General features: G+C 48.7%; 7 protein-coding genes across 11 annotated transcripts in view; 1 reads left to right on the plus strand and 6 right to left on the minus strand.

Annotated features, from left to right (window-relative positions):
- LOC105480434 (microtubule nucleation factor SSNA1) overlaps window positions 1-1362 on the minus strand; it is a 9747-nt gene extending 8385 nt beyond the window's left edge. Inside the window, 1 exon segment of the mRNA XM_071091717.1 lies at window positions 1-1362. This exon segment is cut by the window's left edge and continues 3592 nt beyond it. The gene's annotated coding sequence lies outside the window, so the exon portion shown is untranslated.
- LOC105480435 (ubiquitin specific peptidase 4) overlaps window positions 1-21574 on the minus strand; it is a 68153-nt gene extending 46579 nt beyond the window's left edge. For all 3 annotated transcript variants that reach the window (XM_011739308.3, XM_011739307.3, XM_011739309.3), the window contains exons 1-6: window positions 21422-21574; window positions 17106-17233; window positions 5300-5430; window positions 3018-3144; window positions 1561-1706; window positions 1369-1430 (exon numbers count right to left, since the gene is read on the minus strand). In XM_011739308.3, coding sequence (XP_011737610.1) covers window positions 1369-1430; window positions 1561-1706; window positions 3018-3144; window positions 5300-5430; window positions 17106-17233; window positions 21422-21522 — 695 coding nt within the window. In that variant the 5' untranslated portion in view covers window positions 21523-21574. The remainder of the gene's footprint in view (window positions 1-1368; window positions 1431-1560; window positions 1707-3017; window positions 3145-5299; window positions 5431-17105; window positions 17234-21421) is intronic.
- Window positions 21575-40521: 18947 nt separating this feature from the next.
- On the minus strand, window positions 40522-41680 carry LOC105480438 (glutathione peroxidase 1). 2 transcript variants are annotated; one of them, XM_071091718.1, is made up of 2 exons: window positions 41341-41680; window positions 40522-41109 (listed from the first exon to the last, which is right to left on the minus strand). In XM_071091718.1, the coding sequence occupies exons 1-2, from the start codon at window positions 41575-41577 to the stop codon at window positions 40828-40830; spliced, it is 519 nt and encodes a 172-aa protein (XP_070947819.1). In that variant the 5' UTR covers window positions 41578-41680; the 3' UTR covers window positions 40522-40827. The 2 variants fall into 2 exon arrangements, with proteins under 2 accessions (XP_070947819.1, XP_011737622.2); XM_011739320.3 differs by having other exon boundaries at window positions 40522-41090; window positions 41341-41667.
- Window positions 41681-42442: 762 nt separating this feature from the next.
- Window positions 42443-98227, minus strand: LOC105480439 (ras homolog family member A). The gene is made up of 5 exons (XM_011739321.3): window positions 98041-98227; window positions 57389-57546; window positions 49730-49850; window positions 46694-46824; window positions 42443-43688 (listed from the first exon to the last, which is right to left on the minus strand). Exons 2-5 carry the CDS (start codon window positions 57542-57544, stop codon window positions 43515-43517), a joined length of 582 nt encoding a protein of 193 aa, XP_011737623.1. The 5' UTR covers window positions 57545-57546; window positions 98041-98227; the 3' UTR covers window positions 42443-43514.
- A 231-nt stretch (window positions 98228-98458) lies between these two features.
- On the plus strand, window positions 98459-102707 carry LOC105480443 (T cell leukemia translocation altered). The gene is made up of 3 exons (XM_011739326.2): window positions 98459-98870; window positions 99286-99340; window positions 101046-102707. The coding sequence occupies exons 1-3, from the start codon at window positions 98648-98650 to the stop codon at window positions 101086-101088; spliced, it is 321 nt and encodes a 106-aa protein (XP_011737628.2). The 5' UTR covers window positions 98459-98647; the 3' UTR covers window positions 101089-102707.
- Window positions 102708-103004: 297 nt separating this feature from the next.
- On the minus strand, window positions 103005-109371 carry LOC105480442 (aminomethyltransferase). The gene is made up of 9 exons (XM_011739324.3): window positions 108912-109371; window positions 108645-108812; window positions 107419-107499; window positions 106149-106280; window positions 105643-105721; window positions 105193-105338; window positions 104903-105083; window positions 104055-104210; window positions 103005-103955 (listed from the first exon to the last, which is right to left on the minus strand). The coding sequence occupies exons 1-9, from the start codon at window positions 108999-109001 to the stop codon at window positions 103777-103779; spliced, it is 1212 nt and encodes a 403-aa protein (XP_011737626.1). The 5' UTR covers window positions 109002-109371; the 3' UTR covers window positions 103005-103776.
- A 147-nt stretch (window positions 109372-109518) lies between these two features.
- LOC105480440 (nicolin 1, tubulin polyglutamylase complex subunit) lies at window positions 109519-115747 on the minus strand. 2 transcript variants are annotated; one of them, XR_011620053.1, is made up of 7 exons: window positions 115538-115747; window positions 112997-113173; window positions 112627-112740; window positions 111794-111865; window positions 111376-111480; window positions 111188-111301; window positions 109519-110117 (listed from the first exon to the last, which is right to left on the minus strand). XR_011620053.1 is itself a non-coding variant. In XM_011739322.3 (6 exons), exons 1-6 carry the CDS (start codon window positions 115667-115669, stop codon window positions 111260-111262), a joined length of 642 nt encoding a protein of 213 aa, XP_011737624.3. In that variant the 5' UTR covers window positions 115670-115747; the 3' UTR covers window positions 110743-111259. The 2 variants fall into 2 exon arrangements, 1 of the variants encoding a protein (XP_011737624.3); XM_011739322.3 differs by lacking the exon at window positions 109519-110117 and having other exon boundaries at window positions 110743-111301.
- Window positions 115748-140314: the final 24567 nt, after the last annotated feature.

Here is a 140314-nt window from a genome sequence, read left to right on the forward strand (position 1 = left end):
GAGTGCAATGGCGGAATCATAGCTCACTGCAGCCTCAAACTCCTGGACTCAAGCAATGCTCCCATCTGAGCCTGTCAGGTAGCTGGGACTACAGGCACTCACCATCATGCTTAATCCCATCTGCAAAGTCCCTTTTGCCATGTCACATGACATAGTGAGAGATTCTGAAACTGACTCTAGGAATTAGGATATGGATATCTCAGGGTGAAGATGAGCACAGCTATGCCTACCACAGCGATTTTATTCATCTTGTCAACAACTGGCACCCAGGGTTTCTTAAACTGGAGTCCATGACTGAACTCCAGGGGTCTAACATTTCTTCTCTTAAGAACTCAGTTTTCATGGTTCTCAAATGAACTAGGAGCTCCACTACTATGTAATGGTCACAGTCCAAGGCCTGACAGAAGGAAAAGGACAGAGCGCAACATTGTTCCCATAACTACTGGAACACAGATATAATTTCCAAAACTTATACCATAAGGAAAATTCATCACTTCTTTATCTCCCTTTCTAGGAACATGCACAGTTCCACATACCACATGAACATCTCCTGAGACAGATGTGTCTTTAGTCCAAGTTTTGTAGCTGAACAATTCACCCAGCAAGCTCCTAGGGCAACAAAGAGTAACAGGCCACTGGGCAGAAACAGGTGGAATCAAGCTATCACCTTTTGTTGTTTTTCTGGGGTCAGAGTCTTGCACTGTCACCCAGGTTGGAGTGAAATGTGCGATCTCAGCTCACTGCAACCTTCACCTCCTGGATTCAAGTGACTTTCGAGCCTCAGCCTCTGGAGTAGCTGGGATTACAGGCACCTGCCACCACGCCTGGCTAATTTTTGTATTTTTAGTAGAGACAGGGTTTTACCATGTTGGCCAGGCTGGTCTCAAACTCCTGGCCTCAGGTGATCCACTTGCCTCAGCCTCTCAAAGTGCTGAGATTACAGGCATGAGCCACCATGTTCAGGCCTCAACTATCACTTTTAAGACATATAAAACCCCATGCCTTAGCCCTCCTCTTATCCATCAAGGCCTCTAACTACAGGTGAAGAAAATAAAAGTATGACAAAAACAAAGCAACCTCTTGGTAGAGCAGCAACCTTAGACTTGATCCCTCAGATCCCTTCCTCCTTTTCTCATTCTCCACGAGGAAAAGCTCGCCACCTTGCTGAGATATCCTGACAGGTTTCCCTTAGATGCCGCCCTACTACCAAAAGCCAGGGTCTTCATCCAGAAGCAGGAACTCTGGATATACAAAATAGGCGTTTTTCATCTAAATCAGAACAGTTTTTCTTAGTACAAGTACTGCCTTAGGAAAGACTGTCTCTTTTGCACGTGTGAGCCTATGACAAGGGAGAAAAAATTCACTTACTTTGACTGCAAGGTCTGCCTGGGCCATGTGCCATCTTCATTTTGAGGCTCAATTACTAGCACCTGAGTAAAAGGGGAAACCAAATGAGGAGAGTTCAAACCACTGCATTTCCAACATGCTGAGAAGCAGAAAGAATCTGGCCACACACCCTGGGCAGAGCTACCTGCTGGGGAATGGCGTGGGCCCTCCTACCTGACCCTGGTATAGCCCAGCATCCTGGACAGTGTTGTCTAGCTTGCTCAACTGCTCGTAGGTGTTGCTCATGTATTTGTTCCAGAGCCGTGTTTCACGCTCCGCAGGGATGTTGAACAGCTTCCGCATCTCTTTCTCAATGGTTGCTAGGAACAGGCAGAAATATCACTTGGGGCTTTGTCCACATGCAAGGCTAAAGACAGCCATGGCAAACTAATGCTCATCTTCCTTCTTTTCAGATGCTCACAGGTGCTCTGGATCAACCCCAATAACTCTTAAAATCAATCATCTCCCATGGGTGGCCTCTTGCACTCATACGCCTGGAAAGTCTCCCTGTGCTTCTTCTCTAACGTTTGTCTCTCATTTACAGCGCAAAAACAACAGAAAGTGAGAAAGCTTATCTTTGGAGTTAACTCAGATATGGCTTCAAAAGCTAGCTCCGCCATTTCCTGGCTGCAATTTGTTTCTTTTTTTTTTTTTTTAGAGACAGGATCTTGCTCTGATGCCCAGGCTGCAGTGCAGTGGTGGGATTGTAGCTCACTGTAAACCTTTCTGAGATTTTTTTTTTCTTTTTTTTTTTGAGACGGAGTCTGGCTGTGTTGCCCAGGCTGGAGTGCAGTGGCTGGATCTCAGCTCACTGCAAGCTCCGCCTCCCAGGTTCATGCCATTCTCCTGCCTCAGCCTCCCGAGTAGCTGGGACTACAGGCGCCCGCCACCTCGCCCGGCTAGTTTTTTGTATTTTTTTTTTAGTAGAGACGGGGTTTCACTGTGTTAGCCAGGATGGTCTCGATCTCCTGACCTCGTGATCCACCCGTCTTGGCCTCCCAAAGTGCTGAGATTACAGGCTTGAGCCACCGCGCCTGGCCTGAGATTTTTAAATAAGTTATTTTTAAACTTCTCTGGATCTACATTTCCTTATCTTCATTATCATAGACAAATGGGCAAGCAGCAGGCCCAGAGTTCGCTCCATAAGAATTCCCTGGGGGAACAGGCTCCCAGGTCAGGACTAGCAGCCACAGCTCAAGATGATTTGGGAACAAATCTAAAGAGGGCATATAAAATAATGCCCTTGGCCGGGCGCGGTGGCTCAAGCCTGTAATCCCAGCACTTTGGGAGGCCGAGGCGGGCGGATCACGAGGTCAGGAGATCGACACCATCCTGGCTGACACGGTGAAACCCCGTCTCTACTAAAAAATACAAAAAACTAGCCGGGCGAGGTGGCGGGCGCCTGTAGTCCCAGCTACTGGGGAGGCTGAGGCAGGAGAATGGCGTGAACCCGGGAGGCGGAGCTTGCATTGAGCTGAGATCCGGCCACTGCACTCCAGCCTGGGCGGCAGAGCGAGACTCCGTCTCAAAAAAAATAAAAATAAAAAAAAATAATGCCCTCTTCCCTCCCATCAGCCACAGTGTTCTACACTCTCTCACCACATACCAGGGACCCCAGCCCAGCCTCTCACCAATGGTGTCTGCCTTGCTGAAATGGCAACTCAGCACATTGGTGGGGTCGCTGTTCTCACAGAGCTTCAGTTCCAGCAAATACACCTCGACTTTGCAGTGCTTGACAAACAGGCCATGCTCCACGACCTATGAACAAGAGGCAGGGGTGAAGGTATAGCGGTTTTGCAGCTGGGCAGTCTTGAAGCACATCTTATCAGAAGCAAAAACCAGAAAACTCAGGCCGGGCGCGGTGGCTCAAGCCTGTAATCCCAGCACTTTGGGAGGCCGAGACGGGTGGATCATGAGGTCAGGAGATCGAGACCATCCTGGCTAACACGGTGAAACCCCGTCTCTACTAAAAAATACAAAAAAAAAAAACTAGCCGGGCGAGGTGGCGGGTGCCTGTAGTACCAGCTACTCGGGAGGCTGAGGCAGGAGAATGGCGTGGACCCGGGAGGCGGAGCTTGTAGTGAGCTGAGATCCGGCCACTGCACTCCAGCCTGGGAGACAGAGCGAGACTCCGTCTCAAAAAAAAAAAAAAAAAAAAACCAGAAAACTCATGATAATCAGTTTCCTTTACTGATCAAGGGATCAAAAGAACAGATTTTTAAAGCCACCAGTGCTGGACCAGGAGTTTAAAAATCTTTTTTCTGGCCGGGTATGGTAGCTCACGCCTGTATTCCCAACACTCTGGGAAGCCGAAGTGGGTGGATCATTTGAGGTCAGGAATTCGAGACCAGCCTGACCAACATGGTTAAACCCTATTTCTACTAAAAATACAAAAATTAGTCGGGCATGGTGGCATGTGCCTGTAATCCCAACTACTCAGGAAGCTAAGACAGGGGAATCGCTTGAACCTGGGAGGCAGAAGTTGCAGTGAGCCAAGATCACTCCACCGCACTCCAATGTGGGCGACACAGCGAGACTCTGTCCCCCGCAAAAAAAAAAAATATATATATATATATATATTTTTTCTACCCACTAAGACCAAGAGTATCTTGATGAAATCAGAGAGAAGCCTATTCTTCACTGTTTTTTGTTTTTGAGACGGAGTCTTGCTCTGTCGCCAGCCTGGAATGCAGTGGCGGGATCTCGGCTCACTACAACCTGCATCTCCTAGGTTCAAGAGATTCTCCTGCCTCAGCCTCCCGAGTAGCTGGAACTACAGGGGCCCACCACCATGCCCAGCTAATTTTTGTATTTTTAGTAGAGACGGGGTTTCACCATATTAGCCAGGATGGTCTCGATCTCCTGACCTTGTGATCCGCCCGCCTCGGCCTCCCAAAGTGCTGGGATTACAGATGTAAGCCACCGCGCCTGGCCAAGACTCTTTTTTTTTTTTTGAGACGGAGTCTCGCTCTGTTGCCAGGCTGGAGTACAGTAGCGCCACCTTGGCTGACTGCAACCTCCGCCTCCTGGGTTCAAGCAATTCTCTTGCCTCAGCCTCCTGAGTAGCTGGGACTACAGGCATGTGCCACCACGCATAGTTAATTTTTGTATTTTTAGTAGAGATGAGGTTTCACCATGTTGGCCAGGATGGTCTTGATCTCCTGACCTCGTGATCTGCCTGCCTCAGTCTCCCAAAGTGCTGAGATTACAGGTGTGAGCCACTGCACCTGGCTCAAAGACTCTTAAGCATAGAGGGAAAAGCAGTATCATAAAGGTTTTCTAAGATAAACAAGACGCAGGACATTAATTATGTCCATATGCCCCCAGTGAACTTTCTCTCATAGAATTTTCCAGAAAGTGCTCTCACAGCACTGCTGGGCACATTCCAAGCCACTGGGCAGCTCTGATGTTCAGAGGCCACTCATAACATCCTGAATGAGCAACTTTGCTCACAACCACAATTTCCTAAAGAGAATCAGAAACAGGCCAGGCGTGGTGGCTCATACCTGTAATCCCAGCACTTTGGGAGGCCGAGTCAGGTGGATCACAAGGTCAGGAGTTTGAGACCAGACTGGCCAACATGGCGAAACCCTGTCTCTACTAAAAATACAAAAATTGGCCGGGCATAGTGGCAGGCTCCTGTAATCCCAGCTACTCTGGAGGCTGAGGCAGGAGAATCACTTGAACCCAGGCAGCAAGGCTGCAGTGAGCGAAGATTGTGCTGTTGCACTCCAGCCTTGGCAACAAGAGACTCCATTTCAAAAAAAAAAAAAAAGGAGATCCAGAAACAAGGCCTCAAGCATCACTATTCAACCACGGAGGTATGTTCATTTTCCTAGCAAATACTAGTCAGTGTCCAACAGAAAGCACCTGCAGACAGTGAAGAGCAGGTGGGACGATTCACATAACTCACTTTTCTGACGATGGGTTGCTGCCCTTCTACACAGCCGTACCAGTTTAGTAATTTATTCCAGGCCTCGGTGGGGACCAATACATAGTCCAATTCATCAATTAAGTGTTCTTTCAAGGTCTGACTCTCAGGATCTAAAAAAGGAAAAGAGCACGTAAGTCACTGCTCTTCACCCTAGAAATGATGGTTTTACATATTTCCATGTACTTTTCAGAAATAAAAAAATTATCTACAGAAAGAAACAGGTATGACATTCCAAAATTCTGTCACTGGTCATTACACAGAGCAGACTTTTGTCTTTATCCATGTTTTGTCTTTATCCATGAACATTTTATGAGGAATTTGTATTTCTTCTATAATTAGAGGGAGAGAAGAGGATAAAAATGAAAAACTCAGTCGGGCGCGGTGGCTCACGCCTGTAATCCCAGCACCTTCTGAGTCCGAGGCAGGCGGATCACGAGGTCAGGAGATCGAGACCATCCTGGCTAACATGGTGAAACCCCGTCTCTACTAAAAATACAAAAAAATAGCTGGGCATGGTGGCGAGCACCTGTAGTCGCAGTTACTTGGGAGACTGAGGCAGGAGAACGGTGTGAACCCGGGAGGCAGAGCTTGCAGTGAGCTGAGATTGTGCCACTGCACTCCAGCCTGGATGACAGAGCTAGACTCCGTCTCAAAAAACAAAGAAAAAGAAAAGAAAAACTCCAGGCCGGGTAAGGTGCTCACGCCTGCAATGCCAGCACTTTGGGAGGCTGAGGTGGGTGGATCACAAGGTCAGGAGTTTGAGACCAGCCTGGCCAACATGGTGAAACTCCATCTCCCCTAAAAATACGAAAATTAGCTGGGTGTGGTGGCATGTGCCTGTAATCCCAGCTACTCAGGAGGCTGAGGCTTCTAGAAGAATCGCTTGAACCTGGGAGAGGGGAGGTTGCGGTGAGCTGAGATCATGCCACTGCACTCCGACCTGTGTGACAGAGCGAAATTCCGTCTCAAAAAAAAAAACCTTCAATTTACATTTACAAAGGGCTTCCATATTCCACAATAAAAATTGTTCATTATGACTATTTATGTATCTATGTATCTATCTATCTATCTATCTATTTATCTATCAATATATTTTTTTTTTTTTGAGGTGGAGTCTTGCTCTGTTGCCCATGCTGGAGTGCAGTGGCATAATCTCGGCTCACTGCAACCTCCGCCTCCCAGGTTCAAACCATTCTCCCGAGTAGCTGGGACTAAAGGCGCCCGCCACCATGCCTGCCTAATTTTTCTTTTTTCTTTGTTTTGAGACAGACTCTTGTTCTGTCACCCAGGTTGGGGTGCAGTGGCATGATCTCAGCTCACTGCAACTTCTGCCTCCTGGGTTCAAGCAATTCTCCTGCCTGAGCCTCAAGAGTAGCTGGGACTACAGGCACATGCCACCATGCCCGGCTGATTTTTCATATTTTTAGTAGAGACAGGGTTTCACCGTGTTAGCCAGGATGGTCTCAATCTCCTGCCCTCGTGATCCACCCATCTTGGCCTCCCAAAGTGCTGGGATGACAGGCATAAGCCACTGCGCCTGGCCTAATTTTTGTATTTTTAATAGAGATGGGGTTTCACCAGGTTGGCCAGGCTGGTCTCAAACTCCCAACCTCAGGTGATCCACCCACCTCAGCCTCCCAAAGTGCTGGGGTTACAGGAGTGAGCCACCACACCCGGATGTCAAAATATTCTTTTTTTTTTTTGAGATGGAGTCTTGCTCTGTTGCCCAGGCTAGAGTGCAGCGATGTTGGCTCACTGAAACCTCCACCTCCCAAGTTCAAGCAATTCTCCTGCCTCAGCCTCCCAAGTAACTGGGATTACAGGTGCCTGCCACTGGGCCTGGCTAATTTTTGTATTTTTAGTAGAGAAAGGGTTTCACCATCTTAGCCAGGCTGATCTCAAACTCCTGACCTCATGATCCACCCACCTTGGCCTCCCAAAGTATTGGGAAACAGGTGTGAGCAACTGCACCCAGCCAAAATATTCTTAATGATAACACATTAAAATCAGAAATTGTCTTCCTCTGAAAGATTTCTTAGAAAACTAAATAGGCCGGGCGCGGTGGCTCAAGCCTGTAATCCCAGCACTTTGGGAGGCCGAGACGGGCGGATCACGAGGTCAGGAGATCGAGACCATCCTGACTAACACGGTGAAACCCCATCTCTACTAAAAAATACAAAAAACTAGCCGGGCGTGGTGGCGGGCGCCTGTAGTCCCAGCTACTCGGGAGGCTGAGGCAGGAGAATGGCGTCAACCCGGGAGGCGGAGCTTGCAGTGAGCTGAGATCCGGCCACTGCACTCCAGCCTGAACGGCAGAGCGCGACTCCGTCTCAAAAAAAAAAAAAAAAAAAAAAAAAAAAAAAAAGAAAACTAAATAAACAAGGCACTGAAGTTAAATTCATTTAACCAACAGTCAATTAGCATTTTTAGCTTTAAACACTCTAAATCAAAGCCTAGCTGCATAATCCCCTGTGGAGTGGAGAGAGAACATATGCAACATGCTAAACATTCATCTTATACCCACCAGACAGGCAATAGTACTCAGAGTCAGAACTGAACACCCATGGTCTGAAACACACTTGCTCAAAGAAAGGGAAGACTGATCACCTGCCAAGTGTGATGGGAGCTTCCCTGCCAAGTCTATGCCCATCAACACCCACTCAGAGAACAGTGGAAGCCACTGTTCTCCCGATGACCAGTGAGGCCATGAAACTGTAAAAGTAAAATATACCCGCTATGGTGCAACTTATCTGTAACTCAAGGCAAAACAATGTTAAAAAAAAAAAAATTGGCTGGGCACAGTCACTCACGCCTGTAATCCCAGTACTTTGGGAGGCTGAGGCGGGTGGATCATGAGGTTAAGGGATCGAGACCATCCTGGCCAACATGGTGAAACTCCGTCTCTACTAAAAATACAAAAACTAGCTGGGCGTGGTAGCACGCACCTATAGTCCCAGCTACTTGGGAGGCTGAGACAGGAGAATTGCTTCAACCTGGGAGGCAGAGGTTGCAGTGAGCCGAGATTGCACCACTGCACTCCAGCCTGGTGACAGAGTGAGACTCCATCTCAAAAATAAATAAATAAATCATACATGAGGTGGTTAGGGTTTCCCACCATCCCTCTGACTAGTTTACAAGCCTTTTTCTGGGCAGGGTTCCTTTGTTGTCATTTCAACAATGCTCATAACATCTTCACCAGATGTAGATTCCATCTCAAGAAACCATTTTTTTTTTTTTTTTTTTTGAGACGGAGTCTCGCTGTGTCTCCCAGGCTGGAGTGCAGTGGCGTGATCTCGGCTCACTGCAAACTCCGCCTCCCGGGTTCACGCCATTCTCCCGCCTCAGCCTCCCAAGTAGCTGAGACTACAGGCGCCTGCCACCACGCCCGGCTAGTTTTTTGTATTTTTAGTAGAGACGGGGTTTCACCATGTTAGCCAGGATAGTCTCGATCTCCTGATCTCGTGATCCACCCGCCTCGGCCTCCCAAAGTGCTGGGATTACAGGCTTGAGCCACCGCGCCCGGCCTAGAAACCATTTTCTTTGCTCACCCACAAGAATCAACTCCTCATCCATTCAAGTTTTATCATAAGATTAAAGCAATTCAGGCCAGGCAAGTTGGCTCATGCCTATAATTCCAGCACTTTGGGAGGCCAAAGCAGGAGGATCACTTGAGGTCAGGAATTCAAGATCAGCCTGGCCAACATGGTGAAACCCTGTTTCTAGTAAAAATACAAAAATGAGCTGGCCGTGGTGACGTGTGCCTACAGTCCCAGCTACTCAGGAGGCTGAGGCATGAGAATTGCTTGAACCCCGGAGGTGGAGACTGCAGGGAGCTGAGATTACCCCACTGTACTCAAGCCTGGGTGACAGAGCAAGACTCTGTCTCAAAATAAATAAAAATAAGTTAAAATTAAAATTAAAAAGAGGCCAGGCACAGTGGCTCACGCCTGTAATCCCAGCACTTTCAGAGGCCAAGGTGGGCAGATCATGAGGTCAGGAGTTTGAGACCAGTCTGGCCAGCATGGTGAAACCCCATCTCTACTACAAATACAAAAATTAGCTGGGTGTGGTGGTGCACACCTGTAGTCCCAGCTACTCGGGAGGCTGAGGCAAGAGAATTGCTTAAACCCAGGAGGCAGAGGTTGCAGTGATCCAAGATTGCCCTTCTGCACTGCAGCCTGGGCGACAGAGTGAGACTCCATCTCAAAAAAATAAAAATAAAAATAAAAATAAAAAATAAAGCAATTCAGTCACATCTTCAGGCTTCACTTCTAATTCTAGTTCTCTTGCTATTTCCACTTTTGCAGTTACTTCCCCGACTGATGTCTTGAACTCCTTGAAGTCATCTGTAAGTGTTGGAATGAACTTCTTCCAAACTCTTATTAATGTTGATTTCAACCTCCTCCCATGAATCATGAATGTTTTTGTGCATGTGTGTGGGCAGGTGGGAGTGGCAGGCCTTACTCTATAACCCAGGCTGGAGTGCAATGGCATGATCACAGCTCACTGCAGCTTCAACTTCCCAGACTCAAGCAATCCTCCTGCCTTAGTCTCCCAAGTAGCTAGAACTACAGGTGCATGCCACCACACCTAGCTAGTTTTTGTAATTTTTATAGGGATGGGGTTTTGCCAAGTTGCCCACCCTAGTCTCCAACTCCTGGGTTCAAAGGATCCACTCACTTCAGCCTACCAAAGTGCTGGGATTACAGGTGTAAGCCACTGCACCAGGTGGAATCATGAATATTTTTAATGGCATCTAGAATGGCAAATCCTTTCCAAAAGGTTTTTAATTTAATTTGCTCAGATCCTTCAGGAGAATCACTATCTATGGCAGATAAAGTCTTATAAAATGTGTTTCTTAAATAATAAGACTTGAAAGTTGAAATCGGCCGGGCGCGGTGGCTCAAGCCTGTAATCCCAGCACTTTGGGAGGCCGAGGCGGGCGGATCACAAGGTCAGGAGATCGAGACCACGGTGAAACCCCGTCTCTACTAAAAAAAAAAATACAAAAAATTAGCCGGGCGCGGTTGTGGGCACCTGTAGTCCCAGCTACTCGGGAGGCTGAGGCAGGAGAATGGCGTGAACCCGGGAGGCGGAGCTTGCAGTGAGCCGAGATCGCGCCACTGCACTCCAGCCTGGGTGACAGAGCGAGACTCCGTCTCAAAAAAAAAAAAAAAAAAAAGAAAGTTGAAATCAAATCAGGCACGATGGCTCACACCTGTAATCCCAGCACTTTGGCAGGCTGAGGCGGGAGGATCACTTGAGGTCAGGAGTTCGAGACCAGCCTGGCCAATATGGTGAAACCCAGTCTCTACTAAAAATACAAAAATTAGCCGGGCAGAGGGAATGGGCGCCTGTAATCCCAGCTACGTGGGAGGCTGAGGCAGGAGAATCACTTGAACCTGGGAGGAGGAGGCAGGAGAATCGCTTCAACCTGGGAGGGAAAGGTTGCAGGGAGCCGAGATTGAGCCACTGCACTCCAGCCCGGACAACAGAGTGAGACTCTGTCTCAAAAAAAAGAGAAAGGTGAAATTACTTCTTGACTCACAGGCTGCAGAATGGATGTTTTTAGTAGGCATGAAACAACATTAATCTCCTCATGCATCTCCATCAGAGCTCTTGGGTAACTAGGCACATTGCAATGAAGCAGTAACTTTTTTTTTTTTTTTTTTGAGATGGAGTCTCGCACGTTCCCCAGGCTGGAGTGCAGTGGCACGATCTCAGCTCACTGTAAGCTCCACCTCTCAGATTCATGCTATTCTCCCACCTCAGCCTCCTGAGTAGCTGGGACTACAGGCGCCCGCCACCACAACCCGCTAATTTTGTTTTTGTATTTTTAATAGAGACAGGGTTTCACCATGTTAGCCAGGATGGTCTCAATCTCCTGACCTCGTGATCTGCCCGCCTTGGCCTCCCAAAATGCTGGGATTACAGGCGTGAGCTACCACGCCCAGCAGCAGTAACATTTTGATAAGACTAGCTCAGTGCTTTTTCTGAGCAGTAGGTCTCAACACTGAGCTAAAAATATTGGAAGGCTGGAGGCCAGGCGCAGTGGCTCACGCCTGTAATCCCAGCACTTTGGGAAGCCAAGATGGGCAGATCACAAGGTCAGGAGATCGAGACCATCCTGGCTAACACGGTGAAACCCTGTCTCTACTAAAAATACAAAAAAATTAGCCAGGCGTGGTGGCAGGCGCCTGTGGTCCCAGCTACTTGGGAGGCTGAGGCAGGAGAATCGCATGAACCCAGGAGGTGGAGCTTGCAGTGAGCCGAGATCATACCACTGCACTCCAGCCTGGGTGACAGAGCGAGACTAGGTCTCACAAAAAAAAAATATTGGGAGGCCGGGTGCAGTGGTTCATGCCTGTAATCCCAGCACTTGGGGAGGCGCAGAGGTGGGCAGATGACCTGAGGTCGAGAGTTCGAGACCAGCCTGACCAACATGGATAAACCCCATCTCTACTACAAATACAAAATTAGCTGGGCATGGTGGCGCATGCCTGTAATCCCAGCTACTCAGGGGCTGAGGCAGGAGAATTGCTTGAACCCGGGAGGCAGAGGTTGTGGTGAGCCAAGATCGCACCACTGCACTCTAGCCTGGGCAAAAGAGCGAAACTCTGACTCAAAAAAAAAAACAAAACAAAAATCGGTAAACTTGTTGTGGTGGCTCATGCCTGTAGTCCCAGCACTTTGGGAGGTTGAGGCGGGTGGATCGCTTGAGGCCAGGAATTTGAGACCAGCCTGGCCAACACGGTGAAACCCCATCTCTACTAAAAATACAAAAATTAGCCAGACCTGGTGGTGCATGTCTGTAATCTCAGCTACTTGGGAGGCTGAGCCATGAAAATAACTTGAACCCGGGAAGCAGAGGTTGCAGTGAACCGAGAGTGCGCCACTGCATTCCAGCCTGGGTGATGCAGCGAGACTCTGTCCCAGAAAAATAAAATAAAAACAAAAATATTCATTATGCCATGCTGTAAATAAATATGCTATCATGCAGGCTTTGTTGTTGCATGTGTAGGGCACAGGGAGAGCAGATTTAGCCTAATTCTTTTTTTTTTTTTTTTTTTTTTTTTTTGAGACGGAGTCTCGCTCTGTCACCCAGGCTGGAGTGCAGTGGCTGGATCTCAGCTCACTGCAAGCTCCGCCTCCCGGGTCTACGCCATTCTCCTGCCTCAGCCTCCCGAGTAGCTGGGACTACAGGCGCCCGCCACCTCACCCGGCTAGTTTTTTGTATTTTTTAGTAGAGACGGGGTTTCACCGTATTAGCCAGGCTGGTCTCGATCTCCTGACCTTGTGATCCGCCCGTCTCGGCCTCCCAAAGTGCTGGGATTACAGGCTTGAGCCACCGCGCCCGGCCGATTTAGCCTAATTCTTTTTTTTTTTTTTTTTTTTTTTTTTGAGACGGAGTCTCGCTCTGTCGCCCAGGCTGGAGTGCAGTGGCCAGATCTCAGCTCACTGCAAGCTCCGCCTCCCGGGTTCACGCCATTCTCCTGCCTCAGCCTCCCGAGTAGCTGGGACCACAGGCGCCGCCACCTCGCCCGGCTAATTTTTTGTGTTTTTAGTAGAGACGGGGTTTTGCCGTGTTAGCCAGGATGGTCTCGATCTCCTGACCTTGTGATCCGCCCGTCTCGGCCTCCCAAAGTGCTGGGATTACAGGCTTAAGCCACCGCGCCCGGCCGATTTAGCCTAATTCTTAAGGGCCTTGGGATTTTTGGAATGATAAATGAGCGTTAGCTTCAACCTAAAGTTATCATCGGCAGTATCCCTTAACAGGAGAGTCAGCCTGTCCTTCAAGGCTCTGAATCTGGCTGGACGGAGTGGCTCATGCCTATAATCCCAGCACTTTGAGAAGTCAAGGCAGACAGATCACTTGAGCCCAGGAGTTGGGAGACCAGCCTGGGCAACATGGCAAAATCCCATCTCTACAAAAAAAAAAAAAAAAAAACAAAGCTGGGTGCGGTGGCTCACGCCTGTAATTCCAGCACTTTGGGAGGCCAAGGTGGATGGATCACCTGAGGTCAGGAATTTAAGACCAGACTGGCCAACATGCTGAAATCCCATCTTTATTAAAAATACAAAAAAAAAAAAAAAAATTAGCTGGGCGTGGTGGTGGGTGCCTGTAATCCCAGCCACTTGGGAGGCTGAGGCAGAAGAATAGCTTGAATCCAGGAGGTGGAGGTTGCAGTAAGCCAAGATCATGCCATTGCACTCCAGCCTGGACAGAGCGACACTCTGTCTTACAAAAAAAAAAAAAAAATACATATATATATATATATATATATATATATATATAAAAAAATAAATCAGCCAGGCATGGTGGCAAGCACCTGTAGTCCTAGCTACCCAGGAGGCTGAGGTGGGAGGATCACTTGAGCCCAGGAGGTTAAGGCTGCAGTGAGCTGTGATCACACACTACAGCCTGGGTGACAGGGCAAGACCCTGTCTCAAAAAAAAAACCAAAAGAAAGGTGGGGGGGCTCTGAACCCAGGCACTGACTTTTCCCCTCTAGCTAGCAAAGAGGTAGATGGATGGCATCTTCCCAATAGAAGGGTGTCTTGTCTACATTTAAAATCTGTGGTTTAGGCCAGGCACAGTGGCTCATACCTGTAATCCCAGCACTTTGAGAGGCCGAGGCAGGCAGATCACTTGAGGTCAGGAGTGTGAGATGAGACTGGCCAACATGGTGAAAACCCATGGTGAGGCTCTGTCTCCAAAAAATAATAAATAAAAATAAAAGAAAACAAAATCTGTTGTTTAGGCCGGGCACAGTGACACACCCGTGATCCCAGCACTCTGGGACGTCAAGGTGGGAGGATCACTTGAGCCCAGGAATTCAAGACCAGCCTGAGCAACGTGACAAAACCTACAAAAAATCTCCGCAAAAAATACAATAATTAGTCGGGTGTGGTGGTGGCACCTGTAGTTCCAGTTACTTGGGAGGCTAAGGTGGGAGGATCCTGAGCCTGGGAAGGTCAAGGTTGTAGTGAGCCATGATTGTGCTACTGCATGAGGTAGCAGTAGCTACCTTGTTTTTCTTGAGACAAGGTGGCACCTTGTCTCAAAAAAAAATAAATGAATAAACAACTTTCTCCATATCAGCAATAAGGCTGTTTCAGTCTCTTATCATTCATGTGTTCACTAGAGTAGCACTTTTTATTTTTTTGAGATGCAGTCTCACTTCTGTCACCCAAGCTGGAGTGCAGTGGCGCAATCTCAGCTCACTGAAACCACCATTTCCTGGGTTCCTCCATCTCCCAGGCAACATGAAAAAAACCCATCTCTACAAAAAAAAAAAAAAAAAAAACCACATACAAAAATATACAAAAATGAGCCACACATGCTGGCAAGCACCTGTAATCCTAGCTACTCAGGAGGCTGAGGTGGGAGGATCACTTAAGTCCAGGAGGTTCACATTTACATTCACAACTTGGCTAGCTATATGGCACAAGAGGCCTAGCTTACAACCTATTTCGGCTTCCTTTGCCAAACTCAAATCATTTCTAGCTTTGATTTGAAGTGAGAGATATGCAATTCTCCTTTTCACTTTAACATTTAGAAGGTGTTGTTAGGGTTACTAAGCTGCCTAATTTCAATATCATTGTGTCTCAGGCAATAGCAAAGCCTGAGGAGAGAGAGAGATGGAATGGCTGGTTGGTGAAGCAGTGACAATACACACAATAAGTTCACTGTCTTACACGGGCTCCCTTCATGATGCCCCAAAACAATTACAATAGCAACATGAAAGACCCCTGTTGGTTGGGCGCGGTGTCTCACACCTGTAATCCCAGCACTTTGGGAGGCTGAGGTGGGCAGATCACCTGAGGTCGGGAGTTCAAGACCAGCTTGACCAACTCTACTAAAAATACAAAATTGGTGGCACATGCCTGTAGTCCCAGCTACTCGGGAGGCTGAGGCAGGAGAACTGGTTGAACCCAAGAGGCGGAGGTTGCCAAGAGCCAAGATTGTGCCACTGCACTCCTGCCTAGGCAACAAGAGCAAAACTCCATCTCAAAAAAAAAAAAAAAAAGAAAAAAAAAGAAAGCTCCCTGATCACTGATCACCATAACAAATAATAATGAAAAACTCTGAAGTATTTTGAGAATTACCAAAATGTGATAACAGAGACATGAAGTGAGCACATGCTATTGTAAAAATGGCACTGACAGATTTTCAAGGCAGGGCTGCCAAATACCTAGATAATTTGCTAAAAATGCACTACCTGCAACATATAATAAAGCAAAGCACAATAAGCCAAAGTATACCTGAATTTAAAACCTTAAGAATTCTCCATTTCGCGCGGTGGCTCAAGCCTGTAATCCCAGCACTTTGGGAGGCCAAGATGGGCGGATCATGAGGTCAGGAGATCGAGACCATCCTGGCTAACACGGTGAAACCCCGTCTCTACTAAAAAATACAAAAAACTAGCCGGGCGCGGTGGCGGGCGCCTGTAGTCCCAGCTACTCGGGAGGCTGAGGCAGGAGAATGGCGTGAACCCGGGAGGCGGAGCTTGCAGTGAGCTGAGATCCGGCCACTGCACTCCAGCCTGGGCGGCAGAGCGAGACTCCATCTCAAAAAAAAAAAAAAAAAAAAAGAATTCTCCATTTCATAAAAATGAGAAACAGAACAAAATGTGAACATAATGAAATGATTCCTTAGGGCAACTTCGTGGCGTAGTGCCACCATCTGACCTATTTCAGGAAACAAAGTAAATGATATTGTTTATATCATGACCTCTCCTAAAACAAGGTCTGAGCTGAAGCATTGCTCATTTTTAAAAATATCCAAGTTTGGCCAGGCACGGTGGCTCACACCAACACTCTGGGAAGCCAAGGTGGCAGGATGGCTTGAGGCCAGGAGTTCAACCAGCCTGGGCAACACCGCAAGACCCTGTCTCTACCAAAAAACTTAAAAAACAGCTGAGAGTGATAGAACACTATAGTCTCAGCGACTAAGGAGGCTGAGGCAGGAAGATAGCTTGAGCCCAGGAGCTCAAGGCCAGCCTAGGCAACATGGTAGAGATGGGGTTTCACCATGTTGGCCAGGCTGGTCTTGAACTCCTGACCTCAGGTGATCCACCTGCCTCGGCCTCCCAAAGTGCTGAGATTACAGGCAGAGACATCAGGCCTGGCACTGCCCTGATTTTTGACACCCATGATAGATCACCTCTATCATGACTATAAAGAGGTCAGAAGTCAGGCAGAAGAAAGCCTGGGAAAAGCTGACTCTATCATCTCAGTGCATGTACAAGTGCAAGCAAAGCTCTAGTGTGTTACATGTCAGTTTTCCCACAGTTCTCACTGGGAGCTGACTACAGTCTACTCTGTCTACTGACCTTCAACCTCGCCTCACACTAGTTATATGATAAAAACAGCTATCACAGGAATTCCTGTTGAAAGTTCACAGGTTTACAATTTGTTCCACTGCAAAGGTAACAAAAAATTCTGGTTCTTAAATTTTAGATATAATTTCAAAATGACATCCTATTTCTTTCAATTCCATATACTAACTTAAAATGTGAAATAGCTAGCAGAACTAATTTGCAAAGAGAGATAGTTAAGATGTTAGAAGCATGCTCTTATGAGACGCAGTTAATTTAAGGGAATAAAAGTAGCTTAACTTCTCATTAAGGGTTTGCAAAGACTTCTGCTATAGATGCAAATTGAGGGTACTTGTTTCTATCTCCTCACACTAGGAAAGTTCACAATGTCCATGTTATAGATGCACATAGTATCAGGCCACTGCCCAGGTGAATGTTTAGCTGGAAAAGCAACATTTACTATACCTGAAAATAGCCCAGAGTTGTCTATTGGGCCAGGAAATAGGTTATGTTCGCCCACATTGTACATGTCCCAGCTGTCAAAGCCCACATACTTCTTCCACTGCTTGAACCACCGGCTGTCAATAAGATACCTAGAGAGAGAGACAAAAATTTACCGTAGCAGAAAAGCTGAGATTATAAATGTCTGCAGCTGCTTCCTTAATCTTTTTTATGGTCCTTCCACTTGAGGCATATGCAATCCCCACTAAAAAACACTGTCACAAGAGCAGGAGCAGGGCCTAGGCCCCACATGGCACAGAGAGTCTGGCCCCAGGGTATGCATCCATTAAGTGAAATGATTGTTCAAAGAGTGAATAAAAGAAAGACTATCCTGGCTAACATGGTGAAACCCCGTCTCTACTAAAAATACAAAAAACTAGCCGGGCGTGGTGGCGCGCGCCTGTAGTTCCAGCTACTTGGGAGGCTGAGGCGGGAGAATGGCGTGAACCCGGGAGGCGGAGCTTGCAGTGAGCCGAGATCACGCCACTGCACTCCAGCCTGGGAGACACAGCGAGACTACGTCTCAAAAAAAAAAAAAAAAAAAAAGAAAGAAAGAAAACAAGTGGCTTCAAAATGCTTATTTAAATGGAGTCTGTCTTTTTTTTTTTTTTTGAGACCGATACTTTCTTTTTTTTTTTGAGACTGAGTCTTGTTCTGTCGCCCAGGCTGGAGTGCAGTGGCATGATCTTGGCTCACTGCAACCTCTGCCTCCTGGGTTCCAATGATTCTCCTGCCTCAGCCTCCCAACTAACTGGGATTACAGGCGCCCACCACCACGCCCAGCTAATTTTTGTATTTTTAGTAAAGATGGGGTTTCACCATATTGGGCAGGCTGGTCTCGAACTCCTGACCTCAGGTGATCCACCCACTTCGGCCTCCCAAAGTGCTGGGATTACAGTGCCTGGCCTTTTTTTTTTGAGACAGAGTTTCTCTCTTGTCACCCACGCTGGAGTGCAACAGTGTGATCTCGGCTCTCCGCAACCTCCACTTCCTGGGTCCAAGCGATTCTCCTGCCTCAGCCTCCCGTAGCTGAGATTACAGGTGTGTGCCACCACGCCCGGCTAATTTTGTATTTTTAGTAGAGACAGGGTTTCTCCGTGTTGGTCAGGATGGTCTCAAACTCCTGACCTCAGGTAATCTGCCCACCTCAGCCTCCCAAATTGCTGGGATTACAGGCGTGAGCCACCGCACCCTACCACAAGTCATTAATTTCATAGTGATCTTTATAGAGGTCCCAGTCCAGGCAGACAGTTTGGTTACACTGTTTTACTTGACATGAACAGCACTAAACTAATGCTCTTTCTGAAAATGGGTTAGAAACACCATCCACTTCAGTTTTCTTTTAAGGACCAAATGAGTTCCAAAAATGTACACACAAGGCCAGGCACAGTGGCTCACACCTATAATCCCAACACTTTGGGAGGCTGAGGCGGATGGTCACTTGAGCTCAGGAGTTCAAGACCAGCCTGGGCAACAAACCCCATCTACTAAAAATACAAAAATTAGCTGAGTGTGGTGGCACATGCCTATAGTCCCAGCTGCTCGGGAGGCTGAGGCACAAGAATCACTTGAACCCGGGAGACAGAAGTTGCAATGAGCTGAGATCACGCCATTGCATTCTAGCCTGGGTGACAGGAATAAAAATCTGTCTCAAAAAAAAAAGTATATAACATGCGTGTACATATATAAATATACACATACACATGTACATATAATAGCACTTAGGTATGTTCATCTTGTCAAAAAGCATTAAGTTGTGCTTCATATTCAACTTACCACTTTTTTACTTAAATGTAAGCAAATGTGGTATTTTATTTATTTATTTATTTCCTTAGAGAGAGGGTCACCCAGGCTAGAGTGCAGTGGCACAATCATAGCTCTCTGTAGCCTCAAACTCCTGGGCTCAAGTGATCCTCCTGCCTCAGCCTCTGAGTAGCTATGACTATAGGTACATACCACCATGCCTGGCTAATTTATTTTTTTATTTTTATTTTGTAGAGGCTAGGTCTTGCTATGTTGCCCAGGCTGATCTTGAACTCCTGGCCTCAAGTGATCTTCCTGCTTCAGCCTCCCAAAGTGCTGGGATTAGAGACATAAGACATTGTGCCAGACCTATTTATATTTTTAAAGTATCACTATGCTGGCTGGGAGAGGTGGCTCATGTCTGTAATCCCAACACTTTCGGAGGCTGAGGCAGGTGGATCACGAGGTCAGGAGATCAAGACCATCCTGGCCAACATGGTGAAACCCCGTCTCTACTAAAAACACAAAAATTAGCTGGGCGTGGTGGTGCGTGCCTATAATCTCAGTTACTAGGGAGGCTGAAGCAGGAGAATCGCTTGAACCCGGAAGGCAGAGATTGCAGTGAGCTGAGATCATGCCACTGTACTCCTCCAGCCTGGCAACACAGCGAGACTCCGTCTCAAAAAAAAAAAAAAAAAAAAAAAAGTATCACTCTGCTGTTTTACAATTAAAACAGAATCTCTGTGGAGCAACAAAGCATCAACAATTATATTGGTGCATCCTTAAAACTGTATAACCAACAAATGTGAGAGGAGTTCAGGCAACTTCCCAGAGGTCACAAGGATCCATAAACACATCCGTCTCGAAAATGCTATTTTTCTTCCAAATCCCTTGAGCAATACCTTCCATACAATTTTACTGTATGATTTTAGTCTTAAACTTCCTCTGCTTCTGCTGAGTATTCTTTATGAGCCCTATACAGGTTAACTTGAGAAGTACCTCTGCTAGACCAGGCGTGGTAGCTCTAGCCTATAATCCCAGCACTTTGGAAGGCCAAGGCGGGTGAATCACTTGAGGTCGGGAGTTTGAGACAAGCCTGACCAAAATGGAGAAACCCTGTCTCTACTAAAAATACAAAAAAAAAATTAGCCGGGCATAGTGGCGCATGCCTGTAATCCTAGCTACTGGGGAGGCTGAGGCAGGAGAATCACTTGAACCCTGGAGGCACAGGTTGCCGTGAGCCGAGATCACACCATTGCACGCCAGCCTGGGCAACAAGAGCGAAATTCCTCAAAAAAAAAAAAAAAAAAAAAACCCACAAAAAAAGTACCTATTTACTCTGACTTTCACAAACTGGCTAGCTCAAGGTGAATACATAAGCTGTTATCTGTACTCCTCATAACCCCAATTTTTCTATCCTCCAGCTCAATTCCTCTGTAGGTCATCGCCACAATGGTTTCTTAAAGATGGGTAACACTCGGGCCGGGCACGGTGGCTCCCACCTGTAATGGGAGGCAGAGGCGGCTGGATCACAAGGTCAGGAGTTCGAGACCAGCCTGCTCAGCATAGTGAAACCCAGTCTGTACTAAAAATACAAAAAATTAGCTGGGCATGGTGGTGTGAGCCTGTAATCCCAGCTACTCGGGAGGCTGAGGCAGGAGAATCGCTTGAACCCGGGAGGCGGAAGTTGCCGTGAGCCGAGATGGCGCCACTGCACTCCAGCTTGGGCAATAACAGTGAAACTCTGTCTCAAAAAATCAAACAAACAAAAAAACAAGATGGGTAACACTCAATCATACTAAATGCAAAGTCTAGCCTTAGTTTTTGTACCACACAATAATACCACCCAGGAATCTCTCCAGTAGTACAAAGTATTGTCCCCTCCACCAAACAATCTGTTAAGATGCCCAATAACTCAGCCTGGGTCTTCTAAATTCTGGACTCTTCATCTTCTATCTAGCTCCAGGACCTAGGCTATCCCCCTCTCCCACTCCGAGATACTGCTGTCACAAATATTTTTGACACTTGCTACCAAAATAATCTGGGGCTCTCAGACATTTGTTCAGCTTCTGACCTTGACATCTGTTGGCAGTTTACAAGTTACAAAGTACTTCTGATTTTCGCCTCAACCCACTGAGGGCGGAGAGCCAAATATTGCTATCCTGGTTTTAACAGTGAGGAATCCAGGTCTGTGACACCTTCGCCCAAGGTCACACGGCGAGTCCTCATGGTAAAGGGCTCTCCCCACCCTCAGGGTCCCCGCCAACATTCCCCTTCTCCACATCCATCCCCCTGGCCCCCGCCGGGCCCACCCACTGGGGCTCCAAATGAGCCGAGGCGACCCTCAGGCCCCGCCTGCGCTTTCCCAGAGCTGATCCTGGAGTTCTCCCGAGGGGCAGGTGTCAGGCTACTCTTCCAGGGTCACTACATACCATCCCCGCCCAGCCCCTACTGTAGCCGAGAAAAAGGGGGCTGGCCTAAGGGCCAGATACTCGGCCCCTGGTTCTGCACAGAGGAAGAGAGAGCCGGATGCTCACCACTGCGCGCCGCGTTGGAGTGTGGTCCTCATTAAGGCTCCAAGCTCCGACTTCTGAGTCTCCGCATCCGGTCGCTCACCGCAGCCTCCACCTTCCGCCATCTCGTCCGCGGCCCTGGCCCAGCCGGCCCGGACATCCGCCCCGCGCGCGGCGTGCTATAGACCGCGCCCACGCACGCACGCACGCACGCTCGCGTGCCCGCCCCTGCCCCACCTCGTGCCGCGGCCTTCGGCTCCTGCAGCCGCTGTCTTTTATCCCCTCCAGTCTCGCGCCACTTCGCTCACCGGCAAACAGTGGAGCGAAAAGGCAGATGCGAGAGGGGTGGGTGGGGAGCAGCAGCTGCTACTTCCTCCCGCCCTGCCGCCTGCTACGCGGTCGTCGGGCGCCCCTTCCTCTGCTCAGGATGGCGCTACAGGATGAAGCTCTGTTCAGCCCGCCGATTTCAGGGAGTCAGACAGCAAGCCCACGACCCATGGGGCACCCTAGCCCGGCCTTCGAGGTTATCCTGGTCCTAAATAAATGCAGGCCAGGTGCGAGAAGCCCCGTAGTTAGGTCTGTTCATTCTCACCCCTGCCATTCCGCTTTCAGCTGGAGGCCTTAGGCGAGTCAGCTGCCCAAACGTGGGATCCGGGCTCCTGCTCCAGCGGCCCTACAGGGATTTCGGGAAGTACCGCGTGCATCAGCGCCTTGGGACCAAGACTGAACGGTGTGCTGTAGTTATTAACAGTCGCCTTAAACAATCTGGACGCCAGAGCCACCTGGCCCACCTGAGAATTCCGTCAGCTCTTCATACTGAGCTACTTGACAAGCAGCCACAGAGGGGCGATAGCAACAGGGGAAGGAGAGGTATTCCACATTAGTTACCCAGGCATGTACTTAGTTCCTGGAACAAGATACAACGTCCTGAACACTGTGTTTTCCAGTCGCCCCGCTCACACAAACACACAACCCTCTTCCTGGAGGGAGAAATAAACCCAGAGGAAAGAGGAAGTCAGGCCTAGATGAGTCTCCATACACTTGTCTAACAGTTCTTGTCCTCAGAGAAAAATAAGACCTAGTTCCTGCCCTCATAGAATCTAGTGGAAGAGTAGAGATGTTTCAGAAATAACCTCAATGCCTAGCAGTATGTGGTAAGTGCAATTAAAGGGTGTGAACCAGGCCAGGTGCAGTGGTTCAAGCCTGTCGTCCCAGCACTTTGGAAGGCTGAGGCGGGAGGATAGCTTTAGCCCAGGAGTTAGAGACCAGCCTCGGCAACATGACGAAATCCTGTCTACAAAAATTAGCCGGAGGTGGCGCGCATCTGTGGTCCCAGGTACTCGGGAGGCTGAGGTAGAAGGATCCCTTGAGCCCAGGAGGTCGAAGTTGCAGTGAGTCGAGATGGTGCCACTTCTCTCGAGACTGGACGGCAAAGTGAGACCCTGTCTCAAAAAAACAGTAAATACAAATAAGGGGTGTGAACCGGCCAGGCGCGGTGGCTCACGCCTGTAATCCTAGCACTTTGGGAGGCCGAGGCAGGCAGATCACCTGAGGTCGGGAGTTCGAGACCAGCCTGACCAACGTGGAGACGGAAATGTCCTGTCAAAAAAAAAAAAAAAAAGTGCTGGGCGCCCGGCAGGGCAGTTCATGCTTGTAATCCCAGGACTTTGGGAGGCCATGGCGGGCAGATCACGAGGTTAGGAGTTCGAGACCAGCATGGCTAATATGGTGAAACCCCATCTCTACCAAAAATACAAAAAAAAGTTAGCCAGGCGTGGTGGCGCATGTCTATAGTCTGAGCTACTCGGGAGGCAGAGGCAGAAGAATTGCTTGAACCCAGGAGGCGGAGGTTGCAGTGAGCCAAGATTGCACCACTGTACTCCAGCCTGAGTGACAGAGTGAGACCCCCTCTAAAAAAAAACAAAAAAGGCCGGGCGCGGTGGCTCAAGCCTGTAATCCCAGCACTTTGGGAGGCCGAGATGGGTGGATCACGAGGTCGGGAGATCGAGACCATCCTGGCGAACACGGTGAAACCCCGTCTCTACTAAAAAAATACAAAAAAACTAGCCGGGCGAGGTGGCGGGCGCCTGTAGTCCCAGCTAGTCCGGAGGCTGAGGCAGGAGAATGGCGTAAACCCGGGAGGCGGAGCTTGCAGTGAGCTGAGATCCGGCCACTGCACTCCAGCCTGGGCGACAGAGCCAGACTCCATCTCAAAAAAAAAAAAAAAAAAGGGTATGAACCAAAGGCTGTAGAACACCAGGCACAACCCCTGCTCTCATAGGAAACCTTTGACTTGAGTAACATTTGAGTGTGGTATTGAAAAAAAATGCTGGCAGAATAAAGATGAGGATGCATGTAACAGGAGGGGAGACTCAAGGGACCAGAAGAGAATTTCTGGAACAGGCAGGACAGTATCAGAGAGTGGGGATTAGGCCAGTTGAGCCGGGCACTACAACACTACTACAACCTAAGGGGATCTAAAGCTAGAAAGGAGGCCAGACAGACCATATATCCTGCCTTAAAAGGCAGGCAGGCATTGTAGGAAGTTTTGGAGCAGAGACAAAATGACTGAGGGTTCTCAGACACAGAACCATTAGGACCCTCTCACTACGGAGGTGGCTGTGAGGGAGAAGAGGAGAAACAGATGAGCCATGTCTATTTTATTTTTTTATTCTTATTTTTCTACCCTATTCCTGTTGAAAAGATGAGCTATGTTTTGTGTCAGGGGTGAAGGAAGGGGAACTGGCCCAGTGAAAATATGGTAGGTCATTTGAACAGATTTACTATTTTTATGTTGTGTTTGGCCAACTGAAATTAATTTACACTCCCTGGGACATCCATCACACACCATCTGATAAGAAAGGCCTCTTGGCAGTTGGGTAGATTAGTAGGGGAAAGTAAATGTGGAATTAAAACTGCCTCAAATAACCACATAGCAATTAATCCCCTGTAGATAAGAGTTACCACCACATGATGATTCTACATCTGCAGAGCCAACCCTAACAAGTCCCCTTCTATGAAAGTTCTTTGAAACTCTTCTGTTTTGTTTTGTTTCGTTTTGTTGTTTTTTCTGAGACAGAGTCTCGCTCAGTCCCCCAGGCTGGAGTGCAGTGGGGCAATCCGAGCTCACTGCAACCTCTGCCTCCCTGAATCAAGCGATTCTCCTGCCTCAGCCTCCTGAGTAGTTAGAATTACAGGCGTGCACCACCACGCCTGGCTAATTTTTGTATTTTTAGTAGAGATGGGTTTCACCATCTTGGGCAGGCTGGTCTCAAACTCCTGACCTCATGATCCACCAGCCTCAGCCTCCCAAAGTGTTGGGATTAAAGGTGTGCGCCACCGTGCCCAGCTGAAACTCTTACAAATGTTATCAAAAAAGAAACACTACCTTTAGTCCTGTTATTTATGGAAAAAGAAAGTTGGGGCCGGGCACAGTGGCTCAGGCCTGTAATCCCAGCACTTTGGCTTTGGAAGGCCGAGGCAGGTGGATCACCTGAAGTCAGGAGTTCGAGACCAGCCTGGCTGATGTGGTGAAACCCTGTCGTTACTAAAAATGCAAAAATTAGCTGGGCATGGTGGCAGGCACCTGTAATCCCAGCTACTCAGGAGGCTGAGGTAGGAGAATCACTTGAACCCAGGAGATGGAGGTAGCAGTGAGTCAAGATCGCACTACTGCACTCCAGGCTGGGTGACAGAGTGAGACTCTGTCTCAAAAAAAAAAAAAAAAAAAAAAAGTTGGTTACTGACATCGGTTCAGAATCTACATTTCAGGGTGTCTGCTTCCCTCTTCTTTTTTTAGCAGTTTCTCCTACACCATTTATGGCAGTCTTAAGGAGGACAAGTAGGACAAGTCCTCAGCACCACTAGAAAAGGGGACAAAACCTGGCCGGGCGCGGTGGCTCAAGCCTGTAATCCCAGCACTTTGGGAGGCCGAGACGGGCGAATCACGAGGTCAGGAGATCGAAACCATCCTGGCTAACGTGGTGAAACCCCGTCTCTACCAAAAAATACAAGAAAACTAGCGGGGCGAGGTGGCGGGCGCCTGTAGTCCCAGCTACTCGGGAGGCTGAGGCAGGAGAATGGCGTAAACCCGGGAGGCGGAGCTTGCAGTGAGCTGAGATCCGGCCACTGCACTCCAGCCTGGGCGACAGAGCGAGACTCCCTCTCAAAAAAAAAAAAAAGAAAAGGGGACAAAACCTAATTATAAAAATGAAAAATTTAGGCCGGGCGCGGTGGCTCAAGCCTGTAATCCCAGCACTTTGGGAGGCCGAGACGGGCGGATCACGAGGTCAGGAGATCGAGACCATCCTGGCTAACACGGTGAAACCCCGTCTCTACTAAAAAATACAAAAAAAAAAACTAGCCGGGCGAGGTGGCGGGCGCCTGTAGTCCCAGCTACTCGGGAGGCTGAGGCAGGAGAATGGTCTAAACCCGGGAGGCAGAGCTTGCAGTGAGCTGAGATCCGGCCACTGCACCCCAGCCTGGGCGACAGAGCAAGACTCTGTCTCAAAAAAAAAAAAAAAAAAGAAAAATTTGGAAAATGTTTTTAAGTCAGAAATTTAGTGCTTTTAATAGCTATAAAAATAGCGCATTAATTATTGGTAGTTCCTTAAAAATTAATATTAGGATTGCAAAATATTCTTCTTGATATCTGGGTATTTGCATGGAAAAATAAATAAATAAATAAAAGATTACAAAGTGCTGGTAGTTGAAATGTGAAGAATAAAGTGAAAGCCATAGTTAGGGCCAGGCGCGGTGGCTCACGCCTGTAATCCCAGCACTTTGGGAGGCCGAGGTGGGCGGATCAAGAGGTCAGGAGATCGAGACCGTCCTGGCTAACACAGGTGAAACCCCATCTCTACTAAAAATACAAAAAAAAATTAGTCGGGCGTGGTGGCGGGCGCCTGTAGTCCCAGCTACTCAGGGAGGCTGAGGCAGGAGAAGGGCGTGAACCCCGGAGGTAGAGCTTGCAGTGAGCAGAGATTGCACCATTTCACTCCAGCCTGGGCGACAGAGCGAGACTCCGTCTCAAAAAAAAAAAAAAAAGCCATAGTTAGAAGGTCACCTTTTTTTTTTTTTTTTTTTTTTGTGGTGTAATCATAGCTCACTTGCAGCCTCAACCTATTGGGCTCAAGTGATCCTCCTACCTCAACCTCCCAAATAGCTGAGACTACTGGTCTGTATCACCATGCCTAGCTAATTTTTGTATTTTTAGTATAGATGGGGTTTCACCATGCTGCTCAGGCTGGTCTTGAACTCCTGGCCTCAAGTGATCCTCCCTCCTTGGCCTCCCAAGTGCTAGGATTCCAGTCAGGGGCCACCGTGCCCGGACTGCAAGGTCACCATTATTTACAAAGTCTTTAAACTTTGTTAGCTTGTAAACATTTTATTTAAATGGTGGGGGTGGCCAGGCACGGTGGCTCATGCCTGTAATCCCAGCACTTTAAGAGGCCAAGGCAGGTGGATCACGAGGTCAGGAGATTGAGACCAGCCTGACCAACATGGTGAAACCCCATCTATACTAAAAATACAAAAATTAGCTAGGTGTGGTGGCATGTGCCTGTAATCCCAGCTACTCAGAAGGCTGAGGCAGGAGAATCGCTGGAATGTGGGAGGCAAAGGTTGCGATGAGCCAGAGGTTGCAGTGAGCCAGGATAATGCCATTGCATGCCAGCCTGGGCAACAAGAGCAAAACTCTGTCTCAATAAATAAATAAATAAATGGTGGGTTTTTTTGTTTTTGTTTTTTTTTGAGACGGAGTCTCGCTGTGTCCCCCAGGCTGGAGTGCAGTGGCCGGATCTCAGCTCGCTGCAAGCTCCGCCTCCCGGGTTTACACCATTCTCCTGCCTCAGCCTCCCGAGTAGCTGGGACTACAGGCACCCGCCACCTCGCCCAGCTAGTTTTTTGTATTTTTTAGTAGAAACGGGTTTTCACCGTGTTAACCAGGATGGTCTCGATCTCCTGACCTCATGATCCGCCCATCTTGGCCTCCCAAAGTGCTGGGATTATAGGCTTGAGCCACTGCGCCCGGCCTGTTTGTTTTTGAGACAGGGTCTCATTCTGTCACCCCCGCTGGAGTGCAGTGGCACAATCTTGGCTCACTGCAACTTCTGCCCTGCCCCCCAGGGCTCAAGCGCTCTGTCCACCTCTTCCTCCCAAAGTGTTGAGATTACACATGTGAACCACTGCGCTGAGCCGCTTTTGTTTTGTTTTGTTTTGTTTTTTGAGACAGAATCTCACTCTGTAGTCTCACCTACTTGGGAGGCAAAAAAAAAAAAAAAAAACGGGGCCAGGCATAGTGGCTCACGCCTGCAGTCCCAGCACTTTGGTAGGCTGAGGTGGGTGGGTCACTTGAGGTCAGGAATTTGAGACCAGCCTGGCCAACCTAGTGAAACCCAGTCTCTACTAAAAACACAGAAATTAGCTGGGCATGGTGGTGCTCGCCTGTAATCCCAGCTACTTGGGAGACTGAGGCAGGAGAATCACTTGAACCCAGGAGGTGGAGGTTGCAGTGAGCCAAGATCATGCCACAGCCCTCTAGCCTGGGCAACGAGAGCAAAACCTCATCTCAAAGAAAGGAAAAAAAAAATTAAAAATTTTAAAATTAAAATAAAATAATTAGCCTGGCATAGTGACGTGCACCTGTAATCCTAGCTATTAAGTAGGCCAAGGCGGGAGGACCTTTTTAGCCCAGGAGTTTGAAGTTGCAGAGAGCTGTGATCCTATGATCGTGCCACTGCACTCCAGCCTGGGTGACAGAGCAAGATCCTGTCTCAAAAATAAAAAAGAGAACTGGAAACAATGAACATCTGCCTCCGTGTTCCTGTTGTGGTAGTGACCTAGGGACCTGGGAGGAGATGACAAGAGTGACTGATTCAGCTCAGGAGATACCTTGGCCCCAGGGCTGTGTTCTATGTTGAGCCACTTTATCCTAGAGAGACCCCGTAGGCCCGGTAGGACACCAAGATCCCAGAAGTGGACAATCCATCCATTACCAGAGGACCTTGGGCGACAAGAACAGAAGAAAAATCAGGAAGGGAACTAGAGGAAAACCTGGCTTATTGGTCACATACTGGTTTATCTTGGACTGTGATGTCTTATTAAAGATTCATAATGTTGGGCCACGCACAGTGGCTCACGCATGTAATCCCAGCACTTTGGGAGGCCAAGGCAGGTGGTTCACCTGAGGTCAGGGGTTTGAGACCAGCCTGACCAACATGCTGAAACCCAGTCTCTATTGAAAATACAAAATTAACTGGGCATGGTGGTGCATTCCTATAGTCCCACCTACTTGGGAGGCTGAAGCAGGAGAATTGCTTGAACCCAGGAGGCGGAAGTTGCGGTGAGCCAAGATCATGCCACTGCACTTCAGCCTGGGCAACAAGAGCAAAACTCTGTCTCAAAAAAAAAAAAAAGATGAATAATGTCTGGGTGTGTGAACTTTAAGCTTTTTTTTTTTTTTTTTTTGAGACATGATCTTACTCTGTCGCCCAGCCTGGAATGCAGTGGTATCATCTCGGCTCACTGCCACCTCTACCTCCTGGGTTCAAGGGATTCTCCTGCCTCAGCCTCCCTAGTAGCTGGTATTACAGGCACCCGCTACTGCGCCTGGCTGATTTTTGTATTTTTAGTAGAAACGGGGTTTCACCATGTTGGCCAGGCTGTTCCTGAACTCCTGACGTCAGGTGATCCACCCGCCTCGGCCTCCCAAAGTGCTGGGATTACAGGCTGAATCACCGCACCTGGCCTTTAAGCTTTATTTGATTCCGAATCAAAGTTTTTGTCTTAGCTGCTACCACAGTTTTCTCTACACATGACAGGACTTGGCTCTCCCAAGTTATTCTTGGTCCACACTTGACCAGCACTAACAGAGCACACATGGCAGTATTCACAAATATTAGACATACTTTCATTGGAGGTGGCAGCAGGGGAGAAATATTTTTGGTTCCTTCTCACCTGTGCCTCCTTAACCTGCCCAGGGGACTGTGAAAAGAAAAAGACTCTAGAAGTATGCTTTAGAAGAATTAAATGTCTTCTCAGTGATTTCTAACCTCTGTTATATAAGGATTAGGTTATTGCGGAACAAGTCTCACAGAGAGGAAGTGGGATCACTTTTTTTATACGGGGGAGTTGTGCCAATGGACAGATTCCATTCTGGTTATGCCACTTGTGTTGATGGCCAGCCCTCTTTGGGCAGAGGGTGTGGCAGCCTGGGCCCAGGTGCCACCAGTGTCTTGTCTTCTTCCTGTAATTCTATTACCATCACTGTCTTAACCACGAACCAGTATTTAATGTTAACTTGCGTGTATCCTTTGCCTTTTCTACAGTGCAAATTCTCAGTAGGCATTTCTTGCATAAATGAAAGAAAGAATTATCCAGCTATTAGTCATTTCTTCACTGGACTAATAGTACTTGAGTATTATGTGCTCATGGTCCCTACCCTCCAGGGGTTCACAGTGTGGTTAGGGATGGAGGATGGTTACGTATGTAATACAGTGTTGTATGCTGTGTGACAAAAGTGTCACAAGGGCCGGGTGCAGTAGCTCACGCCTGGAATCCCAGACTTTGGGAGGCCAAGGTGGACAGATCATGAGGTCAGAAGATCGAGACCATCCTGGCTAACATGGTGAAACCCTGTCTCTACTAAAAATACAAAAAGATTAGCCAGGCGTGGTAGCAGGCGCCTGTAGTCCCAGCTACTTGGGAAGCTGAGGCAGGAGAATGGTGTGAACTCGGGAGGCGGAGCTTGCAGTGAGCCGAGATCGCGCCACTGCACTCCAGCCTGGGTGACAGGGTGAAACTCTGTCTCAAAAAAAAAAAAGTGTCACAAGAACATGAAGGGTCATGCTTGCCAATACTTCTCTGGGAAGAAAACTTAAACAACTAGTGTAGAAAGCAAAGGCATACTTAATATTCCCTTTGGCCTTTGGGGCTCTGTGATGACATCCACAAAGGATGCTCAGGAGACCAGGACTTTATTTCTTATTTTTATTTATTTATTTATTTTTGAGACAGTCTTGCTCTGTCGCCCAGGCTGGAGTGCAGTGGCGTGATCTTGGCTCACTGCAAGCTCTGCCTCCTGGGTTCACACCATTCTCCTGCCTGCCTCAGTCTCCTGAGTAACTGGGACTACAGGTGCCCGCCACCACGCCTGGCTAATTTTTTTTATTTTTATTTTTATTTTTTATTTTTATTTTTTTTTTTTTGAGACGTAGTCTCGCTGTGTCTCCCAGGCTGGAGTGCAGTGGCGTGATCTCGGCTCACTGCAAGCTCCGCCTCCCGGGTTCACGCCATTCTCCCGCCTCAGCCTCCCAAGTAGCTGGAACTACAGGCGCGCGCCACCACGCCCGGCTAGTTTTTTGTATTTTTAGTAGAGACGGGGTTTCACCATGTTAGCCAGGATAATCTCGATCTCCTGACCTCGTGATCCACCCGCCTCGGCCTCCCAAAGTGCTGGGATTACAGGCTTGAGCCACCGCGCCCGGCCTTATTTTTATTTTTAGTAGAGATGGGGTTTCACTGTGTTAACCAAGATGGTCTCGATCTCCTGACCTCATGATCTGCCTGCCTAGGCCTCCCAAAGTGCTGGGATTACAGGTGTGAGCCACCCCACGCAGCCAAGTTTTTTTTATTACTATTTTATGTGTGTGTGTGACAGAGTCTCACTTTGTCTCCCAGGTTGGAGTGCGGTGGCGTGATCTTGGCTCACTGCAACCTCCACTTCCTGGGTTCAAGCAATTCTCAAGCCTCAGCCTCCCCAGTAGTTGGGACTACAGGCACGTGCCACCACACACACCTAATTTTTTTTTTGTATTTTTTGTAGAGATGTGGTTTCACAGGGTGGTGGCTCACACCTGTAACCCTATTAACTTTGGGAGGCCAAGGCAGTTGGATCACCTGAGGTCAGGAGTTTAAGACCAGCCTGGCCAACATGGTGAAATTCCATCTCTACTAAAAATACAAAAAATTAGCCAGGCATGGTGGCAGATGCCTGTAATCCCAGCCACTCGGGAGCCTGAGGCAGGAGAATCACTTGAACCCAGGAGGCGGAGGTTGCAGTGAGCTGAGATCATACCAGTGCACTCCAGCCGGGGTAACAAGAGCAAAACTCCAAAAAAAAAGAAAAAGAGGCCGGGCGTGGTGGCTCAAGCCTGTAATCCCAGCACTTTGGGAGGCCGAGACGGGCGGATCACGAGGTCAGGAGATCGAGACCATCCTGGCTAACACGGTGAAACCCCGTCTCTACTAAAAAATACAAAAAACTAGCCGGGCGCGGTGGCGGGCGCCTGTAGTCCCAACTACTCAGGAGGCTGAGGCAGGAGAATGGCGTGAACCCGGGAGGCGGAGCTTGCAGTGAGCTGAGATCCGGCCACTGCACTCCAGCCTGGGCGGCAGAGGGAGACTCCGTCTCAAAAAAAAAAAAAAAAAAAAAAAAAAAAAAGAAAAAGAAAAAGATAAGTGGTTTTGCCATGTTGGATGTTGGCCAGGCTGGTCTTGAACTCCTTACCTCAGGTGATCCACCCGCCTCAACCTCCCAAAGTGCTGGGATTATAGGCGTGAGCCACTGCACCCAGCCTGAAACCAGGACTTTAGATTCACACACAGGTACATGCATACACACACAGTCACATGCTGGGGACAAAGGTGACTGGGGTATTCTGCTGCAGGGAGATTTAGAGTCCCTTCACTTGCCTCCCATGAAACCAGGTGGTCTTCAGAACTGTAGGTCACTACTGAGGGTTAGCTACACGTGCTCCTGAATGCTGCTAGAGCTCTAGGAATTTGGATCAAGTGGGCTTGCTTTATGGTCTCCTCTACTGGTCTCGAGGGCCACAACTACACTGGACCTGGGAGGGGCACTAAGAGTGGGTCTCCCAGGAGCCTCTGTGTCTCTTCACAGCCAAGATCAGGTCACCTGCCCTTACCTTTACAACAGGTAAGGCTGGCTAGGAAAATATTCTGCCGGCCAGTTATGGGCAACAAGTTGCCTAGTACCCCTGCCCAACACACCACTGTCATGTCATGTCAGTCTCAATGCTTCTAGATACAGCTAACAGAATCCCCAGCAGCAATTGGTCCACCCATTTGGTGGTTCTTGTTTTTTCACATGACACGTCTGGAGTTGAGTTCTTGGGAAGGTCAAAGCTGAAAGACATCAGTTTGTTTCTTTGGGGCCTTCTAGTTCTTTGCCTTCAAAACTCCAACGTGGTTGCCTTGCTCCCAGAACTCTGGGTACCCTCAAGAACACTCACCAGTGAGAAGGGAGAGAGGAACATTCCCTTCTGCTGTTCCCTGGGATCATGGGGGCTTTCCCAGGAGCCTCTGCATCTCTTTGTAGCCAATTAGGTCACCTGCCCCTATCTTGACAGCAGGAAAGTAGATTCTGCCAGCCAGCCAGGAGGAAAGACTTGGGAATGACTATTGAGTAGAGATCAGCAATGTCTCTGTACATAGCCTCACTGAGAGGCAGTGAGAATTACACCATTTCAGGGCCAAGGCCTATGAGACCTCATTCCTTGTACAAGGACTTCTGACATTTTTCCCCCTCAGCTCCCAATCAATCAGTGTCTGATGTGAGGCAATACCCATTAATTTCTGTGGCTGGCTGGAGCTGGGCTTTATTTTAGTGCCTGCCCAGGTGTGTCACACCTGTATGTGAATGCATACTCTTCCCCTTACTTGATGAGTACAATAACAAAAACATGTCAATTCAGAGTACTCTGACAGGGATCATGGCCTGCTCTTTATAAACCCATGCTGTGTTTTCTTGGGAAATTTTTTTGTTTTGTTTTGTTTTGTTTTTTGTTTTTTGAGACAGGGTCTCTCTCTGTCACCCAGGTTGGAGGGCAGTGGCACTATCTCAGCTCACTGCAACTCCTGCCTCCTGGGTTCAAGCAATTCACTCACCTCAGCCTCTCAAGTAGCTGGGACTACAGGCACATGCCACCATGCCCCGCTAATTTTATTTTTGTTTTTTTGTTTTTTTATTTTTGAGACGGAGCCTTGCTCTGTTCCCCAGGCTGGAGTGCAGTGGCCGGATCTCAGCTCACTGCAAGCTCCGCCTTCTGGGTTTACGCCATTCTCCTGCCTCAGCCTCCCGAGTAGCTGGGACTACAGGCGCCCGCCACCTTGCCTGGCTAGTTTTTTGTATTTTTTAGTAGAGATGGGGTTTCACTGTGTTAGCCAGGATGGTCTTGATCTCCTGATCTCGTGATCCGCCCGTCTCTGCCTCCCAAAGTGCTGGGATTACAGGCTTGAGCCGCCGCGCCCGGCCTTGTTTTTGTTTTTGAGATAGAGTCTCATTCTGTTGCCTAGGCTGGAGTGCAGTGGCACAATCTTGGCTTCTGTAACCTCCATCTCCCAGGTTCAAGCAATTCTCCTACCTCAGCCTCCCAAGTAGCTGGGATTACAGGAGCACACCATCATGCCCACCTAATTTTTGTATTCTTAGTAGAGACGGGGTTTGACCATGTTGGCCAGGCTGGTCTCAAACTCCTGACCTCAAATGATCCATGTGCCTCACACTCGGCTAATTTTTGTATTTTTTCATAGAGACAAGGTTTCACCTTGTTGGCCAGGTTGGTTTTTTTGGGGGTTGTTTGTTTGTTTGTTTGTTTGTTTTGAGACAGTCCAGGCTGGAGTCATACAGACTGGTGTGAAGTGGCACAATCTCAGTTTACTGCAGCCTTGACCCTCTGGGCTCAAGTGATTCCCCCACCTCAACCTCCTGAGTAGATGGAACCACAGGTGCATGCAACCATGCCTAGCCCCTTGGGAAAATCTTTAACCAGTGTTTTTTACTCTATCTTATCCAAAAGTTAAAATGTAAGAGATTTATTAGACTTATCAGGCCAGGAATGCTTTTCTGAAAATAAACTTATTTAATTTATTTTGAGACAGGGTCTCACTCTGTCTCCCTGGCTGGAGTACAGTGGCGCAATCACGGCTGACTGCGGCCTCGACCTCCTGGGCTTAAGCAATCCTCTGACCTCAGCTGCCCAAGTAACTGGGACCACAGTCATGTGCCACCAACCTTGGCTCTTTTTTTTTTTTTTTGAGACAGAGTCTTGCTCTATCACCCAGGCTGTGTAGTGGCACAATCTCAGCTCACTGCAACCTCCACCTCTCGGGTTCAAGCGATTCTCCTGCCTCAGCCTTCAGAGCAGCTGGGACTATAGGCATGCGCCACCACGCCCAGCTAATTTTTGTATTTTTAGTAGAGACGGGGTTTCACCATATTGGCTGGACTCCTGACCTCGTGATCCACCCGCCTTTGCCTCCCAAAGTGCTGGGATTACAAGCATGAGCCACCGCGACTGGCCAGTATTTTTTTTGTAGAAACAGTGTTTCGCCATGTTGCCCAGGCTGTTCTCAAACTCCTGAGCTCAAACAATCTGCCCACTTTAGCCTCCCAAAGTGCTTGGATTATAGGTGTGAGCCACTGCACTGAGCCTGAAAATAAACTTGTTTTAAATGTTGTTTATACGACTACATTGAGTCAGAATAAGGAAGTCATTTGATCAACTGCTAATTGTGCAAGAAATGCCTGACCTAATTTTATCAGATTTAATGTTTGAAAAAAAACCCCAAAAGCAGCCATTCTGCAAGAACTGCTGAAATGGAAGTTTCTGAACCTAGGTCAGTGGCCTAAATGCTGTATGTGTTTTCTGTGCAAACAATGCTCTGCAGCCATTTCTGCTTTTAAAGCCAGGACTTCACAGGCTGAATGTGATTTCTGGTGTTTTACTTGTTCATTTGAGCTGCTGATTCACAATGGGGTGGGGTGGGTACCCGTCAGAGCAGTAGCAGTTGCATGGTTGAATGAAAAGAATGTGTATGTGTGAGAGTGTGTCTGTGTGTGTTGGGGGAAGATAGTGAAGTCCTAACTGGCTTTACTCTGAAACTTCCTGGAGAAGAGAGAGTTAGAAAGGACTGGCCAGGGACGGTTGCTCACGCCTGTAATCCCAGCACTTTTGGAGGCCCAGGTGGGTGGATCATTTGAAATCAGGAGTTCAAGACCAGCCTGGCCAGCATGGTAAAACCCTGCCTCTACTAAAAATACAAAAAAATTAGCTGGGTGTTGTGGCGGGCACCTGTAGTCCCAGGTACTCAGGAGGCTGAGGCAGGAGAATCTCTTGAACCTGGGAGACAGAGGTTGGAGTGAGCTGAGATTGCGCCACCGTATTCCAACCTGGGCAACAGAGCGAGACTCCCTCTCAAAAAAAAAAAAAAAAAGAAACGACTTCTAGTTGAGAGAGGAGGAATACAGCTTAAAGTCTGAGGAGGAATGTTCCCCAGCCAGGATCAGGCATACTGGGAGTTCAGAAGTTCCCTTTATTGAAGCTGAGTAATTTCAGGGGAAACCAAAAAAGTTCCCTTCACTGGTAGCCCAAGGCATAAACTGAGGGGGTCGGGGTGGCACGGGGCAAGGAGGGGTGAATCACCAAGCATCCTGGAGAGAAGAAGTTAGAGGCTGTTGGAAAGTTCTGAGTGCCCATCCTGTAGCCTAACCTGAGAGTGTGGCATAGGCCACACTGACCCTGTATGGGAAAGGGGAGAGTTGAAGTGGGATGTCTCTTCTCACAGGTCCAGCTGGTAGAACACTGAGTAGGACCTTAGGTCCCTAGACTTTCCACTTCAGCATCTCTGGAGGTGGGCCGTGGAACATATATTTTCACAAGTACCTGGGTGACTCCTGGGCACTGTATATTCATCTCCTAGAATAGGACCTGGTACCTCCTAGACACATGGCTTTCTAGCTTTGGTTCCAGCTGCCCCCTGAGACTGCAGGCGGTCCAGAAGCATGGGTTCCAACTTTTTTTTTTTTTTTTGAGACGGAGCCTTGCTCTGTCCCCCAGGCTGGAGTGCAGTGGCCGGATCTCAGCTCACTGCAAGCTCCGCCTTCTGGGTTTACGCCATTCTCCTGCCTCAGCCTCCCGAGTAGGTGGGACTACAGGAGCCTGCGACCTCGCCCGGCTAGTTTTTTGTATTTTTTAGTAGAGATGGGGTTTCACCGTGTTAGCCAGGATGGTCTTGATCTCCTGATCTCGTGATCCACCTGTCTCGGCCTCCCAAAGTGCTGGGATTACAGTCTTGAGCCATCGTGCCCAGCCTTAACTATTCTTTAGGAACTGTCCCTTCCCTTGGCTCCTTGCTCCAACCTTGTTCCTCCCCAGCTATTTCTCTCTGCCATCTAATCTGGAAGGATTGTGCATCTATACACCTCAGGCCCAGGTCCCCTAATCTTTTTAATGACACTTACCCCAAGTGACCTCATCCTCTCCAGTGGTTACTGCTCCCGTGGCTAGACCATTGCCTTTAAACATTCTCTTCTTCTGTGCCTCATGTAACTGCCTGCTCCAGATACCTCTGTCTGGATGTCTAATGCAATACATCTGAATCTGAAAACATCCACCTACCCCCAAAACCTGTTCCTCCTGTTGCCAACTCAGTCAATAATGCCACCTTCCCATCTCAGGACCTCACACACTATACTCCCTGCCTGCCCACCCGCTATCAGCTTATTCCGTAACCAACTGCCTTTTTTTTTTTTTTTTTTTTGAGATGGAGTCTCGCTCTGTTGCCCAGGCTGGAGTGCAGTGGCTGAATCTCAGCTCACTGCAAGCTCTGCCTCCCCGGTTCCCGCCATTCTCCTGCCTCAGCCTCCTGAGTAGCTGGGACTACAGGCGCCCGCCACCTCGCCCGGCTAATTTTTTTTGTATTTTTAGTAGAGACGGGGTTTCACCGTGTTAGCCAGGATGGTCTCGATCTCCTGACCTCGTGATCCACCCGTCTCGGCCTCCCATAGTGCTGGGATTACAGGCTTGAGCCACCGCGCCTGGCCTTTTTTTTTTTTTTTTTCTGAGAGGGAGTCTCGCTCTGTTGCCCAAGCTGGAGTGCAGTGGCACAATCTCGGCTCACTACAAGCTCCAGCTCACTGCAATCTGCACCTCCCAGGTTCACACCATTCTCCTGCCTCAGCCTCCTGAGTAGCTGGGACTACAGGCACCCGCCACCACTCCCAGCTAATTTTTTGTATTTTTAGTGGAGATGGGTATTCATTGTGTTAGCCACGATGGTCTCGATCTCCTGACCTTGTGATCTGCCCACCTAGGCCTCCCAAAGTGCTGGAATTACAGGCGTGAGCCACCACGCCCAGCCACTTTTTTTTTTTTTTTTTTTTTTGAGAGGGAGTCTTGCTTTGTTGCCCAGGCTGGAGTGCAGTGGCACAATCTCGGCTCACTGCAAGCTCTGCCTCCCGGTTTCACACCATTCTCCTGCCTCAGCCTCTTGAGTAGCTGGAACTACAGGTGTCTGCCACCACGCCCAGCTAATTTTTTGTATTTTTAGTAGAGACGGGGTTTCACCGTGTTAGCCAGGATGGTCTCGATCTCTAGACCTCGTGATCTGCCTGCCTCAACCTCCCAAAGTGCTGGGATTACAGGAGTGAGCCACCGCACCCAGCCTAATTTTCATATTTTTAATAGAGACGTGGTTTCACCATGTTGGCCAGGCTCGTCTTGAACTCCTGACCTCAAGCCATCAAGCTGTCCACCCACCTCGACCTCCCAAAGTGCTGTGATCACAGGTGTGAGCCACTGCACGTGGCCTCACTGTCACTTTTTCCAGGAGGTGTGCATGATCTTCCCTACTGGGCCTGCTCCTCTTATTTATTCTTTTTTTTTCTTTTTTTAACCAGTGTAAGGTACACAATTTTTTTGTCTTTTTTTCCTATTCTCAAAGCACAAAACATGCTTTTTTGATAATTATATACTGTCCTTCTGACTTCTTCAGGCACTTGGCAGAGCACATGGCACAGGACTGGATTATGAAAGAATAAGGGAGCAAAGTGCTTTTGGGGAAGAGACGTGTAGGACATTAGGGGTCACAGGTAATCTGGTTCTACCCAGATTTACAGGTTGCTACTCTCCATTCCAGGAGTCAGATTTGAAGTCTACAAATGTCAAAAAGCCTTGGTCCCATTTGAGTGGAGTTTTGTTTTGTTTTTGAAAAAGAGTCTTGGCCGGGCGCGGTGGCTCAAGCCTGTAATCCCAGCACTTTGGGAGGCCGAGACGGGCGGATCACGAGGTCAGGAGTTCGAGACCATCCTGGCTAACACGGTGAAACCCCGTCTCTACTAAAAAATACAAAAAACTAGCCGGGCGAGGTGGCGGGCGCCTGTAGTCCCGGCTACTCGAGAGGCTGAGGCAGGAGAATGGCGTAAAAACCCGGGAGGCAGAGCTTGCAGTGAGCTGAGATCCGGCCACTGCACTCCAGCCTGGGCGACACAGCGAGACTCCGTCTCAAAAAAAAAAAAAAAAAAAAAAAAAGAAAAAGAGTCTTGCTCACTGCAACCTCTGCCTCCAAGGTTCAGGCAATTCTCCCTGCCTCAGCCACCCAAGTAGCTGGGATTACAGGCACCCGACACCACACCTGGCTAATTTTTGTATTTTTAGTAGAGACGGTAGTTTCACCATATTTTGGTCAGGGTGGTCTCCAACTCCTAGCCTCAAGTGATTTGCCCACCTCGGATTACTTGGGATTATAAAGTGCTGGGATCATAGGTGTGAGCCACCGTGACTGGCCACTCAGGAGTCTTGATTGCATTTGTGAATGACTAATCTTCTTCCCCAGAGGTTAACAGTCTAAGAGGAGTACTGGGGCTGGCCATCTCAGGGCCCCCAGGGCCCGGCATATGATATTCATCACAAATATTGGTCTACTAATATAAAAACATTCCACTCTGGCAGGGCTCAGTGGCTCACGCCTGTAATCCCAGCACTTTGGGAGGCCTAGGCGGGCAGATCACCTGAGGTCAGGAGTTCGAGACCAGCCTGGTCAACATGGCAAAACCCTGTCTCTTCTAAAAATATAAAAAGTAGCCAGGCATGGTGGCAGGCACCTGTAATCCCAGCCACTGGGATGGCTGAGGCAGAATTGCTTGAACTGGGGAGGTGGAGGCTGCAGTGAGCTGAGATCATGCCACTACACCCCAGCCTGGGCAACAGAGCATGAGACTCCTGAGAGTTCCAAGGAACACCACAGGTAGAGTGAGGTCCAAAGGGGAAGCTGATAGTTCTGCCTGGGTCACCTCAAGGGGGACTCAAAGGCTGGGGTGGAGAGAAGCAGAGGGAGGTGGGCCTGTTTAGGAGTTCTGAGGATGGAGCAAGAGCAGGTCCAGAAGGCCCTACAATCCTTAGTGACCTAAGGGCAGACAAAGGGGGAGAGCAGCAGCAAAGATCACTGCTTAGAGCAAGAGGAAAAGTCCTTGAGAGTTGGCTTAGACGTAAGGGCCTTGAGTCACCAATTTGAACACAAATGCTGGGACTTCAGAGCAGCACTGCCATGTCTCTGGGCACCTGTTTGCACAAGCAGAAGCTACACCCAGGCCCTGCAGTCCCCCGCACTGTGTCAGGAAATGACTTCAAATCCGTCTTGAAAGATTGGCAGCAGGGTCAACAGATGGAGAAGCTGGACCTGAGTGGTGCCTGAAAAGCAGCAGCTGGCTTCAAAGACAAGCCCTTATCCTGGGCCTGAATGTGATTGCATGTAAGTGTTGGGCAGGGCATAGTCAGAAGGGCCAATTAAATTGTAGTTTTCTCACTCTTAAATACATGAGGCGGAAACTTGTAAGATCAGCATCACAGCAGATACAAGCACTTGGTAGCAACATGGAAAGATCTAGCCAAGTAACAGAATTTATAACATTGCATGAGCTTCCAACTGTGTAAAATGGGCTTCTGTGAGCCTAACAATTGGAGAGGCCATAGACTCCAAATGTGAGTGGGGGCTCATGTTATTTCGTGACAGTCATTTCAGTGGGCAGCAAGTAGTCGTAAGTCTGTTCGAGTTAGGCAGTCAACCCTTGCCTTGTGTCTTCTTTTTTAAGTACGGACTTTGTTTTAACTGGGTCTTGGGATGGCCCTTTGCATGTTCTGGTGAAGGCAGAAATTCAGGCCAAGAGCCAGACTTCCCACAAAAGAAATAGTGGACCCTACATACTGCAGAGAAAAGGACAGAAAGTTCAGACTTGGCTAGGATAAGGGCAGGAGGGTTAAGTTCCCACCACTATGACAATGAGATTAGAAAAAGTATCCCCCAAATGACACAGGACATACACACAGTTCTGCTGACAACTGGCACTTTATTAGTGGGGAAACTCGCCTTGGTCTGGCAGAGACCGGGATGGACAGGACGAGCGCCCATCTCGAGGGGGTATTTTCTGTATTATCAGGTGTTCCTCCTTGTAGGTTTAGAGGAAACACCCTCATAGATGAAAACCCCCCAGAGAGCAGCGCTGCAACTGCCAAGCAGCCGGGGTAGGAAAGGGGCCCTAGGCACTGCTGGGACCTTGAGACAGCAGGGCTTCGATGTCAGGCTCGATGTCAATGGTCTGGAAGCGGCGGCTGTACCTGCGTACGGGCACACCGTCAGGGCCCACCAGGAACTTCTCGAAGTTCCAGGCAACATCGTTGCGGCACACCGGAGACCAGGTGATGAGCTTGGGGTCGGTCATGAGCGCAGTGGCATCGTCGCTGGGGGCTGGCAGGGCCTCCCGCAGGAAGGCGAAGAGAGGGTGCGCCCCTGCACCGTTCACCTCGCACTTCTCGAAGAGCATGAAGTTGGGCTCGAACCCACCACCAGGTCGGACGTACTTGAGGGAATTCAGAATCTCTTCGTTCTTGGCGTTCTCCTACGGGAGAGAAGGGCAGCTGGGACCCGGGGTCAAGAGGGGGAGGGAAATGTTCTAACCACTAACAAGGGAGTTTTTCTATGAGTCACCGGGATTTTGCCCTCCATGAGCAATCCCAGGGCGGACAAGAATTCCAGCAGCTACGAGCACAAGGGAAGCGAGAGGGTAGCCAGACTCTCTGCGCATAGAGCCTATGGCACCCCCCAGCACCCTGCCGGCACCTCCAGCCACCACGCCCCGCCCGGCGCACCTGATGCCCAAACTGGTTGCACGGGAAGCCGAGCACCACCAGGCCCCGGGGCCCAAGGCGCCGCTGCAGCTCGTTCATCTGGGTGTAGTCCCGGACCGTGGTGCCTCAGAGGGACGCCACATTCTCGATAAGTAGCACCTTGCCCCTTAGGGAGCCCAGGCTCACAGGCTCCCCGCCGGCCAGCGGGCGCGCCGAGAAGGCGTACACCGCTGCCGCCGCTAGCCGAGCAGCACACATGGCGCAACTGTCCGAGCAGCTAGGAGAGCGTCCCGAACAAGCACGGTGAGGAGAGGCCAGGAGGCGCCTCCTTTTAACTGGTCGGCGGCAGCTCACGTGGCGCAGGCAGTTTTTTGGACCCGAGGGCCCCGCCTCATCCGGTCCCCGCCCTATCCGGAGGGCTCGGCCCCTCCTTCAGCCGGGAAAAGGCTGAAGGGTGCGCCAGAGCTGGACGCGGGCTCCGCCCAAGCCGGGAGGAGCAGCGGGCATGTCTTGTCTGGCCCAGGAAACCAGGCGGCAGCGGTCCAGGTCACCCTTCCGAGGGCTGGGGCCCTCGAGGGCTCCGTTTTCTTTCTCAAAGGCTCCTCAATTAGGATGTGGGGTTCGGCATAGAAGGCTGGTGGGCGGCGGCAGCAACTGCCGGTGCGCAAACAGCCCTCCTCTCCTGTGCCATGTTACCGGCAGTGCAGGGGACAGCCAGAGGGATATGGGCTTCCGGTCTCCCTCCTCCCTGTCTCCAAAGCGGCACCGCCCTTGTGCGGGTTTTCTAACAGGGCAGAGTCCTGGAAGCTCTGCCCCAGCTTCCTGAAGTGGAGCCCAAGAGCTCGTCAGGGCCAAGGAAACGCGGCCTGAGTCCTCCCTCTCTGGCCTCCTCAGTAGGCTGCATTCACCCTCCCCCCAAATCTGAACTAGAATGCGGTACAGGGTAATCATTTCCATGTTGTTGGGAGGGACCAGATTAGCTACTGGGTGGGTGGGAGGTGGGGCACAACCTAGTCTTTTGCACCCTGAACAAACCTCTCCAGGGTGAGCTAGGCCAGGAAGTCCTTGCATCCTCCTGCCCCCAGCCCTGGAGAGAGCAACACAAACAACAGGATACAGGAAGTTTAGAAAACTGCCTTTATTCTATTAGTAGTTGGAAAAATTAACTGGTACAGAAAAAAAGTTTAGTCAGCTGGAGAGAAGAGAGACTGAGTGCCACCCATGAGAACTGGTGGCTCCTCTGGGAGGGAACCTGGATACAGTGAGGAGAAGAGCACTGTGAATTAGAGCCAGATGCTGAAGTCCAGGTGAGACAGGTTATGCCACCTTCCAAAGTGTCTAATTGCCTCAGGCGTGAAACCAATTCCTATTTACTTAGCCCAGCTCCAGATAGGGGTACTGAGATACATGGGGCCGAAAAGGGGTAATATGGCCATCTTTTATCAGAAAAAGTGACAAAACGGGAATTTAAAAAATGAATTTTCCATCTGACTTTATTTCCAAATACACTTTCTTTTTTAAAAAACCAATACACTTTCTTTGGGGATGACAAATATCAGTATTAGGAAATCCAATTATACAAAAAATACTACATCTAGTCTGGGGTAGATATATTTATTTTTGGTAACATACATTAAGTGGCACTAATTACACAGTAACTATAAGGTAACTAACATGAAACCACAGAACTGTAACTCTGCCACAGCTGCATGAACTTGGGCTTTTCTGGTTGAGCCCATTTTCAAAAAACTGCCCACCCCAGAGCTATGCCAACAAAATCTGTTAATGAGTAAAGCCCTGAAGTGGTGACTCACCAGAGTACCTTGCAGCTGACAGATAATAGGCAGGACATGTTAGTTATAAAGTAGTTACAGCCTAATTCACAAAAGTTACCAACTGTTTCTCTTTCTAGAAAGAAGCAAGAAGTTAAGAAATTCCTTGAATTAGCGCCTGGTGTGTCAGGTGGGAGTGCAGAGGAGGGCTGTTAGAGCAGTGTCAAAAGGACCCTGGTGGGCCAGACAGGTTGGACATCATTAATAATCATAGTTGGCTTCTAAATACTGGTAGCAAGATGACTTCTGATTTGTAATCTTAGGTAAATTATAGATAAATGAAAAAGGCCAGTAATCATACACTAAGATTAATAAACAGCACTTCAAAATTAACCGCATAAGGGCTGTGCTTGCAGCAAGGTTTCACAAGACAAGGCACCCAGATTTTTTCTTCCCACGTCTAGCTTGCAGAGCAGCTCTCGTAGCCATTTCAAAAACCTCTCTCACTCCATCTTTGGTCTTTGCTGAACACTCCATGTACCCAAAAGCACCAATCCTGTTTGCCATATCTCTGCCTTCTTCAGGTTTCACTGGCTCCTAGCAAAAAGAAAAAACAGTCCTTTTAGCTAATAGTGTGGCATACATATAGTAAGTAAAGAGTATTCAAATTCAGCTTAAAGACTTTTTTTTTCTTGTTTTGCAACAGTTTTACTCTTGTCAGTCGCCCAGGCTGGACTGCAATGGTATGATCTCAGCTCACTGCAACCTCCATCTCCTGGGTTCAAGCGATTCTCCTGCCTCAGCCTCCTGAGTGGCTGGGACTACAGGTGCCCACCACCACGCCCAGCTAATTTTTTAGTAGAGATGGGGTTTCACCAGTTTGGCCAGGCTGGTCTCGAACTCCTGACCACGTGATCTGCCCACCCCGGCCTCCCAAAGAGCTGGGATTACAGGCATGAGCCACTGTGCCCAGTCTTAAAAAAAGACTTTTTTTTTTTTTTTTTTTGAGACAAAGTCTGGCTCTGTCGCCCAGGCTGGAGTACAGTGGCGCAATCTCGGCTCACTGCAACCTCTGCCTCCCGGGTTCACGCCATTCTCCTGCCTCAGCCTCCTGAGTAGCTGGGACTACAGGCGCCCGCCACCACACCCAGCTAATTTTTTGTATTTTTAGTAGAAACGGGGTTTCACCATGTTCGCCAGGATGGTCTCGACCTCCTGACCTTGTGATCCGCCCGCCTCAGCCTCCCAAAGTGAGCCACTGCGCCCGGCCAAAAAAAAAAAGACTTTTAAAAGCTGTTAAACTTGGCTATGTGCGGTGGCTCACGCCTGTAATCCCAGCATTTTGGGAGGCTGAGCTGGGCAGATCACGAGGTCAGGAGATCAAGACCATCCTGGCCAACATGGTGAAACACCTCTTTACTAAAATATAAAAAATTAGCCAGGCATGGTGGCGGGCACCTGTAATCCCAGCTACTCAGGAGGCTGAGGCAAGGGAATTGCTTGAACCTGGGAGGCGGAGGTTGCGGTGAGCCAAGATCGTGCCACAGCACTCTAGCCTGGCAACAGACTGAGACTCCTCAAAAAAAAAAAAAAAAAAAGAAAAAAAGCTAAATTTATGAAATTTTAAAACTGACATATGGTAACTACCCCCTACCAAACATAAAATCTCGGCCGGGCGCAGTGGCTCAAGCCTGTAATCCCAGCACTTTGGGAGGCCAAGACAGGCGGATCACGAGGTCAGGAGATCGAGACCATCCTGGCTAACACGGTGAAACCCCGTCTCTACTAAAAAATACAAAAATCTAGCCAGGCGAGGTGGCAGGTGCCTGTAGTCCCAGCTACTCGGGAGGCTGAGGCAGGAGAATGGCGTAAACCCGGGAGGCGGAGCTTGCAGTGAGCTGAGATCCGGCCACTGCAGTCCAGCCTGGGCGACAGAGCGAGACTCCGTCTTTTAAAAAAAAAAAAAAGGCCGGGCGCGGTGGCTCAAGCCTGTAATCTCAGCACTTTGGGAGGCCGAGGTGGGCGGATCACAAGGTCAGGAGATCGAGACCACAGTGAAACCCCGTCTCTACTAAAAATACAAAAAATTAGCCAGGCGCGGTGGCGGGCGCCTGTAGTCCCAGCTACTCAGGAGGCTGAGGCAGGAGAATGGCGTGAACCCAGGAGGCGGAGCTTGCAGTGAGCCGAGATCGCGCCACTGCACTCCAGCCTGGGCAACAGCGTGAGACTCCGTCTCAAAAAAAAAAAAAAAAAAAAAAACATGGTATACACTGGGAATTAGAAAGAGGGAAGAGGTCAGAGGAGGCCTGGAAGGTTAAGGAGTCAATCAAGGGCAAAATTACTTAAGCTACCAATCCAGGACTAAATGCCCTGAAGGAAATACAGCCTATCCTTGACATTCAGACAAAGAAACCTGAGTAAGAGAACTTAGGTTGAAGATCTCAGTGCCTCTCCAGTGAGGAAGCCCTGCCATTACGTCAGCTGGTTTCTGAGAGGCCAAGATGCCATATCCATCATCACTTTTAAAAAGGCATTGGGAGTGGTAGAGTGGGAAGGCATTAGGGGCTTTCTATCTGGACTCCCAGCCTTCATGATTTCCTTATCTTTCAGTTGCCACTAATTTATCTTTGGCCTCACATGTACCAAAGTAATAGCTGGGGAAGGCAATCAAGAGTCTAACAGGGCCAGGCGTGGTGGCTCACGCCTGTAATCCCAGTACTTTGGGAGGTCAAGGCGGGTGGATCACCTGAGGTTGGGAGTTTGAGACCAGCCTGACCAACATGGAGAAAACTCATCTCTACTAAAAATACAAAAATTAGCCAGGCGTGGTGGCACATGCCTATAATCCCAGCTTTTCGGGAGGCTGAGGCAGGAGAATCGCTTAAACCTGGGAGGCAGAGGTTGCAATGAGCCGAGATAGCACCACTGCACTCCAGCCTGGGCAACAAAAGCAAAACTGCGTCTCAAAAAATAAAAATTAAGGGTCTAACAGCCAGGCACAGTGGCTCACACATGTAATCCCTGCACTTTGGAAGGCAAAAACAGGCAGATCACTTGAGGTCAGGAGTTCAAGACCAGCCTGGCCAACATGGTGAAACCCCATCTCTACTTCAAACAAACAAACAAACAAACAAACAAACAAAACTAGCCAGGCATGGTGGAGGGCGCCTGTAAGTCCCAGCTACTCGGGAGTCTGAGGCAGAAGAATCGCTTGAACCCCGGAGGCGGAGGTTGCAGTGAGCTGAGATTGCACCAATGCACTCCAGCCTGGGTGACAGAATGAGACTCCATATCAAAAAAAAGAAAGTTCCTACATCTAAAGCCACTGACTACTTGCTACTGATGAAATGGTTCATTCCCAGGCCAGCAGTCCTTACGGGCATAGCACTACCTCATAAAAAACATTCCATCTCACAGAACTAGTGAACTATTTTAGGGATCTTCTGTGAAGATCCCAATAAATGAGGGTCAGAGGGCCAGAGAGGGGCTTCTGAGCCTCTAAAACAACCTGGCCTGTGAAGGTTTCTGCTGGGCTCCCCAAACCTCCAACCTTGGGGCCATAGTTCAAGAATACTACAAGACAGTCCTGCCCCAGATCATGCCTGCTTCATCTTGGCTAGCTCCCGCCTTGTGTGCTCATCATTCCGAAGATCCTTCTTATTCCCAACCAGGATGATGGGCACGTTGGGACAGAAATGCTTGACTTCCGGGGTCCACTTTTCTGGGATGTTTTCTGAAAAAAAAAAATGTAGAGAATTTGGGGATACATACAATTCTATCTTGAAGACTTTCCAAGAACCTCAGTGAAATTCAGAGACACTTTCTTTGTGGCTTCAGAAGAATGCTAGACATTTAATGAAACCCACTAGTTTCAAAACCATAAAAAAGGGCAAATATAATCCCTTTCCTTTAAACAGAGAACCACCAGCTTTTTCTCAGTATAGCCAAGAATGGTGCTGAGCATCTCTGTAGGTGGGGCCCAAGGAAGGGCTCTGGAGGAGCAAAAGATCCACAACACAAGGTAGCTTCACGGGGGTACTTCCTGCCCCACAAAGGCAGGCACTTTACAGGACATCCGTTACTGCTGGTAGATGATTCTGACATAGCTTACAGAAGGGGTGCCCATTCTAGGGCAGCAGCTGACCCAGGGTCTATATGCTCCTTTTCCAACTTGTTCATGGACTCTCAGCATAACTTCTACCCTATGGGTTTACTGGTATTTCAAATGGCTCAAGAGTGACTTTTGGCCAGGCGCAGTGGCTCACGCCTGCAATCCCAGCACTTTTGGGACGCCGAGGCAGGCAGATCACGAGGTCAGGAGATCAAGACCATCCTGGCTAACACGGTGAAACCCCATGTCTACTAAAAATACAAAAAATTAGCTGGGCGTGGTGGTGGGTGCCTGTAGTCCCAGCTACTCGGGAGGCTGAGGCAGGAGAATGCCGTGAACCCAGGAGGCAGAGTTTGCAGTGAGCCGAGATCGCGCCACTGCACTACTGGGTGGCAGAGCAAGACTCCATCTCAAAAAAAAAAGAATGACTTTTGAAAATAACCAAACGAGGCTGGGTGTGGTGACTCGCACTTGTAATCCCAGCACTTTTGAGAGGCTAAGGCAAGTAGACAGCTTGGGCCTAGGAGCTCAAGAACAGCCTGTGCAACATGGCTAAACCCCATCTCCGGCCAGCACAGTGGCTCACGTCTGTAAGCCCAGCACTTTGGGAGGCTGAGGTGGGTGGATCACCAGAGGTCAGGAGTTCGAGATCAGCCTGGCCAACATGGCAAAACCTCATCTCTACTAAAACTACAAAAATTAGCCAGGCGCGGTGGCACACACCTGTAGTCTCAGTTACTCGGGAGGCTGAGGCAGGAGAATCATTTGAACCCAGGAGGTGGAGGTTGTGGTGAGTCGAGATCTTGCCACTATACTCACTACAGCCTGGGCAACAGAGTGAGACTCTGTCTCAAAAAAATCAAGAACCCCATCTCTACAAAAACATACAAATACTGAGTTTACTCTCAGGCGGGCAGATTGCCTGAGGTCAGGAGTTCGAGACCAGTCTGGCCAACATGGTGAAACCCCATCTCTATTAAAAATACAAAAAAATTGCTGGGCGCGGTGCCTCACGCCTGTAATCCCAGCACTTTGGGAGGCCAGGGCAGGCGGACCACTTGAGGTCGGGAGTTGGAGACCAGCATGACCAACATGGAGAAACCCCATCTCTTCTAAAAATACAGAATTAACCGGACTTGGTGTCTTGCATGCCTACAATCCCAGCTACTCAGGAGGCTGAGGCTGGAGAATCGCTTGAACCTGGGAGGCAGAGGTTGTGGTGAGCCGAGATCGTGCCACTGCACTCCAGCCTGGGCAACAAGAGCGAAACTCCGTCTCAAACAAAACAAAACAAAACAAAAAAACTAACCGCGCATGGTGGTGCGTTCCTGTAATCCCAGCTACTGGGAGGCTGAGGCAGGGGAATTCCTTGAACCAGGGAGGTGGAGGTTGCAGTGAGCCAAGATCGTGCCACTGCCCTCCAGCCTGGGCGACAAAGCGAGACTCCCTCTCAAAAAAAAAGAAAAAAAAAAAAGAATACTGACTTCTGAATTATGTGGCTGTGTTTAGGCTAATGAAATGATCACATTCAAGCTTCTATCAGTTAGTTAAGACACTCCAGAAAAAGGCTAAGCCAGGGCAACCAAAAAAAAGAAAAAAAGTCTTTCCCCAAAAGAGATGGCTTTACATTTGGAACTCATCTGGTATACTTTTTTTTTTTTTTTTTTTTGGGAGATAGTCTGGAGTGCGGTGGCCCTATCTTAGCTCACTGCAACTTCCGCTTCCCAGGCTCAAGTGATTCTCCCGCCTCATCCCCTGGAGCAGCTGGGATTACAGGCGCACACCACCACACCCAGCTAGTTATTGTATTTTAGTAGAGACAGGGGTTTACCATGTTGCCTAGGCTGGTCTAGAACTCCTGACCTCAAGTGATCTGCCAGCCTCAGCCTCCCAAAGTGCTAGGATTATAGGCATCAGCCATCGCGCCCGGCCTTAGTTTATTCATCTTTGTATTTGGAATTCATCTAGTTTACTCATCTAGTTTACAAGGCAGTTACATTTTTAAATAACATTTAATATTATTTAGTAATAATAATATTATTTTTGAGATGGAGTCTTGCTCTGTTGCTTAGTCTGGAATGCAGTGCCATAATCTCGGTTCACTGCAATCTCCACCTACAAGGTTCAAACCATTCTCCTGCCTCAGCCTCCAAGCACCTGGGACTACAGGTGTGTGCCACCATGCCTGGCTAATTTTTTTTAACTTTCAGTAAAGACAGGGTTTTGCCATGTTGGCCAGGCTGTTCTCGAACTCCTGACCCTCAGGTGATCTACCCGTCTGGGCCTCCCAAAGTGCAGGGATTATAGGTGTGAGCCACCGTGCCCTGCCTAGGTGGATACATTTTAAATAAAGTAGCCATGGGAGACCTAAGCTGAAAGGGACCCAAGGCCCACACTCTACAGTCCTAAACTCCAGGACTCTAGCCACTGATGATTGCTTCTCTGAAGTTCATGTCTGCTTTTCAGCCACTTGATGCCCAGAAACCAGATGCCAACCAGTTACATAGGCAAATGCAGGGCCACTCACCTAAACTATCAGGGCTGTCGATGGAAAAACACATCAGTATAACATCGGTATCTGGGTAGGAGAGGGGCCTCAGGCGATCATAATCTTCCTGCCCAGCTGTGTCCCACAAAGCCAACTCTACCTGTAATGGGAAAAACAACCACAAAAATGCAAGGTTAATCCCCCTACCCACTTTTAGAAAAAGTGACACTTACCATAGTACACTGAAATGGCAGACGGTCTAAAACAGTAAAACACAGGAGTATTTACATTTTTTCTTTTTTTTTTTTTGAGACGGAGTCTCGCTCTGTTGCCCAGGCTGGAGTGCAGTGGCACGATCTTGGCTCAAGCAAGCTTCGCCCCCGGGTTCACACCATTCTCCTACCTCAGCCTCTTAAGTAGCTGGGACTACAGGCACCCGCCACCACGCCCGGCTAATTTTTTGTATTTTAGTAGAGACAGGGTTTCACCGTGTTAGCCAGGATGGTCTCGTTCTCCTGACCTCGTGATCTGCCCGCCTTGGCCTCCCAAACTGCTGGGATTACAGGCGTGAGCCACTGTGCCCAGCTGAGTATTTACTTTTATGAGCATCAAGCTCAAATGAGAGTATATTTAAATTATTTTACGTTGAAATTTCTCAAAATTGAAAATCTGAGAGCCTATCTCTACAAAAAAACCTTAAAAATTAGCTGAGTGTGGCCACGCGCAGTAGCTCACGCCTGTAATCCCAGCACTTTGGGAGGCCGAGGCAGGCTGATTGCCTGAGCTCAGGAGTTTGAGACCAGCCTGGGCAACACGGTGAAACCCCGTCCCTACTAAAATACAAAATAAATTAGCCGGGCATGGCAGCGTGCGCCTGTAGTCCCAGCTACTCAGGAGGCTGAGGCAGGAGAACTGCTTGAACTCGAGAGGCGGAGGTTGCAGTGAGCCGAGATCGCGCCACTGCACTCCAGCACTCTAGCCTGGACGACAGAGCGAGCCTCTGTCTCTAGAAAAAAATAAATATAAAATAAATAAAAATTAGCTGAGTGTGGGCCGGGCGCGGTAGCTCACACCTGTAATCCCAGCACTTTGGGAGGTCAAGGTAGACAGATCACCTGAGGTCGGAAGTTTGAGACCAGCCTGACCAACATGGAGAACCTCCATCTCTACTAAAAATACAAAATTACCCGGGCATGGTGAAGCATGCCTGTAATCCCAGCTACTCAGGAGGCTGAGGCAGGAGAATCGCTTGAACCCGGGAGGCGGAGGTTGCAATGAGCCGAGATTGCGCCGTTGCACTCTAGCCTGGCCAACAGGAGCAAAAGTCCGTCTCAAAAAAAAAAAAAAAAAAAAAATTAGCTGACTGTGGTGGTGCATGCCTGTAGTCCCAGCTACCTGGGAGACTGAGGTGGGAGGACTGCTTGAGCCTGGGAGGCGGAGGCTGTAGTAAGCAGAGATTGTGAACTCCATCCTAGGCAGGGAGACCTTGTCTCAATTAGGAAAAAAACAAAACAGATACTAGAACTGAACCAAGTAGCATACTTCAAAATGTCAAATCAAAAATAACTTTGTAACTTATAAAAGTGTTTAATTATAAGTAACATTGTACTAGGAAAGAAAGCAGACAGGAGGGAAGAAGTCAAATTTTAAATAACATTCCACCAGGCATACAGGCAAGAGAGGAAGATACAAGACTAAGTAAATTTTCTGCTATAATGTGGAAACCATGGAGACAAATCTGTATTTTGAGTTGGTAGGCAGGAAAAGACACCATGCTGGGTGTTAGCCAAGCCCTGAGATGCCTGAGATGACAGCAAAGTCCTTTTGGCTATGCCTTTACTACTCAAGAAATGGCTGAAATAATGCATCACATAAGGTGAGAGAGTACTCCTTTCACATCCGGGTACATCCTCACCCTTCTGTGGTAGAAGGGTAAACTAATGCCTGGGCTCTGAACACAAGTCCCATTCAACACTGTCCAGCACTGCAGCCAGCTCTGCTACCCCTTCTTATCACCAAACTCCACGTTAAACTTTGTTAAACATCCTCTGTACAGAGGCCCTTTGAGGCCCAAGAGGTTTCCCTCCAATACTTGGAACACATCTTTCTTCTCTTAGCACCTCCACAGCCCAAATTTCAGTTTCTAAATGATTTCTTCCCTAAAACTGACAGTTCTTCTACCCCCCAACTTTTGCCCCAGGATGCATCATCACAAAGAACTGCCACAAGGCCCACTGTACTTCTGTCATGCACACCATCATGTGTAACAAAGATATACTGATGCCCAATTATCACAATCTGTCTGTCCTCACAATAATGGAGCTCATTTACAAATCCCACTCTCCCAGCCCCCTCCACCCCACGGTGTTCATATATTCAGCCTCTATTGGCGCCTGATAAAATGCTGCCAAAGTGTTGAGCCTGTCTCATATCAAAAGGAGCCTTTTCATTGTGAGCCGGCCTACTCTTGGTACCATAATCACCTACAATCTTGTATGGTTCCCTAGGCTGTCCTACTGCATACTGTTTTTTTGTGTTTTTTTCCTGTTTGTTTTGCTTTTGGTTTTTTTTTTTTTTTTTTTTAAACAGAGTTTTGCTCTTGTCGCCCAGGCTGGAGTGCAGTGGCGGTCAGCTCACTGCAACCTCTGCCTCCCAGGTTCAAGTGAATCTCCTGCCTCAGCCTAAGGCACACCCAGCTAATTTTTTGTATTTTTAGTAGAGATGGGGTTTTGCCATGTTGGGCAGGCTGGTCTCAAACTCCTGACCTCTGGTGATCCTCCCACATCAGCCTCCCAAGGTGCTGGGATTACAGGTGTGAGCTACGGTGTCCAGCCTTGTACTATTACATACTATTAAATGAATATTCCTACACAGTACCCTCTCCCATCTTGGGGACTCTTGAGTCGCTCTGAGGCAGGCAGGTAGCCTGTGATATGCTCTTTAATCAAACACTTTTATTCCGGGGGACTCTCCTCAATTGAGGACCTCCCTCTATCTTGCGAGGGTCAGTGATGTCCAACGTTTGCAGCACAAGATTCTCACAGACCATGCCTCAAGGTTTTAAGTCAAGATCTCTAAATTTGTTATGGGCAAGATTCTGGTTGTTCCAAGATGCCCAGGCAGAGATGATGTTTCCAAGAGAACCTAAGAGCTGCTTCCAAAACATACATACTGCCACAGGTGGAAAAGACTCTTCCAGTTCATGCTCACAGACATGCAGCAACTAACGGCCACTCTCTGGAGAAAATGTTAGGATACAACCAGTAATACACATTCACTAGGCTTTTGAGAAATGAGCTATGAAAATGCCAACCTACCACTGCTTCCCCAAGCCAATGGATCTTTCTATGTATGGTGTATCAATCTAAGATAAGAGGGCTATTACTTGACACCAATCCTGAAGATGTCATCACATTTCTACCTAGTTTGTCACAACTGGTCCCTGTGTCCACATAAAACCAGTATTCCTATCAGGACCACAAAAACACCTATGTCCAAGCATACATGAAGACGACTGAGGCTGAACTAACACTCTGTATTGGTTTGCCATCTGCAGGGTACATCCCAAAATTCTGTTAGGATAGTATTTGCTGTATTTTTTCCAACTATACTTGGGCCAAAAAGTATCTTAGAGGTCCTATTAGCATAAGAGCAATCATTGTGGCTCACTTTGTATTTGAATAAAAAAGACTACAAAATATAGGCCGGGCACGGTGGCTCACACCTGTAATCCCAGCACTTTGGGAGGCCAACGTGGGCAGATCACAAGGTCTAGAGATCAAGACCATCCTGGCTAACACGATGAAACCCCATCTCTACTAAAAAAATACAAAAAATTAGCTGAGTGTGGTGGCGGGCGCCTGTAGTCCCAGCTACTCGGGAGGCTGAGGAAGGAGAATGGTGGGAGGCAGACCTTGCAGTGAGCAGAGATCGCACCACTGTACTCCAGCCTGGGCAACAGAGAGAGACTCCGTCTCAAAAAATAAATAAATAAATAAATAAGACTACAAACTATAAAAGAGGTTTTTGAGCATGGAAGTACTCATCTCTTAGAAAACGCTTTGGTGCTTCCAAACATTTTCCATTACTTCACAGAATTTGATGTCACCTATAAAAACCGTTTTACAAAGAAGGAAGGCTCAAAGGTCAGGCAGCTTACTGATGGTCAAACAACTATCAGAAAGCCCTACAATGAGGGACCCTGGAGTTCTGAGCAGCTGGTCTAACCCACATTCCTCCCACAGTGCCACAAAAGGAGGCTAGGTAACCCTGGGACAGAAAGAAATAAGTAATGTAGCCAAGTGAGAAGTGGCCAGGCGCAGTGGCTCATGTGTGTAATCCCAGCACTTTGGGAGGCCACGGCGGGTAGATCACCTGAGGTCAAAAGTTCGAGACCAGCCTGGCCAACATGGCGAAACCTCGTCTCTACTAAAAATACAAAAATTAGCCGGGCTTGGTGGCGGGCACCTGTAACCCCAGTTCCTCGGGAGGCTTAATAGGAGAATAGCTTGAACCTGGGAGGCAGAGGTTGTTGTAAACCAAGATCGTGCCACTGCACTCAGCCTGGGCGACGGAGTGAGACTCTGTCTCCAAACAAACAAAAACAAAGTAAGAAAGGAGAAAGGGGATGAATTAATGGAAGGTAAAATATCAAGTGTTAGCAGCATATAAGACATATAACTGAATGCCCAATAAAAATGAGGATGTTGGAGAAGAGCACCTCATTCCAGTTTCAGGGATTTTTTTTCTTTCAGCTGACCCACTTCAAAAGATGTACAGGAGAGCTGGGCACACTGGCTTACACCTCTAAGTCCAGCCACTTGGGGGCTGAGGTGGGAAAACTTGAGCCCAGTTGTTTGAAACCAGCTGGATCAACACATGAAGACCTCATCTCTAAAAGCATAAATTACCCAGATATGGTGGCACATACCTACAGTGCCAGCTATTTGGGAGGCTGAGGTGGAAGGATCACTTCAGCCCAGGAGTTCAAGGCTGCGGTGAACTATGATCATATCACTGTACTCCAGGCCTGGGAGACAAAGTAAAATCCCTGTCTATTTAAAAACAAAAACAAACAAACAAAAAAAGAACAAAAAAAAGTATGGGAGGCCAAGTAAGGCATTACTTAGACAACAAAAGGAAGAAGATTAAAAAAAAAAAAAATTAAAACCAAAAAAAACCCCTCCAATTCCCTAAGAGTTTTGTTCCAGTCTTGCCAGAGGGCTTTTAGGACAGAAATGGGGAAGCACTCTTCTCACCATCAATGACAATAAAATAAAACAATTGTGGCAGGCTGTTTTACGTTAAAGAAAAAAAAAATCTTTTAAAATTAAAGGTAAGTGGCCGGGCACAGTGGCTCATGCCTGTAATCCCAGCACTTTTGGACGCTGAGGCAGGTGGATCACCTGAGGTCGGAAGTAGACCAGCCTGACCAACATGGAGAAACCCCTTCTCTACTAAAAACACAAAATTACCCAGGCATGGTGGCATATGCCTGTAATCCCAGCTACTCGGGAGGCTGAGGCAGGAGATTCGCTTGAACCCGGGAGGCAAAGGTTGCAGTGAGCTGAGATGGTGCCACTGTACACTCCAGCCTGGGCAACAAGAGTGAAATTCCGTCTCAAAAAAAAAAAATCAGCTGACTGTAGTGGTGCATGCCTATAGTCCCAGCTACTTGAGAGACACTGAGGTGGGAGGACTGCTTGAGCCCGGGAGGCAGAGGTTGTGGTGAGCCGAGATTGCACCACTGCACTCCACCCTGGGTGACAGAGCAAGACTCCGTCTCAAAAAAAAAAAAAAAATCAAATGTAAGCAACAACGTTGTTTAAATGTCACATTGGTGGTGGTATCATATCAGTACAATCCTTTGAGAAGCACAAACAATAAGAACCTCTTGAACTAGTAATCTAATACTTGGACATTTGATTTAATACTTGGACATTTGATTAAATACTTTGACAGATTGTTTTAAAAGTCCAACCATAGGCCGGGCGCGGTGGCTCAAGCCTGTAATCCCAGCACTTTGGGAGGCTGAGACGGGCGGATCATGAGGTCAGGAGATCGAGATCATCCTGGCTAACACGGTGAAACCCCGTCTATTCTTAAAAAAATACAAAAAACTAGCCGGGCGAGATGGCAGGCGACTGTAGTCCCAGCTACTCGGGAGGCTGAGGCAGGAGAATGGCGTAAACCCAGGAGGCGGAGCTTGCAGTGAGCCGAGATCCAGCCACTGCACTCCAGTCTGGGCGACAGAGCGAGACTCCGTCTCAAAAAAGAAAAAAAAAAAAGTCCAACCATACAAAGAGGTTCATCTGAGCATTATCTATATGGCAATGAACTGAACTTCAAATATATGTAAACTTGAAAACAGCACATATGGCTGGGCAAGGTGGCTCATGCCTGTAATCCCAGCACTTTGGGAGGCTGAGGCGTGTGGATCACCTGAGGTCAGGAGTTTGAGACCAGCCTGGCCAACATGGAGAAATTGCATCTTTTTTTTTTTTTTTTTTTTTGAGACGGAGTCTCGCTCTGTCGCCCAGGCTGGAGTGCAGTGGCCGGGTCTCGGCTCACTGCAAGCTCCGCCTCCCGGGTTCACGGCATTCTCCTGCCTCAGCCTCCTGAGTAGCTGGGACTACAGGCGCCCGCCACCTCGCCCGGCTAGTTTTTTGTAATTTTTAGTAGAGATGGGGTTTCACCGTGTTAGCCAGGATGGTCTCGATCTCCTGACCTCGTGATCCACCCATCTCGGCCTCCCAAAGTGCTGGGATTACAGGCTTGAGCCACCGCGCCCGGCTGCATCTTTACAAAATACAAATATTAGCCAGGCGTGGTGGCGTGCGCCTGTAATCCCAGCTACTCTACTCTGGAGGCTGAGGCAAAAGAAATTGCTTGAACCCGGGAGGTTGCAGCGAGCCGAGACTGCGCCACTGCACTCCAGCCTGGGCAACAGAGCAAGACTCTGTCTCAAAAAACAAAACAACAAAACAAACAAAAAACCAACAACACATAAGCTAAGGATGCCATGTGAAATACATATGAATGTAAACAAAGTCTGCATGAGTAGCAGTTAAAAATGAATAAACAGCCAGATCACCTGAGGTCAGGAGTTCATGACCAGCCTGGCCAATGTAGTGAAACCCCATTTCTACTAAAAATACAAAAATCAGCCAGGCGTGGTGGCGCATTCCCATAATCCCAGCTATTGGGGAGGCCGAGGCAGGAGAATCCTTTAAACCTGGACGAAGGCTGAGCACACTGGCTCACTCCTATAATCCCAGCACTTTGGGAGGCTGAGGCGGGTGGATCACCTAAGGTCAGGAGTTCGAGACCAGCCTGGTGAAACCCATCTCTACCAAATACAAAAAATTAGCTGAGCATGGTGACACATGCCTGTAATCCCTGCTACTTGGGAGGCTGAGGTAGGAGACTCGCTTGAACTTGGGAGGCAGAGGTTGCAGTGAGCCAAGATCGAGCCACTGCACTCTAGCCTGGGCGACAGAATGAGACTCCATCTCAAAAAAAAAAAAAAAGGAAAAAAAGAACAAATTTGGACTAAGATGGCAGGATGAGAATGGATTATTCTTTTCAACATTTTTGTTATATAGTATACTGAAGAGGCAAAAAGCTCTAATTCTCTACATGCTTCATAAATATTCTAACGTGGAAAATGGCATCAGTTGTTATGAAAAGTATACTCACCTGTTTTCCATCCACCTCGATATCTGCCACATAGTTCTCAAACACTGTGGGCACATACACCTCTGGGAACTGATCCTTGCTGAAGACTATGAGCAAGCATGTCTTTCCACAGGCTCCATCACCAACAATCACTAGTTTCTTCCGGATGGCAGCCATTGCTGAAACACAAAACACAGATGTTACCTGCAATGCACAAGAAGCCATAGGTAGCTTACAGGCTATGACACATGCTTTGGTAACCACAGGGCATAAGCCTGTATTAGCATACTCAAATTCAAACTTCTAGTACACTGATTCCACCTGGCACCAAAAGGTTATACATCAAAAACTCGTAACTAACTTTATACTTAATGGTAAAACACTGAAAAAAGTCTGCCTCCTAAGATCAGAAACAAGAAAATAATGTATGTTCTTGCTACTTCTTTTTAGATGCAATCTCACTCTGTCGCCCAACCTGGAGTGCACTGGCCCAATCTTGGCTCACTGTAACCTCCAGCCTCCCGGGTTCAAGTGATTCTCCTGCCTCAGCCTCCCAAGTAGCTGGGATTATAGGCATGCACCACCACATGCAGCTAATTTTTGAATTTTTGGTAGAGACGGGGTTTCACCTTGTTGGCCAGGCTAGTCCTGACCTCAGGCGATCCACCTGCCTCAGCCTCCCAAAGTGCTGGGATTACAGGCATGAGCCACCCCGCCTGGCTTGTTTTTGCCACTTCTATCCAGCACGATATTGGAGGCCCTAGCCAGGGCAATAAGATAAGAAAATGAAATAAAAGACATCCAAATTGGAAAGGAAGAAGTAAAACTATCTCAATTCATACACGAGATGATTTTGTAATGTGGGAAATCCTAAAGAAAACTTTTAGAATAAACAAGTTCAGTAAGGTTGCAGGATACAATATTAACACTGAAAAAATCAATTGAGCCAGGCACAGTGGCTCACGCCTGTAATCCCAGCACTGTGGGAGGCTGAGGTGGGCAGATCACCTGAGGTCGGGAGTTTGAGACCAGCATGACCAACATGGAGAAACCCCGTCTCAACTAAAAATACAAACTTAGCCGGGCGTGGTGGCACGTGCCTGTAATGCCAACTACTTGGGAGCACAAGGCAGGAGAATCGCTTGAACCTGGTAGGCGGAGGTTGTGGTGAGCCGAGATCACGCCATTGCACTCCAGCCTGGACAACAAGAGTGAAACTCCATCTCAAAAAAAAAAAAAAAAAAAAATCGATGCCGAACACAGTGGTTCATGTCTGTAATCCCAACACTTTGGGAGGCTGAAGCAGGAGGAATGCTCAGGCCCAGGAGTTAGGGACCAGCCCTGGCAACGTAGTGAGATACTGAGAAAGGAAGGACAGAAGCATGAGAGGGGAGGGGAGAAAGAAAAGAAACAAAAGGGCCGGGCGCAGTGGCTCACACTTGTAATCCCAGCACTCTGGGAGGCTGGGATTACAGGTGGAGTGCTTGAGAATCCAGGAGTTCAAGACCAGTCTGAGAAACATAGTGAAACCCTGTCTCTACCAAAAATACAAAAAGATTAGCCAGGAGCGGTGATGCACGCTAATCACAGCTACTTGGGAGGCTCAGGTGGGATAATCGCCTGAGTCCAGGAGATGGAGGCTGCAGTGAGCTGAGATTGTATCACTACATTCCAGCCTGGGGAACCACAGTTGAGACACGGTCTCTAAAAAAAGAAAGAAAAGAAAAAAAAAAATCAGCCAGGTATGGTAGCATGCACCTCTGGTCCCAGCTACCAAAGAGGCTGAGGTGGGAGGATTGCTTGAGCCCAGGAGGTGGAAGATGCTGTGAGCTACGATTGCACCACTGCACTCCAGCCTGGAGTGACAGAGTAAACCTTGTATCTCAAACTCTTATGACTCAACTACAAAAAAGTAGCTTAGGTTGGTGGTCTGGCTCAGGATCTCTTGCAAGGTCGAAGTCATAAAGAATTCTTTTTGGGCCGGGCACGGTAGCTTATGCCTGTAATCCCAGTACTTTGGGAGGCTGAGGTGAGCAGAACACTTGAAGTCAGGAGTCCGAGACCAGCCTGACCAACCCAGCAAAACCCTGTTTCTACAAAAAATGCAAAACTTAGCGGGGTGTGGTGGCGGACACTTGTAATCCCAGTTACTTGAGAGACTGAGGCAGAAGAATTGCTTGAACCTGGGAGGCAGAGATTGCAGTGAGCCCAGATTGCACCACTGTACTCCAGTCTGTGCAACAGAGTGAAACTGTGTCTAAAAAACAAACAAACAACAACAAAAAAAAACTCTTTCCAGCATGAAGTACAGCATGCTATTTATCTATCCATCTATCTTTTTTTTTTTTTTTTCTGAGATGAGGTCTCACTCTGTCACCCAGGCTGGAATGCAGTGGTGTGATCTCAGCTCAATGCAACCTCTGCCTCAGAGGCTCAAGTGATCCTCCCACCTCAGATTCCCCAGGACCAGGACCACAGGCATGCGCCACCATGCTCAGCTAATTTTGTATTTTTGGCAGAGACGGGATTTCGCCATGTTGACCAGGCTGGTCTCCAGCTCCTGAGCTCAAGTGATCTACTCGACTCGGCCTCTCACAGTGCTGAGGGATTGTAGGCATGAGCCACTGCCCATCTATCTATGCATCTATCCAATCTATGTATCTATCTAACCTATCTATGTATTTATCTATTACGTAGTTATTTTGAGAAAGGGTTTCATTCTGTCACCAAGGCTGGAAAGCAGTGGTGCAATATTGGCTCACTGCAGCCTCTGCCTCTCAGGCTCAACTCAAGTGATCCTCCCACCTCAACCTCCCAAGTAGTAGGGACTACCAGGCTCCTGCCACCACGGGTGACTGATTTTCATACCGATGGGGTTTCACTATATTACCCAGGCTGGTCTCAAACTCCTGGGCTCATGCAGTCCTCCCGATTCAGCCTCCCAAAGTGCTGGGATTACAAGCATAAGCCACTTCACCAGGCCTAAATACAGTATATAGAAAAAATTAAAAAATAAAGAATTTTTACAATTCAATAATAAAAAGACAATCTAATCCAATTCAAAGGATGTGAGTAGGTATGACCCTGCAATTCTATTCCTAGGTATATATCTAAGAGAAACAAAAACATATGTCCACATAACAACTTGTACTTCTACATGAATATTCATAGCAAGATTATTCATAACAGTCAAAAAATGTAAAGAACCCAAATATCCAACAACTGATGTATCAATACAATGGAATGGAACACTGTTCAGTGATAAAGTACTGACATATGCTATAATATGGATGAATCTTGAAAATGTTATATAAGTAGAAGAACCCAGTCATAAAAACCAACATGCATGATTCCATTTAAATAAAATTGTCCAGAATAAACAAATCCAGAAACAGAAAATAGACTGGTAGTTGCCTAGGGCAGGGACTTGGGGGTAGAGAGAAATGGAAAATGACTAATGGAATAGTGGAGTTTCTCAGGTAACGAGATTTTTCCAAAATTATTGTGGTGATGGCTGCACAACTCTATGAATATACTATAAACTACTTATTATAGTATACATAATTCACACATTTTATTTATTTTGAGACAGGGTCTCACTCTGTTGCCCAGGCTGGAGTGTAGTGGTGCGATCTCTGCTCACTGCAATCTTAGCCTCCCCATGCTCAAGTGATCCTCCTATCTCACTCTCCCTAGTAGTTGGGACTACAGGTGCATGCCGACACACCTGGCTAATTTTTTGTATTTTTAATAGTGACCGGGTTTCACCACGTTGCCCCAGCCGCTCTCAAACTCTTGAGGTCAAGCGATCCTCCCGCCTCTGCCTCTCCCCCAGTGTGTTGGGATTACAGGCGTGAGCTACCGCACCCAGCCCACAGTATATATAATTCACACTTTAAATAGGTGAATTGTTGGCCGGGCGCGGTGGCTCACGCCTGTAATCCCAGCACTTTGGGAGGCCGAGATGGGCGGATCACGAGGTCAGGAGATTGAGACCATCCTGGCTAACACGGTGAAACCCCGTCTCTACTAAAAATACAAAAATTAGCCGGGCGTGGTGGCGGGTGCCTGTAGTCCCAGCCACACAGGAGGCTGAGGCAGGAGAATGGCGTGAACCCGGGAGGCAGAGCTTGCAGTGAGTGGAGATTGCACCACCGCACTCCAGCCTGGGCGACAGAGCAAGACTCCGTCTCAAAAAAAAAAAAAAAAAAATAGGTGAATTGTAAGGTATGTAGATTATATTTCAATAAAGCTGTTACCACCACTCTCGTCCCCAGTGGGGGAAAAAAAGAAAGAAATCTACAGATTCCTTCCATCTGGCAGACAGTGATGGTCAACCACCCCAATTCCCACCCTTCCCTCTTAGACCATACTTCAATTTTTAGCTATGTACTTTGTTGTAGACTACACTTCCTAACTTCCCTTGGAGACATGGCCATGTACCATGAGATGTGAATCAGCAGTATGTTGTGGGACTTCCAGAAAGTCTTTCTTAGAAAAAGTGAAGTCACATGCTCTTCTTCATTCTCTTTCTCCTTTCCTACTGCTTACATCTGAAGTAAGGGCTGATTTCTAAGTAGCCATCCTGTTATGTGAGAATGAATGCCATACCACGGGGCTGGAGGAACCAAACGGTAAAAAGGAGCCTGGATTTCAGGTGATCTTGGGAGCCATCATCTCAGCCCCAAGACAGCCTACCTTCCATGTTGCTTCCGTATGAATGAGAAATAACTGACTCTCTTGTTTAAGATGGTATTGTTCAAGTCTCTGTTACCGGTAGTCAAACTAATCCTAAATAATATATACTTGGCTGGGCATGGTGGTTCACGCCTGAAATCCCAGCACTCTGGGAGGCCGAGGTGAGCAGATCACAAGGTCAGGAGTTTGAGACCAGCTTGGCCAACATAATGAAACCCCATCACTACTAAAAATATAAAAATTAGCTGGGTGTGGTAGCACGTGCCTGTAGTCCCAGCTACTCAGGAGGGTGAGGCAGGAGAATTGCTTGAACCCTGGAGGTGGAGGCTGCAGTAAGCTGAGATCACCCCACTGCATTCCATCCTGGGTGAGAGACTGTCTCAAAAAAAAAAAAACAAACAGGCCGGGCGTGGTGGCTCACGCCTGTAATCCTGGCACTTCGAGAGGCTGAGGCGGGCGGATCACGAGGTCAGGAGATCAAGACCATCCTGGCTAACACGGTGAAACCCCGTCTCCACTAAAGAATACAAAAAATTAGCCAGGTGTGGTGGTGAGCGCCTGTAGTCCCAGCTACTCGGGAGACTGAGGCAGGAGAATGGCATGAACCCAGGAGGTGGGGGTTGCAGTGAGCCGAGATCATGCCACTGCACTCCAGCCTGGGCAACACAGTGAGACTCTGTCTCAAAAAAAAAAAAAAAAAAAAAAAAAGGCTGAGCGCAGTGGCTCACGCCTGTAATCCCAGCACTTTGGGAGGTTGAGAGTGAGGCCTGTGGATCACGATGTCAGGAGTTCGAGACCAGCCTGATCAACATGGTGAAACCCCATCTCTACTAAAAATACAAAAATTAGCTGGGCATGGTCGCACGCGCCTGTAATCTCAGCTACTCAGGAGGTTGAGGCAGAAGAATCACTTGAATCTGGGAGATGGAGGTTGCAGTGAGCTGAGATCGTGCCATTGCCCTCCAGCCTGGGCAATAAGAGTGAAAATCCGCCTCAAAAAAAAAAAAAAAAGAGAGAGAGAGAAAGTGAAGTTCTCCAGTTAAAGTCAAGTGTGGCAACTCATACCTGTAATCCCATCTACTCAGGAGGCTGAGGTGGAAAGATAGCTAGAGTCCAGAGTTTGAGACCAGCTTGGGCAACATAGCAAGACCCTATCTCATAAAAATAAAAAAACATTGGCCGGGCATGGTGGCTCACGCCTGTAATCCCAGCACTTTGGGAGGCTGAAATGGGTGGATTATGAGGTCAGGAGATCAAGACTATCATGGCTAACACGGTGAAACTCCATCTCTATTAAAATACAAAAAATTAGCCGGGCATGGTGGCAGGTGCCTGTGGTCCCAGCTACTCGGGAAGCTGAGGCAGGAGAATGGCGTGAACCCGGGAGGCGGAGCTTGCAGTGAGCTGAGATCGCGCCACTGCACTCCAGCCTGGGTGACAGAGCAAGACTCCATTTGAAAAAAAGTAAATAAATAAAATAAAAATTTAAAAAATAGAGGCTGGGCACAGTGGCTCACACCTATAATCCCAACACTTTGGGAGGCCGAGGTGGGCAAATCTCTTGAGCCTAGGAGTTGAAGACCATCCTACACACAGTGAAACCCCATCTCTATGCAAAATACAAAAAATTAGCTGGGTGTGGTGGTGCCCATCTGTGGTCACAGCTACTCAGGAGGCTAAGATGGGAGGATCACTTGAGTACAGGAGGCAGAGGTTGCAGTGAGCTGAGATCACACCACTACACTCCAGCCTGAGTGACACAGTAAGACCCTGTCTCACAAAATAAAATTTAATAAACTTTACATCTCTCATAAGGCCTAATCTGTATGGGTTTTTGCCCAAAGTCAAACCACCTGGACCCTATGGGATGCAAAGAAACGTCAACAGGAATTCCCCAGTTCAAGAAAAGGCTGCCTTGGCCAGGTGTGGTGGTTCATGCCTGCAATCCCAGCACTTTGAGAGGCCGAGGCAGGTGGATCACCTGAGGTCAGGAGTTTGAGACAAGAATGACCAACATGGTGTAACCCAGTCTCTACTAAAAATACAAAACTTAGGTGGGCGTGGTGGTGGGCATCTGTAATCCCAATTACTCGAGATGCTGAGGCAGGAGAATAGCTTGAACACAGGAGGTAAAGGTTGCAGTGAGGCCAGGCGCGGTGGCTCAAGCCTGTAATCCCAGCACTTGGGGAGGCTGAGACAGGCGGATCACGAGGTCAGGAGATCGAGACCATCCTGGTGAACACGGTGAAACCCCGTTTCTACTAAAAAGTACAAAAAAACTAGCCAGGCGAGGTGGCGGGCGCCTGTAGTCCCAGCTACTCGGGAGGCTGAGGCAGGAGAATGGCGTGAACCCGGGAGGCGGAGCTTGCAGTGAGCCGAGATCGCGCCACTGCCCTCCAGCCTGGGCGACACAGTGAGACTCTGTCTCAAAAAAAAAAAAAAAAAACTGGCCGGGCGCGGTGGCTCACGCCTGTAATCCCAGCACTTTGGGAGGCCGAGGCGGGCGGATCACAAGGTCAGGAGATCGAGACCACGGTGAAACCCCGTCTCTACTAAAAATACAAAAAAATTAGCTGGGCACGGTTGTGGGCGCCTGTAGTCCCAGCTACTCGGGAGGCTGAGGCAGGAGAATGGCGTGAACCCGGGAGGCGGAGCTTGCAGTGAGCCGAGATCGCACCACTGCACTCCAGCCTGGGCGATAGAGCGAGACTCCGTCTCAAAAAAAAAAAAAAAAAAAAAAAAAAACCAGCTGGCCAGGCGCGGTGGCTCAAGCCTGTAATCCCAGCACTTTGGGAGGCCGAGGTGGGTGGATCACAAGGTCAGGAGATCGAGACCACAGTGAAACCCCGTCTCTACTAAAAATACAAAAAATTAGCCGGGCGCGGTGGCGGGCGCCTGTAGTCCCAGCTACTCAGGAGGCTGAGGCAGGAGAATGGCGTGAACCCAGGAGGCGGAGCTTGCAGTGAGCCGAGATCGCGCCACTGCACTCCAGCCTGGGCAACAGCGTGAGACTCCGTCTCAAAAAAACAAACAAACAAAAAAAAAAACAAAAAAAAAACCCAGCTATCATTGCTTTGTTTATAGTTCAACATGCCCACAAGATTTGTTCTAGTATTGACTTAAATCTTCTGTTATGGTTTGAAAAGTTTCCTTGGATAGATAGGGAATCACTGCCTGTCCTTGGGCCTTCTCCAGTCCCACCTTCCTCTCTGCACTTTCAGCCTGCACTCCATTCCTTCTGGGTGCTTTGGTGTTTCTGAGATTACCGCACATGTCTTCTATTCTGTTTGTGCCTTCCCTTCCTAGAATGTCCAGACTCTGTCTCCGCCTTTGCTTACAGGGAGGGAATTCACCTTTAAAGACCCCAGTCCGGCCAGGCACAGTGGCTCACGTCCATAATCCCAGCACTTTGGGAGGCCAAGGCGGGCGGATCACTTGAGGTCAGGAGTTCAAGACCAGCCTGGCAAACATGGCGAAACCCCGTCTCTACTGAAAATATAAAAATTAGCTGGGCATGGTGGCATGTGCCTGTAATCCCATCGACATGAGAATCACTTGAACCTGGGAGGCAGAGGTTGCAGTGAGCTGAGATCGCACCACTGCATTACAGCCTGGGCGGCAGAGTGAGACTGTGTCTCAGAAAAAAGAAAGAAAAGAAAAAGAAAAATATTTGATGAAGAACATTTGGCCCAGAAAAAGTATAAAATCATTTAGCCACGAATGGTGACAAAGACAAAAATTACAAGGGATTATCGGATAAAATGAAAGCCTAGGTGATTTCTGGGATGCTGGGAGTGCAGCAATACAAACACAGATGTTGAGAAGGAAAAAGTACAAGCACAGAAAACCAAACTTGCTGTTTTTTCCTTGAAAAATGAAGGAGAAACTTTGCAAAATTATCTTTCCTTTCCACTTTGCTATAATCCAGCGTCTTTACAGGTACATGGTTTGTCAGCTTAAGAAAGGAAATGACGCTTAGCTCTCCCAGATGTGTCACTTTCCAGGCTAGGTTTAGTCTCAGAAATAACTTATAGGAGTTTGGAGTAGAGGTTTATTTATCCAAAAGTCAGTTATATCTAATTAAGTCACCAGTAACAATATAGAAATAACAGTATTTCTTTTACAATTTTTAATTTTTTTGGAGACAGGGTCTCACTGCCACCCTGGCTGCTGGAGTGCGATGGTGTTATCACGGCTTTACCACAAACCCGACCTCCCAGGCTCAGGTAATCCTCCCACTTCAGTCTCCCAAGTAGCTGGGAGTACAGGCACACACACCACGCCCAGCTAATTTTTGTGGGTTTGTAAAGACAGGGTTTCACCATGTTGCCCAGGCTGGTCTTAAACTCCTGGGCTCAAGTGATGCCCCCACTTTCTAAAAATTTAATTATCTTGGCCAGGTGCAGTGGCTCATGCCTATAGTCCTAGTACTTTGGGAGGCTCAGATGGGCGGATTGCTTGAGGTCAGAAGTTCAAAACCAGCCTGGCCAACATGGTGAAACCATTCTCTACTAAGAATACAAAAATTAGCCTAGCATGGTGGCAGGCACCTGTAATCTCAGTTACTTGGGAGGCTGAGGCAGAAGAATTGTTTGAACCTGGGAGGAGGAGGTTGCAGTGAGCCGAGATCGTGCCACTGCACTCCAGTCTGGGTGACAGCAAGACTCTTGTCTCCAGGAAAAAAAAGTTTAATTATCTTTTTTTTTTTTTTTTTTGAGACAGAGTCATGCTCTGTCGCCCAGGCTGGAGTGCAGTGGCCGGATCTCAGCTCACTGCAAGCTCCGCCTCCCGGGTTCACGCCATTCTCCTGCCTCAGCCTCCCGAGTAGCTGGGACTACAGGCGCCCGCCACTTCGCCCGGCTAGTTTTTTGTATTTTTTAGTAGAGACGGGGTTTCACCGTGTTAGCCAGGATGGTCTCGATCTCCTGACCTCGTGATCCGCCCGTCTCGGCCTCCCAAAGTGCTGGGATTACAGGCTTGAGCCACCGCGCCCGGCTTTTTTTTTTTTTTTTAAGACAGAGTCTTACTCTGTCACCCAGGCTAGAGTGCAGCGGTGCAATCTTGACTCACTGCAATCTCCGCCTCCCAGGTTCAAGCAATTCTCCTGCCTCAGCCTCCCAAGTAGCAGGGATTACACGCGTTTGCCACCATGCATGCCCGGCTAATTTTTGTATTTTTAGTAGAGATGGGGTTTTACCATGTTGACCAGGCTGGTCTCAAACTCCTGACCTCAGGTGATCCACTTGCCTTGGCCTCCCAAAATGCTAGAATTACAGGAGTGAGCCACCGTGCCCAGACCCCACTGCCCCCCTTTTTTTTTTTTTTTTTTTTTGAGATGGAGTCTTGCTCTGTCGCCCAGGCTGGAGTGCAGTGGCCGGATCTCAGCTCACTGCAAGCTCCGCCTCCCAGGTTCACGCCATTCTCCTGCCTCAGCCTCCCGAGTAGCTGGGACTACAGGCGCCTGCCACCTCGCCCGACTAGGTTTTTTTTGTATTTTTAGTAGAGACGGGGTTTCTCCGTGTTAGCCAGGATGGTCTCAATCTCCTGACCTCGTGATCCGCCCCTCTCGGCCTCCCAAAGTGCTGGGATTACAGGCTTGAGCCACCGCGCCCGGCCCCCACTGCCCATTTTTAAACTCAGTTGCTTTTTTACTTTCTTGATGGTGTCCGTTTTTTATTTTGTTGAAGTCAAATTTATCTATTTCTCCCTTTGGTTACTGATGGTTTGGTGGCATATCTAAGATACCACTGCCAAATTCAAGGTCATAAAAAAAATATATATGCTTCTTTCTATAGTTTTAAGTCTTACACTTTAGGCCTTTGATTCATTTTGAGTTAATTTTTATACAAGATATGAGGTAGGGGGTCCAACTTCATTCTTTTTCCTTTGGAAATCCAGTCACCTCAGCATTATTTACTAAAAAGACTATTCCCCCCTGCCCCCCACTGGATGCTCCTGGCACACTTGAGAAATCAACTGATTATCAACTGAGGGTTTACTTTTAGATTAATTCTATTCCATCGGTCTATATTGTCTACCCTTATACTAGTACCACACAGTCTTGATTACTGTTGCTTTGCAGTAAATTTTAAAATCTGCAGGTGTGAGTCCTCCAGCTTTCTTTTTTTCCAAGATTATTTTGGCTTTTCTGGGTCCTCCGAATTTCCGTATGTATTTTAGGAACAGTGTGTCAATTTCTGCTAAAAAGCCAGCTGGAATTTTGATAGGAATTACACTGAATCTATACATCAATTTGGGGAGTATTGCCATCTTTACAATGTTAAGTCTTCTGACATGTACATGGATGTCTTTCCATTTATTTAGGTCATCTTTCATGCTTTTACTTCCTCTTTCCTCCCTTCTGTTTTCTCCTTATACTTAGAACCATAGACATCAAACTAAAGGTAGGGAAGCCTTGTCTTCCACCACCACTTTGTAGAAGAGAAAAAATGTAAGAAACAGCTAACAAATAATGCAGTTATAAACTTTATATTAACAGACATTCCTCGCAATAGTCCTCCTATAAGGTAAGTTCTAATACTCTCATTTACAGATGAAGAAACTGAGTACGAGAAGGCTAATTTGTTCAATGTCAGTCACACTGCTAGCCAGTAAGAGGCAGAACTGGACACTGAAGTAAATTAAGCAATCTGTTTCATAGTCTGCATTTCTAAACATTCCACTGTCTTACCCTCCTTCCTTCCCCGCGTCAAGATAAGTGATTCTACAGCTTTAGCGTATTATTCTGCTTTGCCTACTCAGGCAAACCTTGGTGACACTGTGAAAGACTTGATTAATTAATATGTAACTTAGAGCAATTAACTAGTTTGTATATTTTTCCTTAACTTCACAAACTCGGTCTCTGATGTATTTCATTAAATCTTAACGTTAAGAAATTTTTCACCTATTTTTGTCTATATCCCATGTGACCATATGGGCTTTTAAAAACTGTTATATGACCAGGTGTGGCAGTTCACGCCTATAATCCCAGCACTTTGGGAGGCTGAGGCAAGTGGATCACCCGAGGTCAGGAATTCGAGACCAGTCTGGTCAACATGGCGAAACCAAGTCTCTGTTAAAAATACAAAAAAAAATTAGCCAGGTGTGGTGGCGGGTGCTTGTAATTCCAGCTACTCAGGAGGATGAGGCAGGATAATTGCTTGAACCTGGGAGGCAGAGGTTGCAGTGAGCTGAGATCATGCCATTGCACTCCAGCCTAGGCAACAAGAGAGAAACTCCGTCTCAAAAAAAAAAAACAGGCCGGGCGTGGTGGCTCACACCTGTAATCTCAGCACGTTGGGAGGCTGAGGCAGGCAGACCATGAGGTTAGGAGATTGAGACCATCCTGGCTAACATGGTGAAACCCCGTCTCTACTAAAAATATAAAAAATTAACCAGACGTGGTGGCATGCACCTGTAGTCCCAGCTACTCGGGAGGCTGAGGCAGGAGAATCACTTAAGCCTGAGAGGTGAAGGTTGCAGTGAGCTGAGATTGTGCCACTGCACTCCAGCCTAGGTAACAGAGTGAGACTCCATCTCAAAAAAAAAAAAAAAAAAAAGGGCCAGGCACGGAGGCTCACGCCTGTAATCCCAGCACTTTGGGAGGCTGAGGCAGGCGGGTCAGGAGACAGAGACCGTCTTGGCTAACACGATGAAACCCCATCTCTACTAAAAATACAAATAAAATTAGCGGGGCGTGGTGGCGGGCACTTGTCGTCCCAGCTACTCCGGAGGCTTAGGAGAATGGCGTGAACCTGGGAGCAGAGGTTGCAGTGAGCCAAGATCGCGCCACTGCACTCCAGCCTGGGGGACAGAGTGAGACTCCGTCTCAAAAGAAAAAACAAAAAAAAAAACCATTATATTTGTTTTTCTACCCTTTTATGTTTTTCCACAATTTCTTTTAGATGTGTGTATCTTTTTTCTGTACACACCAGAGGAAGAAATAACAATGTCATATATGTTTGAGTCACTCTGAAGTCATTAACTCTTGGTTCTAGCATGTCTTTTTTTTTTTTTTTTTGAGATGGAGTCTGGCTCTGTTGCCCAGGCTGAAGTGCAGTGGCCGGATCTCAGCTCACTGCAAGCTCCGCCTCCCGGGTTCACGCCATTCTCCTGCCTCAGCCTCCCGAGTAGCTGGGACTACAGGCGCTGCCACCACGCCCGGCTAGTTTTTTGTATTTTTAGTAGAGACAGGGTTTCACCGTGTTAGCCAGGATGGTCTCGATCTCCTGACCTCGTGATCCGCCCACCTCGGCCTCCCAAAGTGCTGGGATTACAGGCGTGAGCCACCGCGCCCGGCCAGTTCTAGCATGTCTTACAACTGTTTACTCTTACTGTTTTATGTCTGTTGACTCATTACAGATGCTGTCAAGGAAGGGCATGGCTTTCTTTTTTTTTTTTTCTGGAGACAAAGTCTCACTCTGTTGCCCAGGCTGGAGTGCAGTGCCATCATCACGACTCACTGCAGCTTCAAACTCCTGGGCTCAGGTGATCCTCCCACCTCAGCCTCCCGAGTAGCTGGGACTACAGGTGTGTGCCACCATTCCCGGCTAAATTTTTTGTATATTTTTTTGTGTTTGTGTGGAGACGGGGTTTTGCCATGTTGCCCAGGCTGGTCTCGAACTCCTGGGCTCAGCGATGAACTCCTGGGCTGAAATGATACACCCGCCTCTGCCTTCCAAAGTAGTGGGATTATAATAGGTGGAGCCACCACACCCAGCCAGCTGTGGCATTCTGAGCTTTAGGGAGCTCTGCTATAGAAAAAATGTAAGTGAAGGTCAGTCCTTTTCACATTTCACAAGTCAATGTGATTTCCTGGGGTAACTACAGCTCATCTGCACTGCTGCCTGCCTTGCTTATCTGGGTGCCAAGTGTGGGAGTGGTGTGTCCATCATATGTTCTTTAGATGCTACAGTGGCTACTGGCTATGCTTCAGTAGGTAAATTACAACCATGCATTAATGAGCAATTCTCTGCATTTCACATAGCACTCTTTGGTAATTTTCTCACGTTTGTGTGACCATGATGCTTACTCACATTTGTGTGGACAACTTCCTGAAGGCCTTCTGGAGCTGTTCAATGGGCCAGCCTACTAATATCTCACACTTTGAAATCATTGTTCATTAGCTTTTAATTAACAAAATAATCCTATCTAAACTACATATCTAACCATGTGGTATAGCCATACAGTGGAGTACTACTCAGCAATAAGGAATGAAGTACACTACTGTACTGAAACATGCTACAACATGGATGAACCTTGAAAATACTATGCTCAGTAAAAAAAAAACCAGTCACAAAGAACCACATATTTCATACCATATTTGTATGAAATATCCAGAATAGGTACATCTACAGAGACAGAAAGTAGCTGCTGGGTGTGGTGGCTCATGTCTGTAATCCCAGCACTTCGGGAGGCCGAGGCAGGTGGAATACCTGAGGTCAGGAGTTCAAGACCAACCTGGCCAACATGGTGAAGCCCCATCTTGACAAAAATACAAAAAAAAAAAAAAAAAAAAAAAATCAGCCAGGCCTGGTGGCGTCCACCTGTAATCCCAGCTACTCGAGAGGCTGAGGCAAAAGAATCATTTGACCCCGAGAGGCAGAGGTTGCAGTGAGTGGAGATTGTGCCATTGCACTCCAGCCTGGGTGACAGAGCGAGACTGTCTCCAAAAAAAGAGCGTAGTGGTTGCTTAAGGATGAGGGTAATGGGGACTCTCCAGGCAGAACCCAAGAAAAATGTATGAGCTTAGTTTGGGGTTCAGCAGCACTTGCTGAGAGGAAGCTGCTATGCTTCTCAGATGCCCTAGGCCCATCTTGGAATGACTTACTCCAGAATAGGTTCTGAGTGGCATATTTGGAGCCACATGTCCTTAATAGACTTCTTCCTCTGCTGAAAAGTCATGACACTTCTTACTTCTTACAGCAGTGAACAGCTTCAGGAACTCTGTTCTGTCCAGAATTCCAACAGCTAACAACTTATAATAAATAAAAGTTACAGAAGCCGGGCACGGTGGCTCACGCCTGTAATCCCAGCACTTTGGGAGGCCAAGGCAGGAGGAACACGAGGTCAGGAAATCGAGACCATCCTAACACGGTGAAACTCCATCTCTCACACACACACACACACACACACACACACACACACACACACACACACACACGGTGAAACTCCATCTCACACACACACACACACACACACACACACACACACACAAATATTAGCCGGGCGTGGTGGCGGGTACCTGTAATCCCAGCTACTCGGGAGGCTAAGGCAGGAGAATGGCATGAACCTGGGAGGCAGAGCTTACAGTCAGCCAAGATCGCACCACTGCACTCCAACCTGGGCAACAGAGTGAGACTCTGTCTCAAAAAATAAATAAATAAAGTTACAGGAAAAACAGTAAGACTTGATTAGTAGGCCCAAGTCCACACACTGATTTAGAAGACAGAAGCAAATCAGTTTCATAAAAGGAGACTTCCCCTCCTTCAATGGTGGGTCCCCGTCCATCTATAGTACCCGCAGACTGTGAGAAGCAAACAGCTTTGACAGTCCATACCAGGATTTTTTTTTAGATGGAGTCTCACTCTGTCACCCAGGCTAGAGTGCAGTGGCACAATCTCAGCTCACTGCAGCCTCCACCTCCCAGGTTCAAGCGATTCTCATGTCTCAGCCTCCCAAGTGGCTGGGACTACAGGCACCTGGCACCGTGCCCAGTTAATTTTTTGTAATTTTAATAGAGACGGGGAACTCCTTGGCCAGGCTGGTCTTAAACTCCTAACCGTAGGTAATCCGCCTGCCTTGGCCTCTCAAAGTGCTGGGATTACAGGTATGAGCCACCATGCCTGGCCCCATATCAGGATTTAATTCACACCTTACTTGGGATGCTAGTCAGTTTGAACCAGTCAACATGTAAAAGGAAAATACAGATGTAACAAAAGATGGACTGGAAAAAACACATGGCTTAATCCTCTGTCTAGGATTACAAGGAAAATTTACAAATTTTGACAGAGTGACACTAGAGAAACTGAAAAAATCCATTTCAGAAAAGGTAAAAGGAGTCATGGATAAAGATTAAGGGGCCAGGTGTGCTGGCTCTCGCCTATAATCCCAGCATTCTGGGAAGCCAAAAGGCAGGCAGATTACCTGAGGTCAGGATTTTGAGACCAGCCTGGCCAACACGGTGAAACCCCATCTCTACTAAAAATACAAAGATTAGGCTGGGCGTGGTGGCTCATGCCTGTAATCCCAGCACTTTGGGAGGCTGAGGCGTGAGGATCATGAGGTCAGGAGATCAAGACCATCCTGGCTAACACAGTGAAACCCCATCTCTACTAAAAATACAAAAAACTAGCCAGGCATGGCGGCACGCACCTTTAGTCTCAGCTACTGGGGAGGCTGAGGCAGGAGAATCGCTTGAACCCGGGAAGCAGAGTTGCAGTGAGCCGAGATTGCGCCACTGCACTCCCGTCTGGGTGACAGAGCGACTCTGTCTCAAAAAAAAAAAAAAAAAAAAAAGAAAGAAAGAAATACAAAAATTAGCCAGGCGCAGTAGTACACACCTGCAGTTCCAGCTACTAGTGAGGCTGAGGTGGGAAGATCAGTTGAACCCAGGAAACAGGTTGCAGTGAGCCAAGATAGTGCCGCTGCACTCCAGCTTGAGTGACAGAGTGAGAGTTCGTCAAAAACAAAAAAAAGTAAAAATCACATATACTTAGGGAGCAGAGTCACTGCTTCAAGTGTGAACACAACAGACAGAAAGTCTGGATTGCATTCATTCCTAACACTGGTAACGTCATAGCTTCACTGCCCAACATGGTAGCCATCAGTCACTTGTGACTTTTTTTTAAGACAGAGTGTCACTCTTGTTGCCCAGAATGGAGTGCAATGGCGCGATTTCAACTCACCACAACCTCTGCCTTCCGGGTTCAAGCGATTCTCCTGCCTCAGCCTCCCAAGTAGCTGGGATTACAGGCATGCACCACCATGCCCAGGTAATTTTGTATTTTTAGTAGAAATGAGCTTTCTCCATGTTGGTCAGGCTGGTCTTGAACTTCCCAACCTCAGGTGATCTACCCGCCCTGGCCTCCGAAAGTGCTGGGATTACAGGCGTGAGCCACCATGACCGGCCTAATTTATCTTTTTTTTTTTTTGAGACAGAGTTTTGATCTTGTCCCCCAGGCTAGAGTGTAATGATGCGATCTCAGCTCACTGCAATCCTGCCTCCCAGGTTCAAGCAATTCTGCCTCAGCTTCCCAAGTAGCTGGGATTACAGGCACCCACCACTATGCCCAGCTAATTTTTGTATTTGTAGTAGAGACGGGGTTTTGCCTTCTTGGCCAGGTTGGTCTCGAACTCCTGACCTCAGGTGATCCACCAGCCTCAGTCCCTGCAAAGCACTGGGATTACAAGCGTGAGCCACCGCACATGGCCAATTAATTTATTTAAAAAAAACAAAAAAACAAAAAATAATGCTGGTCAGGCACAGTCACTCCCGCCTGTAATCCCAGGATGTTTCAGGCTAGGAGCTCGAGACCAGCCTGGGCAATACAGTGAGACCTCATTTCTACAAAAAAATAAAAATTAGCCAGGCGTGTTGCTGAGTGTCTGTAATCCCAGCTACTCAGTGGGAAAGGACGGAAAACTGAGAGGTGAGAGGATAGCTTGAGCTAGTAGGTCAAGTCTACAGTAAGCCATGATCATACCACTGCACTCCAGCCTGGGTGCCAGAGTGAGACCCTGTGTCAAAAACAAGAACAACAAAATATTGTTTAAATTTTTAAAATGTTCTTCCTTTTTATCAAATAAGCAAAAATTTTAAAGTATTGAATAAAAGACAGGTCCTGCCATGTTACCCAGACTGGTCTCAAACTCCTGAGCTCAAGCCATCCGCCTGCCTCAGCCTTCCAAACTGCTGGATTACAGGCGTGAACTACTGCACTAGGCCTAAAAATTTTCATTTTCAAATTGAGTTCCTTGGTCACACTGACCATATTCAACGCTCAATAGCCACATGTGGCTGGGAGCTATGGTACTGGATAGTGCAGATATAGAGCATGTCCACCATCACAAAAAGACAGTGCTGTTCTAAACGTATCTCCCACAGCTGCTGGATCTGTCAAAGAAAACATATCCACAATTTAGTGTTACAGATTTTTCTAGAAAATGGTCACCACAAACATCAGATATTTTAGAGGCCGGACATGATGACTCACGTCTGTAATCCTAGCACTTTGGGAGGCCAAGTGGGGGCAGATCAGCTGAGGTCAGCAGTTCAAGACCAGCCTGGTCAACCCCCATTGACCCCAACATGATCAAACCCCGTCTCTACTAAAGATACAAAAATTACCGAGACATGGTGAGTGTGCCTGTAATCCCAGATACCTGGGAAGCTGAGGCAGGAGAATCGCTGGAACCTGGGAGGTGGAGGCTGCAGTGAGCCAAGATCATACCATTGCACTCCAGCCTGGGCAACAGAGCAAGACTCTGTTTCAAAAAAAAAAAAAAAATCAGGTATTTTAAAGATAAATTCTAAGTGCACCCATCCACCTTTTATGCTTCCTTCTTAGTCACTCTACCACCTACTACTACAGTGTAACAGTGACCTTTTCCTTGCCAGGCCCAGTGGCCTTGTGTCAACTTTATTTTTCAGACAGGGTCTGTCTCTGTCACCCAGACTGGAGTACAGTGGTGTGATCACAGCTCACTGCAGCCTCAACCTCCCAGGCTCAATCGGTTCTCCCACCTCCGTACCCCGAGTAGCTGAGACCACAGGCGCACACCACCGTATCTGGCTAATTGCTGTAGAGATGGGGTTCCATCATACGGGCCAGGCTGGTCTCAAATGATCTACCTGCCTTGGCCTCCCAAAGTGCTGAGATTATGGGAGTGGGCCACCGCATTGGCCTTTTTTTTTTTTTTTAAGAGACAGGCTCAGCCTCAAGAACAGTTGGGACCACAGGTCCCTTGTCTCAATTCTTTGTGTGTGTGTGTGTGTGTGTGTGTGTGCTCGCGCGCGCGTGTGAGAGAGAATCTCACTGTGTCGCCCAGGCTAGACTGCAGTGGCACAATCTCACTGCAACCTCTGCCTCCCGGGTTCAAGCAGTTCTCCTGCCTCAGCCTCCTGAGTAGCTGGGATTACAGGCGTGCACCACTACGCCCGGCTAACTTCTGTATTTTTAGTAGAGACAGGGTTTCACCATGTTGGTCAGGCTGGTCTTAAACTCCTGACCTCGCAATCCGTCCATCTCGGCCTCCTGAAGTGCTGGGATTACAGGCGTGAGCCACTGCGTCCCACCCCTTGTCTCAATTCTTATTACCCCAATCAGTCTCATACAAACCACTTTTTTGTTTTTGTTTTTTTGAGACAGAGTCTCTCTCTGTTGCCCAGGCTGGAGTGCAGTGGCGTGATCGTGATCTCAGCTCACTACAACCTCTGCCTCTCGGGTTCCGGTAATTCTCCTGCATCAGCCTCACAAGTAACTAAAATTACAGGTGCCCACCACCACGCCCAGCTAATTTTTGTATTTTCAGTAGAGATGAGGTTTGACCATATTGGCCAGGCTGGTCTCTAACTCCTGACCTCAAGTGATCTACCTGCCTCGGCCTCCCAAAATGCTGGGATTTCAGGTGTGAGCCACTGCGTCCAGCCCCAAACCACTGTCTTCTATGGGTCACTCCTTGTTCTAGGTGCTAGAGATGTAGCTTTTTCAGGAAAACAGTACAATGTAATTAAGTGCTCTAACAAAAGCTTATCTTCTCTGGTATGAAATGAGAGAAAAAGTGATTCTGCCAGAGGGCTTCCAATAAAGTGATATCTGACATGGACCTTGAAGAACCAGGACAAGTCTCCTGGAAAGAGTGGTAATGATAGTTCAGGAATACTTTCTAAGGTTAAGAAACAGCTTGAGCAAATAACCTCAATGACCTGTAATACAAGAATCTGGAAAGGAGATTTTTGAAAATAAGGCTGGAAAGATGGGGTGATGGTTAGACTGGAGGATATGGTATGTTATGCAGAGCAATTTGCATTCTATTCTGTAAGGAAAGGAAAGCCACTAGACCAGCATGATCAGGTCTGTGATTAACAGAGAAACAAAGACTGGCCGGGCGCGGTTGTTCACACCTGTAATCCCAGCACTTTGGGAGACTGAGGGAGGTGCGGATCACCTGAAGTCAGGAGTTCAAGACCAGCCTAGCCAATATGGTGAAATCCCATCTCTACTAAAAATACAAAAATTAGCCAGGCCTGGTGGTGGGAGCCTATAATTTCAGCTACTCAGGAGGCTGAGGCAGGAGAATTACTTGAACCCAGAAGGCGGAGGTTGCACTGAGCCAAGATTAAGCCACTGCACTCCAACCTGGACAAGAAAGCGAGACTCTGTCTCCAAACAAAAACAAAAACAACAAAAAAAGAAGAAACAGAGTCTTGGCAGGGCACAAAAAGTGACCGAGTGGTTAACTGGATAGGTATGAGAAAACTACGGTGAGGGTCTGAGGGTGCCCAGAAGAACGAACCCTAATGGAAGGGGAGGTGGAATGGGCACAATCTAAGGAGGTGTTTTCTAAACCTTACGAACATTTCCCCACAGTCAGCTGAAAAATATCAGCACCCAGGTAAGCCGTTATTACAGGTAAAAACAGCATAGGCTTCAAGTGTGTGGAATGGAGAGGGGCAATGATCTAGCCAGAGCATGCCAGCAACACAAAGGAAGTGGTGGTCATGAAGGAGCCAGAGATAACTGAAATGCTCAAAAAGGTATGATGATAATGAACACCAAGAAAAAGGAAGAATACATTACAAGGAAGAGTCCAAACTACATGCTTGCAAAAAGAACACAGATCTATGAGGAGGTCTCCAACAAAAGGAGAAAACCTTTTCATATGGCCACAGGGAAGAGTAGATGGCAGTGAACTGAGGAAATGTGGGCACTGAGATATGTGGTAGAAAATGTTCTTTCGGCCGGGCGCGGTGGCTCAAGCCTGTAATCCCAGCACTTTGGGAGGCCGGGACGGGCGGATCACAAGGTCACAAGATCAAGACCATCCTAGCTAACATGGTGAAACCCCGTCTCTACTAAAAAAATACAAAAAACTAGCCGGGCGAGGTGGCGGGCGCCTGTAGTCCCAGCTACTCCAGAGGCTGAGGCAGGAGAATGGCGTGAACCCGGCAGGCGGAGCTTGCAGTGAGCTGAGATCTGGCCACTGCACTCCAGCCTGGGCGACAGAGCAAGACTCTGTCTCAAAAAAAAAAGAAAAAAAAGAAAAAAAAAGAAAATGTTCTTTCAAGAAGTCAGCCCGGGGTTGGGCCCAGTGGCTCACACCTGTAATCCCAGCACTTTGGAAGCTGAGGTGGGCGGATCATGAGGTCAGGAGTTCGAGACCAGCCTGGCCAACATAGTGAAACCCTACCTCTACCAAAAATACAAAAATTAGCCAGGCATGATGGTGCACGTCTGTAATCCCATCTACTCGGGAGGCTGAGGCAGGAGAATCGCTTGAACCCAGGAGGCAGAGGTTTCAGTGAGCCGAGATTGTACCACTGCACTCCAGACTGGGCAACAAGAGCAAAACTCCATCACGAAAAGAAAAAAAAAAAAAAAAAAGGTCAGCACTCAGGGAGGCTGAGGTGGGAGAATTGCTTAAGCAGGAGTTCAAGATCAGCCTGGGCAACATAGTGAGACCACATCTTTATTAAAAAAAAATTTTTTTTTAAGTAGTCAGCTGGGGCTTGGTGGCTCATGCCTATAATCCCAGCACTTTGGGAGGCTGAGGTGAGAGGATCACTTGAGCCCAGGAGTTCAAGACTACCCTGGTCAACATAGTGAGAGCTCCTCTCTACAAAAAAATAAAAATATTACCCAGGCGTGGTGGCATATACCTGTGGTCCCACCTACTCAGCAGGCTGAGGTGGCAGGATCGCTTGGGCCCAGGAGGGCAAAGTGGCAGTGAGTAGCAATCAAGACACTGCACTCCAGCCTGGATGACAGAGCAAAATCCTGTCTCACAGAAAAAAAAAAAAAAAAACTCAGAAAATAAATGTTACAACATGGATGAACCTTTAAAACATTACATAAGTAAAAGAAGCCAGTCACAAAAGACAATATGTTATATGATTCCATTACACGAAATATCCAGAACCGGCAAATCTATAGAGACATAAAGTAGACTAGTGGTTGCCTAAGGCTGGGAGTGGTGATAGGGAGATTGAAGATGACAGTTGAAGAGTACAGGGTTTCTTTTGGGGTGACAATAATGTTCCAACATTGACTGTAGTGATACATGTGTTCTACACGTATCTGTGAATATCTAAAGTCCACGAAACTGTTCATTTTAAATGAATGGTGTGATATATGAATTATATCTCAGTACAACTGTTACCAAAAGAGTTGGCTTTTGTTTTTTAAAAAAAATAAGTGTTGACAGTATGGCAGAGACTGCCTATCTGCCTCAATAGCTATCCCCTTCATAGTCACATGGCTGCCAGTTATAAAGACTACATTTCCCAGCATTCACTGCAGCTAGGTGAGGTATTAAGATCTGACCAAGGCCAGGCGCGATGGCTCACGCCTGTAATCTCAGCACTTTGGGAGGCCGAGGCAGGCGGATCACAAGGTCAGGAGATCAAGACCATCCTGGCTAACACAGTGAAACCCTGTCTCTACTAAAAATAAAAAAATTAGCCGGCCGTGGTGGCGGGCACCTGCAGTCCCAGCTACTTGGGAGGCTGAAGCAGGAGAATGGCATGAACCCAGGGGACGGAGCATGCAGTGAGCAGACGTGGCATCACTGCACTCCAGCCTGGGCTACAGACCGAGACTCCGTCTCAATAAAAAAGAAAAAAATAATAAATAAATCTGACAGACTATATGCAGAAAATGATGCAGGAGAGAAGAGAACTGCTAGAGCAACATTACGAGATTAGAGGGGAAGGAGATTTTGCTCACAAGTGGAAGGGCTGACCCTAGATAGAACAATGGACTCCCAAGGGACTGATCCACAGACATAGAGGAAGAGGCACGAGAATCGCTTGAACCCAGAAGGCGGAGGTTGCAGTGAGTCTCCACAACAGCCAAATGTAACTAAGTCAGTAGATATAGTGATAGACTTTTATTACTACTTCCATTTTCTCAATTAAGAAAGAAGCAAGAGCATAACAGCTGATAGAGGTAAGGAAAGGGAACAAGAGATTTGAGCCAAACGAGATGGTGCTATATTATCCTAAAAGCAGGGGAATAAATGGACTAAGGAATCTTAGTGGGACAGCTAGGCAGTGCTAAAAGCAGCCACCTTTGAGGTCAAGGGTCCATGAGTTCAAAGAGAGACAAGTCAGTGAATTTTTTCTTTCACTACATTCAGTCATAAGCACAGAATAGGTAAAAAGTAGGATTCAGGCTGGGTGTGGTGGCTCACACCTGTAGTCCCAGCACTTGAGGAGGCCGAGGTGGGCAGATCACTTGAGGTCAGGGGTTCGAGACCACCCCGGCCAGCACGGTGAAACCTCGTCTCTACCTGGCTCTAAATTAGCCAGGTGTGGTGGTATGCTCCTGTGGTCCCACCTACTCGGGAGGCTGAGGCACGAGAATCGCTTGAACCCAGAAGGCGGAGGTTGCAGTGAGTCTCCAGATCGTACCACTGCACTCCACCCTGGGTAACACAGCAAGACTTTGTCTTGGGAAAAAAAAAAAAAAGTAAGACTTAAAATGAGAGACAGAACAGGGAGTGGAGAATATATAAAAGGGGGTAATTACAGTGATAAACTAAAGGTGAGGGTTAGTGAAAAGGTAGGCAGTAGGATCAATAGATTTTAAGCCCCAGTGGGGGCTTAAAGAATTTTGCTGGCTGGGCCCGGCGCGGTGGCTCACACCTGTAATCCCAGCACTTTGGGAGGCCGAGGCGGGCGGATCACAAGGTCAGGAGATCAAGACCATCCTGGCTAACATGGTGAAACTCCGTCTCTACTAAAAATACAATAAATTAGCCGGGCGTGGTGGCGGGCACCTGTAGTCCCAGCTACTTGGGAGGCTGAGGCAGGAGAATGGCGTGAACCCAAGAGGTGGAGCTTGCAGTGAGCCGAGATCGTACCACTGCACTCCAGCCTGGACGACAGAGCAAGTCTCAAAAAAAAAAAAAAATGTGTTAACAAATGATGTCTGAGACAAGATTATTAAATGAAAAGAGTGAGGTGCCAAGTATGTCATATGCTATCAGACCATATTGTAATAGCGGGATGCATAGACATACAAAACAGGGCCTGACAGAGGTGCACAATATTCACTGAGGAACAATAAACACTGGCATATGTAGAGACTGTCTCTACAATAATACACAGGACTTTTTTTTTTTTTTTTCTTCCAGAAAGGGTCTCGCTTTGTCACTGAGGCTGGAGTGCTGGAGCACAGTGGAGTGATCATGACTCATTGCGGCCTAGAACTCCTGGGCTCACCTCAGCTGCCCCAAGTGCTGGGATGTTATGCGCTGGTCCACAAGAAACACAACAGGTATCTTTAGGGGCCATATATCCTTTTGCACTGTTTGAATTTACCATATAAAACTACTATGTTTTCGAACAAGATACATTCTAAAATGTGTGAACTTTGAAAGATTTATATAGTAGATTACATCAAGGGGGTAAGAAATAAAGCAACACATATGCAAAAATCCATCTTGGAATCTGATCTCCAGAAACTACAGAAGCATACTGCCTGCCTCACTCTCCCCCAACATCTTCCCTAGTCTAACCAAAACTAGCCACCCCCACCTTCTGTTTCTATAAGGAGATAAAACAAGATTATCTGTGTTCAGGCCAAGGGTTGATTCCCACTACTCATAGTATTTCCCCTCTACCTCATTTTAAAGGCCAAGAGTTACACCCTCACTACCAGAGGCCTCTGTGGCTCCCTGGCTACTCTACCACAAATTCTTTTTTTTTTTTTGAGACGGAGTCTCGCTCTGTCACCCAGGCTGGAGTGCAGTGGCCGGATCTCAGCTCACTGCAAGCTCCGCCTCCCGGGTTTATGCCATTCTCCTGCCTCAGCCTCCCGAGTAGCTGGGACTACAGGCGCCCGCCACCTCGCCCGGCTAGTTTTTTGTATTTTTTAGTAGAGACGGGGTTTCACCGTGTTAGCCAGGATGTTCTCCATCTCCTGACCTTGTGATCCGCCCGTCTCGGCCTCCCAAAGTGCTGGGATTACAGGTTTGAGCCACCGCGCCCGGCCCTCTACCACAAATTCTTCTTCATCCCTGAACTCCTACAGCACTTCGTCTATTCAGTGCCGTTTCATGCCTATGTGAGCTTGAATCACTTAATACTTTGCTCTGGTATAAAGAAGGCTGTATCAGGACTTGGTGCCATGCATCTGTAATCCTAGCTACTCATGAGGCTGAGGTAGCTGGATCCCCTGAGCCGAGAAGTTCAAGGCTGCAGTGAGCTATGATCATGCCACTGCACTCCAACCTGGGTGACAGAGTAAGACTGTCGCCAAAAAGGTGAGGTGGGGGGGGATGGTATATGAAATAGTTAATTTCCTACCTTTTAGAAAGGAAACTTTCAAAAACCCAAATTACTAATACTAATATTAGACTAACTAGAGCCTTCAAATTTACTTCCTCTAAGTTACTACCCTTCTTTTCTGAATTGGCCTTAGGAAGTTACTTCTTTCCAAACAAGACCTACAAGTAACAATGCATAGTATGTAAAACTCCTGACCAGGTGCGGTGGCTCACACCTGCAATCCCAGCACTTTCAGAAGCAGGAGGACTGCTTGAAGCCAAGGGTTGGAGAACATTCTGGGCAACATAGTGAGACCTCATCTCTTAAAAAAATATGAAAACGGACAGGCAAGGTAGCTTATGTCTATAATCCCAGCACTTTGGGAGGCTAAGGCGGATGGATCACTGGAGCCTGAGTTTGAGACCAGCCTGGGCAACATGGCAAAACCTTGTCTCTATAACATACACAAAACTTAGCCAACCGAGTGTGGTGGCTTGCGCCTGTAGTCCTAGCTACTGGGGACGCTGAGGTTGAATAATCACCTGAGCCCAGGAAGTCAAGGCTGCAGTGAGCTGTGATCGTGCCACTGCACTCCAACCTGGGTGTCAGAGTGAGATCCTGTCTCAAAAACCAAATGAATAGCCGGGTGCAGTAGTGTATACCCGTAGTCCCAATCACTTAGGAGGCTGAAGGGGGAGAATCATTTGAGCCCAAGAGTTGGAGGCTGCTGTGAGCTATGATGGTGCCACTGCACTCCAGGCTGAGTGACAGAGCAAGACCCTGACACTAAAAAAAAAAAAAAAAAAAAAAAAAAATTCTTACAAACCAAATTAGCTGAGTAATTTGGTAACTTGCTTATGCACTACACATTTTACAATACTTATTTTCTTACACTCATAGCAAATCTCCCTCTCTGCACAATTTTCAGCTTACTTTTGGCATATAATAAACCACAAAAGATGTTTTGAGGTGGTGCTAGGTTATAATGAAGACATTATAAACACATTATCAGTCAAACAATCACTATAAGCAAATACAAAACAATTCTCCAGCCAAGAAACAGAAGTAGAAATAATTCAACTGAATAACTATGCTCCTTCTACCAGATCAAGATCTTTACAATATTTTGGAAGGATAATGAATAAATTTCCATGGAGATAAAATAATCATGGCCTTAAAAATTGGCCGGGCGTGGTGGCTCACGCCTGTAATCCCAGCACTTTGGGAGGCCGAGGCGGGCGGATCACGAGGTCAGGAGATCGAGACTATCCTGGCTAACATGGTGAAACCCCGTCTCTACTAAAAATACAAAAAATTAGCCGGGCGAGGTGGTGGGCGCCTGTAGTCCCAGCTACTCCGAGGCTGAGGCAGGAGAATGGCGTGAACCCAGGAGGCGGAGCTTGCAGTGAGCCGAGATGGTGCCACTGCACTCCAGCCTGGTGACAGAGCGAGACTCCGTCTCAAAAAAAAAAAAAAAAAAAAAAAAATTACTAATTCGGCTGAGCACGGTGCCTCACACCTGTAATCCCAGCACTCTGGGAGGCTGAGGAGGGCAGATCACCCGAGCTCAGGAGTTCGAGATGAGCCTGACCAACATAGAGTAACCCCACCTCTACTGAAAATAGAAAATTAGCTGGGCATGGTGGCAAAAGAAAAATAAAAAAAATTAAAAATAAAACCCCAAAACTGTTTCAGTACAATTGGTAGAAACCTGCCCTGTCTATCAACCCCAACTTTACCCACACCCAAGACTGTGCGTAGCACACAAGAAACACCATTAAACTTTTGGGAAATAGAGCCAGGCGCCATGGCTCATGTCTGTAATCCTAGCACTTTGGGAGGCCGAGGCGGGTGATTGCCTGAGGTCAGGAGTTCAAGACCATCCTGGCCAACATGGCGAAAACCCATCTCTACTAAAAATACAAAAAAAAATTAGCCAGGCGTGGTGGCACTTGCCTGTAATCCCAGCTACTGGGGAGGCACATGCAGGAGAATGGCTTGGGCCTGGGAGGCAAAGGTTGCAGTGAGTGGAGATCAGGCCACTGCACTCCAGCCTGGGTGACAAGAACGAAACTCCGTCTCAAAAAAAAAAAAAAAAAAAAAAAAAAAAAAGGAGAAATAAAGTTGAAAACATAAAGCTGTTTACTTTGTTTACTGACTGCATGCGAAACTCCTGATGAAAGGGCCAAACTACCATCCATCCATCTGTCCATAATGAACTTGAGCCTGGTATAGGTTGAGTACTACTTATCCAAAACGCTTGGGCCCAAAAGTGTTTCAGATTTCAGAATTTCTTCAGATTTTGGACTATCTGCATTATACTTACTGGTTCAGTATCCCAAATCCAAAAATTCAAAGTCTGAAATGCACCACTAGACATTTCCTTTGAACTCATGCCAGTGCCCAAAAAGGATCTCGAAGCATTTCAGATGCTCAACCTGTACTGCCATTATTTGGCCATCCTTATCAAGTGGCTGCCAAGCATTGGTGTTAGTTCAAGAGCTTTCCTCTCTGTAGCAGTAAAGGCACTCAGAGATCAAGAGTAGCAGGCCTAAGACACATGGTGGTAAGCAACGAAGAAAACCTTCAATTTACTGCCAAGTGAAAATCACTTCAAACTCAAGTTCTTTGGGGAAGGACGGGCAAGGAACAATCCCTGAGGTAACACACCTTCAAGTTTCCTAAATAAGAGCATGAAATCATTTATCTCAAAATGTAAATATTGTAAGGTTAACTTTCAATGGATGCACAGAATCAGGATTTGACCTTGTTTGGCCTAATTCCAAACTTACATGGCCTCCAAGACAATACTTATCTAGTAAAACAGAAAAAAATGAACCATTAGGTACCTCCCAGTGAGCTAAGAATTTACATATGCTTATTGTAAACCTTATTGCTGGATTTTACTTTTACCAAGTATATATATTTCTTAAAATAAAAAACTAGGCTGGGTGCAGCGGTTCACGCCTATAATCCCACCACTTTGGGAGGCCTGAGCTTAGGAGTTGGAGACCAGACTGGACAACATGGCAAAACGTCATCTCTATAAAAAATAAATTAACCAGGTATGGTGGTGCTTGCCCGTAGTCCCAGATGCTCGCGAGGCTGAGGCAGAAGCATTACTTGGGCACAAGAGTTAGAGGCTGCAGTGAGCCATGACAGCATCACTACACTCCAGCCTGGGAAACAGATCAAGACTCTGTCTCAAAAACAAACCAAAACTTCTCATATTCCAGGAAGCCAAGCAAATAAAATGAATGAACAAAAAAATCCGTATAAAAAACTTCAGGCCGGCCGGGCGCGGTGGCTCAAGCCTGTAATCCCAGCACTTTGGGAGGCCGAGATGGGCGGATCACAAGGTCAGGAGATCGAGACCAGCCTGGCTAAATACGGTGAAACCCCGTCTCTACTAAAAAATACAAAAAACTAGCCGGGTGAGGTGGCGGGCGCCTGTAGTCCCAGCTACTCGGGAGGCTGAGGCAGGAGAATGGCATAGACCCGGGAGGCGGAGCTTGCAGTGAGCTGAGATGCGGCCACTGCACTCCAGCCTGGGCGACAGAGCGAGACTCCGTCTCAAAAAAAAACAAAAAAAAAAAAACAAAAAAACTTCAGGCCAGGCGCAGTGGCTCATGCCTGTAATTCCAGCACTTTGGGAAGCCAAGGCAGGCAGATCACGAGGTCAGGCCTTCAAGACCAGCCTGGCCAACATGGCGAAACCCCAAATCTACTAAAAACACAAAAAATTAGCTGGGTGTGGTGGCGGGTGCCTGTAGTCCCAGCTACTTGGGAGGCTGAGGCAGGAGAATCACTTGAACCCAAGAGGCAGAGGTTGCAGTGAGCTGAGATCGTACTACTGCACTGCAGCCTGGACAACAGAGTGAGATTCCATCTCAAAAAAAACAACAACAACAACAACAAATGCCAGCGCACTAGCTCATGTCTATAATCCCAACACTTTGGGAGACAGAGGCAGACAGACCACAAGATCAGATCAAGACCATCCTGGCTCACACAGTGAAACCCCGTCTCTACTAAAAATACAAAAAATTAGCTGGGTGTGGTGACGCTTGCTTGTAGTCCCAGCTACTTGGGAGGCTGAGGCAGGAGAATCACTTGAACCCGGGAGGCAGAGACTGCAGTGAGCCAAGATTGCGCCATTGCACTCCAGCCTAGATGACAGAATAAGACTCTGTCTCAAAATAAATAAATAAATAAAAATTTAAAGCCTTGAGGAAATGCTCTTTAACTCAACTGCATGGCAATTACATGGGTATATATATTTATCAAAATTTATCAAACTGGTGGTTTGTGGTGGCTCGTGCCTACAATCCCAGGGCTTTGTGGGGCTGAGACGAGAGGATCACTTAAGGCCAGGAGTTCAAGACTAGCCTGAGCAACTTAGTGAGACCCCTCTCTCTACAAAAAAATAATTAAAAACTAAAAATGTAGCCAGGCGTGGTGGTGCATACCTGCAACCCTAGCTACTCAAGAGGCTGAAGTGGAGAATTCTTGGGCCTAGGAGGTTGAGGATGCAGTAAGCTATGATTCCGACACTGTACTTCAGCTGGGTGACAGAACAAGACCCTGTGTCTAAAAAAAAAATATATCAAACTATCATTTAAAGTATATGCATTTTGGCCGGGCGCGGTGGCTCAAGCCTGTAATCCCAGCACTTTGGGAGGCCGAGACGGGTGGATCACGAGGTCAGGAGATCGAGACCATCCTGGATAACACGGTGAAACCCCGTCTCTACTAAGAAATAAAAAAAACTAGCCGGGCGAGGTGGCGGGCGCCTGTAGTCCCAGCTACTCGGGAGGCTGAGGCCGGAGAATGGCGTGAACCCGGGAGGCGGAGCTTGCAGTGAGCTGAGATCCGGCCACTGCACTCCAGCCTGGGCTACAGAGCGAGACTCCGTCTCAAAAAAAAAAAATAAATAAAATAAAATAAAATAAAGTATATGCATTTTATTGTACGCAAATTATACCTCCATGAAGGTGATTAAAACAAACCTCAGGTGATTCCAACTTGGGGAACTGGATTCCAAGTCTGGAAAGAGCCGAGTCTAGCAAACATGTTCTTAAGCACCAGGAACCAAGTAGTAAGCCCTGTTTTATTCCAAGAGATCTTAGGGCGCTACTTCCGCTACCCTTCCCCTGCCCTGCCAAAAAAAGGTACTACAAACTGTAACCTGAATAGTGAAAGTTGAAGATAGCTGGACTCAGTGGCTCACGCCCATACTTCCAGCACTTTGGGAGTCTGAGGTGGGAGGATTGTTTGAGCCCAGGAGTCTGAGACCAACCTGGGCAAGACATTGAGATTCCATCTCTACGAAAGGTAAAAATATTAGCTGGGCGCAGTTGCACACACACCTGTAGTCCCAGCTACTCGGGAGGCTGAGGTGGAAGGATACCCTGACACCAAAAGCTGGAGGCCACCATGAGCTAAGATTATGCCACTGCACTCCAGCCTGGAAGACAAAACAATACCTTATCCAAAAAAAAAAAAAAAAAAGGCCGGGTGCTGTGGCTCACACCCATAATCCCAGTACTTTGGGAAGCCGAGGCAAGTGGATCACGAGGTCATGAGTTCGAGACCAGCCTGGCCATCATAGTGAAACTCCGTCTCTAGTGAAAAAACAAACACAAAAACACACACAAAAAATTTAGCTGGGCATGGTGGCGCGCGCCTGTAGTCCCAGCTACTGGGGAGGCTGAGGCAGGAGAATCGCTTGCACTGGGTAGGCAGAGGTTGCAGTGAGCCAAGATTGTGCCACTACACTCCAGCTTGGACAACAGAGCAAGCCTCCGTCTCAAAAAAAAAAAAAAAAAAAAAAAAAGGCCAGGCACGGTGGCTCACGGCTGTAATACTAGCAACTATGGGAGGCCAAGGTAGGCGGACTGCCTGAACACAGAAGATGGAGACCAGCCTGGGCAACACGGTAAAACCCCGTCTCTGCTAAAATACAAAACAAAAATTAGCCGGGCGTGGCAGCATGCACCTGTAGTCCCAGTTTACCTGGGAGGCTAAGACAGGAGAATCGCATGAACCTGGGAGGCGGAGGTTGCAGGGCGCCGAGATCATGCCACTGTACTCCGGCCTGGGCGACAGAGCCAGACTCGGTCTCCAAAAAAAAAGTAATAAAAAAAGTAGGCCAGGTGCGGTGGCTCACACCTGTAATTCCAGCACTTTGGGAGGTGGAGGCAGACAGATCACCTGAGGTCAGGAGATCGAAACCATCCTGGCTAACATCGTGAAAACCAGTCTGTGCTAAAAATACAAAAAATTGCTGGGCGCAGTGGCTCAAGCCTGTAATCCCAGCACTTTGGGAGGCCGAGACGGGCGGATCACGAGGTCAGGAGATCGAGACCATCCTGGCTAACACGGTGAAACCGGGTCTCTACCGAAAAATACAAAAAAAAACTAGCCGGGCGAGGTGGCGGGCGCCTGTAGTCCCAGCTACTCTGGAGGCTGAGGCAGGAGAATGGCGTGGACCCGGGAGGCGGAGCTTGCAGTGAGCTGAGATCCGGCCACTGCACAGAGCGAGACTCCGTCTCAAAAAAAATAAAAATAAATGAAAAAAAATAAAAATAAAAATAAAAAGACAAAAAATTAGCCGGGCATGGTGGCACATGCGTGTAATCCCAACTACTCAGGAGGCTGAGGCAGGAGAATCGCTTGAACCTGAGAGGTGGAGACTGCAGTAAGCTGGGATCGTGCCATTGCACTCCAGCCTGTGCAACAAGAGCAAAACTTCATCTCAAAAAATAAATATAATAAGTTAGCTGAAAGGCTGCTGTCTGGCACTTGAGGTAAGTGCTTCTCTCTCACTGAAATCTCATAGTGCTCGCTTACCATTCCCTTTCTACAGAAGAAAAAAACTGAATCAAAAAGGAATCATATTACTGTCAAGGGTCTCAAGCCATCAAGTGTCAGAGCTAGTATTTAACTGTCAGCTTCTCTCCAGAATCCATGCTCTTAAATAAGATACTCTACTGCCTTCCTTTTCTTTGTGTTTGTGTTTGAGACAGAGTTGCCCAGGCTGGAGTGCTGTGATCTTAGAGCACTGCAACCTCCACCTCCCAAGTTCGAGCAATTCTCCTGCTTCAGCCTCCTGAGTAGCTGGGATTACAGTAACCCACTAACACACCTGGCTAATTTTTGTAGTTTTAGTAGAGATGGGGTTTCACCATGTTGGTCAGACTGGTTTTGAACTCCTGACCTCAGGTGATCCACCCACCTTGGCCTCCCAAAGTGCTGGAATAAAGGCGTGAGCCACTGTATGCAGCTTGCCTTCCTTTTCTGAACTTAATATCTTTAAAAGATAAACAGCTTCATTATGAATAACTGGAGAAGTTAAACAAGAGATTTCATCCAGAAAAGAAATTTTCCACACACACACAAAACATCTCTGAACAAAATTGCTGTATCACATAATAAAATTATCTTGTAGAAAAAAGGATTAACAAAGTGTTACAACATCAATATCCATCCTAAATTTACTTCCTTAACCTCTCAAAGCCTATATCCCAAACAACAAACGGAGTTACAAAAAAATATCCTGGTAATAGAGCATGTGATCTCTAAGTCCAGAGAATCACAACTCATCTGCAACATACAGAGTAGGATACAATGGCCACAAGAATACAGTAAAATAAAAATGTATACATAACAAAAGTTAGAATGTTCAACCATATACCTAAAGTCAAAATAAGCAACTTAAAAATTATGGAACTGAATTATTGTGATTTAGAGCAGCTATAAGCTTCAGAAGTTAAAAATCTTGGCCAGGGTAGCTCACGCCCATAATTCCAGCAGGAAGCTGAGGTGGGTGGATTGCCTGAGGTCAGGAATTTGAGACCAGCCTGGCCGACATGGTATAATTCTTGTCTCTACTAAAATACAAAATACAAAAATTAGCCGGGGGTGGTGGGCAGGTGGTGGTTGGCACCTGTAATCGAGCTACTGGGGAGGCTGAGGCACGAGCATTGCTTGACTCACACCTGTAATCCTAGCACTTTGGGAGGCTGAGACAGGAGGACCACTTGAGCCCAGGAGTACAAGATCAGTCTAAGCAACATAGCAACACCCCATCTCTAATACAAAAAAAGAAGAAAAAAATAAAGCAAAAAAAAAATTTTTTTTTTTTTAGACGGAGTCTCGCTCTGTCGCCCAGGCTGGGGTGCAGTGGCCTGATCTCAGCTCACTGCAAGCTCCACTTCCCGGGTTTACGCCATTCTCCTGCCTCAGCCTCCCGAGTAGCTGGGACTACAGACGCCCGCCACCTCGCCTGGCTAGTTTTTTGTATTTTTTAGTAGAAACAGGGTTTCACCGTGTTAGCCAGCCAGGATGGCCTCGATCCCCTGACCTCGTGATCCACCCGTCTCAGCCTCCCAAAGTGCTGGGATTACAGGCTTGAGCCCCCGCGCCTGGCCAGCAAAAAAAATTTTAACACAAATCCTTGGTGGCTCACGCCTGTAATCCCAACACCTAGGGAGGCCGAGGCGGGAGGATCACGGGGTCACAAGGTCAAGAAGTCGAGGCCATCCTGGCCAACATGGTGAAACCTCCTCTCTACTAAAAACACAAAAATTAGCTGGGTGTGGTGGCCTGTGCCTGTAGTCCTAGCTACTCTGGAGGCTGAGGCAAGAGAATTGGCTGAACCAGGTGGGCAGAGGTTGCAGTGAGCCGAGATCGCGCCAAGGCTGTACTTCAACCTGGCGACAGAGAGACTCCATCTTAAAAAAAAAAAAAAGAATCTAGTTTCAGCTTTATGATTTTTCTTATTTAGCAAATATTTTGCTGGGTACAGTGGCTCATGCCTGTAATCCCAGCACTTTGGGAGGGTGAGGCAGGAGGACTGCTTGAGCCCAGCAGTTTAAGGCCAGCCTGGGCAACATAGTGAGACCCTGTCTCTAAAAATAAATAAATAAATATAGGCCTGGTATGATGGCTCACACCTGTAATCCCAACACTTTGTGAGGCCAAGACGGGTGGATCACTTGAGGCCAGGAGTTTGAGACTTTGGGCGGCCAAGGCAGGCAGATCACTTGAGGCTGGGAGTTCAAGACCGGCCTGAGCGACACAGCGAAACCCAGTCTCTGCAAAAAAACATAAAAATTAGCCAGGTGTGGTGACTCGCACCTATAATCCAAGCTTTGGGAGGCTGAGGTGAAAGCATCACCTGAACCAGGAGGTTGAGGTTGCAATGAGCCAAGATCATGCCACTGCACTCCAGCCTGGGTGACAGAGTGAGACCGTCTCAAAAAAAGAAAAAAAAAAAAAACTTAGGCCAGGCGCAGTAGTTCACACCTGTAATCCCAGCACTTTGGGAGGCCGAGGCGTGTGGATCATGAGGTCAGGAGTTCAAGACCAGCCTGGCCAACGTGGTGAAACCTGGTCTCTTCTCAAAATACAAAAATTAGCCAGGAGTGGTAGCGGATGCCTGTGAATCCCAGCTACTCAGGAAGCTGAGGCAGAAGAACTGCTTCAACCCAGGAGGTGGAGGTTGCAGTGAGTCCAGATCGCGCACTATACTCCAGCCTGGGCGACAGAGCAAGACTCTATACTAAAAGGGAAAAAATAATTTTTTTTACAGTATACACCTGTACCCCACCACCTAGACTACAGTGAACTTTTTTTTTTTTTTGAGATGGAGTCTTGCTCTGTCACCCAGGCTGGAGTGCAGTGGCCGGATCTCAGCTCACTGCAAGCTCCGCCTCCTGGGTTCACGCCATTCTCCTGCCTCAGCCTCCCGAGTAGCTGGGACTACAGGTGCCCGCCACGACGCCCGGCTAATTTTTTTTTGTATTTTCAGTAGAGACGGGGTTTCACCATGTTAGCCAGGATGGTCTCGATTCCTGACCTCGTGATCCGCCCGTCTCGGCCTCCCAAAGTGCTGGGATTACAGGCTTGAGCCACCGCGCCCGGCCTACAGTGAACATTTTAACGACTTGCTTCATCAAATTCCATCTCCTTTTTAACACAAGCATTACAGAGACAGTAATTACAGGCTGAAAGGCAAGTGTCAGAAAATCAATGGTTTGGCTAGGCATGGTGGCTCACACCTATACTCCCAGCACTTGGGAGGCTAAGGCATGTGCATCACCTGAGGTAGGAGTTCGAGACCAGGCCAACATGGTGAAACACCATCTACTAAAAATACAAAAATTAGTCGGGCGTGGTCACACACACCTGTAGTCCCAGCTACTCTAGAGGTGAGGCACGAGAATCGCTTGAACCTGGGAAACAGAGGTTGAAGTGAACTGAGATGACTCACTGCACTCCAGCCTGGGTGACACAGTGAGACCCTGTCTGGGGTGGGGTAGGGTGGGGTGGGGTGCGGAGGGGAGGGATGACTTCAAATAAAACAGGCTGAAGTCATTAAGTCAAGGAAATTAATATTAGGAAATCTTTTCCTTTTTTTTTTTCTTTTTTTGAGACAGAGTCTTGCACCATCTCCCGGGCTGGAGTGCAATGGCGCGATCTCAGCTCACAGCAACCTCCGCCTCCCAGGTTAAGGTGATTCTCCTGTCTCAGCCTCCTGAATAGCTGGGATTATAGGCGCCTACTGCCACGCCCAGGTAATTTTTTTTATTTTTAGTAGAAATGGGGTTTCACCATGTTGGCCAGGCTGGCCTCAAACTCCTGACCTCAAGTGATCCACTTGCCTCAGCCTCCCAAAGTGCTGGGATTACAGGCGTGAGCCACCGCTCCTGGCCAGGAAATCCTTTCTCATATTTGTACAATTACCATATTAGTTTACTATTTGGTCAGAATAGAATTAGATCTACTCCTACTCACGGTGATTCTAGTTGTTTTTTTTTTTTTTTTTTTTTTTTAAATATCAGATCATGTCATCCCCTTTTCTAAAGAATATCTAAATGACTTCTAATCTCAGAACAAATCCAAAGAATTTCCCATGTCCTAAAGGCCCTATATGATCTGGCCCCTGCCCACCTCTCTAACCTCTTTTTACCTCCAACTTTTCCTTTCACTGCACTTCGAACTTACTTCATTGGCTGTGTATGTTTTCCTCTTTCCCTTCACTTAAATTTAAGATACTATCATAAATATGCTTAAATGTGGCCAAGCACAGTAGTGGCTCTCACCTGTAATCTCAACAATTTCAGAGGGGGGCAGATCACCTGAGGTCAAGAGTTCCAGGCTGGGCGCGGTGGCTCACGCCTGTAATCCCAGCACTTTGGGAGGCCGAGGCAGGAGGATCACGAGGTCAGATCAAGACCATCCTGGTCAACACGGTGAAACCCCGTCTCTACTAAAAATACAAAAAATTAGCCAGGCGTGGTGGGGGGCGCCTGTAGTCCCAGCTACTCAGGAGGCTGAGGCAGGAGAATGGCGTGAACCTGGGAGGCGGAGCTTGCAGTGAGCTGAGATCCGGCCACTGCACTCCAGCCTGGATGACAGAGGGAGACTCCATCTCAGAAAAAAAAAAAAAAAAAGAGGTCGAGACCAGCCTGGCCAACATGGTGAAACCCCGTCTCTACTAAAAATACAAAAATTAGCCAAGTATAGAGGTGCATGCCGATAATCCCAACTACTCCAGAGACTGAGGCGTGAGAATCACTTCAACTGGGAAGCAGTGGTTGCAGTGAGCCAAGATCACGCTACTGCACTCCAGCCTGGGCAATACAGTGAGACTCCATCTCGAAAGAGAAAAAAAAAAAAAATATATATATATATATATATATGTACACACACACACTTATATATTTACTCATCCTCTTAAAAAATGAAATCAAGCTCAGTTTGGCATAAACTGCATACTGATTGCAATTCAGCAAGTGTATTTGATGTTTTTCAGTATTATTAGCTATAAAAATGTATTTGGCGGAAGTACCAATAAACTGAGACCAACACCCAGAATGAGCAGCTTCAGTGCCTGATTTTCAGTCACAAGACTACCGTAATTATGAACATACCGAGGCCTTCACTTAATACTATAGCTCCACAGATTAAAGATGAAGGATTTTATAGTAATTACCAACTTCAAAATGTCTTGGAAATTTTAATCCCACAAATACTTAACAATGACATGTCCCCAAAGAGCCCAAGTATAGCAAGACATGTAACATTAACAAGTTCAAAATTTAGTTATATTAATGTGTAGTTACAAGCAAACAGTTACATTGGACAGGTAAATAAAGGAATAAACGAATGACTTCCTTCAAGACAAAAAGAACCAAACAAGTCAACAGAGGTAAAAATTTAAAATCAAAACTATTAAAAAACACAAGTGGAACCAACTTTGAGGTAAAAAAGATTCCAGTTTTCCACCGTAAACTACTAAACAAGGTTTGTGAACAAATCAACTTGGATGCAAATAGCGCTATTCAATGAAGACGATCTGTAACTGTAGATCCAATGGTAGAGTCGGACAAAATACTTAGGATCCTTTTAAAACTACAAATATGGGTGGGCGTGTGGGCTCACGCCTGTAATCCCAGCACTTTGGGAGGCCGAGGTGGGTGATCACCTGAGGTCAGGAGTTCAAGACCAGCCTGGCCAACATGGTGAAACCCCGTCCCTACTAAAAATACAAAAATTAGCCAGGAACGGTGGCTGGTGCCCGTAGTCCCAGCTACTCCAGGGGCTAGGGCAGGAGAATCACTTGAACCCAGGAGGCAGACGATGCAGTGAGCTGAGATCGCACCACTGCACTCCAGCCTAGGCAACAGAGTGAGACTCCATTTCAAAAATAAAAATAAAAGTATATGGCCAATTTTAAAATCCAGTGACTATGTACTATTTATCATAATCACTAGTAACCATAATGCAATTAAACCCAAGGTGCTGTCTACAGCAGGCTCAAATTAGCTCTCTTAGAAGCTGAACTATCAGTCTTTCAGAGTTAACATAAATCTCTCAGCGCTCTAAGACAATTAAGAAGACGCAAACGGGCCGGGCGCGGTGGCTCAAGCCTGTAATCCCAGCACTTTGGGAGGCCGAGGCGGGCGGATCACAAGGTCAGGAGATCGAGACCATCCTGGCTAACACGGTGAAACCCCGTCTCTACTAAAAAATACAAAAAACTAGCCGGGCGAGGTGGCGGACGCCTGTAGCCCCAGCTACTCGGGAGGCTGAGGCAGGAGAATGGCGTGAACCCGGGAGGCGGAGGCTGCAGTGAGCTGAGAATCCGGCCACTGCACTCCAGCCTGGGTGACAGAACAACACTCCGTCTCAAAAAAAAAAAAAAAAAAAAAAAAAGACGACGACGCAAACTAGCACCTTCTCCCGTCACTGCAGGGCTCCACCCCATGGACAAGAAACACTTGAAGAGCTACCTCTTTTTAACTCTCCTAATAACTTACACCCCCATATGACCAGAATAAACTTTTAAAAAGGAGTTAACTGACAAATGGAAAGAAATCAAGACTACAAAAATACTCCACCACCACCACCACATACATGTGCACAGGGAATTGTTTACTTGACACATGCAGTACCCCTAATTAATAGTCAAAAGTGCCCACAGTTACCTAAAAATATGTTAGCCTGACCTAAATATCTTGGTTTTGAAGCAGTAAAAGTGTAGGCCTTGCTCTAGAAGTTGGACCCTTAAAAAAAAAAAAAAATCCGAACACTTAAAGCCATGATTAGGTCAGCCAGGGACCCTTGTACATTCATCTAGCTCCCTCAATTGAAGGCAGGACCATCCAGTTAACAAGGGGAGAGTGCTATGTAAGCTAATGAACTGAATTTTTTTTGGCAAATGAATTTTTCAGATTCTCCCAAACTATTCACCATCAACAAGGTTTAAAAGAAGAAACAATGGAATAAGCTGGAAGTCCTGAATTTTAGCTGACTCTAGAGGTCAAATGTTTGGGAGTAAATGGAGAATACCTTAACAGAGCAGACAGTTCTGGTCTGCTCCTGACTAGACAGATAATCCTGGGAAATTTACTTAAGTCTCTGGGACTCAGTTTGCTCATCTGCAAATGGGGTTAGACAACCACACCTGAAAGATTCCTCTTAGATCTAAAATTCAAGAACTATACATTATTCCTACTCTCTTCTTCCCTGCAACGCAGATTTTTACAACAGAGAAAATAAATCTAGCATTAGACTTTAACTCAAACCAAGGTGCACCTTATATATTTAATGTCCCCAAGAGCCATCAGTGCTCCACAAAATTAGATGGAACCAATTAAGACAAGTTATCCAGAGATCCTTCAATAAGTCATCCTTTACAATTAAAAACTAGTCTTTTTTCAGTCCAATGTCACTTGTGCCAAACGCTCAAAACAGTATCTCCGCCTATTTAGCCACATCTCAAGGTGACAATCATCCACATGGTACATACACACTACACATCTGGGTGATACTAAGTGGTTGAAAAATTCTCATCACACACATTTTAAATTATGGAAGTTTTTCAGTTTTTCTGTTTTTCTCCTTCAGGAAGGCAGAGTGAAATATAATCTACTTACACACCTGCAAGAAGCGTTTATTTTAAAAGACTTCCTTCAAGACAAAAAGAACCAAACAAGTCAACAGAGGTAAAAATTTAAAATCAAAACTATTAAAAAACACAAGTGGAACCAACTTTGAGGTAAAAAAGATTCCAGTTTTCCACCGTAAACTACTAAACAAGGTTTGTGAACAAATCAACTTGGATGCAAATAGCGCTATTCAATGAAGACGATCTGTAACTGTAGATCCAATCAGTAACTAAGGTACAGATGCTTAGGTGATTCCTAATCAATACAGCGACTTAGACTAACCAATATTGCATCTGTTTTCATGCAACATCGCTAAATCATTTACAGTTTTGTGGTTTTTTTTTTTTTTTCAACTGGAAAATGCCCCTTTTCCACTCAATACAGACCCCAAAGCTTTCAGACGAGTTAGGGCGCGTTCGGGGTGGTATGGCCGTAGATCATACCTCTAAGCTTTCAATACAATCTTTTACTTACTTACACAGTCTCCAACAAATCTGCATTAAAAGAAAACCTACCCAAAGTGTAACTGAACTTTAATCAATATAAAACAGTGATTCACGTTTCTCGGTAAACGTAAAAAGCAAAATGGAGTTGGAAAGAGTTTCTTTCCCATTTCAACTCCGACAGCCACGCGCGCTTTCAGCAGCCAGCCACACTGCGCGGTCGGGGGCCCGGCACAAAGCCCCCGCCCTGCCCGGCGCTGCCGGGAGAGGAAGCGCCGAGGACCGAGGGCAGGCAGGCGGGCAGCTTTGGGCTCCACCAGGCCCGGCCGGGCGGGGGAAGGGGCACTGGAGACTACGGGGCGCGCTTCCGGGGACTGCGCGGGCGGGGTCGCCGCTTTGGGGCGCGGGGCCTGAGCCGGGAGTCAGGTCAAAGGTCAGGGGCGGCTCGGCCAGGGGCGGCTCGGCCACGAGCAGCCGGTGGGGTGCGGCCGCTGCGGGGCGGCGGCCTGCCGGCCGGAAGACTACCGGGCGGGCGGGAGGGCCTGGGGCCCCGCGGCGCCTGGAGGGAACCCTTCCGCTCACCTCAGGCAACGAATCCGAGTCCAGCCTCTTCGCGCCGGGGACGCCGGTCCGCGAGTCGCAAGCTCGGAGACGAAGACGGGTAGCTGAAGACCAGACCGCGGACTAACGAGAGAACCGACGGAGGACCGCGGGCGGCGGGAGGGGAGCGCGAGAGAGCGAGGGCGGGCGGCGGCGGGAGGGCGAAGAACGACGTGCGCGCCCCCGAGTGCCCAGCGGGCTCGAGCCGACCTAGGTCGCGGCCTCGCGCACGCGCGCGCACTCACAGCTCATCCACTATTGCTCAGGAGCGCGGCCACGCCCTAAAAGCAAAACCCTTAACCAATCATTGCAGCCGCGTGGGGCATCACGGGAACTCCGGGGCTATAAAAGACCTGGTTGCTATTTTGTACTCCCGGAGTCACTCATCCCTTAAGCAAGCAGGGTGGGGCTAGGTGCGCGTGCGCGGTTTTAATACTCCTCCCCAAACTGCCAACACTTCACTCAAGCGAAGTAGGCCCCGCCCTGCCTAGATTTACGCGTGCGCACTAACGGGCCTGGCCCCGGAAGATCACACGCGTGCGTGGTAGGGACTACGGTGACAGTACCCCGGGTGGGGCGAGGGCCAGTCATGGCGGAGCCCTGGTCTGGGCAGGCCTTGCAGGCTCTACCGGCCACGGTACTGGATGCGCTGGGCGCGCTGGGCAGCGAATTCTTGAGGGAGTGGGAGGCGCAGGACATGCGCGTGACCCTTTTCAAGCTGTTGCTGCTGTGGTTGGTGTTAAGTCTCCTGGGCATCCAGCTGGCCTGGGGGTTCTACGGGAATACAGTGACCGGGTTGTATCACCGTCCAGGTGAGGCTTCCTACGAACTTCCGTGGGCTGGCCGCCCCCGCCCCCACCCTCTCCCGACTGTATCACTGGGTTCCCCAACTATCCTGCAAGAGGCTCATCAGAACTTAACATTGGTTCACGGCCTTACCACCCTGAACGCATCTGACCACGAAGCTAAGCCGGGTACTTGGATGAGAGAACTTAACGTTGTACCCTGACTCATGCCACCATACCATTTTACGCCAGAATCTCCACCAGTCCACCCATCACATTGTATCTGTTCCTCAGAACTCTCACCTGGCAATACGATTAGTCCCTTAGGACCCTTACTAGACTTCACCAAACAATACCAGTGGTCTCTAACCTGACCTGGGCTGATGCCTGCTCAGATCCCCACCCCAGCCTGCTGCAGCTCTGGATGTGTTTTTGCCTCCAGGTCTGGGTGGTCAGAATGGATCCACGCCTGATGGCTCCACGCATTTCCCTTCGTGGTGAGTAAATCTGTCCATACCGCAACCCCATGCTTGGCATTCCAAGGATGTCACCACCACCTGTGCTGGTGACAGAGAAGGGAGTTCTCAGGCTATAAGCCCACCAGCTTAATAGCCTTTGCAGCAAGCTTCAAGTCTGCACGTAGAGTTCAGGCTTTGAGTTAGGATGACATCAAGGTTTGGACAGTCCATCAGCATGTTGTTCAGCAGCCTGTAGGACAGGTGGTGGTATTGTCATAATTTCAGAGAGATGAAATGACATGTTTGTTGGATTCCACTCCGCGCAATCCCCTCAGTTGGAAAGGCAGTAATCTCTGTCCTTAGCACATTGACCTCATCAGGGTCAGCCTCCTCTTCTGCAAAACATGCACTCACTAATCAGGGCATTCATTCAGATAATCTCTGGGCCCCTATCACATGATAGGGACCACACGAGGCCCAGAGAACAAAGAAAACCCGGGCCCTGCTCATGGGGAGCCAGGGATTTATTAGGGGTGCATGGGGCAGGGGTGGTCAGGGAAGGCATCTGCCGAGAAAGACACCTAAGCCGAGATCAAAGGCCACAGGGTGACAAAATGTACCTGGCAAAGGGAATGGATAGAGCAAGGCTAAGAGGGAAGGATAAGGGTGACATATTAGAATAGGTAAGACTGCGATGCTGGAGCTTGAACATGAGAGCTTGTTGGACCCTGGGAGCCATTGAAAGACTAACTCAGCAAGGCTGTGATCTGATCTAATTTGCCTTTATAAATGCCTACTTCATGGCAAGTAGATAAAGGGGTCCAAGAGTTAGGGCTAGAGGTTAGAAAGGCTGCCACTGCCCAGATTTCTGTCTTGGAGAAGAGGCCAGGCCCCCTGGCTCATGCCTGTAATCCCAGCACTTTGGGAGGCAGAGATGGGTGGATCACTTGAGGTCAGGAGTTTGAGACCAGCCTGGTCAACATAGCAAACCCCATATTTACTAAAAATAGAAAAAAGTAGCTGGCATGGTGGTGTACACCTGTAATCCCAGCTACTCGGGAGGCTGAGGCATGAGAGTCACTTGAACCCAGGAGGCAGAGGTTGCAGTGAGCCCAGATCACGCCACTGCACTCCAGCCTGGGCATCAGAGTGAGACTCTATCTCAAAAAAAATAATAGGCCGGGCATGGTGGCTCACGCCTGTTCCTAGAACTTTGGGAGACAGAGGAGGGTAGATCGCCTGAAGCCAGGAGTTTGAGACCAGCCTGGCCAACATGGCGAAACCCCATCTCTACTAAAAATACAAAAATTAGCTGGGTGTGGTGACGTGCGCCTGTAATCCCAGCTACTTGGGAGGCTGAGGCAGGAGAATTGCTTGAACCCAGGAGGTGGAGGCTGCAGTGAGCTGAGATCTTACCATTGCACCCCAGCCTGGGCAACAAGAGTGAAACCCCTTCTCAAAAAAAGAAAAATAATAACAATAATAATAAATAAAAAGAATAATTAAAAAAAGAGAAGGATGGCAATGCCATACTAACATGGAGAACCAGGAAGAAGAATGGGTCTGCAGGGAGAAGGTGCTGGGCCCAGGGTGGGCTGTGGGAGATCAGCAGAGAGGTCTAGATTGTTATGTGACCTTACTGAGCCTAGCTCAATCCTCAAGAATGAGCTTGGGAGAGCCAATTTCATCAACTGTTCTGCCCATGGAATAACCCCTCTCTCTTCTCTCTCTCCATCACTTTCAGGGAAATGGCAGCAAACGAACCTCTCAAAACCCACAGAGAATAAGGGAAGGCAGCAGAGGGTCTCCAAGGGCATCACTGGGTCTGCTGGCTTCTACACTGGGTTCTGCTACTCCCCAGACCTCAGGGACAACTGCCGGGGGTTCAGGGTTGGTAGCAGGGTACCCAGTGCCTGCAGGGCTGGGCCTGTTCTGCCTCTTGGCCCTACATCCTCATCCAGGCACTGGGCAAGGGAAGAGTTTGCCTGTACCCTTATCTGGGTGCCTTAAGGAGAGAGATTGTGTTCCTCCTCTCTCAGGGGTGATAACTCAGGAAGCCTCTGGGTTGGGAAGGCCATCAGTTCTTTTGTCTTAGGTTTCTTTTCCTGTCCCTCTTCCCATCCCCGAGATATGATCCCATAAAAATATTTCCTGAGTTGGCCAGACGCGATGGCTCACGCCTGTAATCCCAACACTTTGGGAGGCTGAGGCAGGCAGATCACGAGGTCAGGAGTTCGAGACCAGCCTAACCAACATGGTGAAAACCCCATCTCTACTAAAAATACAAAAATTAGCCGGGTGTAGTGGCGCACACCTGTAATCCCAGCTACTCAGGGGGCTAAGGCAGGAGATTCGCTTGAACCTGGGAGGCAGAGGTTGCAGTGAGCTATGATTGCGCCGTTGTACTCCAACCTGGGTGACAGAGCGAGACTCCATTTCAAAAAAAAAAAAATTTTTTCCTGAGAGGAAGCCTGAGGTTGACCAGCTCTGGGATTTGTAAGGCAGATCTGTTTTCTCCTAAGCCCTGAGTTTTCTGAATCCCTGGTTTTGCTTTATTGGCAAGGAGCCAGGGAGTCCTGACCTGAGCCAGACCTTAAGCTCTATGGTTATTTAGCTGGCCATTCAGGTATAAGGCAGGGTGGTGTCCCTGCTGGCACCATCCAGATCGAGGCACCAAACACCCACATCCCTGGCCCAATCAGATTTCTCCTGTGAGCCAGGCAAAGGAAATTGTCATCTGCCAACTGTCCTACTCATATTCCTCTCAGTCCTTCTTGGGGGTAAGCTGAGTACCTGAAGGAGCACAGCTGAACCGCTGGGGTAGCCTCCTACCCCCCACTGCTTAAGTGCCTATGGGAATGTGGGTCTGTACCTTGTCCCCTCATAGGATGGTAACAAGCATTTAGTGCACAGTGGCCCCATCATAGCCTGTAGCCTCATCATTACCCATCTGGACCTGGTACAAACGCATGTCACAGCCTCAGCTCCTCCCCACTAGCATCTTCTCTGCCTTCAAGAACCAGGCAGCCCTGCCATGTCACAATAGGCCAGAGGAGTTTCCAAAGGCGTGGGTGGCAAATGCCCCTATAGAAACACCAGTACCTGAAAGCACTATAGCCCTGGACCTGCCTCCTTCCCTCATGGCCATACTTCTGCTTCCATCCGCTGGGCCACCAGCCACTTTAGTGACCCCTGCCTACTTCCTCCCTGTTGGATGTCACACTTCCATCTGGTTGCCTTTGCCTAAGCCATCTTTGTGGTAGAGGGGCACTGGAATTGCAGCTGTACTGAGGATGATGGTCTTCACAGCCCCAGGCCCACCCACTGATACTACTGCACAGAGTCAGGATCTCACATTTCACCCCAGGCTCAACTGAGGATGTGGCTTATTAAACACGGAAGTGCATCGGTTGTTGTGGTTATTCAGACAGAACAAGGGTATGCATGCATAGGGGCAGTGAGAGAGGGAACATCCTGGAAGCTGCTGTCCCTTGGGACCCAGATGCAACAACTTGCAGGGAGGGGAGAGGTGATGCCAGCTCCCTGGAGGAGCAGGGATGGGGTGCCCAACAGGCAATATCTCCATTCTTATAGACTGGCCCCTTTCAAGGAGAACCTATTCCAAGCTTGTCTTGGAGGCCAGGAAGGCAGGCACTGGGTTGGCATTTCAGGAACCCTGTGAACAAAGAACAATGAAGCTAGAGACTGGCAAGTAAGAAGGAAGTTTAATTTTTTTTTCAGGATTCAGTGGAGTCCATTAATGCATACCAGGGGCAAAGGTCAGCCCAGGGTAAGGCAAGTCTGGGAGGAAGCCCACCCTGCCCTACAACAGCCCTGGAGCTCAGAATAGGTGGTGAGCCTGCCATGGTTTGCTACTGGGCAGCACACTAGACCAACTTGGGTATGTGGAAGAGTAAGTCTCTGTTCCCTCAGCCATTCCCAAGTTTACACACAGGCATAGCAGCCCTACTGTGAGTCAGCAATCATTCCTGACTTGCAGTAGGGACAATTTGCATTTATGGAAAGCAAACTGGAGGGGGTGGCCTAAGTCCACACCGCCCATGTTATTACCCTTTGCAATGTGAAAAACCATTGTGAGGTAGGTTGGGCAGGTTTTATCCTCCCCACAAAGGTGAGCCTTTGCTCCACAGCCAGCACCTGGCAGAGTGGGAGAGATGGCAGAACCAAAGTTTCTCATTACCCTCCAGCAGGCAAGAGTGGGTCAGTGGGATCATGGACTCAAGACATTGTGTGAGCTGGTCCGTCACTCAGAAGCAGGGTCCTGAAGGAAGCTGGAGTGGCATGAGTTAGGTGGGGGGAATAGGTGGTATGACCCCTCAACCAGACAATTGGAATCAGCCTCCACCTTAGCTGCCCACCCCCAGTGAGTTCTGCCTCAGCTGATTGACTAACCCCTTGTAGGATGCCCTCCAAGGCAAGACTCCTGGAGGGGACAGCCCCACCCTGAGCCATCCTCACTTGAGGGTATAGTAGTTTGTGGGCACAAAGGGCATCTTGCTGACCACAGCCATCTGCTGCTTCCGCCGCACCTCTACCAGCAGCATTGTCCCTGGACGACTGTACTCGCAGGGCACATAACCCATTGCCACATTCTTCTTCAGAGAGGGCGAGGGGCAGCCACTAGTCACAGTACCTGTCAAGCAAGCATAAGCCATGCATTAGCACCACCTTGCAGTGCCCCCACCCTCCTGGGGAAGAGACAAGGGCTTCCCAGCTTCCCTGGTCCACCTACCAATCTTGGTACCCTCCATGTTCAGGATGGGACTGTGTGCCCGCATCGGGGCCCCCTCACACATCAACCCCACACGCCTCCGCTGCACCTTGCCCTTCAGCTGGGGAACAATGACCTTGGCTCCAGGGAAATCCATAGCAGCTCGGCGGCGCTTCCCTGGAGAATGACACATGAGACGTAAGCCACAGCCCATAGAAGCCCTGGCCACAGGAGGTCCTTATGGAAGTCCTCAGGTAACACCCATCTAGCATCAAGGCCCCTTTGCTTGGGCTACTCCAGGTTCTATTCCTCCCCTCACTGCCGTCAGCCAAAAAACCACCTCTTACCCCCTAGAGGCCATGCTGCCCACCTGCTGAGCATCTTCAGTTTCTCTTTTCTTTTTTTTTTTTTTTGAGATGGAGTCACTCTGTCGCCCAGGCCTAGAGTGCAGTGGCACGATCTCGGCTCACTGCGAACTCTGCCTCCCGGGTTCAAGCAGTTCACCTGCCTCAGTCTCCCAAGTAGCTGGGATTACAGGCATCCGCCGCCATGCCTGGCTAATTTTCATATTTTTAGTAGAAACGGGGTTTCACCATGTTGGCCAGGCTGTTCTTGAATTCCTGTCCTCATGATCCACCCGCCTCGGCCTCCCAAAGTGCTGGGATTACAGGTGTAAGCCACCACACCCAGCAGCATCTTCAGTTTCTAATAGGCAAAGCCACAGTGGCACCTTCAGGAAACGGAGGCTCAGGAAGGCTGAGTCACTTGCTCCAGGCTACATAACCTTTGGAGGAGTCATGGGCTGGTTAGTCTTAATAAGGGTCACCCCAACCTCCAGGACCCCATCCTTGAGTGCTGGCCCAGCTCACCCAGTGTCCAGCTGAGGCTGCCCTCCACAGGTGTAGTGTGTTCATCAATGTCATTCCCGTACAGGCAGAGGCCTGCCTCCAGGCGCAGACTATCCCTGGCTGCCAGCCCTGCCAGCTTCACCTCTGGGTTTTTCAGAAGAGCTGTTGCCAGGTGAACTGCCTCCGCTGCCGGCACCGAGATCTGTATGAAACACCAGAGGGCAGATGGGAAGCTCCCTGTGCCACACACCTTCCACCCCTCATGTGCATCTTGTGCCCTGTACTGCCCCTTACACCACTTCTTGACACACCTCCACACCGTCTTCTCCTGTGTAGCCACAGCGGGTCACGCGGCAGCCAGACACGCCAAACACCTCCATCACAGCACTAGTCATGAAGGGCAGTTTCTTCAGGTCATCTGCCACGCTGGCCTGTAGTACTTGGGCTGCAGTGGGGCCTGGGCCCAGGGAGCCAGTGACCAAGAATTCAGGTCCCAGCACCCCTCAAAGCTGGACTAAAGCCTTATTCAGGGACCAGAACAAGCCCTGAGCAAGTCTTACTCTGCAAGTGGGAGAAGATGCCCTTGTCCCTAGCCCATGGAGCCTTGTAGTAGGTAGGAGGAGGGCAAGATACCAAACTTAAAATTATGGCACACAAATATCACACCTTCCACACCTTCTTCTTGGTATAGTCTCTGTGCTAAGCAGTCAATGAAGCCAGTAAGGCAAAGATTGGCTCCAACCCCAGCCCAGCCCTCTCACCTTGCAGAGCTAGCAGGGCATTATCCAACACCTCCAGGCCCACATCTCTGCCCTGGTTCTGAAGCTCCCTGACCTTGTCCTAAAAGACAGAAACACCACAAGAGCATCTGGGGCCACTTACTGAGCACCTACCATGGGCTGGACACTGCAGAGCTGGACAGTAGTAAGACAGTGGAGAGGAAGAGGAGGGAGGAAAAAAAAAAGGTAGTAGGCTGGTTCCCATCTTACAAGGTCACTTAGCTACTAAGTGATAAGAGATGACCCAACCCCAGGTCTGCCACCTCACACCCTCACCAGAGGGGCCAAGCCCCCCTCCCCATGCCTAATCCCCCACCACCAAACCCTGGCATGCTCCAGAGTGGGCCTGCTCTTGAGTCTTATAGCTGTTCCTTCACTCAAAGAGCCACTGTCCGGGTCCCTTGTCTGCGCCAACCCTATCCTGGACAACAAGGATGCTGCTCTATGAACAAGGAAGACAAGGTGCCTAGAACACAGAGGGGGTGTACCTGCATGAGGGCCAAATCTTTCTCCCAGCAGCCAGCGTTGGATACCACATACAGGTGCCCCTCAGAAGTATTGGTTACAATCAAGTCATCTAAGATGCCTCCAGCCTCGTTGGTAAACAGCGACAATGTCCCCTAGGACAAAAGTGGAGGGCAAGGCCAAGGGTGAGCCAGACACACCCCTGAACCCACTTAGCTACCAAAAGGTTATGAACCCTAATGTGAAGGACTCAGGGTGTGAAGGTGCAAGTCTGGGCCCAAGTCCAAGGTCTTTGGTCCTCATGCACCAAGTAAGTTTTCATCCCCTCCCTACCTTGGGGTGCTTCCCTGATCTGGTGAGACCTCTGCACCCCTCCCCACTCTGTACTGAGAGCCCCATCTGATGCTTCATCTCTGACACCTAGGACCTGCTGCTTCACCTATCCAAACCTGGGATGACTCAACCCATGTTTTGCCAACCCACAGGACAAAAGCTTCAAAGGTCATCTTGATGATCCCAGGCTCTTCTAAGCACTCCATAGCAATGCCCCCAAAAAACTTCCTTAGCCTCCTCACTGATGGACAAAAAGCCTGAGGTTGAGGGGGTCACATGAATCACCTGGGGATCTTGTTAAAATGAAGGTTCTGATTCAGCAGGTCTGGGGCAGTGCCTGAGAGTATATTCCTAACAAGCTCGAAGGATGCTGGTTTACAGACCACACTTTGTTGTGTTTGTTTTGTTTTGTTTTGTTTTTAGACTGAGTCTCGCTCCATTGCCCAGGCCAGAGTGCAGTGGTGTGATCTCAGCTCACTGCAACCTCAGCCTCCCGAGTAGCTGGGACTACAGGTGCGCACCACCACACCCAGCTAATTTTTGTATTTTTAGTAGAAATGAGGTTTTGCCATGTTGGTCAGGCTGGTCTCGAACGCCTGACCTCAGGTGATCCACCCACCTTGGCCTCCCAAAGTGCTGGGATTACAGGTGTTTGAGTCACGGCACCTGGCCAGGGACCACACTTTGAATAAAGAGGGGTTAAACAGAAGGGATGGCCCGAGAGCAGTATATTAACCTTGGTTTCTGGCCTCCTAGCCTGATGTAGTAAGGCTGGGATATTCCCCTCTCTACAAATGTCTGGGTCTCTGGAAATGACTCAGGGATTCCGTCCCCCAAGACTGCAAGCCCTTAGAGGCTGTGTTTGACTCATCTCTGTGCTCCTAAGCCTGAGGTAGGGACTAAGCCCATTTGCTGGCTCATGACTAAGAAAACTCATAGAGCAGAAATAAAAGGGCCCACCTGGTTTGGTCTTAGCTCTGCAATGTCTCCAACCACTAGACTCTCCATCAGCTTCACCCGGTCACTACCAAATATCTTGGTCTGAGGAAGAGATTGAAAGCCTCAGGCCATTGCAACAGCTACAACCCAAAAGGCCACTAATCTAGGATGCATCCTCCCTGCCATCCACAGTGCAGTCCAGCCCACCCAAAGTGACTAACCAGTTTTTTGGTTCTACACGTGGTAAAGGACCACCTTCTGATTTCCTGACCACCCCCAGTCACTCTGTGCTGGGGGACTGCCAGGGACTGGACAGGACCTAGCACCTTTCTGAAATAACCCCTTCTCCTTTTTTTTTTTTTTTTTTTTTTGAGACGGAGTTTCGCTCTGTCGCCCAGGCTGGAGTGCAGTGGCCGGATCTCAGCTCACTGCAAGCTCCGCCTCCCGGGTTCACGCCATTCTCCGGCCTCAGCCTCCCGAGTAGCTGGGACTACAGGCGCCCGCCACCTCGCCCGGCTAGTTTTTTGTATTTCTTAATAGAGATGGGGTTTCACCGTGTTAGCCAGGATGGTTTCGATCTCCTGACCTCGTGATCCGCCCGTCTCGGCCTCCCAAAGTGCTGGGATTACAGGCTTGAGCCACCGCGCCCGGCCTTTTTTTTTTTTTTTTTTTTTTGAGACAGAGTCTCGCTCTGTTGCCCAGGCTGGAGTGCAGTGACGCGATCTCAGCTCACTGCAAGCTCCGCCTCCTGGGTACACGCCATTCTCCTGCCTCAGCCTCTGAGTAGCTGACTACAGGCGCGCACCACCACGCCCGGCTAATTTTTTGTAGTTTTAGTAGAGACGGGGTTTCACCGTGTTAGCCAGGATGGTGTCGATCTCCTGACCTTGTGATCCGCCCGCCTCGGCCTCCCAAAGTGCTACGATTACAGGCGTGAGCCACCGGAAATAACCCCTTTTCAAACCAACACCCAGCCCAATACGTGAGAGTGGGTGTCAGCCCTGGAAAACCTGGGACATTAAGGCACACCACTTAGTGGGGGCAGACTAGAAGGATGAGATGATGATGAGACCCTCTGAGCTTATTTCCTTGGGGCCACTGACCTATCCATGACACCCCCATGACCTCTAGCTCTTCTGGGAGGGCTGTCCTTGGAATCCAGTTCACAGCAAACAAAGCCAAGGAGTGCACCACTGTAAACAGGGAGGAAGGCCTGATCAGGCGGCCAGCGTGCTCCCCTGGCTCACCTGCAGCATATGAGACACGTCAAAGAGCGAGCAGTGCTGGCGTGTGTGCAGGTGCGAGTCAGTGTGACTGTCCCGGTACTGCACTGGCAGACTCCAACCCGCAAACGCCACCATTTTCCCGCCGTGGGCCAGGTGGAAGTCATAGAGCGGTGTCCTGCGGAGCACGTCCTGCGGGCGGCTGGGCTTAGTGCCACCACAGCCCTAGCCCCCAGCCGCTTCCCTCCCCCACCCTCCCCCACCCTCCAAGATCAACACCCTCTATCCCACCTGTGCGCAACTGAGTGGACGACACAAGGCCGGGGGCAATGCCTGCAAGCGAAAGCCCAGATGGGCCACCACACTTACAACCCTCTGCATCGTCGCCTGCAACGAGCACAGATGGCGCACAGAGGACACCACACTGCCAGGCACGCCGGGAGATGTAGTCCAGGCCTCTGCTCGGACAGGTCTCTCTCCGGAGCAAAGGATCTGAAGGGGGCGTCGGCAGCCCCAAGGGCAGGCTGGGATTTACAGCAGAGAATGCAGGAACTCCCAACCACAGGGAAACAGCCTCCGGCTCTTTCGGCTGGCTTTTCAGGGCAGCTTGGGCAATCCAGAGCTGATTGGGCTGCCCAGAAGAGAGCTAGGGGCTAGACTGCCCCCTGCAGAACCGCCCTGTCTCCAAAAAGTCAAAGTTCCAGAAAGGGTGGAAAGGTCTGAATCATACCTTTAGGACCTCAAGGGAGTAAGGTCAAGTAGGGGTGGGGAAGGTAAAGAGGTCACAGCAGGGTGGAGCCAGCCTGGCAGGTAGGCAGCACCCCAGTAGTCTGGCCTCATGTGGATCTCTAGGTCCACAGCTCTCCCACCAGGCAGACACAGGCAGCCAGCAGAGTCATGCATTCCACAAGTATGTATTGATCTTACTGCATACCAGGCCCTCGGATGGGGACACAGCCACAAATGAAGCATGGTCCCTGCTACCACAAGGTCCTCTTCACTCACACACACATTGAGGACTACTGCTCCATCATGCTTTCCAAAGCAGCTGAGTGGGGCTATGCAAGTGACCTTGCAGGTAAAGTCGCCACCTGCAAGAACTCATAGGTGAGAGCAGAGGGTGGCCACCAAAAGGTCACTGAACTCTTCCCAGGAAACTGTTGAGCCGCACACATGTCCAACTTTCCAGGTCCAAGACATACTGCAGTACTGCTTCATAATAGCCACCAGGTGCAAAGCCAGGAAGAACCAGAGGGAAACAGGTTTTTCTCACATGAAGGAAGAGCAGCCTGCATCACTTAATGGTTGGCCTGAGTTAATGGAGGACCTAGGCCTCTTAAAAGGCAACAATGCAAACCCTTACTTGGACCCACTCCCTACCATGGCTGATCTCTCATCATGCTGAGCATCTCTCTTGGAAAGGGGCAGGCCAGGCGTGGTGGCACATGCCTGTAATCCCAGCTACTCGGGAGGCTGAGGCAGAAGAATCGCTTGAACCTGGGAAGTGGAGGTTGCAGTGAGCCGAGATTGCACCATTGCACTCCAGCCTGGGCAACAAGAGCAGAACTCCATCTCAAAAAAAAAAAAAGGAGTGGGATAACTGGGAGAAAGGATAGGGATGTGCTTTGGACTATGTCAGATGGCAGAAGGGTCCCAGTTCTTTTTTTTTTTTTTAAGATGGAGTTTCACTCTTGTTGCCCAGGCTGGAATGGAATGGCATGATCTCAGCCCCACAACCTTCACTTCCCAGATTAAAGAGATTCTCCTGCCTCAGCCTCCCGAGTAGCTGGGATTACAGGCACCCACCACCACACCCAGCTAATTTTGTGTATTTTTAGTAGAGATGGGGTTTCTCCATGTTGTTCAGGCTGGTCTCGAACTCCCGACCTCAGGTGATCCACCTGCCTCAGCCTCCCAAAGTGCTGGGATTACAGGTGTGAGCCACTGCACCCGGGCTAGAAGGGTTCCAGTTCTTATTCTCAGGCCCTGGCTTTGCTAGAGACACCTGCCCAGGCCCTATGGGCACACCCACTTGAACATATATTCAGGAGCCAGCTCAGAAACTGAGAGACTCAGGCTGCCCAAATCTTCAGGTTTCCTTCCTAGGCAGGTAGCAGAAGAGTTTAGACAAGAAATTTATTTCTGTGGCATAATACAACTGGAAAGAAAACCACTAGGGGACTCACAGGAAGAAATAAGGTTTCTGTTTCTTCCTCAAGTGTCCCAAGTGCCATGGCAGCAATGGCCTTCCAGGTTCATACATGGAGCAGGTTCTAGTAGGTCAGCCCAGCCCAACTGCACTGAGGTGAGGGAGCAGGCAGAAGACAGGAATGTGCATGTTGGCAGGATGGGCAGAGGGCACTCAGGGATTCTCAGTAAGTACAACTGACTGGAGTGTTTTTGGGTAGAAGGAAGAATTGAGTTGCAGCCAGGCGAAGACAGAGCACCCCCCCTGCCAGGAGCTCATGCTGAAGTAACACAGTGAGCCCCCGAGAATCTTGAATCTGTGAACGTGGCCCAGACAGAATAGGCATGCAGGCAACATTCGGAATACACAGGAAACCCACTTCAGCCTCTGGTGGCCCAAACCAAGTCTGGGTGGGCACGGAAAGGCCAACATCTTGGGTAGGAGCCACCATTCAAGTGTAGGAGAGCAAGTTCAGGTCATAACAGCCATCCACCTGAAATACAAAAGACCATGAGGTCTGATCTGCTCAGGGCAAAGCAAGCCAAGCAGAGGGAAGCGATTACTTACATCAAAACGGCCGATCCTCGCGGAGGTGTGACTGGCCCGGATCATCTCTGTCAGTGCCCACATCTGCTGCACCTCGGAGGATACCCTGCTGGGGTCTGGGAGACCCTGCTCCAGAAGGAGGGGTCAGTGGCCATGGGTCTCTCCCCAGCAGTGCCCTTAGGGCTCTAGAGAGGCCAACCTGGGCTAGGGGCCCTCCAGCTGAGACCAACAACATTCTCAGATGGCTCATGAAATGTGAGGTTAGGGCCTGATGTAGCCCCACAACAGAGATGCCTCAAATCCCAAAGAATACCCAAGAGAAAGATAACACCCAAGGGCCTTGGGCCTAGCCCCAGAATTTTACAGGAAGGGGTCCACCTGGCCTGTGCTGGACACTAGAGCCATTCATACGTGGTTCTTACCTAGGGTGAGGGCTTACCTCACAGAGGAGTGCAGGTTGCTCACAGGGCACTGGGTGGGAGAGCCACTTGGGGAAGGTCATGGAGGGGCTCTGCAAAGCAAAGATGTACTGCCCTGAGTGAGACAAAGTGGACAGCTCTGGGACCAGATTCCAAGGTCCTAGGAGCAGAGAGAAAGGCCCCTGAGCCTCAGACACTGGGAAAACCCTGTTTAGGGAGCCCACAGAGACCTAAAGGGGCAGTCAGACTACCTAAGTTCTCCTGCTGTGCAGACAGAGTCCTCAGAAACACAAGCTCAAAAGTGTCTCCCAGAACCTAAAGGCTCCAGCTCTGAAAGAAGCAGGTGGTCCCGGCCGGGCGCGGTGGCTCAAGCCTGTAATCCCAGCACTTTGGGAGGCCGAGGCGGGTGGATCACGAGGTCAGGAGATCGAGACTATCCTGGCTAACACGGTGAAACCCCGTCTCTACTAAAAATACAAAAAAATTAGCCGGGCGTGGTAGCGGGCGCCTGTAGTCCCAGCTACTTGGGAGGCTGAGTCGGGAGAATGGCGTGAACCCAGGGGGCGGAGCTTGCAGTGAGCCGAGATCACGCCACTGCACTCCAGCCTGGGAGATACAGCGAGACTCCGTCTCAAAAAAAAAAAAAAAAAAAAGAAGCGGGTGGTCCCAAAGGTCAGGGGATATGGGGACATGGCCTCATCTCTCATTGTAAGCTTCCAGCATTCACACCCAGCTAACCTCCATGAAGGCCCCATTCACAATCTTTACCCATTACCCACCCCACCACCCAGCTTTCCCAGTCATAGGTGCTTTCTGGGGAAAGGGCCAGCCAGCAGCTCAGCTAGTCACTTACCTTTGGTCCCTGCTGATAGATCTGCAGCTCCTCCACTGTGAAAGACAGCCACAGTGGTGATGGCTGCCGCAGAATCAGGCGTAGCTCCAATACTCTGGCCATGTCACACAGCATCTGACACACACACATAAGGACCCGGCGAGGACCCAGCTCACTGCCCAGAAGCCTCCCAACCAGCAATGAGCCAGAATGCTGCCCACCCCGCAGGCCTTTGGGAAGGAAGGAACAATAGTCCCTCCAAGGCACTTCCCTGAAAGCCACAGTCCAGGCCAGACTGGCTCCCTCTTCCCTCTTGGTATATTGACCCAATCCCCCCACTTCTGGTAAGTCCTCATCTGGGCTGCCCTGGCCATCCTGAGGCCCAGCTGACCTGATGCTTGAACAGCGATACATACTCCTGGGCTCCCTCCTCACTGTGTGGGTCGGGCATTAGACAGTAGTCCCGCAGGCAGGTCACCCACTTGGCAGGTGTGTGTGCAGAGGTGTGCTGACGGACACGGATGCTCAAAAAAGCTGTGTAGTAATTCTTAAATGTGATCTCCTGCAACTAGAGCACATACAACCCATTACAGAAAGTCAGACCCAGGCCCAGGGCCCGAAAAGCTCAAAGGTCAAAGACACTACCTCTTCCTTCCCTTTTTTTTTTTTTTTTTTTTTTTTTTTTTGAGAGGAAATCTCGCTCTGTCGCCCAGGCTGGAGTGCAGTAGCATGATCTCAGCTCACTGCAACCTCCATCTCCCAGGTTCAAGCCATTCTCCTGCTTCAGCCTCTCAAGTAGCCGAGACTACAGGCATGTGCCACCACACCCGGCTAATCTTGTTGTGTTTTTAGTAGAGACAGAATTTCACCATGTTGGCCAGGATGCTCTCAAATTCCTGACCTCAGGTGATCCACCTGCCTCTTCCCCTTTGAATGTACTCATCTACCGAACTAACAATTTCAACAAGTATCACTGGGGCCCAAAGACAATTCTGCCTTCCTAAAGGTGCTCAAAGTCTAAATGAGTAGGTCATGGAAACAAATCATGACTGCAGATCTTGCCGCATGTCCAAGATGCTCCTAGAGAGCAGAGCTCTAACCCTGGAAGAGGCAGAAAATATACATATGAGGCCGGAAGGAGGAAGAGTTCACCAAGTGGACTAAGAAATGTAGAAAATGTGGACTGCGCACTGTGGCTAGTACTTTGGGAGGCTGGGGTGAGCGGATCATTTGAGTTCAGGAGTTCGAGACCAGCCTGACCAACATAGTGAAACCCAATCTCTACTAAAAATACAAAAAATTAGCTGAGCATGGTGGCGTATGCCTGTAGTCCCAGCTACGAGGGAGGCTGAGGCAGGAGAATTACTTGAACCCAAGAGGTGGAGGTTGCAGTGAGTCAAGATCAAGCCACTGTACTCCAGCCTGGGCGATAAAACGACACTCCCTCTTAGAAAAAAAAAAAAAGAAGAAGAAGAAATGTAGATAATGTAAAAGTAGCATGTACAAAGAATTACCAAAGGGTGAGAGAAGCTGGTATAGCACTAGAACAGCCAGTGATTCAGCTTGGCTACTGCAGTAGATCTTGTCATTGGATACTCATCAGAATTACCCAAGAAAATGTGTTACCAAATAAATTGTCCAGGCTCCACCTTAGTCTACTAAGTCAGGATTTCCAAGGTTGGGCTCTTTAATTAAGTTTCCCAGGCCGGGCGCGGTGGCTCAAGCCTGTAATCCCAGCACTTTGGGAGGCCGAGGCGGGCGGATCACAAGGTCAGGAGATCGAGACCACAGTGAAACCCCGTCTCTACTAAAAATACAAAAAATTAGCCGGGCGCGGTGGCGGGCGCCTGTAGTCCTAGCTACTCAGGAGGCTGAGGCAGGAGAATGGCGTGAACCCAGGAGGCGGAGCTTGCAGTGAGCCGAGATCGCGCCACTGCACTCCAGCCTGGGCAACAGCGTGAGACTCCGTCTCAAAAAAAAAAAAAAAAGTTTCCCAGTTGACGGTAAGGAACAGCTTGGGGAAGAACCACACACCACAGCACAAATCTCCTGAGGCAGAGAGATGGGGCTGGGTGCGGTGGCTCACGCCTGTAATCCCAACAGTTTGGGAAGCGCAGGCGGGTGGATCACCTAACATCAGGAGTTCGAGACCAGCCTGTCCCACATGGTGAAACTCTGTTTCCACTAAAAATACAAAAATTTAGCCGGGCGTGGTGGTGGGTGCCTGTAATCCCAACTACTTGGGAGGCTGAGGCAGGAGAATTGCTTTAACCCAGGAGGCAGAGGTTACAGTGAGGCAAGATCGCGCCACTGCACTCCAGCCTGGACAACAAGAGTGAAACTCCGTCTCAAAAAAAGAAAAAAAAAAGAGACAGAAACAGGTGGGGCACAGACACAGAGGGCTCTCAATGCCAGGCCATTGGAGGTAGGTTTTGCCCTCTTTATTGAGTCATGCAGTGTCCAGTCACTCTATCAACTGATGTGGAAGTGCAACTGGAGATTGGCAACTCGAGTCATTGGGGGGATGGTGGTGAAGTAAGGGACCTCTGGCAGGGACTATAAGAATGGGGAGGAGGCAGGTTTTGGGGTAAATCATTGCTTAGCGATCTCCAACTGTGGCCAGGGACAAAATGACCCCTAACTTCTATTTTGGTTGACTATTTGGTATTTCCAGCAAAACCTAGCTCCCTCTCGCCACCTGCATGCCAGCGCTGTCCTGGATGTGGGCAAGAGACATAGCAGAGAACAAGACAGGAAGCTCAATTCTAGGTAAAATGTGTTAACTGAAGGACTAAATAAATGAATGATTAATTTGCAAGGGCAAGGAAGACGGCAGAAGCTTTCCTGTAAAAGATTAAATGCCTGGGAAACGACCGAGATTCCAGGTCGGCCCCGCCCAGGAGCCTCGGTCGCGCCCACCAGGCTTGCTCACCTCGAAGGGAGCGACGCTGGGGAAGGTGACATCGATGACCAGCACGCCAGGCCGGCCTTGGGAGGTCCGCACGTCGCCCACCTGGAGGGCTACGGTGCCTTTCACATGGCAAGGCACCAAAATGCGGGACATGATGACAACCGCCGCAACTAAGCGCAACCACCGCTCCAGGCCCCCGACCACCAGCCCTTCCCGGCATCCTCAGCTGAGCCGCAATAACTACAACTCCCGGGAGGCCCCGCGTACGGCCAGCCCAGCCAATCACCGAAGCTCAGGATGGGCCGGGAGTCGGAAGTGCCTGCGGAAGTTTTTTACTTTTTTTCTTTTTTAACAGGGAATCTCGCTCTGTCGCCCCAGCTGGAGTGCAGTGGCGCGATCTGGACTCACTGCAACCTCCGTCCCAGGGGTTCAAGCGATTGTACTGCCTCAGCCTCCCTAGGAGCTGGGATTACAGGTGCCCGCCACCATGCCCGGCTAATTTTTTTTTTTAATTTTTAGTAGAGACGGGGTTTCACCATATTGTCCAGGCTGGTCTCGAACGTCTGACCTCAAGTGATTCCCCCCCCCCGCACCCCCGCCTTGGCCTCCGAAAGTACCGGAATTACAGGCGTGGGTTACCGCACCCCTCCACGGAAGTTCTTCTTCAGCCAATCACTGCGCGAGGCTTAGAGCCTACTCGCGGGCCGCGCCCAGCAACTGCCCAGCCTTTCTGTATGCAAGCCTTTCCGCTCCCTTTGGGTTCCTTTCAGTGCTTAGGGCGGTAGTCTGTTAAAGCCGTATAAACACATAAACACAAATCAGCAGTGATTTGTGTTTCAAAATACTCAAAAATACGTATTAGCCATTGAAAAAAAAAAAAAGGATTTGAACACGCGCTTTGCAAAAGTAGATAAATAGCCAAAAAAAAAAACCATGAAAAGATACTTAATATTTATAAAGGAAATACAAATTAGAACCTCCACACAGTCATTAGGCTAAAAGTAAAGACTGACATGGCCGGGCGCGGTGGCTCAAGCTTGTAATCCCAGCACTTTGGGAGGCCGAGGCGGGTGGATCACGAGGTCAGGAGATCGAGACCATCCTGGCTAACATGGTGAAACCCCGTCTCTACTAAAAATACAAAAAAAAAAAAAAAAAACTAGCAGGGCGTGGTGGCGGGCGCCTGTAGTCCCAGCTACTTGGGAGGCTGAGGCGGGAGAATGGCGTGAACCCAGGAGACGGAGCTTGCAGTGAGCCGAGATCAGGCCACTGCACTCCAGCCTGGGAGACACAGCAAGACTTCGTCTCAAAAAAAAAAAAAAAAAAAAAAAAAAAAAGACTGACAAAGATGTGAAGTGCTTGGAATCCTCATCCTTTGCTGATTTCCAACCTGGGGTTTTCCGTTTGTTTTAGAAACAGAGCCTCATTCGGTTACCCGGGCTGGCGTGCAGTGCCGCGATCACGGTTCACAGCAGCCTCGACTTCGCAGTGATCCCACCTCAGCCTCCAGAAAAGCTGGGACTATACGCACACGCCAGTGCGTCCTGCTAGTTTTGTCTATTTTATTTTTTATTTTTTTATTTTTGTTTTTTTTTGAGAAGGAGTCTCGCTCTGTGGCGCCCAGGCTGGAGTGCAGTGGCATGATCTCGGCTCACTGCAACCTCCGCCTCCTAGGTTCAAGCGATACTCCTGCCTCAGCCTCCCCAGTATTAGGATTACAGGCGTCCGCCACCTCACCCGGCTATTTTTTTGTTGTTGTTGTTTATTTTTTTTGAGACAGAGTCTCGCTCTATCACCCAGGCTGGAGTGCAGTGCTGTAACTTGGCTCACTGCAACCTCTGCTTCCCGGGTTCAAGCAATTCTCCTGCCTCAGCCTCCTGAGTAGCTGAGATTACAGGCATGCGCCACCACGCCTGGTTAATTTTTTTGTATTTTTAGTAGAGACAGAGTTTCACCATATTGGTCAGACTGGTCTCGAACTCCTGACCTCACGATCCATCCGCCTCGGCCTCCCAAACTGCTGGGATTACAGACGTGAGCCACTGAGCCAGGTTAATTTTTTGTACTTTTAGTAGAGACAGGGTTTCACCATATTGGTCATGCTGGTCTTCAACTCCTGACCTCAGGTAATCTGCCCGCCTTGGCCTCCCAAAGTGCTGGGATTACAGGCGTGAGACACCGAGCCCAGCGTTTTTATTTTTTTAATTTTTGAGACAGAGTTTTGTTCTTCTTGCCCAGGTTGGAGTGCAGTGGCATGATCTCAACTCACTGCAACCTCCGCTTCCCGAGTCCCAAGGTTCAAGGGATTCTCCTGCCTCATCCTCCTAAGTACCTGGGGCTACAGGTGCACGCTGCCACACTCTGCTAATTTTTTGTATTTTAAGTAGAGATGGGGTTTCAGCCTGTTGCCCAGGCTGGTCTCGAACTCCTGAGCTCAGGCAATCTGCCCACCTCGGCCTCCCGAAGTACTAGAATTACAGGCCTGAGCCACCGCGCCCAGCCTAGTTTTGTTTATTTTTCCCTATGTTGCCCAAACTGGTCTCAAACTCTTGGGTTCTAATAATCCTCCTGCCTCCCACACCCGGCCTCCAACCACTTTGAAAAACAGGGTCTTTCTTAATTTATACCTACAATATGATCTAGCCATTGCATTCATAAGTATTTACCCAAGATAAATGGAAGCATAACAAAACCAAAGTCCTTTATTCATGATAACCAAAATTTGAAAACAATCCAAATGTCCAACAGATGAACAGATAAACCCATTGTGCTATATCAATACAATGGAATACTACTCATCAATATGAAGAAATGCATAGGCCAGGCAGAGTGGCTCAGGCCTGTAATCCCATCACCCTGGGAGGATCACTTGAGTTTAAGAGTTTGAGGCCAGGCGAGGTGGCTCATGCCTGTAATCCCAGCACTTTGGGAAGCCAAGGCGGGCGGATCACGAGGTCAGGAGATTGAGATCATCCTGGCAAAGAAGGGGAAACCCCGTCTCTACTAAAAATACAAAAAAAAATTAGCCGGGCGTGGTGGCGGGCGCCTGTAGTCCCAGCTTCTCGGGAGGCTGAGGCAGGAGAATGGCGTGAACCCGGGAGGTGGCGGAGCTCGCAGTGAGCAGAGATCGCACCACTGCACTCCAGCCTGGATGACAGAGCGAGACTCTGTCTCAAAAAAAAAAAAAAAAAAAAAAAAGAGTTTGAGACCAGCCTGGGTAACAAAGTGAGACTTCTTCTCTAAAAAAACAAACAAACTGAATACTTATGATTTGCTCATTTTATTGTATCTAAATTATACCTCAATAAACATGATCTTTTTTTTTTTTTTGAGACGGAGTCTCGCTCTGTAGCCCGGGCTGGAGTGCAGTGGCCGGATCTCAGCTCACTGCAAGCTCCGCCTCCCAGGTTTACGCCCTTCTCCTGCCTCAGCCTCCCGAGTAGCTGGGACTACAGGCGCCCGCCACCTCGCCCGGCTAGTTTTTTTTTTTTTTGTATTTTTTAGTAGAGACGGGGTTTCACGGTGTTCGCCAGGATGGTCTCGATCTCCTGACCTCGTGATCCGCCCGTCTCGGCCTCCCAAAGTGCTGGGATTACAGGCTTGAGCCACCGCGCCCGGCCAATAAACATGATCTTAAAAGTGAGAAGGAGCCAAGCGTGGTGGCACACACCTGTAATCCTAGCACTTTGGGAGGCCAAGGCAGGCAGATCATGAGGTCAGGAGATTGAGAACAGTCTGGCTAACACGGTGAAACTCTATCTCTACTAAAAATACAAATATTAGCCAGGCGTGGTGGCACGCGCCTGTAGTCCCAGCTACTTGCAAGGCTGAGGCAGGAGAATCGTTCGAACCCAGGAGGCAGAGGTTGCAGTGAGCTGAGATCATGCCACTACACTCCAGACTCCAGCCTGGGCAACAGAACAAGACTCTGTCTCAAAAAAAAAAAAAAAAAAAAAAAAAAGCGAGAAGGGGATGGGGGAGGGAGTGGTTATGGAGGGAAAAAAGGGAAAGGTAAAGCAAAAAAATAAATATTGACCGGGCACGGTGGCTCATGCCTGTAATCCTAGCACTTTAGGAGGCCGAGGCAGGTGGATAGCTTGAGCTCAGGAGTTCAAGACCAGCCTGGGCAACATGGTGAAACTATATCTCTACAAAAAATACAAAAACTAACCAGGTAGGGGGGTGTGTGCCTGTAGTCCCAGCTACTTGGGAGGCTGAGGTGGGAGGATCACTTGAGCATGGAAGGTCGAGGCTGCAGTGAGCCTTGAAATTGCATCACTACACTCCAGTCTGGGTGACAAAGTGAGACCCTGTCTCAAAAACAAAACAAAAACCACATACACAATTTTTTTTTTTTTTTTTTTTTTTTGAGACGGAGTCTCGCTGTGTCTCCCAGGCTGGAGTGCAGTGGCGTGATCTCGGCTCACTGCAAGCTCCGCCTCCCGGGTTCACGCCATTCTCCTGCCTCAGCCTCCCAAGTAGCTGAGACTACAGGCGCCCGCCACCACGCCCGGCTAGTTTTTTGTATTTTTAGTAGAGACGGGGTTTCACCATGTTAGCCAGGATAGCACATACACAATTTAACCATCATATTTATTGTCACCATTCTTCCAGATACTTGTGGAAAAAATGTCCCAGAGATTTTCAGTTAAGCCTGTTTTATAGATGACAAAGCTTAGACCAAAGAGGTCCAGTGATTTTCCCAAACCAGGAAAGCAGTGTAGAGTAAAGTTGGAACCCTGGCCTCCCTTTGGCTCCCATCTCACAGGTCAGAACCCCCCAGGCAATGATCAGCTTCAGTTAACCTGTGTCTACCCTATATTGAGGGGCCCCAGAGACACATGCTGCACAGCCCATGGGGCTCTCGTGGTATGAGGTCAAACAAGCCCAGGCACATGATTCCAGGCCAGCCCAGGGAATGGCCTAGATGAGCTGTGCCTTCCCACTCCAAGCCTGGTGACCTTAAGTAACAGAAACCATTCCCTGCCTCCTCCTTCGCTGTTGTCAGGGGAAGACAATTTCTAATGTTGGACTCCTGGACTGACCATTGCCATCTCCATTTTGACCCAGGCTAATGATTCACTGAGTGAATGTTCCTGAGATTTTCCCCTATAGGAAGCCTGCCCATTCTGAAGCAGAGGGCTTCCTAAATCCCATAGATTACCATATGGACCCCCTGGGAATCAGGAGGATACAGACAAGCTGTGGCTTTAGGTCCCATCGCTGTGAGCACAGCCACCAGCAGACACAGAACTGTATGGCCCCTCATTACAGATAAGTTTCACCTCTTAGCTTGCTGGTAAACAGCCACTTTCACTCCAGCCCCTTCAATACATTGCCCAACTGTGGCAGGCAGGTTTCTCAATGTGAAATCCTCGCTGAGGCCGGGCGCGGTGGCTCACGCCTGTAATCCCAGCACTTTGGGAGGCCGAGGTGGGCGGATCACGAGGTCAGGAGATCGAGACCATCCTGGCTAACACGGTGAAACCCCGTCTCTACTAAAAATGCAAAAAATTAGCCGGGCAAGGCGGCGGGCGCCTGTAGTCCCAGCTACTCGGGAGGCTGAGGCAGGAGAATGGCGTGAACCCGGGAGGCGGAGCTTGCAGTGAGCCGAGATCGCGCCATTGCACTCCAGCCTGGGCGACTAAGCGAGACTCTGTCTCAAAAAAAAAAAGAAATCCTCGTTGAATCTCTGTTTTACAGCCATGTCCAATAGCTCTCAATAAGGCCAGGCACAGAGCCTCACACCTATAATCACAACACGTAGGAAGGCCAAGGTGAAAGGATTGCTTGAGCACAGGAGTTCAAGACCACCCTGGGCAATATAGTGAGACATACATCTCTATAAAACAAAACAGATGATGGGCATGGTGGTTCACGCCCATAATCCCAGCAATTTGGGAGGCTGAGGAGGGCAGATCACCAGGTCAAGAGATCCAGACCATCCTGGCCAACATGGTGAAACCCCGTCTCTACTAAAAATACAAAAATTAGCTGAGGGTGTGGTGGCGCGGGCCTGTAGTCCCAGTTACTAGGGAGGCTGAGGCAGGAGAATAGCTTGAACCCAGGAGGTAGAGGTTTCAGTGAGCCTAAATCATGCCACTGTGCTCCAGCCTAGGCCACAGGGCAAAACTCCATCTGTCTCAAAAAAAAAAAAAAAAAAAGATAAGGGTCTTACTTTGTTGCCAACTGGTCTCAAACTCCTGGGTTTAAGCAATCCCCCTACCTCTGCCTCCCTAATTGCTGAGGTTTGAGCCCAGAGTCACCGTGCCCTATTGTTTGGTGTTAGGAACTTCCACTTAAAACCAAGATGGAGGCCGGGGTGGTGGCTCATACCTGTAATCCCAGTACTTTGGGAGGCTGACGCGGGCGGATCACAAGGTCAGGAGTTCGAGATCAGCCTGGTCAACATAGTGAAACCCTGTCACTACTGAAAATACAAAAATTAGCCGGGCATGGTGGCACACACCTGTAGTCCCAGCTACTTGAGAGGCTAAAGCAGGAGAATCACTTGAACCCAGGAGGTGGAGGTAGCAGTGAGCAACAATCACGCCTCTGCACTCCAACCTGGCAATCAAGCAAGACTCTGTCTCAAAAATGTAGCCGGGCACGGTGGCTCACGCCTGTAATCCCAGCACTTTGGGAGGCAAAGGCGAGTGGATCACGAGGTCAGGAGATGGAGACCATCCTGGCTAACACTGTGAAACCCTGCCTCTACTAAAAATACAGAAAATTGGATGAGCATGGTGGCACGCACCCGCAGTCCCAGCTACTTGGGAGGCTGAGGCAGGAGAATTGCTTGAACCCAGGAGGTGGAGGTTGCAGTGATCCAAGATCGTGCCACTGCACTCCAGCCTGGGTGACAGAGTGAGACTCCGTCTCAAAAAAAAAAGAAAAAAGAAAAAAGAACCAGATAGGCAAGCATGATGAGTCATGCCTATAATCCTAGCACTTTAGGAGGCTGATGCTGGAGGATCACTTGAGCCTGAAAGTCATGGCTGTATCACACCACCTCAATCCAACCTAGGTGACAGAGTGAGAATCTGTCTCAAAAAAAAAAAAAAAAGCCGGGCGCGGTGGCTCACGCCTGTAATCCCAGCACTTTGGGAGGCCGAGGCGGGCGGATCACAAGGTCAGGAGATCGAGACCACGGTGAAACCCCGTCTCTACTAAAAATACAAAAAATTAGCCGGGCGCGGTTGTGGGCGCCTGTAGTCCCAGCTACTCGGGAGACTGAGACAGGAGAATGGCGTGAACCCGGGAGGCGGAGCTTGCAGTGAGCCGAGATCACGCCACTGCACTCCAGCCTGGGCGACAGAGCGAGACTCCGTCTCAAAAAAAAAAAAAAAAAAAGAAAGGAAAAAGAAAAAAGGCTGAACACAGTGGTTTATGCCTGTAATCCCAGCACTTTGAGAGGCTGAGGCAAGATGATCACCTGAGCCCAGGAGTTTGAGGTCAGCCATGGCAAAACTCCATCTCTATGAAAAATACAAAAAGTAGCTAAGCATGGTGGCCCATGCCGGTAGTCCCAGCTACTCAGGAGGCTGACACTGGAGAATCACCGAGGCCAGGAGTTTGAGGCTGCAGTGAGCCAAGATCACAAAAAATAAAAATATAAAAAGGACAATAGGCCGGGCATGGTGGCTCACACCTGTAATCCCAGAGGATCCTCCCTCCTTTGGGAGGCCAAGGCGGGTGGATCATGAGATCAAGAGATCGAGATCATCCTGGCCAACATGGTGAAATCCCTTATCTACTAAAAATACAAAAAAAGTAGCCAGGCATAGTGGCACACGCCTGTAGTCTCAGCTACTTGGGAAGCTGAGGCAGGAGAATCTCTTGAACCCGGGAGGCGGAAAAGGTTGCAGTGAGCTGAGATCGCAACATTGCACTCCAGCCTGGTAACAGAGTAAGATTCTGTCTCAAAACAAAACAAAACAAAACAAAAAACAAACAAACAAACAAACAGGACAATAGCACAGTAAGACTCTGTCTCAAAAAAAAGTTAAATTAAAATTGGGGCCAGGCGCAAAACAAAACAAAAAACAAACAAACAAAAAAACAGGACAATAGCACAGTAAAACTCTGTCTCAAAAAGAAAGTTAAATTAAAATTGGGGCCAGGCGCGGTGGCTCATGCCTGTAATCCCAGCACTTTGGGAGGCCGAGGCGGGTGGATCATGAGGTCAGGAGATTGAGACCATCCTGGCTAACATGATGAAACCCCGTCTCTACTAAAAATACCAAAAAAAAAAAAATTAGCCGGGCGTGGTGGCGGGCACCTGTAGTCCCAGCTACTCGGGAGGCTGAGGCAGGAGAATGGCGTGAACCCAGAAGGTGGAGCTTGCAGTGAGCCGAGATCACGCCACTGCACTCCAGCCTGGGCAACAGAGCAAGATTCCATCTCAAAAGAAAAAAAAAATTGGGCTGGCACAGGCCGGGCGTGGTGGCTTAAGCCTGTAATCCCAGCACTTTGGGAGGCTGAGGCAGGCAGACCACCTGAGGTCAGGAGCTTGAGACCAGCCTAGTCAACATAGTGAAACTACATCTATCCTAAAAATACAAAAATTAGCCGGATGTGGTGGCACATGCCTGTAATACCAGCTACTCGGCAGGCTGAGGCAGGAAAATTGCTTGAACCTGGGAGGCAGAGGTTGCAATGAGCTGAGATCGAGCCAGTGCACTCCAGCCTGGGCGAGGAAGAGAAATTAGGTCTCAAAAAAAAAAAAAAAAAAGCCAGGCGCAATGGCTCACACTTGTAATCCCAGCACTTTGGGAGGCCGAGGCGGGTGGATCACGAGGTCAGGAGATCGAGAACATCCTGGCTAACAAGATGAAACCCTGTCTCTACTAAAATACAAAAATTAGCTGGGTGTGGTGGCGGGTGCCTGTAGTCCCAACTACTCAGGAGGCTGAGGCAGGATAATGGCATGAAGCCGGGAGGCGGAGTTTGCAGTGAGCTGAGATTGCGCCACTGCACTCCAGCCTGGGCGACAGAGTGAGACTCTTTCTCAAAAAAAAAAAAAAAAAAAAAGGGCCAAGTGAGGTGGCTCACGCCTGTAATCCCAGCACTTTGGGAGGCCAAGGCAGGCGGATTATTTGAGGTCAGGAGTTCAAGATCAGCCTGGCCTACATGGCAAAACACCATCTCTACTAAAAATACAAAAAAAAAAAAAAAAAAATTAGTCCAGTGTGGTGGCACGTGCCTGTAATCCTAGGTACTTGGGAGGCTGAGGCAGGAGAAATTGCTTGAACCCATAAGGTGGAGGTTGCAGTAAGCTGAGATCACGCTATTGCACTCCAGCCTGGGCAACAAGAGTGAAACTCCATCTTGAAAAAAGTAATAATAGGCCGGGCGCGGTGGCTCAAGCCTGTAATCCCAGCACTTTGGGAGGCCCAGACGGGTGGATCACGAGGTCAGGAGATCGAGACCATCCTGGCTAACACGGTGAAACCCCGTCTCTACTAAAAAATACAAAAAACTAGCCGGGCGATGTGGTGGGCACCTGTAGTCCCAGCTACTCGGGAGGCTGAGGCAGGAGAATGGCGTGAACCCGGGAGGCGGATCTTGCAGTGAGCTGAGATCCGGCCACTGCACTCCAGCCTGGGTGACAGAGCGAGACTCCGTCTCAAAAAAAAAAAAAAAAGTAATAATAATACAAAAATTAACTGGGCGTGGTGGCACACACCTGTAGTCCCAGCTACTTGGGAGGCTGAGGCAGGAGAATCTCTTGAACCTGGGAGGCAGAGGTTGCAGTGAGCTGAGATCACGCCACTGCACTCCAAAGAGAGAAACAAAGTGGCAATTTGGAAAGGCAAAATGGTTAGAGATTAGAGAGGCAAAAATGGTTAGAGATTAGAGAGGACAGAACTCCACAGAGAGATGACAAGCGATTTCCAGGGCAGTTCCTTTGTAACAGGACAAACCGCAGACAAAACTCCTCAGACAGGCCGGGCGCGGTGGCTCAAGCCTGTAATCCCAGCACTTTGGGAGGCCGAGACGGGCGGATCACGAGTTCAGGAGATCGAGACCATCCTGGCTAACACGGTGAAACCCCGTCTCTACTAAAATACAAAAAAAATTAGCCGGGCGAGGTGGCGGGCGCCTGTACTCCCAGCTACTCGGGAGGCTGAGGCAGGAGAATGGCGTGAACCCGGGAGGCGGGGCTTGCAGTGAGCTGAGATCCCACCACTGCACTCCAGCCTGGGCAACAGAGCTAGACTCCGTCTCAAAAAAAAAAAAAAAAAAAAAAAAAAAACCTCCTCAGACACCAGATTAAAGAAGGAAGAGGTTTTTTATTCAGCCAGGAGCGTCTCGGCAGAGGATTAAAGAAGGAAGAGGTTTTTTATTCAGCCGGAAGCGTTGGCAAACTCGCATCTTAAGAGCCGAGCTCCCCGAGAAATAAATTCTTGGCCTTTTTAAAGACTTATAACTTTGAGGGGTCCACGTGAAAGGGTCGTGATAAATCGAGCAAGCGTGGGAAGCATGACTACATGCATCAGCTAACAGAACAAAAAGTTTTACAATACTTTTTTCATACAGTGTCTGGAATTTACAGATAACACAAGTAGTTTAGGTCAGGGGTTGATGTTATTATTATTACTTTTTTTAACTCCTAGGGCTGGGTGGTGGTGCCAGGGTTATCTGGCTATTTATCTTACTTTTGTTTCTTTTTTTTTTTTTTTTTTTTTTTTTTTTTTTTTTTTGAGACGGAGTCTCGCTCTGTCGCCCAGGCTGGAGTGCAGTGGCGCGATCTCGGCTCACTGCAAGCTCCGCCTCCCGGGTTCACGCCATTCTCCTGCCTCAGCCTCCCGAGTAGCTGGGACTACAGGCGCCCACAACCGCGCCCGGCTAATTTTTTTTTTTGTATTTTTAGTAGAGACGGGGTTTCACCGTGGTCTCGATCTCCTGACCTTGTGATCCGCCCGCCTCGGCCTCCCAAAGTGCTGGGATTACAGGCGTGAGCCACCGCGCCCGGCCTTACTTTTGTTTCTTTCTAACTTTTTGCTTTCTCTCCTCCTGTCTTGTGAACTAGGCAAGGTAGGGGGAGGAGGGCAGCAGGAGTAGTAGTGTTCTCCTTCCTTACCTTGAGGCTTCAGCTGAGTGATATTCAGCACAAGTTTATGAGGAAACTACCCAACCCCAGGGAAAGAATTACCCAAAAAGAGTAAGATAACTAGACCAGGCGCGGTGGCTTACGCCTGTAATCCCAGCACTTTGGGAGGCCAAGGCAGGCAGATCACGAAGTCAAGAGATCAAGACTATCCTGGCCAATATGGTGAAACCCCGTCTCCACTAAAAATACAAAAATTAGCCGGGTGTCGTGGCAGGCACCTGTAATCCCAGCTACTTGGGAGGCTGAGGCAGGAGAATCGCTTGAACCTGGGAGGCGGAGGTTGCAGTGAGCCGAGATCGTGCCATTGCACTCTAGCCTGGGCAAAAAGAGAGAAACTCCATCTCAAGAAAAAACAAACAAACGAGGCTGGGCGCGGTGGCTCAAGCCTGTAATCCCAGCACTTTGGGAGGCCGAGACGGGCGGATCACGAGGTCAGGAGATCGAGACCATCCTGGTTAACATGGTGAAACCCCGTCTCTACTAAAAAAAAAATACAAAAAACTAGCCGGGCGAGGTGGCGGACGCCTGTAGTCCCAGCTACTCGGGAGGCTGAGGCAGGAGAATGGCGTGAACCCGGGAGGCGGAGCTTGCAGTGAGCTGAGATCCGGCCACTGCACTCCAGCCTGGGTGACAGAGCAAGACTCTGTCTCAAAAAAAAAAAAAAACCGGGCTCGGTGGCTCAAGCCTGTAATCCCAGCACTTTGGGAGGCCGAGACGGGCGGATCACGAGGTCAGGAGATCGAGACCATCCTGGCTAACACAATGAAACCCCGTCTCTACTAAAAATACAAAAAAATTAGCCGGGCGAGGTGGCGGGCGCCTGTAGTCCCAGCTACTCGGGAGGCTGAGGCAGGAGAATGGCGTAAACCCGGGAGGCGGAGCTTGCAGTGAGCCGAGATAGCGCCACTGCACTCCAGCCTGGGCGACAGAGCGAGACTCCGTCTCAAAAAAAAAAACAAAACAAAAAAAAAAAAAAAACGATAAAACAAGAATAGGATAACTATCACCAAATCTTACAAGTATGTGAGGAAATACCCAAGCCAGTGAAATAATTACCCAAAAAGAGTAAAATAACAATCACCAACTCTTAGTCTGAGCCAGAAATTGTGTTTCCACCAGCCATAGCTAAAGCCCTCCTAATTCATGGGGCATTGTGTAGCATGTTTAAACAGGTATTGCTGGGCTGGGTGTGGTGGCTCATGCCTGTAATCCCAGCACTTTGGAAGGCTAATGGGGCGGATCATGAGAGCAGGAGTTCAAGACCAGCCTGGCTAATATGATGAAACCTCGTCTCTACTAAAAATATAAAAAATTAGCCGGATGTGGTGATGCACGCCTGCAGTCCCAACTCCTCAGGAGGCTGAGGCAGGAGAATCGCTTCAACCGGGCAGGCAGAGGTTGCAGTGAGCCAAGATTGCGCCACTGCACTCCATCCCAGGCAACAGAGTGAGACTCCACCTAAAAAAAAAAAAAAAAAAAAAAGTCGGGTGCGGTGGCTCATGCCTGTAACCCGGCACTTTGGGATGCCGACGTGTGCAGATCACCTGAGGTCGGGAGTTCGAGACCAGCCTGTCCAACACGGAGAAACCCCATCTCTACTAAAAATACCAAATTAGCTGGGCATGGTGGTGCATGCCTGTAATTCCAGCTACTTGGGAGGCTGAGGCAGGAGAATCGCTTGAACCTGGGAGGCAGAGGTTGTGGTGAGCCAAGATCATGCCATTGCAGTCCAGCCTAGGCAACAAGAGCAAAACTCCTTCTCAAAAAAAAAAAAAAAAAGGTATTGGTGGCCAGCACTTTAGGAGGCCGATGCAGGTGGATTACTTGAGGCTAGGCATTTGAGACCAGCCTGATCAACATAAGGAAACCCCATGTCTACTAAAAATACAAGAATTAGCCGGGTGTATTGTTGACGCACACCTGTAAACCCAGCTACCTGGAAAGCTGAGACATGAGAACTGCTTGAACATGGGAGGCAGAGGTTGCAGTGACCCAAGAATGCGACAGGGCGCTCCAGCCTGGGCGACAGATGGATACTCTGTCTCAAAAAAAAAAAAAAAAAAAGGGTATTGCTATACATTATGGATGAAATTTTGTGTGAGGCTAAAATCTACTCTGATCTTACCTAACAAAGATTAAAATTAAAATCAAGCCTCAAAATAATCAAATGTTGGTCGGGTGCAGTGGCTCACGCCTGTAATCCCAGGACTTTGGGAGGCCGAGGCGGGCGGATCACGAGGTCAGGAGATTGAGACCATCCTGGCTAACACGGTGAAACCCCGTCTCTACTAAAAATACAAAAAATTAGCCAGGCGTGGTGGCAGGCGCCTGTAGTCCCAGCTACTCGGGAGGCTGAGACAGGAGAATGGCGTGAACCTGGGAGGCGGAGTTTGCAGTGAGCCGAGATCGCGCCACTGCAGTCCAGCCTGGACGACAGAGAGAGACTCCATCTCAAAAAAAAAAAAAAAAAAAAAATCAAAATCAAATGTTTAAATGTATTAAAGAACAATGCTCAAAAAATCTATAGGAATACAATACTATCCAGCATTTGAAAAGGTAAAATTTACAATGTTTGGCATTCATTTCAAAATTACCAGTCAGCCAAATGAGATTGGACATACCTGATCACAGCTGTGAATAGCCACTGCTCTCCAGCCTGGGCAACATAGCCAGACCCTGACTCTCCAAAAACAAATTGTTTATATACATATAACTACCACTGCCCTTTTTTTTTTTTCTTCTTGGACGGAGTTTTGCTCTTGTTGCCCAGGCTGGAGTGCAATGGCACAATCTTAGCTCACTGCAACCTCTGCCTCCTGAGGTCAAGCAATTCTCCTGCCTCGGCCTCCCAAGTAGCTGGGATTACAGGCATGCGCCACCACGCCCAGCTAATTTTGTATTTTTAGTAGAGACAGGGATTCTCCATGTTGGTCAGGATGGTCTCAAACACCCGACCTCAGGTGATCCACCTGCCTCGGCCTCCCAAAGTGCTGGGATTACAGGTGTGAGCCACTGTGCCTGGCCTACCCCGTCCTTTTTATAGTTTTATTTTTTATTTTTAGAGATGGAGTCTTGCTGTGTCGCCCAGGCTGGAATGCAGTTGCACAATCTCAGCTCACTGCAACCTCCTCCTCCCAGGTTTGAGAGATTCTGCTGCCTTAGTCTCCTGAGTAGCTGGGATTACAGGTGTACGCCACCACACCTGACTAATTTTTGCATTTTTAGTAGAGACAGGGTTTCGCCAAGTTGGCCAGGCTGGTCTCAAACTCCTGACCTCAAGTGATCCATTCGCCTCAGCCTCCCAAAGTGCTGGGATTACAGGTGTGAGCCACTGCACCTGGCCTTTTATTTTTATTTATGTATTTCTTTTTTTTTTTTTTTTTTTGAGACGGAGTCTCGCTCTGTTGCCCAGGCTGGAGTGCAGTGGTGGGATCTCGGCTCACTGCAAGCTCCGCCTCCCAGGTTCACGTCATTCTCCTGCCTCAGCCTCTGGAGTAGCTGGGACTACAGGCGCCCGCCACCTCGCCCGGCTAGTTTTTTGTGTTTTTTTTAGTAGAGACGGGGTTTCACCATGTTAGCCAGGATGGTCTCGATCTCCTGACCTCGTGATCCGCCCGTCTCGGCCTCCCAAAGTGCTGGGATTACAGGCTTGAGCCACCGCGCCTGGCCTATTTTCTTTGTTTCAGTTGGAGTTTCACTCTTGTTGCTCAGGCTGGAGTGCAGTGGCGTGATCTTGGCTCACTACAACGTCTGCCTTCCAGGTTCAAGCAATTCTCCTGCCTCAGCCTCACAAGTAACTGGCATTGCAGGCGCGTACCACCACGCCTGGCTAATTTTTGTATTTTTAGTAGAGACAGGGTTTCATCATGTTGGCAAGACTGGTCTCAAACTTCTGACCCAAAGTGATCCACCCACCTCGGCCTCCCAACGTGCTGGGATTACAGGCGTGGGCCACTGTGCTCGGCCTTATTTATGTATTTATTTATTTTTGAGATGGAGTCTTACTCTGTCACCCAGGCTGGAGTGCAGTGGCACAATCTCGGCTCACTGCAACCTCCGCCTCCCGGGTTCAAGCTATTCTCCTGCCTCAACCTCCTGAGTACCTGGGATTACAGGCACCTGCACCACACCCAGCTAATTTTTGTATTTTTTTTTTTTTTTTTTTTTCCGAGATGGAGTCTTGCTCTGTCACCCAGGCTGGAGTACAGTGGCGCAATATTAGCTCACTGCAACCTCTGCCTCCGGGGTTCAAGCAATTCTCCCACCTCAGCCTCCCGAGTAGCTGGGATTACAGTCATGCGCCACCATGCCCAGCTAATTTTGTGTTTTTAGTAGAGACGGGGTTTCTCCATATTGGTCAGGCTGGTCTCGAACTCCTGACTTCAGGTGATCCACCCGCCTCGGCCTCCCAAAGTGCTGGGATTACAGGCGTGAGCCACCGCGCCCGGCACAATTTTTGTATTTTTAGTAGAGATGGGGCTTCACCATCTTGGCCAGGCTGGTCTTGAACTCCTGACCTCGTGATCCACCCTGCTTGGCTTCCCAAAGTGTTAGGATTACAGGCATGAGCCACAAGGCCCGGCCTACTTATTTATTTATATTTATATGTTTTTTGAGATGGAGTTTCGCTGTTTTTACTCAGGCTGGAGTGCAATGGCGCATTCTCGGCTCACTGCAACCTCTGCCTCCCGGGTTCAAGCGATTCTCCTGCCTCAGCCTCCCAAGTAGCTGGGATTACAGACATGTACCACCATGCCCTGCTAATTTTGTATTTTTAAGTGAAGTCGGGGTTACTCCATGTTGGTCAGGCTGGTCTCGGACTCCTGACCTCAGGTGATCTGCCTGCCTCGGCCTCCCAAAGTGCTGGGATTACAGGCGTGAGCCACTGCACCTGGCATGGGCCTATTTATTATTTCATTTTATTTTATTTTTGAGATGGAATCTAGCTCTGTTGCCCAGGCTGGAGTGCAGTGGCATGATCTCGGCTCACTGCAAGCTCCGCCTCCCGGGTTCGTGCCATTCTCCTGCCTCAGCCTCACGAGTAGCTGGGACTACAGGTGCCCACCACTACGCTTGGCTAATTTTTTGTATTTTTAGTAGAGGAGGGGTTTCACTGTGTTAGCCAGGATGGTCTCGATCTCCTGACCTCATGATCTGCCCGCCTTGGCTTCCCAAAGTGCTGGGATTACAGGCGTGAGAAACTGTGCCCAGCCGCTTGAGCCTATTTATTTTTTTTATTTTGAGACAGAGTCTTGCTCTGTCCTTAGGCTAGAGTGCAGTGGCGTGATCTCAGCCCACTGCAACCTCTGTCTCCTGGGTTCAAGCGTTTCTTCTGCCTCAACCTCCCAAGTAGCTGGGACTACAGGCACACGCCACCACAGCCAGCTAATTTTTGACGGGGTATCACCATGTTGGCCAGGATGGTCTTGATCTCCTGACCTCATGATCCGCCTGTCTAGGCCTCCCAAAGTGCTGGGAGTAGAGGTGTGAGCCACCATGCCCAGCCTATTTTTTCTTTTTCTTTTTTTTTTTTTTTTTGAGACGGAGTCTCGCTCTGTCACCCAGGCTGGAGTGCATTGGCCGGATCTCAGCTCACTGCAAGCTCCGCCTCCCGGGTTCACGCCATTCTCCTGCCTCAGCCTCCCGAGTAGCTGGGACTACAGGCGCCTGCCACCTCGCCCGGCTAAGTTTTTGTATTTTTAGTAGAGATGGGGTTTCACTATGTTAGCCAGGATGGTCTCGATCTCCTGACCTCATGATCCGCCCGTCTCGGCCTCCCAAAGTGCTGGGATTACAGGCTTGAGCCACCGCGCCCGGCCTTTCTTTTTTTTTTTTCTTTTGAGACAGAGTTTGCTCTGTTGCGCAGGCTGGAGTGCAGTGGCAAGATTTCGGCTCCCTGCAATCTCTGCCTCCTGGGTTCAAGCAATTCACCTGCCTCAGTCTCCCGAGTAGCTGGCACTACAGGAGCGTGCCATCACGCCCAGCTTTTGTTTTGTTTTGTTTTGTTTTGTTTTTGAGACAGAGTTTCGCTCTTGTTGTCCAGGCTGGAGTTCAATGGTACGGTCTTGGCTCACCGCAACCTCCGCCTCCCAGATTCCAGTGATTCTTCTGCCTCAGCTTCCCGGGTAGCTGGGATTACAGGCATGCGCTACCACACCCAGCTAATTTGGTAATTTTAGTAGAGATGGGGTTTCACCGTGTTGGTCAGGCTGGTCTCTAACTCCCGACCTCAGGTGATCTGCCCATGTCCGTCTCCCAAAGTGCTGAGATTACAGATGTGAGCCACTGTGCCCGGCTCTTTCTTTTCTTTTATTTTTTTCTTTTTGACAGTCCTACTGTGTCACCCAGGCTGGAGTGTAGTGGCACAATCTCGGCTCACTACAACCTCTGGGGAGGCCCGATTTCTACAAAAAGTATAAAAAATTGGCCGGGCAAGGTGGCTCATGCCTGTAATCCCAGCACTTTGAGAGACCGAGGCAGGCGGATAACCTGAGGTCGGGAGTGGGAGACCAGCCTGACCAACATGTAGAAATCCTGTCTCTACTAAAAAAAAAACAAATACAAAATTAGCCAGGCGTGGTGGCAGGCCCCTGTAATCCCAGCTACTCAGGAGGCTGAGGCAGGAGAATCACCTGAACCCAGGAGGCGGAGGTTGCAGTGAGCCAAGATCACACCATTGCCCTCCAGCCTGGGCAACAAGAGCAAAGCTCTGTCTCAAAAAAAAAAAAAAAAATTACCTGAGTGTGGTGGTCCATGTCTGTACTCCCAGCTACTCAGAATAAGGTTGGAGGATCACTTGAACCTGGGAGTTGGAGGGTGCAGAGAGCTGTATTCATGTCACTGCACTCCATCCTGGGTGACCTATCTTGAAAAAATATGCATGTGTGTCTGTGTGTGTCTGTCCAGATATATAAGGACACATATATAATGTCTTTGTTTGCCTCTTGTAACCTGATTTGAATCTATTTTCACTTACAATAATATAGCCACTCCAGCTCTCTTTTGGTTATTATTTGCATGGAATATAGTTTCCCGCCCTTTTCTTATGTAAAGCTAAAAAGAGGAAGCTGAGGCAAAATCAATATAAGTAGAGAGTTTAGTTGGGCCAAGCTTGAGGATTGCTATCCAAGAACACAGATTAATATTCTGCCCAAGAGCATATTACTATGTTGTCCTTAATATTATACACTGGGCCAGGCGCAGTGGCTCACACCTGTAATCCCAGCACATTGGGAGGCCGAGGCGAGCAGATCACGAGGTCAGGAGTTCGAGACCAGCCTGGCCAACATGGTGAAACCCCTGTCTCTACTAAAAAAAAAATACAAAAAATTGGCCGGGCGTGGTGGCTCACGCCTGTAATCCCAGCACTTTGGGAGGCCGAAGCGGGCGGATCACAAGGTCAGGAGATCGAGACCACGGTGAAACCCCGTCTCTACTAAAAATACAAAAAATTAGCCGGGCGCGGTTGTGGGCGCCTGTAGTCCCAGCTACTCGGGAGGCTGAGGCAGGAGAATGGCGTGAACCCGGGAGGCGGAGCTTGCAGTGAGCCGAGATCGCGCCACTGCACTCCAGCCTGGGCGACAGAGCGAGACTCCGTCTCAAAAAAAAAAAAAAAAAAAAAAAAAAATACAAAAAATTAGCCAGGCCTAGTGGTGGGCACCTATAATCTCAGCTACTTGGAAAGCTGAGGCAGGAGAATCACTTGAACCCAAGAGGCAGAGGTTGCAGTGAGCCAAGATCTCGCCACTGCACTCCATCCCGGGTGACACAGTGAGACTCTGTCTCAAAAAAAAAAAAATAATAATAATAATAATAACAACACACTGATGGCCAGGTGCAGTGGCTCATGCCTGTAATCCCAGCACTTTGGAAGGCTGAGGTGGGTGGGTCACCTGAGGTCAGGAGTTCGAGAGCAGCCTGGTCAACATGATGAAATCCCGTCTCTACTAAAAATAGAAAAATTAGCCGGGTATGGTGGTGGGCACCTGTAATCCCAGCTACTTGGAAGGCTTAGTTAGGATAATCACTTGAACCCAGGAGGTGGAGGTTGCAGTGAGTTGAGATCATGCCACTGCACTCCAGCCTGGGCAATAGAGTCTCAAAAAAAAAAAAAAAAAAATATATATATATATATATATATACACACACACACACATGCTGATTAGCAGCAAGTACAGGTGGATTTTTTTTGTTTTTTGAGACAGAGTCTCGCCCTGTCACCAAGGCTGGAGTGCAATGGCGTGATCTTGGCTCACTGCAACCTCCACCTCCCGGATTCAAGTGATTCTCCTGCCTCAGCCTCTCGAGTATCTGGGATTACAGGCGCCTGCCACCACGCCTGGCTAATTTTTGTATTTTCAGTAGAGATGGGGTTTCACCTTGTTGGCCAAGCTAGTGTCGAACTCCAGACCTCAGGTAATCCACCCACCTCAGCCTCCCAAAGTGCTGGGATCACAGGCGTGAGCCACCACACGTGGCCGAGATGGAGTCTTGCTGTGTCACCAGGCTGGAGTGCAGTGGTGTGATCTTGGCTCACTGCAACCTCCACCTCCTGGGTTCAAGTGATTCTCATGCCTCAGCCTGCTGAGTAGCTGGGATTACAGGCACGCACCACTACACCCAGCTAATTTTGTATTTTTAGTAGAGATGGGGTTTCACCATGTTGGCCAGGATGGTCTCGATCTCCTGACCTTGTGATCTACCCCCTTCAGCCTCCCAAAGTGCGGGGATTACAGGTGTGAGACACGGTGCCCGGCTCTTTTTTGTTGTTGTTGTTTTGTTTTGTTTTTGAGACTGAGTCTCACTCTGTCGCCCAGGCTGGAGTGTGGTGGCACAATCTCATCTCACTGCAAACTCCGCCTCCCGGGTTTAAGCAATTCTCTGCCTCATCCTCCCGAGTAGCTGGGATTACAGGTGCCTGCCATCATACCTGGCTAATTTTTGTATTTTTAGTAGATATTGGGTTTCACCATCTTGGCAAGGCTGGTCTTGAATTCCTGACCTCGTCATCCACCCGCCTCAGCCTCCCAAAGTGCTGGGATTACAGGCGTTAGCCACTGAGCCCAGCCCAGCCTTTTTTTTTTTTTTTTTTTTTTTGAGATGAAGTTTCATTCTTGTTGCCCAGGCTGGAGTGCAATGGTGAGATCTCAGCTCACCGTGTCCTCTGCCTCCCAGCTTCAAGCGATTCTTCTGCCTCAGCCTCTGGAATAGCTGGGATTATAGGCATGTGCCACCACACCCAGCTAATTTTGTATTTTTAGTAGAGATGGGGTTTCTCCATTTTGGTTAGACTGGTCTCTAACTCCCGACCTCAGGTGATCAGCCTGCCTCGGCCTCCTTTTTGTAAAGACAGGATCTCGGCCGGGCGCGGTGGCTCAAGCCTGTAATCCCAGCACTTTGGGAGGCCGAGACGGGCGGATCATGAGGTCAGGAGATCGAGACCATCCTGGCTAACACAATGAAACCCCGTCTCCACTAAAAATACAAAAAAAAAATTAGCCGGGCGTGGTGGCGGCGCCTGTAGTCCCAGCTACTCGGGAGGCTGAGGCAGGAGAATGGCGGGAACCCGGGAGGCGGAGCTTGCAGTGAGCCGAGATCACGCCACTGCACTCCAGCCTGGGCGACAGAGCGAGACTCCGCCTCAAAAAAAAAAAAAAAAGACAGGATCTCACTATGTCGTTCAGGCTGGTCTCAAACTCCTGGCCTCAAGTGATCCTCCTGCCTCTGCCTCCCAAAGCTCTGGAATTACAGGCATGAGTCACTGTGCCCAACCCAAAATAACCTTAAGCAACTGCTCCCAAGCATGGGCTTGAGGGAGGGAGCATGACTGAAGTTTCATACTGGAAGTCTCTCTGTGCCTGCACACCACACATAACCCAGATTGCTCTGAACTATATTTTTCTTACGATTTCTTTTTTCTTTTTTCTTTTTTTTTTGAGATGGAGTCTCACTCTGTTCCCCAGGCTGGAGTGCAGTGGCGCGATCTCGGCTCACTGCAACCTCCACCTCCTGGGTTCAAGCAATTCTCCTGCCTCAGCCTCCAAGTAGCTGAGATCACAGGCACCCACTACCATGCCCGGCTAATTTTTTGTATTTTTAGTAGAGTTAGGGTTTCACTATGTTGTCCAGGCTGGTCTCAAACTCCTGACCTCAGGTGATCTGCCCGCCTCGGCCTCCCAAAGTGCTGGGATTACAGACGTGAGCCACTGGGCCCAGCCATTTCTTACAATTTCTTTGTGTTCATTTGTTCATTTATTTATTTATTTATTGTCTTTTTTTTTTTTTTTTTTGGTGGAGAACGGGGTCTCGCTATATTGCCCAGGCAGGTCTCGAACTCCTGGGCTCAAGCTAGTCTCCTGCCTCTGCTTCCCTAAGAGCTGGGATTACAGGTGTGAGCCACCATGCCTGGCCATTTATTTATGCATTCATTCATTCATTCATTGAGACAAGGTCTGGCTCTGTTGCCCAGGCTGGAGTGCAGTGGCCTATCTTAGCCATCCTCCCACCTCAGCCTCCCAAATAGCTGGGACTACAAGCATAGGCCACCCCACCTGGCTAATTTTTGTATTTTTTGTAGAGACTGGGTTTCATGGTGTTGCCAAGGCTGGTCTTGAAATCCTGAGCTCAAGCAATCTGCCCACCTCAACTTTCCAAAGTGTCCTTATATTTAAAGTAAGTCTCTTGGGGGCAGCATATAGCTGGATCTTGTCTCTTTTAATCCAGTCTTCCAATCTTGTCAAAAATAAAATCACAACAAACTTGGTTTAAGGATCTTTTTTTTTTTTTTTTTTTGAGAAGGAATTTTGCTCTTGCCCAGATTGGAGTGGAATGGCACGATCTCGGCTCACTGCAACCTCTGCCTCCCAGGCTCAAGCAATTCTCTTGCTGCAGCCTCCCAGGTAGCTGAGATTACAGGCACCTGCCACCACGCCTGGCTAATTTTTGTATTTTTAGTAGAATCAGAGTTTCACCATCTTGGCCACGCTGGTCTCAAACTCCTGACCTCAGGTGACCCACCTGCCTTGACCTCCCAAAGTGCTTGGATTACAGGTGTGAGTCACTGTGCCCAGCAAGGATCTCTTTTTTTTTCTTTTCTTTTTTTTTTTTTTTTTTTTTTTTTTGTTGAGATATAATCTCTGTTGCTCAGGCTGGAATGCAGTGGAGTGGCTCACTGAAGCCTCGAACTCCTGGGCTCAGGTGACTCTCCCATCTCAGCTTTCTGAGTAGCTGAGACTACAGGTGCACACCACTGCACCCAGCTAGTTTAAAGATCTTAACTGGCTTTTATTTATGATTCCACAATCAGGCAACACTTAATTCTATAAAATAGAATGAGGCTAGGTGTGGTGGCTCACGCCTGTAATCTCAACACTTTGGGAGGCCAAGGCAGGTGGATCTCTTGAGGCCAGGAGTTCAAGACCAGCCTGGCCAACATGGTGAAACCCCACCTCTACTAAAAAATGCAAAAATTGGCCGGGTGTGGTGGCTCACGCCTGTAATCCCAACACTTTGGGAGGCCAAGGCGGGCGGATCACAAGGTCAGGAGATCAAGACCATCCTGGCTAACACGGTGAAACCTCATCTCTACTAAAAATACAAAAAATCTGGCCGGGCGCGGTGGCTCAAGCTTGTAATCCCAGCACTTTGGGAGGCCGAGGCAGGTGGATCACAAGGTCAGGAGATCGAGACCATCCTGACTAACACAGTGAAACCCCGTCTCTACTAAAAAATACAAAAAATTAGCCGGGCGAGGCCGGGCGCGGTGGCTCAAGCCTGTAATCCCAGCACTTTGGGAGGCCGAGGCGGGCGGATCACGAGGTCAGGAGATCGAGACCATCCTGGCTAACACAGTGAAACCCCGTCTCTACTAAAAATACAAAAAACTAGCCGGGCGCGGTGGCGGGCGCCTGTAGTCCCAGCTACTCGGGAGGCTGAGGCAGGAGAATGGCGTAAACCTGGGAGGCGGAGCTTGCAGTGAGCTGAGATCCGGCCACTGCACTCCAGCCTGGGTGACAGAGCAAGACTCCGTCTCAAAAAAAAAAAAAAAAAAATTAGCCGGGCGAGGTGGCAGGCGCCTGTAGTCCCAGCTACTCGGGAGGCTGAGGCAGGAGAATGGCATGAACCCAGGAGGCGGAGCTTGCAGTGAGCTGAGATCCGGCCACTGCATTCCAGCTTGGGCAACAGAGCGAGACTCTACCTCAAAAAAAAAAAAAAAAAAAAAAAAAAAAAAATTAGCCGGGCATGGTGGCAGGCACCTGTAAGCTGGGCGTGAACCAGGGAGGCAGAGCTTGCAGTGAGCCGAGATCGCGCCAATGCACTCCAGCCTGGGCAACAGCGTGAGGCTCTGTCTCAAAAAAATAAAAATAAAATAAAATAGACTGAGTGTTCTGATGAACTGAGCAGAACAGTTTGGCTGTGTAGGCAGAAAAGGGTTGAGGAAAGCAGAAACAGTGAACAAAAGTGGATTGGTTCTTTCAAAAGTATGTTCTTTGTAGAGGTTAAAGGGAATTTCTGTATCTCATTGTCTAAAATTGACTTGTTTGGAGATTTGGCTATTATCTCTCTCTCTCTCCTGATTTCTTTTCTTTTCTTTTTTTTTTTTTTTTTTTTTTTGAGACGGAGTCTCACTCTGTCGCCCAGGCTGGAGTGCAGTGGCGCGATCTCGGCTCACTGCAAGCTCCGCCTCCTGGGTTCACGCCATTCTCCTGCCTCAGCCTCCTGAGTAGCTGGGACTACAGGCGCCCGCCACCGCGCCCGGCTAATTTTTTGTATTTTTAGTAGAGACGGGGTTTCATTGTAGTCTCGATCTCCTGACCTTGTGATCCACCCGCCTCGGCCTCCCAAAGTGCTGGGATTACAGGCTTGAGCCACCGCGCCCGGCCCTGATTTCTTTTCTTTTTCTTTTTTTTTTTTATTTGAGACGGAGTCTCGTTCTGTTGCTCACGCTGAAGTGCAGTGGCCGGATCTCAGCTCACTGCAAGCTCCGCCTCCCGGGTTCACACCATTCTCCTGCCTCAGCCTCCTGAGTAGCTGGGACTACAGGCGCCCGCCACCTCGCCCAGCTAGTTTTTTGTATGTTTTTTTTTAGTAGAGACAGGGTTTCACCGTGTTAGCCAGGATGGTCTCGATCTCCTGACCTCATGATCCGCCCACCTCAGCCTCCCAAAGTGCTGGGATTATAGGCTTGAGCCACCGCGCCCGGCCTTCTTTTTCTTTCTTTCTTTTTTTTTGAGATAGAGTTTTGCTCTTGTTGCCCAGGCTGGAGTGCAATGGCATGATCTCACTCACTGCAACCTCTGCCTCTTGGGTTCAAGTGATTCTCCTGCCTCAGCCTCCCAAGTAGCTGGGATTACAGGTATGTGCCACCAGGCAGGGCTAATTTTGTATTTTTAGTAGAGACGGGGTTTCTTCATGTTGGTAAGGCTGGTCTCGAACTTCTGACCTCTAGTGATCCTCCTGCCTCAGCCTCACAAAGTGCTGGGATTACAGGCGTGAGCCACCGTACCTGGCCTCTCTAAATAATTTAGTTTCAGCTTCGTGGAATGGCACTTCAGCACAAGTAACTCAATTTTGGTTTGGTCTTTTGGGCCTAGTACAGGAGTTCTACCCAAACCAATTGCCTGCTATGAATATGATTTAATACTCAGGTAACGCACCTGGCCTATTGTTTATAGGCAAATAGT

The sequence above is a fragment of the Macaca nemestrina genome, chromosome 2, assembly GCF_043159975.1.
Source record: "Macaca nemestrina isolate mMacNem1 chromosome 2, mMacNem.hap1, whole genome shotgun sequence".
NCBI classification, from domain to species: domain Eukaryota; kingdom Metazoa; phylum Chordata; class Mammalia; order Primates; family Cercopithecidae; genus Macaca; species Macaca nemestrina.

Excerpts from the sequence above, each read along its gene's own strand:
- LOC105480439 (XM_011739321.3), bottom strand. The coding sequence starts at position 57,544 with ATGGCTGCCATCCGGAAGAAACTAGTGATTGTTGGTGATGGAGCCTGT. Across the intron at positions 49,851-57,388 it reads TCGAGGTGGATGGAAAACAG|GTAGAGTTGGCTTTGTGGGA; the intron begins GTGAGTATACTT and ends TTCCCATTACAG. Across the intron at positions 46,825-49,729 it reads CGACAGCCCTGATAGTTTAG|AAAACATCCCAGAAAAGTGG; the intron begins GTGAGTGGCCCT and ends TTTTTTTTTCAG.
- LOC105480440 (XM_011739322.3), bottom strand. The coding sequence starts at position 115,669 with ATGTCCCGCATTTTGGTGCCTTGCCATGTGAAAGGCACCGTAGCCCTC. Across the intron at positions 113,174-115,537 it reads CCAGCGTCGCTCCCTTCGAG|TTGCAGGAGATCACATTTAA; the intron begins GTGAGCAAGCCT and ends TATGTGCTCTAG. Across the intron at positions 112,741-112,996 it reads TATCGCTGTTCAAGCATCAG|ATGCTGTGTGACATGGCCAG; the intron begins GTCAGCTGGGCC and ends TGTGTGTGTCAG.
- LOC105480443 (XM_011739326.2), top strand. The coding sequence starts at position 98,648 with ATGGCGGAGCCCTGGTCTGGGCAGGCCTTGCAGGCTCTACCGGCCACG. Across the intron at positions 98,871-99,285 it reads CGGGTTGTATCACCGTCCAG|GTCTGGGTGGTCAGAATGGA; the intron begins GTGAGGCTTCCT and ends TTTTGCCTCCAG. Across the intron at positions 99,341-101,045 it reads TCCACGCATTTCCCTTCGTG|GGAAATGGCAGCAAACGAAC; the intron begins GTGAGTAAATCT and ends CATCACTTTCAG.
- LOC105480442 (XM_011739324.3), bottom strand. The coding sequence starts at position 109,001 with ATGCAGAGGGTTGTAAGTGTGGTGGCCCATCTGGGCTTTCGCTTGCAG. Across the intron at positions 105,722-106,148 it reads AAGATTTGGCCCTCATGCAG|GACAAGGTCAGGGAGCTTCA; the intron begins GTACACCCCCTC and ends TCTGTCTTTTAG. Across the intron at positions 103,956-104,054 it reads CATGGAGGGTACCAAGATTG|GTACTGTGACTAGTGGCTGC; the intron begins GTAGGTGGACCA and ends CTTGCTTGACAG.